Here is a 144,179-nt window from a genome sequence, read left to right as displayed (position 1 = left end):
TTTCAAGTCTTTTCTCTAACACCACGTTCTCCTTCAGGCCTTCTGAGATTATGCTATTTAACATTTTAATGTACACTTCACTCAATGCTCAAGGCTGTAGCATTCCATCCTATTTCTATGCTTTGGTTTTCTCTATTGCATTTATCACTTTCTAACATAGTATGTAATTTATTCATTTATTTTGTCTAGCATCTGTCTCCCCATACTAGAACATAAACTCTATAAAAGCAGAGATTTTTCCCTCAGTGCATCAAACTATGCAGAGCATGTGGTAGGCTGTCAGTAAATGTTTGGTAAGTGACTAAATGATTATGGTAAGTGCTAATAATGCCCTAAAAATTACAAAATACTTAATATTTTAGAAAAATTCATTTTTTCAAGATGTCACCTAGAATTAGGGATGTCATAGAGGAGGGGGAGAGAAAGAAAAAATCTTTAAAAGTATTTTAAAGGTTTTATTTTATTGGCAGAGGTTAGAGATTAGGGAGTTAAATAAGATGAAAACAAATGGAAATTCATATCTTCTTATTGAATTGAAAGACAATGTTATAAAATGTCAATTCTCACAAAGCTAATAAGTGAATTTAATGCAATTCCAAATAGAATTCTGTATTAGTCCGTTTTCACACTGTTATAAAGAACTTTCCTGAGACTGAGTAATTCACAAAGGAAAGAGGTTTAATTGACTCACAGTTCTGCATGGCTGGGGAGGTCTCAGGAAACTTACAGTCATGGCGGAAGGGGAAGCAGGCACCTTATTCACATGGCAACAGGAGAGAGATGTGCGAAGGAGAAACTTCCAAACATTTGTAAAATCATCAGATCTCATGAAAACTCACTATCATGAGAACAGCATGGGGGAGACTGCCCCAATGATCCAATTGCCTCCCTCCATGAGCAGATAAAATTTAGGTTTCTTTAGTTAATGAAGTTATAAGCTACGATTATTAAAAATAATAGCATATTAAAAATTATCCTGGAAAATGTCCTGTAGATAGGATTTTTGTCTTATTAGAATAAGCTTGCTAGAATGCCAAGTCCAGGATTGGCAAAAATTCCGCCTCTCTGCAATTTCTTTCAAGTCCCTGTTTTCTTTTTGTGTTTCACATTATGTTAGCTTTGAAACCAGGAGAATTAAGTTATTCTGAGCAGTTACCAGGTGAGTACAGATGGTTTTGTATGGTTGCTAGGTGGAAAAATCTGTGGCACAAATTTATAGTCATAAGTTGGGTATGCCAAAAGAGTGGAGGATATCCACTTCTTTACATGAGATCTATTTCACCAACCTGTTTTTCTTTTCTCCCACTCATTCATCTACAGGAAAGCAGCTGAGTGAACTCTTATGTATCGTGATCAATAATCTCTCACTTGTTCTTAGAAACAACATATTGTTTCTTCTGTTTGTTCCTGGGTACTTTTCATATTTGAAAACCCCAGATGACATATGGTTCCATTGATTAAGAGGGTCAAAGCTTAGTGACTAAGGGCACATAAGAAAATATCTCTAGGGGTCAGATCTAATATATTGCATGGGTTTATTTGTAGTACCAGTCAATTGTTTTTGGTTTCTCTTTATGGACCAAATAAACTAGCTAAATATGAGTTACAGCTACAAAATCAAGGGTCTCCTAGTTTGGTCTGTTCATCTGAAGAATGTAATTCTGTTGTTATTTTATGAAACTTCTAGTTTTCACAAAATCCAAATAAATAGCTGGCTTATAGTCAGAAATCTACCACATTTAACCGACCTGTCAACCAGACATCTGCATTTTAAAGGTGGCATTTCTTACTCTAGTTCATTGTGGCATTACACGAGCAGTTTCTGAAACTCTGGTGGAAATGCATTCTTCAGAGAAGATGTCCAGTGTCTCACCTAAGACTCCACTGAGACTACCAAAGCTCTTTTATCTTTCAATTTCCTCCAATGAAACAAGCATAAAAATGGCAGCAGGTGCACACTCTGTGTGGGCCCATGGCAGCATCCAGGTGGGGGTGCCTGTGATCCCTGAAGCCACAGAGGGCATGTTACAGTGCTGTTTCAGCTCTGCCATTCGTGGCTGGCTTAAGTGTTAACAGGTTAGTGGGCCCTTTGCCTTGTAACGTGGGGCAGTTGCCCTCCACCAGTGAGGGTAAAGGACCAGTATGACAACCTCTTTTTTTCGGGTATCCATACTCATGGCTCCTGAGCTCTTGTCTGATGTCCAGGAAAAACGAGGTTACATGAATGAATTGAAGGATGGTAAATGTGGAGGATTTTTGAATGATGAAAGTGGCTCCCAATGGGAAGGGGAGCTAGAAAGAGGATGGGGTGGGCAGGTAATCTTCCTCTCAAGTCCTCCGAAGTCAAGCTGTCAAGCCGTTCCTCTGAAGTCAAATCACTTCTTTCCAATGTTCAGCTGCTTCTCCCCTTCTCTCTGACTGAGTCTGGGGTCTTTATAGGCACAGGATAGGGGGCAGGGTGGGCCATGAGTAGTTTAGGAAAAGGCAACATTTGAGCAGGAAAACAGACATAGAAGTTCTGCCTTTGGGCTGTGGGTTTTAGGCTTTTTGGTTTGAAGGTGGGGTTTTGTCAGGGACCCTCCCGTCTCTGCCTAAAATTTCTCTGCCTCCTGTTGCTATCACTATCACATACTTGTTGCTCCAGAATTGGCTGTGATGTCAAGCTTAAATAAAATTCCAGATGCAGACTACCTTCAGTAATTAATGTTATTTGAGAAGGTTGATTTGAAGGAAAACAATATTTGGGAGGGTTGATTTGATTTGAATTCAAGTCACTTTGATGAGAAAAATATTTATTGAATTATGCTTCCACAAAGTGTTGAGCTCTTTTGATGTTAAAAGTCAATAGTACCTCCATTGTAGGAATTTATACTTCATTTTAAGACCTGCTTATGAAAAAGAACTAGAACTAGTAATAAGGGTTGTACTGCATAGCTAGATTGGGTAGCATGGATCTTGAAATTAAAGAAGAGTAATTCCACAAAAATGGCTAAGAAATAAGAGTTCTTCAGGAAGGTGGGACTTGAAGTAAAACAGGAAGTGGGAACTCTTGAAATGGAAGTCACTAAGGAATTGAGACTCTAAATCTTAGATCGAGTCCTAAGCATGGAAGAGTCTCTAATTTCTAGATTCTTCTTTGTTAAAATTCACTCCAAAGTGCAAGGTCCTGAGGTACCAAGAACAAAAGGAACAATCTAAGAATCAAACTTTCTTTTTTTGAGACAGAGTCTCGCTCTCGCCCAGGCTGGAGTGCAGTGGCGCGATCTTGGCTCACTGCAAGCTCCACCTCCTGGGTTCATGCCATTCTTCTGCCTCAGCCTCCGGAGTAGCTGGGACTACAGGTGCCCGCCACCACGCCCAGCTAATTTTTTTTTTTTTGTATTTTTAGTAGAGATGGGGTTTCATCATGTTAGCCGGGATGGTCTCGATCTCCTGCCTATGTGATCCAACCCCCTTGGCCTCCCAAAGTGCTTGGATTACAGGTGTGAGCCACCGCACCCGGCCCCAAGAATCAAACTTTCATGGGATGCCCAGAGCCAAAAGAAGAGTGACCAGGGGGTCATACTGGGGAGTAATGGGAACCAGGGCCAGGTTCTTAAATAAAGATGGATTAAGGAGGGCCTTGGCTATCCAAATAAAGACTTTTTAGAAAACATTATTTATTTTTATTGACATGTAACAATTGTATATATTTATGGGGTAAATGGTGACATTTTGATACAATTTATAATGATGAAATCAAGATAATTAGCATATCAATTTCAAACATTTATCAGTCTTTATGTTGGAAACATTCAATATCATCTCTTCTAGCTCTTAGAAAATACACAACACGTTATTGTTAAGTTATCCTACCGTGCTACAGAAAACTAAAACTTATTGGTCCTATCTAACTGTAATTTTGTATCCTTTAACAAATCTTTTCTTATCCTTCCCTACCCCCTACCCTTCCCAACTTCTAGTAGCCTCTGTTCTACTCTTTATTTCTATAAAGAAACTTGGGTTTGACTTGTGCAATCAGAGACCCAGAAATGTTCAAAAAGAATTTTTTTTTTTTTTTTTTAAGATTTGAGGACTGAACACTATTTGTTCAGTTATTTGGTTAAAGATGAATGGTGTCTGAAGGAAGAGCCTGCCAAGCTGCTCTTATGGCCAGATCAGGACAATTGGAAACCAGCTCATTACTTATATACCAGTGGTGGCAGTTGATTTTTTTTTCCTTTCTTTCTTTTCTTTTCTTTTTTTTTTTTGAGACAGAGTCTCACTCTTGTTGCCTAGGCTGGAGTGCAATGGTGCAATCCCAGCTCACTGCAATCCCCACCTCCTGTGTTCAAGTGATTCTCCTGCCTCAGCCTCCTGAGTAGCTGGGATTACAGGTGCCTGCCAGCATGCTCAGCTAATTTTTTTCTTTTTTTGTATTTTTAGTAGAGATGAGGTTTCACCATGTTGGCCAGGCTGGTCTTGAACTCCTGACCTCAGGTGATCTGCTCACCTCGGCCTCCCAAAGTGCTGGGTTTATAGACATGAGCCATCATACCTGACCAAAATTTATTTCCTTTTGGTACTCCAATTCTGCTCCACTAATGGTATACTCCTTTTGGGTATGTGGTACAGATAGATGGAAGGTTCAGATTCTCCAGTTGGGATAACACCAATATCAAATTAATGGCATCTGAATAAATGATACATTATTTTGAAGAAAGCTGTCTTAGAACTCAGAGAACTTAGAAGAACTCAGAGCTAGAGAAGAGAATTAAGCTCTGTATTTTTTTTTTTTTTTGAGACAGAGTTTCGTTCTTTTTGCCCAGGCTAGAGTGCAATGGCACGATCTTGGCTCACCGCAACCTCCACCTCCAGGGTTCAAGTGATTCTCCTGCCTCAGCCTCCCGAGTAGCTGGGATTACAGGCATGTGCCACCACCCCGGCTAATTTTGTATTTTTAGTAGAGACGGGATTTCTCCATGTTGGTCAGGCTGGTCTTGAACTCCCGACCTCAGGTGATCCACCTGCCTCGGCCTCCCAAAGTGCTGGGATTACAAGCGTGAGCCACCGCGCCCGGCCAGCTCTGTATTTTTATCCTCGCCATTCTTACACTAATCAGGGTGCTGTTATTCCATAAAAGTTGGTATTATCGACTAAAATGTGATCCTTTCAAATCATATGTCAAAGCCCTAAGCCCCAATGTGACTGTATTTAGGAGATGGGGATTTTAGGGAGGTAATTAAGGTTAAATGAGGTTATAAGCGTGAGGCTCTAATCCTATAGGATTAGTTCTCAAATTTTAGGGAAGAGTTTTTTGGCAATACTTTGGCAAGGACTATTATAAATTGTGGTCATGGATGAGAAATTTGTAAGACAATTTCCTAAAGAAATCTGCACTGTTGTGCTGGTAAGAGTAGTTGTGTTTCTTAATACAGAGTGTTGATTCATGAACTCTAATTGAAGTTTGTGAGTGACTGAACTCTTCATAATAGCAGGGACTGACACATGTATTTGTGTAGTGAGGAGATTGTCATTTGGTTGCTAAGCATTATTTAACACTATGCCAACAAGCTCTTTCTCCTGAATAATCCTGTGTTGCAATGTGTATTTATATAACAGTTGGTTTCAGGCAGAATCAATATGATTTTGACTTAGGTTTTCTAGGACTGTTTTAGGTTTTGCATTCTCTTAAATATCAATTTGTGTGATTCTAAAATTAAAGCTGGTCTGCCAGACACTATTTTTTTGCCACAGGATGTGTAATAATAACAATAATATTCCCTTCCTCTCTCCCTCCCTTTCTTCCAAAATGCTACCTGTTTCTAACCTTGTAGTTACAGAAAAAAATCTATCAATTCAAAGAGAACCCATTAAGATGTTTTGTTTTCAGGTTAAACATATCTTTTAGTAGGAGAGTTGCTGTAGTTTCAACATCTGTTCTGGTCATGGCTAGCAGAAGCAAGTCTGCATCGGCTGGTAGGGTTTGTAATCTGGAATTGGTGCTCTCTGGGTGGCTCATGCCCAAATGCTGTTTCTTTCTCTCATGGGGCATTTTATGGACTTTTAAGAAACACCAGCTTCCTTTCCCTTACCAAAGCCTTCAACATTTCCCTGAAGTTGGTGCGGCATTCCCCAGCAAATGGCTTCTGAGGTCCCTTCTAGTCTACACTATGCAGTCTCTTTCTGCGGGGCTCACCACATCTCTCCAGGCAGTCCTCCAGGGTTAGGGCCCTTAGAGGTCACTCAAGCTTTACTCTCTGCTGCCGTGCTCACCCCAGGCCTTTGGAAACATTCTTCCTCAGATGGGTGCAAGTGCGGCTTTCTCACATCCCAGGTTTATCTCCTGGCTCCTAAAGCCACTCCAGGCAGCTTCTCATTTTAAGAATTTCTAGATAAAAGGTAGGCCCCAGTGCCTACTCTCCAATTCTGGAGGATGCAGGTTAAACTATCTCTCATGGCTGTGCCAGGACAGAATAACATAAGCCTGCAGCTCAGTACTTGTTTAGTTGGGCGCTTCCTTCCTCATTGCACACCTTTTATCCTCCTAGAAAACACCACCTTTCTCTCTGAGCATTCCTTTGAAAGCCCCGTCCTTGAGCTAGTGGTAGGGGAAGGCGCTTAGCTAATCAGGGTGGAGTTTGGGGTTGGAATGCCTGACATGCTGACAATTCTGTTCCAAGAATTCACCAATAACTTTAAGTCATTTCTTAGCTTTCTCTCCTGTATCCTGGTAACATGCTAAGGGTTGTAATCTTGATTTTTTGGGTGCTTTTTAGCCAGTCCTGTATTTGGCCCCTCTCTAAAATGTTGAGATACCTGCTATCTGTTAGTTTCTGCTGAAACTAGATTAGATTAGGAAATGTCCCATTTAATATTCAATTGTAAGAAGAATAATTGGAATTGCGAAGAGGAAAGAAATCTCATAGAATTAATAAAAGTGAAATGTAAATATGCCATCAATAACTTACAATCAAGGTAGAAAAGCATAACAGGAAAATGTGTTTTATAATTGTGAGCATTGCGATGTGAGGTACTGCAGACAGTTAAGCGCAGATAGTAAACACATCGAATACTATCTTAGGCATCTATTTAATTATATGAGCTCTTTATAGGGCATGCATATGAAATGGCAAACTACAGGAAACACATTAGAGTATAACTTAGCAAAGTGTTCACATCAATAGTACAGCATTTGATTCTTGAGTTTGTTAAGCATGACATGTAAGAGTAATGAGATTGTTGAAATATATAAATAAAATACACAAACATTTAAATAATTATGAAAATTTGATAGAGTGGTAGCAGATATTCTTTTAAAATAATTTTTAAATTTTAGAATAATTTTAGATTTACAAGGAGTTGCAGAATAGTATGGATCATTCTCATATACTCCATACCCAGTTTCCTCTATTGTTAACATTTTAAAAAAAGAGGTTTTTTTTTTTTGAGACAAAGTCTTGCTCTGTCACCCAGGCTGGAGTACAGTGGCACGATCTCAGCTCACTGCAACCTCTGCCTCCCAAGTTCAAGCAATTCTCCTGCCTCAGCCTCCTGAGTAGCTGGGACTACAGGCCCGCGCCACCACATCCGGCTAATTTTTGTATTTTAGTAGAGATGGGGTTTCACCATATTGCCCACACTGGTCTCAAACTCCTGAGCTCAGGCAATCCGCTCACCTCGGCCTCCCAAAGTCCTAGGATTACAGGTGTGAGCCACCCCACCCTGTTAACATCTTATGTTAGTATGAAACATTTGGTGCAACTAATATATGCATAATGTATGTAATAATAATCACACATTATTAGTTTGTTAAAGTTAACACTTTATTCAGATTTCCTCAGCTTGTTATTTTTTTCAAACCTGTTTGTTTTTTATCCTGCTATTCTTCTTCTGTCCCAGGATCCCATCCAGGAAACCACATTACAGTTAGTTGTCATGTCTTCTTAGCTCCTCTAGACTGTGTCAGTTTCTGACACTTTCTTTTTGATGACTCTGACAGTTTTGAGGAATACTCATCAAGTATTTTGTAGACTATCACTCAATTTAGATTTCTTTGCTATTTTTCTCATGAAGAGAATGGGGATGATATGGGTGTTTGGGAGGAAGACCACAGAGGCAAAGTGCTATTCTCATCACATCATATTAAGGGCACATGCTATTGCCATGATTTATTACTGTTGATATTAACTTTGATCACCTGACTGAGGCAGTGTTTGTCAGGTTTCTCCACTGGCACAGTTAGCCTTTTTCCTCCCTTTCTGCATTGTACTTTTTGGAAGAAAGTCATTTTTCACAACCCACACTAAGGGGCAGTATCTAATTTATTTGGAGAACTTGATGGGCGATTTTTCTATTTATCCCATTTATTTACTTAATCATTTATTTATATAATTATGGACTTATAATAGTTATTTTATTCTTTAGCCTATAATCCAATGCTATGTTATTTTCTTTGTTGCTTAAACTGGTCTAGGTTTGGCCATTGGCAGCTCCAGTATCCCATTGCCATACACCTATCATTGTGTTTTTTTGGCACATTTTGTTTTCTGGAACTACAAGATGCTTCAGACTCATCTTATATATTCCCTGCCTCAGCACTAGAACCCGTCATTTCTTAAAGGCATCCCAGTTCTTTTTATTGGAGGATGGTGTTAGGAACCAAGATCTGAGCACTGAGTGTGCTCATTGTTACTGGTGACTAGTTGTATTTTTAAACTTTGGAATTTCTATACTATCAGGAAAGAAGTAAACAATAACACTTGTAGGTTGTGTATGTGCGTCTGTCTGTGTGGGCTAGAGATTAATGAAGAAATTTCCAAAAACACTAATACCTGGAAAGCACAATCTGAGAGAGGTTTTAAGTTTCAAAGGCTGAGGACTTTCAAGTCAATGAGGATAGATTTTTCTGGATGAGGGGTGGAGACTTTTGCCTTGAGGAGAAGTGGCATGTGTTCTAACCTTCAGGCATTGCATTTCCTGAGACAGAGGGTATAGAGATGATTGTTTTCATGAGCGTTAGTCTTGTGTCTTCCTTGTGGGTAGCACCCTAGTAGGGACAGGAACTTTGGTGGATAACTGGGTGGGTACTCTACTAAGCGTAGGGGACTAAGTACCTCAGGAGAATTCTCCACAGCAGAATTTGGCATCAGGGAAATACAGAGACAGCAGATGAAGATATCTTTAAATCATCCATGTACTCTGAAAAACGAGAATGGTCTGAGGATAAGGGCTCTCTCCCATGATTTTCTGGAGTGCATTTGCCCTGAGTCCATTTATGCTTTCCGTGTGCTCATTCCAAGCAACAATATTTTATTTATTGCTTTTTAAAAAGTAAAAATCAATCAACCTAAATTTTCAGAAATGTGTCTATGTACTTCTGTTTCAGTTTCATGAATTTTTTTGTTTTCTATGTGCCTTTGTTGGAAACTTATCTAACAAACATCCAAACCACAGTTGGGTATGATTGTTAGGGCTCTCCAGTGTTTAGGATACTGGGACAAAGTCAGGAGCTTAGGGTAACAAGAAAAATAAATATTTGGCGGCGGGGGAGGGGGGCGGAATACTCTGATTACTATTGCTGCATAAGAAATTACTCCAAAATGTACTGGCTCACAACCACCATTTATTTGCCCACAAAATTGTGAGCAATCAAGAAGAGTTTGGGTAGGCAATTTTTGCTTGGGATGCCTCACACATTTGCTATCAGATGTCAGTTAGGTCTGCAGTCCTCTGAAGGCTCAATTTGGCTTACAAGATGGCTTATTCCCATGGAAGCAGATGCTGGCTGTCAGCTGGGAACTCATTTGGGACTGTTAATCAGATCATTTACACCTGGGCTCTCTAGGATGGTGGTCTCAGGGTAGGTCGACTTACATGGTGGTGGCTTCTTCCAGAGCGAGCATTCAAAGAGCAGATGGAAAATTGATGGTCTTTCCTGACCTAGCCTCAGATGACAAAGTATAATTTTGTTTTATTTTATTGGTCTAGTCAATCATAAACTCATCTAGATTCAAAGAAAAGCGACATAGCTCTCACCTCAAGATGAGAGTAGTATCATATAGTTTAGAGCTATGTTTTAAAACTGCCAAAGCAATAAAACGCTTTCAATCTTAAATATATCTCTTACCCCGTCTATGTAAGTGTGCTTGTCTAGCACTTGAGTGTTGATTTTGAGAGTCATAGAACAATTTTTACTTGTCCCGTATCTTTGAAGCATGAGCTAATGTTCAAGATTGAGTCCTAAGGAGAAAAGGCACCAGATGGCTTGGCTGCCGCAACTCTGGGGATATGCACAAGGCATGGCAGTGCATGAGGCATGGTGAAGAGAACCAGCTCTGCCATTTGCTGGTGACAGGGCCATGAGCAAACTACTTAGTTTCTAGGAGTCTATATATCCTCAACTATAAAATAAGCACAATGATAGCATTCATTCGTTAATTTCTTCATACAATTATTGAACATCTATTATGCATGAAATTTACAGGATTATAGTGAGGATTATGCATGAGAAGTGCTTGTCAAAATGTCTGGGACATGGTTAGAACTCAATAAAGGTTTTAACACCGTTATTATAGTAAGTAGTGGTAATATTTTGTCAACATGGTGTAGTTGAGGTAGATGAACCTGTGATTCTGCCCAAGACATACCCAGTAGACCAGAAAAAATGGATATATTTAATGGTCAACATTAACCGTGGGGACATTTTCCAGGCTGATAAGATTCCGTGTTTGGGGAAGGAGAAACTTGGAATAGAGCCAAGCAACAATCAGAACGTCAGCTTTCAGCCAGGCATGGTGGTTCATGCCTGTAATTCTAGCACCTTGGGAGCCCAAGATGGGAGGATCATTTGATGCCAGGAATTTGGACCAGTCTGAGCAATATAGTGAGACCCTGTCTCTAGAAAAAAAAAAAAATTAGCCAGGCGAGGTGGTGTGTGTCTATAGTCCCAGCTACTCAAGGGGCTGAGGTGGGAGGATCACCTGAGTCTAGGTGTTTCAGACTACAGTAAGCTATGGTCATGTCACTGCACTCCAGCATGGGTGACAGAGTGAGACCCTATCTCTAAAACCAACCAGCCAACCAACCAACCCACCAACCAACCAACCTACCTACCTCAGCTTTCATCCCAGATAGGAGGCACTCAATCTATGGGCAGGGCAGTGGGGAAGGACTCCACACTTACCACATGGACACGAGGTCCTACACCATGAGGCCTGTTATTAGGTGTCCATTGGTATTATGAGCTACATTGTGGGCCCCCTATCTCCAAATTCATATGTTAAAGCCACAAGGCCTTACAACTCAGAAAGTGACTGAATTTGGAGAAAGGGCCTTTACAGAGGTGATCAGGTTAAATGAGGCTGGTAGAGTGGGCCCTAATCTGATCTGACTAGTGTTCCTACAGGAAGAGGAAATTTGGACACAGACACCAGAGTTGTGTGTGCACAGAGGAAAGACCATACGAAGATGCAGTGAGACAGAAGCCATCTGTAAGCCAAGGAGAGAGGCCTTAGGAGAAACCAAACCTGCTGACATCCTGATCTTGAACTTCTGGCCTCCAGAATTGTAAGAAAATACATTTCCATCGTTTAAGCCACCAGCCTGTGGTATTTTGTTATGGTGACCCTAGAAACGAATACAGCCATAGGGCTGGGATGTGAGGGACAGGTAGAAAAAGGGTGAGGGGTGCAGAAATCAAAAGAGAACTCTGGGATGAGGAGCTGGGATCCTCAGGGACAGGAAGAGGTGTGATACAGGGAGCATAAAGTCTCAGGTCTGACTGCAGCAAAGATGGCTCAGGAATCAACACAGGCGCCCTTTAGGATGTTCAACATGAGTAGATGGTGGGTCTCAAAAATGGTTGTTTGGGAATTAGGGCCTTGTGGGTCTTCATATGAGGAATGTTTTGATAGACTTGCCTATGAGAGGCTGGGAAACACAGGGGCTCCAGAGATGATGTGTTGGTGGTGGTGGGATTCGGTCATGGAGGGCTATCAGGGATTTAATTGGTTATAGCATTAGGCTAACCATAATTTGGTTTATTCTAGGGGTCGTGATTTTTCTTTGGGTCAAAAGTATGATATTTATGCCATGCAGGGTGTTCAGTGTGTGTGCATGAGTATGACTGTATATAAAATTGTATGGGAATTAGGAATGTATTTTAGTTAAGTTCACTTAGATCTTAAGGTTATCTGACTGGTTAGGGCATTTACTCATATTTTTTATATTGCTACACTTCTCAATAGACCATTCTTATAGAGTCTGATGCAATAGGAAAGTTTAAAAATAAGAACAAAATTAACTTCATCATTATGTTGTTTCATAAATTAAATATTAAGCGAAAATGGTTTACCCAGTAATTTGAAAATTTACCTAGTAGTGATTTGTTTTGGGTTTATATTATTGGCTCAATGTTTTTGATACATTTTTGTATTTTGTATATCCCTTTATTTACTTATTTTATTCCCCAAGTCAGCCTTCCTAGTGTTCAGGCATATGATAAGCAGATTAGAGGGTCATGCAGAAAGAATTCATGTTGTACATTGGATGATAATGTTATGGCCAGTAGGGGGCATCAAAGAACTGTCATAAGTACAGGCTTTGATTAAAAAATACTTGCATTTTAATTGCCAAAGCATCTGTTCTAAAATAATTCCAAGATGTAAATGTATATTTAAATCATGTTTACATTACTGAGTGATAATTTGGTCCCAATCAGTATAGATACACCTTAATTATACATTTTAAATAAGAGTGGATCTTATTTATATCAAAATGGTAATTGTTGAATTTTGATACTCAGGAAAAATATAAAGGGTGAAATTTCAAAATAAATAGTATGATTTTGGCTTCTGAAATACTGTATGTATGTATAGCCCCTTGGTGCCTCTGTTTCCTCCTCTCATAAATGTGGGAATTGAATATACGCTCTCCAAGGTCTAGTTTCAGTATAATATGACAATAATTTTTTATTCTTTTTTCTGGGAACAGCACTGAAAATAGGAGGATTTAGATGCATATTGTATCAAACACTGGAGGCTCTGAGATCAAATCAGAACTTGGATTAAAAGTGCTAGGCAGTTTCTGGATAGACATCAAGTGTCTGACTTCTTAGCATTATTTATCAAATTAGAATCCTTTTAATATCATTGCGTTATCTTAGGCAATTTTAAAGATTTTCTGACTTTACTTCCCATCCCCTTCAATCTCTTTTTCTGTCTTTCTATTTTACTCTCTGGCTTTGTAGTTAACTAAAGCACTTTTTGAGTACTATAAAATTTAACTCTCACAATAATCTGGGGAGTAAGTATTTTTACCTGTATTTTGTAGAGGAAGAAACTGGATTCTGAGAGATAACACTGCTTTCCTGATACCATTCAGCTAATAATTTTGGAATTGAAATTTAAACATAGGTTGTCTTACAGCATATTCAGTATTCTTTTCAGTCTACCAGAGTAAGTCTCAAGTTAATTTCAAATATATTACTTGAGAGAAGTAACCTATTACACTATGATTATTATTGCATATATTTTCAAGAATCATACGAGTTAGTGGTGAAATTAACTGTTCTGATTTCTCATTAGCAAAAATGCTATGGCTTCCTCTGTATCTCCAACTCTGATTTTATCTTCTGTCTCTGTGTTGGACTCATTAGCTTTGGTGCCTTCAAATAGTAGAGCATATAGCCACTTGCACCTCTGGGCTCCCATTTTAATAATTCTTAGGCAGCATCCATAATCCCAGGAAAGGACCCGGATTGACCAGACCTTGGTCACGTGCCCACTCCTTGCTGGGACTGGCATTCTGTGATGGAATGCCTCCTTGGAGCCATATGAAATGGGGATGGGGGAAAATTTCCTCAGCTGTTGCAGGAGCTGTTTCCAAAGGAACAGAGAAAGAAAATGGTTTCTGAGCCTGGGCTATTGGTCCAGGGTGGGTGCTACAGAGGTCTGTGGGCAGCTCGGAGCAACAGGAGGACTCTAGTATCTGATGGTTGTCAGAAGAGTAAAGAGCACAGAAAACAAATTTCACTTATTTAATTCCTTTACTGGCGTCGAGTACTGGCTGAATGCAGGCAAGAGCAAGTGTAGGAAAGGCCCAAAGAGTATAACAATGTTAAGGGTTGAACTTCAGAAATACCCCGTAAGGTAGTTTTTGATTATCAATATAATAAAAGTCAAGGAATGCAAAACTATGATTCCTGGTTTTTCTGGATAGTCTAGGGCCCATCCTCAAAATGAGGAGGTGTGATGTGCCTCCTCACCTGGGGTGACTCTCTGTATTGAGGCTTTTATCAGGACACACAGCCTGAGAATTCTAGCTTCCTAAAGGGCAACAAGGTGTAAAGCTCATGGAATATAGTCAGGTGGAACTCTGGCAGTTAGGCGAGCCATTTTTCAGATGCTGACTTAGGTGCACATTTAAATATCTTGTGTTAATGGTATACACACATATCCTGAAATTTAAGCACACATTTTAGATTCTTTATATTGTATTAAATGCAAAGTAAAGAACATTCCGTTGGGAAAGGGTCTTTTATTGATGTTTCCTTATTGCTTGTTTTATGTTTTTGTGTCTTGCTAGATTTGCAGTATCCTATAATTCAGGTGTGACAGAGGCTAACTGAATAAACAGGAGCAGATTCCTCTCTTTCCCATTTTCTTTCTGCTTCTCTTGGCCTTTTACTTGCTTTAAAAGACAAGGTAGATGGTCTCAGGATCCCAGTCAGCTAAATTCTCCTAGCTCAGGTACTCTCTTTAATCTTGCCTGAAAAGGATGTTTAAGATCCAGAAGTTTTATTAGGACAACAAAAGAATTAGTTGAAAACATATGAACCCAAATAATGAAATACATTTATAAAATATTTAATTTGAAGCATAAATGCACATAGCAAATTATTTAAACAGTATCATTATAACTTAATTTTGGGTCAGGTATTAAATGCTAATCCCTCTGCACTGGGCTATGGGCAAAATGAGTGATGCAGTGAGAACTCTGTCCTGGCCCTTGTTTTCTACCTTCATGGCTCTGGTTCTACATGTCTGCTTGCGGTCCCAAGTGTGGACGCTCATCTCCATTGTCTTTCTGAACCAACTTGCTCAAGGGTCAGTTGGATTTTCTGCTATAGTTGCATTAGAGTCCTGCAAGTATGCCTGTATTTACCTGCTCTTTCTTTCTCTGTTCTTAATTGCTATTGCTGAAATAATGATACACACGAAATGCAGATTTCATCCTCCTGCCAATTTCTCTTCAAATGATTTTGAGTGAGAATGACTTACACTGGGTTATGGGAATCTATGCCATTCAAAGTGTGGTCCCTAGACTAGAAACATCAACATTACCTGGGGATTTTTAGAAATGCACTCTCTCAGGTACTACTCTAGACCATAAAGGAAATACTTCCCTTTATTGCACTTTAACACACTGTATTGAAAATGCTACTTAATTTGTCTCTCACTTTCATTACAACGAAATCTCAGTCAGGGAAGGAATCTGTACTGTCTAGTTCACCACTGGATATCTAGGACCTAGCGTAATTCCTGGCACATAGTAGGTGCTCAGTAAATGCTTGTTGAATGATAAATGAATGGATATCTGCTGGTGTGAGGGATGTTTGCTTAACCATGTTGTGAAGTAACCAATGTGTTTAGAAGGGCTCAGTGAAACAGTAGGGCTAGCAGTGGAGACAAATGAGGTATGTAATTCACACCTCTGATTATATTGTTATTTCACAGAAAGATTTTCTGCCCAGTTGACTATGATTAAGCAAGGATGGACAATCTGCAAAGTAGAGAAATAATTCATCCATTTGGCAATAGTGACTTGGTCTATTCTACTATATTCTCAAATTGTGAGATTTATGTTCTGCTTCTGCAATTACTACATGGTCCTTTTTGCAATCTGAAACTTTGCTCTCTTTCAATTTAAAGAGTTTATCTTCTAGTTAAATCTACTTGTCTTTCATCCTTCAATTTTATTTGTGAAATCTCTCTAGCATCTCCCCACCTTCCCCCTCCCCTCACTTTCTTCTTCTTCTTTAATATAGACTCTCCCTTATTTCTCATTGGCTTTTTCCAACACGTGTTTACCTGGTCGTCATTCTTCCATCTTCTGTCTTTCATTCAAGAATGCTTTCAAAACTGAAGGCCTGATCTTGTTCTCCTTTGGTTAAAAAACCTTGGGTGATTTTCTGCTGTCTGTAAGGTAAGATCTATTGTTCTTAGCAAGGCATTTGAGGCCCTTTGTGGACACCCTTCCCTGCCAGCCTCTTCTCATGCCATTCCTCTTTCTACCGCATACTCCGGCCGCCACAGGCTACTTCTCATTCCCTGAACACCATTTATAACTCAGCATCTACATGCCTTTGTTCATGCTGTTTATCTGAATAAATGGTCAGCCTAGCAAACTCATATCATGTTCCACTTTAAAATGTGATTATTACAGGCTCCTTTTTCCTATGTCTCACATACATTTTTATTTAGGCTTCTGTGCTCACATAATGCATTGTACATATCTCTATTATAAAATGTGTCACACTCTATTGCAATCACTTATTTACTTGGCTTTCTCTTCCAATAGACCATATGTTCCTTAAGGGCTGGGGCTCTGCCTATTGACAACACAATGTGTTGCAAAGCTTTACACACAGAGTTAACAAATGTTTGTTGATTGAACTTTATCTTCAATTTATTCTCTAGTAGATTGAATCCTCTTCTCCCCCCACTGGATTTTAGTAATTTCTCTTGGTTATTTCTATTCAGAAAAGACTTCCCTAACTAGAAATATGTCTGTTTTATTTGCTGGAGTATATTCAGATCTGTAACATATAGATCTATAGCATATAACATCTATTTATAAGATAGGAGGAGGTGATTCTGTCCCCCTAGGATGGCTGTGACTGGGCTAAGCCTGGCTGAGCACATGGTGGTGGTTAATATCATGACTGTGCTCTCCAAATCCCTTGAAAAACCCAGAGAGGATGCTAATGGGGCTGGTGAAGCCTGGTCCGCAATCCTTGTTCAGATCCTGTTAGTACTTTCATCCCTCTGCCCAATACCCCCCACCATCCTTCCTTCACTACTCCTTCTCACTCTCAAGGCCAAAACTAAAGAAAAGTCAGTTGTTCCTTACATCACTTCATCCTAGGAACCAAAGCAAAAACAACAACAACAAAAAAAGGAAAGCAGCAACAACAAATAATAATAAATAAAATTGAAATACAGGTAGTAAAAAGTAAATGGAGGAATTTAATTTCACTGAGGGAACTGAAGTGTATCAGGGAGTAACAAAAACTCTGTACATTTCCACAATGGAAAGGTCAATAGAAATGAAAATCATGACTTGAATCTGGCCCAATTGCACTTATTGTTCTGGTTTATTGTAATGGTAACTGGTGCAATAAGAGTAAAAGGAATCTCTGCACTATTCTTACAGCTAAACCTCAAGGATCTGGGAATAGTTTGGTACCTGGAAGGCTGTTTGGTGTTGGAAGAGGCACTCTAGGGAATAAGTGAAATTGTTAGTTTCTCAGCAGCAGGAATTAACTGAGTTCATTCTTGTCCTGTGCGTTGAATGTGAGTGAGCTGGGGTTTTAATCAGCCTCTGTTTGCTTTGCTTATCTTTCTCTTTCTGATCCGTTGACAGTGGTATGTCCTTTGTATATTTTTAGTTCAAATTCTTGAGAGAGTAAGAATGTCACCATCTCAGTGAGTCACCTTGTGTTTGGGGGAAGCTTTTGTATCAGACCGTGTCATAGCACATGGCCATCCTTGGACCAGGTGCTCAACTCCCCTGACCAATCATCTGCAGGCAGAGAATAAGGGTGGGGCGGGAGGTGTCACATAGCACTACATGGTGATTTGTGCTTAAGGAACCAGCTAAGGTTGCTTTTCTAATGGAAGCTGTATGTGATCACCCATTTAGAAGAAGTTTGTGGGCAGGGCAGGCATTCTAAGGCAAGATCTTTTCAATATAGAACACATTTTGGAGACTCTGATTGTGACTTATCTTCAGCATGATGAATGAGGCTGATGTCTCATATCCTCCTATTACAGTTTTCACAGTGTCCAACAATCATACATGGAATAACATGTACACAGTACATCTGATGTTATGCTTCGATATTACATTTCTAATTGCACTCTCCTAACCATTTAGCCGATGACACTTGGCCCATATCAAACAGATCTTTGCTTTCCTTACTGAGGTTGAGAATATTGTTTTTGGTTCTCTCTCTCTCTCTCTGTGTGTGATTAGAATGGGAAGTTAGGTCTTAGTTTTTATTAGTTAAAAATGATAAATAAGAAGGATTCAAGTAAAGCTATCAGGTAAAAAAACTGCATGCTGCCTCAACATTTTTATAGTATTTGTCAAGATAATTTACATTTTAATTATTCTTATTGTTTGCTATAAAACACCTCTTCCACCCTCCAAAGTACAGGAAGAAAGGCTGGCTAAATGTTCAGCTTGCAGCCTCAGCTTTTTCATATGACTACTTCATACCTCTTGAATGCATATTTTATTAGCATCTTTCTTACTAATTTACCTAAATACTTTTGCTATATTGCCAAATTGTTCTCCTTTGTTATCTAACTTCCAAGCTCAGGCTTGATTTCTTAACTGAGCAACTGATTTATTCATTTGCCAATCTCTCATTGAGTGTTTACGAACTGGAAACACTTGAGGTTACTGGTCTGCTTATTTTTAGACTGCATACAAGTCTAAGTTTTTCTTAGTTATCTGTTTCCAACATCTTTCTTTTGGATATCTTCATATATTAGCTTTCTTGAGTCATTACTTGATGTATGATTGTTGGATACTAGACAAATTGGAAAAATACGATAGCCCATATGACCTTCTTTCTTGTATCCAAAAATACAGGAATATGTATTCCTGCTTATAGATATTCTTTATATATTTTCTTTGAACAACCATCCCTTCTCTATTCTCCAGAGTTTCCAGTATCACCTTCATTTTCCCCAAGATTCATATGTGCAAAGTGTTCTCCTATGCCTCCTTTCTCTCCCACCCCCTTATCATTCTCTCTAAAATACCATTTTATACAGAAAATAAATACAATGGACTTTCTAAAAATCTATTCTTAAGATCTGGGTCTCGTGGTTTTCCACTTGGATCATCTGCTGCCCCACCCCCACTTTTTTTTTTCTCCTTACAGAGATCCCAGTGCCTAGTATGATGTTAAAGTCATAACATAGGCTAAATGAACATTTTTAACAACAAACCACAATTGACATTATTAATATATTCTAACCTCTGCTCTTTCCATTGCTATGTTCTCTCTTGCTTCATATTATTGCTTTTATTCCTATTTTTCTTTTTCAATTAAAAAATTTCACAATCTACTTAAACTTATAGCAGGTACTCAATGTGTTTTGATTACCTAAAACTCTGCTGATGCCATCTCTCAGCCCCTCCCTTTGTTGTTTCTTTTGAATCATTATCATTGTCCTGGATACTCCCTTTCCTTTAAACAATTTTAGGTATTTAACAATACCACTTCCATATGAGAAGGTGCCCTCCTTACCCATTACATAGTTCTCCTTCTAAATTTCCTTCCTTCCTTCCTTCCTTTCCTTCCTTCCTTCCTTCCTTCCTTCCTTCCTTCCTTCCTTCTTTCCTTCCTTCTTTCCTTCCTTTTTTTTTTTTTTTTTTTTTTTTTTTTGGCAGAGTCTCACTCCTTCACCTAGACTGGAGTGCAGTGGTGCGATCTTGGCTCACTGCAACCTCTGCCTCTTGGATTCAAGTGATTCTCCTGCCTCAGTCTCCTGTATAGCTGGGATTACAGGCATTCACTACCACAACTGGCTAATTTTTGTATTTTTAGTAGAGATGAGGGTCCCTGTGTTGGCCAGGCTGGTCTTGAACTCCTGACCTCAGGTGATCTGCCCACCTTGGCCTCCCAAAGTGCTGGGATTATAGGTGTGAGCCACTGAACCTGGCCTCCTTCTCTACTTCTTGAAATCTATAATCAATGTATCCACTCCAATTAAGTTCACCCAATATATATATTATATAAATTACATGCCACCATGCTCTGTGCTAGGTGCTTCCAGGCAGGCAATAGATGACTTTACTGAAGGAATTTCCCCTCAGAGTGATCCCTATTTATTCTGAAGTAAATAATTTCAAACCATTTTTGTGGTAAGGCTGAAACCCACTGTATATTCTCTAGGGTATGGTCCTGGATGATCCCTCTAGGGGCACATTGGATATTCTTGAAACCCTAAAATTATCCAAGGACAGTCCCTATGTCCTTGGATAACATCCCCTATGTTCTTGGGTAATTTGAGGGTTTGGTGTCCTTGGATAATTTTAGGGTCCCAAGAATATCCTATGTCTCCCTCCTACCATTTGAAATGTCTCCTTCTCTTATGGACCAGTGCCTGAGATTCCACCTCATAACATCATTACTTGAGGAGACGTGAATTGGATAATATTCTTGCTTTCTCTCCAATTTAAGACAAGCTCTCCAATGTATAAACTAGTTAAAGTCTAAGATTGTCCATCAATCATTTTTAATTCTAAATCTGAGGTGGCTTAGGTGAGACTATACTTATAGTCTTTGTAAGGTTTTCCATCAGATAAGGATGTGAGTCAATCCTCTGAAGCATTAATACCATGCACATGCTGCTCTTTGCTGATAGGCATTTTATTGGGCCCCTTTCTTAGTTACTTCTGCCAATATCATGGGAAACTCTTTAATCATTGTGGTGTTTTCATTTGCTGGCTTGACCCTCACTTTAATGTTGAGTAAATTCAAATTGGCTTTGAAACTTTGAAACCTTTCATGGCTCTTAATGAAATGTTGTAAGCCACATGTTCACCATGCTTCACCTTTAAGTTCTCAAACAACCCCTAGTCAGCTTCTAAATTAACATTAGACTTCTGAGCATCCCATGTTGATGCTGATACTTGTGAATTTCTCAGCAGGTGGTGATATTGGTATTTTGGGTGGGACAATCCTTTATTGAGTGGGACTGGTTGATCTACTGCAGGATTTAGACTTACTGAATCCTACCACAAAAATGCCATTACTATTCTCTATGGAGACAACTGAAATGCCTACACATATTCCCAAACTCCTTTTAAAACTACTGTGTGGTGCTGAGACACTTTTATATCTCTATAATTCCATTCACATTAACAGACATTGAGTGCTGACTGTGTGTAAAACACTGTAGGGGTCCCTAGAGATACAGAGAGGAAACAGACACAGTCCCTTTTCCTTCTTTTCTCCTTAATTATAGTCCATACTTTAGGTGCAGTGGTCTTCACCTGTTATGTGTGGCAGTCCTTGAAGATTGAGCAAGATTTGATCCCATTCTTATATGCAATTGTTGTCATTTTCTTAGCACTTTTACTTAAAAATTGTCTTTACTTGTATTCTTGTCATAGTCATATGCTTCTTTTCACTAATTTTTCCAATGCTATCACTGCTTTTGCAAATGCTGTGCATAATAGAGTTAAAAGTTGTGTGTAGAAGACCTTACAAACTAAGCTAAGGCAGCACACACATTAGTAGACCAAGACCAGTGTGATGGTTGAAACTAAAATGCGTTGTGCTGGAAGCCAGTGCAGTTGCTGGAATTTATTTAGGAACTTACCTCAAAAGTAATTATCAGAGTTTGAAAACTGAAGTCCAAAAGTATAGGAGGCCTGTAGTGTTACCCAAAGCAGACCATGGTAGCAATGCTAATGGGGGTTCTTACTGCCACCTGTTGTATCTAAAGGACCTGTCAGGTCTACCGGGGGGTGACTTATATTCAAGAATTCTTTCTTCAAGAATAGAAAACTAAGAAGTCCTAATTTCTAATGAAGGCAATCAAAATGTCATCCCTAGGACTTACTTTTAGCATACTAAAGTTTGCATGAGAAACTCTGACCTTATTAAAAGGTACTATTACTTCATTCAAGCTTTAATTTAAAGGGGACAATAGTAGTCAATGGCAGCTGGCACTATTGGCTCAATAAGCAAAGCAAATAATAGATTATTTTTCAACAGGTTTGGTTTATACCAGGAAATATATGCAACTTCTTTGCTAAGGGCAGAGGCAGCTGTGAGATAAATCTATTTAATTAGGACTTACCTCATAATTAGGAAATGAGTTAATGAAAATAAGCAAGTAAAAATTATTATGCATCTGCTTTTTGCTTTTTATTTACTTAGACTCTTAAAACTTTAAAACTTTTATAATTGCCAAGAATTTTCAAAGATAATATCTGGAGGATGATGGGAAAGCAGTGTGAGTTGCTCATATACTTTCTAGATATTGTAGTCATAATAAATACTAGTTTTGAGCATAGGCACAATCTTGGTAAAATCACCTGTAATTTAGATGCCAACATCCTTGTACATAGATCACCACTAGCTGGGCAGCCATGTGACTTTCCCAGTAATATTTGAGTTGCTCATACGGAAACCAATAGCCCCTTGTGGCAGATATTGTTCTTTGTCCCCTTGTATCGAATCTCTCCTTTTTCCTTTCTCTCTTTTGAGAACAGCGTATCTGGAATCCTAAAGAATAAAGGATATTCACTTATATTCAGTGAGAAATTTATTTTCTTTCTATATATAAGTTTTTCCCAGAATTTTTCGAAACAAACCTGGAATGTCAGGGTAAGCTTTGGAAAAAAAAAGGGTCAGTATAGAACCATGGAATTTTGGAACTTTTGTTTTCTCACTGAGAAAAGATGTCACATTTACATTTTCTCCTCCAGGGACTTAATTCCATTCACATTAACAGACACTGAGTGCCGACTGTGTGTAAAATACTGTAGGAGTCCCTAGAGATACAGAGAGGAAACAGACACAGTCCCTGCCCTCAAGGAGCTCACAATATACTAGAGAAGACAGCACAAATACACAAACAAATGCACTAGAAGATAGGATGCATATAATATTAGAGATACAAGTGAAGTTATATGGGAGCATAGAGCTGGGAGAGAGGACTTCCATAGGGACAGGCAAGGAAGAAGTATCTCAGGAAGACTTTTTAGAAGAGATTGCATTTGAGCTACATATGAAGCATTGGTGGAAGAAAGATGTGAAGCCATGGAGGTCAGGTTTCTAAAGCAATGGGATCGAATGTTAGCGGAGTTTAGAAAGCACAGGTAATACTCACATTTTTCTGGAGCATGAAGTAGGTGAGAAGAAGTGGTGAGATATAACTCTGCAAAGATAGTTTGGGGTCACAAAGTAAGAGGCCTTGAATGCTATACTATGGACTATTAATTTATTTTATATTGCTAGGGAAAGAGTAAAGGATTTTGAACAATGCAGTTAAAAATCTACTGTATGCTCTAAAATAGTGACTCAAACTTCAGCTTGTATCAGAATCTCCTGGAAGGCTTATTAAAATAGAGATTAATGGGCTCCACTCTTAATTTTTGATTCAGTAGGTTTTGAATGGGGCCCTTGATTTTGCATTTCTAACAAGTTCTCAGGTGCCGCTAATGCGGCCAGTCTGGAGATGCCTCAGTGAGAAACTCACATTGGGAGATGTGTGGGGGCCGAGTTGCAGGTGGGAGAATCCAGAGGCAGGTGGATCAAATAACATTTGATCTAGGGGAGAGGACCAACTTATTGGAGAGTAAGGTGGCATAAACACATGTTTCTGTAGAGGTAAATGGACAAGACTTCAGGACTATCTGGATGTTGGAGACCTGAGGCAAAGAGAGAGAATAACATTCATCTAATAGGAACGATAAAAAGCATGGTAATTCTGTTATCTGAGACTGAGAAGGTAGAAAGAGGAGAAGGCTTGAGTGTGGGGAAATTATCCTGAGTTAAGTATAGGAAGGCTGTGTTTGAGGTACCAAAGAAATATTCATAGGGAGAGGCTCACCAGATGTAACTTATGGGTCTGCAGTTTAAGAGAAAGATCAGGACTAAAGTCACAAATTTGGGAGCTACAGGCATGAAACTAACAGTTGAAATGGCCAAAGTTGGGATGGAATATAGAGCTATAGGAGGTGATTGCTGAGGACAAAGCCCCAGGAGGAAGGAAAGGAGACAAAGAATAAAGAGACAAGGAGGTAGTTGGATAACCAGGAGAGCAAAATATCCTGGAAGGTATGGGCTTAAACATGAAAGGGATGGTTAGCTGTTGTAACTGATGAGAGAATGACAGGTAGAGACGCAGAGAAGGGCTACTGGCAAGTCTCCACTGACCTTTGGGAGATAAGTTTGGGAGAACTAGGGTATACTCAGATGGAAAAGGATAGAAAAGTCAGTGGAAGGTGAGAAGTGGATGCAGAATGAATGGATTAATGATTGGAGAAACCGAGGTGAGAGAGTTAAGGGAGAGATGAAGTAGGATCTTGATGGGGAAGTAGGGCCAGAGGAAGTTGATTTTTGTGTCCAAGAGATTTGAGTAAAGTAATAGATGAGATTAAAGAGGAGTGGGGAGGAAAAGTGTTGAGATGGAGAGGGAGAAAGGAAGGTGCAGAGGGAGGTTGGGTGTAAGAAGTAAGATTCTAGTAAGGTTGAGAAGGGATTGATTGAAGGACTAAAAACACAGAGGTGGAAAGGAGGCAAATCAATGTCTTCTCCCTACAAAGAAGAGTGAAGAGATGGGGAGAGGCTGTGGATGAGAGACTAGGAGCAGAGGTTGAGAACGGTCACCTACTTAGGAGTAGGTGCAAGAATGTACAAACTTTCAGTCCTCCTGCCCTCACTCTTGACTTTGTAATGGTGTACTCCTCCATGTGACTATAGCAGTCACTCCTTCTCAGGCCACACCCATGGCCTCAGGTCCCATCTGCAGCCTCCTGGTCCCAGGGTAGAGTCTGGCACGGAAGCCACGGTTATTCTGGGAGATACAATTTCATTCTCATATCCTGATGAGTGGCCTTTAGTGTAAACACAGATTTTCAACTTTTACTTTTTTTCTCCAAGAGCACAACTGGTAATTTTTTTTTTTTTTGAGACAGGGTCTCACTCTGTTGCCCAGGCTGGAGTGCAGTGGCACGATCTCTGCTCAGTGCAACCTCTGCCTCCCAGGTTCAAGTGATTCTCCTGCCTCAGCCTCCCGAGTTGCTGGGATTACAGGCACGTGCTACCATGCCTAGCTAATTTTTGCATTTTTAGCAGATATGAGGTTTCACCATGTTGGCCAGGTTGGTCTCGAACTCCTGACCTCCGGTGATGCACCTGCCTCAGCCTTCTGAAGTGCTGGGATTACAGGAATGAGCCACCATGCCCAGCCGCAACTGTTAATTTAATGAGTAATATTCTCCAAGGAAGTTCTTCGGATAATATATTCTGTCATTTGATCACTGCACCTCATTAAGCTTCTTAAAAAGTTTTCCAAATTTGACATGTACTCCCACCTTAGCCCTGCTACAGTGAAAGTGTATATGGGAGGCTTAGCTGGGATAGATTTTAGAATTGGAGGAGACCCAATGTGTCTATCAGGTAATATCGCAACACACTGACCAAAGTAGATTTAGATGATTTCTTATTTGCTTTATGTTTTATATTCATAGTAAAAGACAGAAAACTGCCAGTGCATTTATTCCAGGTACTTCCATTTTAGAAAACGAGGAAGTGTATTTAATCAAGAACTAAAAAGGACAAGCCAGCTGTACTATTTTTACCTGAAAGGAATAGGCTATGTAGTCACAGTGCTACAGTAAACGACTTTAGCTCAGGTCTGCAAGCAGTAGATGACAGCACATCACTTTCTTTGAATTCTTTATGTAGTCATGCAATTCCCACTGGAATATGTATGCAGATAGAGCCATAATCTCAGATTTAATGCCATAGAGGGCATTATCAGGTATTTAATTTATAAGTAATAAGAAATTCTGCAAATAAAGATATTTTTGGCATTCTTTAATTGCAGGGTAACTGAAATGACTAGGAAAAACCAAGCCCATAAAAAGTATTTACTATTTCACCTTATTATTACTTCTACAAAATTTATGTTTTTGTATGATAATGTTTATTTGAAATTATGTATCACAGATAAGACCAGAGGTAGAAAACAGCACGCCGAATAACAATCCTCAAACAAAACAGAACAAAACAAACAAACAAACAAGAAAACAAGACCACACATACTTACAAACTCTCCTGAACCAAGTATGTCCAAGAATTAATAAGTTGCACCCCTTACCCCCATCCACTCATGAGGCTCTGGTAAAAGTCGTGCCTTTTAGCTTTTGACAGTCTAAGCATGCTCTCGGCATCTAATGAGCTTTTTAAAAGCCAGCTTAAAATCTTCATTAAAACTCGTATAGAGCAGAGGGTTGATCAGAGAATTGACATAACCGAGCCACGTCAGAAAATCGGCCACTTCCGAGGACACGGTGTAGATGCTCAGACCCACAATCAACTCTTTGATGAAAAATGGCAGCCAGGACAAAATGAATGCGCCCAGAATCAACCCCAGGATGCGCGCTGCCTTCCGTTCCCTGGTGCTAGAAATCTGCTGGCGTTCTCCTGGGTGATCTAGATCATTGTCGAAGGGTGGGATCCTGATGGAGGCATGGAACTTTTCAAACTCTGTGGTAGGGTCTGAAGTGGAGAAGTCAGACACACAGAAAGTCTGTGTAAGTTTACAATTTGCAAAAGAATTCTGGCTATCTGTGCTTCTGTTGCTTAAGTGCCGACTCGATCCCCTTTTCTGGTAAAGGCTCTTGGCCGCGTGGTAAATCCGGTAATAGAGAATCAGTATTAAAGTCAAGGGGATATAAAACGCACCCAGCGTGGAGTAAATGGTGTAGATCACATGGTCGTGCTGGATGGTGCACTGGCTAGGGGGAGGGCTTAGGCGGCGGTGGCTCCTCCAGAACAGAGGGGGCATGGAGATGAAAATGGAGATGGTCCAGACGGTGAGGATCATCAGCGCCGCCCTCTTGGCCGTCCTCTTCCTGGCGTATTCAATAGCATTGGTGATGGCCCAGTACCTGTCCAGGGCAATGACACAGAGGTGGAGGATGGAGCAGGTGCAGCAGGTCATGTCCACACTCAGCCACACCTCACAGAGGAAGTATCCAAGCTTCCAGCGGTCCATGACAATGTATATGATGCTCAGGGGCATGACGAGCACGGCTACCAGGAGGTCCGTCACGGCCAGAGAACAGATTAGGTAGTTGGCAGGCTGGTGGAGCTTCTTGGTGGTGCAGATAGCCATGATCACCGCCAAGTTCAGCAACGTGGTGAGGGTGGTGATGATCACCAGAGTCATGCAAATGAGCATCTTTTCAGTGATGGTCTTGGGCCTCACAGCCATGCCGGCTTCTGTGGTACAGTTTGTGATGTTCATGTTTTCCCTGTTTCAGTTTACACTGTGGAGAAGCTGTTGGTTATTTTTCTTTGGCTGAAAACTACGTAGCCTCGAAGGTTTCTCACTTGTAAGGAGGCTGTAATTTGTTCAGCTATGTGGTCTCTTGTGTTCCATTTTCTGTTGGTAAAGGGAAGGGCCACAGCATTTCTTCTGAGTGAAGGTTCCTGGAAAATATTATGCTATTGGTTAATGAATGAGAAAGCCACACTTTTCCTGGAAAACATGAAAATAGTTTGATATTTATACATTCTTTATAAATTTTAATTTTCTCTTTCCTGTGGAACTTGAGCTCATCTTTACATTGCTCCTCAAAGGATACTTTTTCACTTCGGGGAAGTTTTCAAACTGTTTTTTTTTTTTTTTTTAATTATATTTTAAGTTCTGGGGTACATGTGCAGAACGTGCAGGTTTGTTACATAGGTATACACGTGCCATGGTGGTTTGCTGCATCCATCAACCAATCATCTACATTAGGTATTTCTCCTAATGCCATCCCTCCCCTAGCCCTTCACCCCTCAAAAGGCCCTGGTGTGTGATGTTCCCCTCCCTGTGTCCCTGTGTTCTCTTTGTTCAATTCCCACTTATAAGTGAGAACACACGGTGTTTGGTTTTCTGTTCCTGTGTTAGTTTGTTGAGAATGATGGTTTCCAGCTTCATCCATGTCCCTGCAAAGGACATGAACTCAACCTTTTTTATGACTGTGTAGTATTCCATGGTGTATATGTGCCACATTTTCTTTATCCAGTCTATCATTGATGGGCATTTGGGTTGGTTCCAAGTCTTTGCTATTGTAAACAGTGCTGGAGTAAACATATGTGTGCATGTGTGTTTATAGTAGAATGACTTATAATCCTTTGGGTACATACCCAGTAATGGGAATGCTGGGTCAAATGGTATTTCCAGTTCTAGATCACCTGAGGAATCACCACACTGTCTTCCACAACGGTTGAACTAATTTACATTCCCACCAACAGTGTGAAAGGATTCCTATTTCTCCACATCCTCTCCAGTGTCTGTTGTTTCCTGACTTTTTTTTTTTTTTTTTAATTATACTTTAAGTTCTAGGGTACATGTGCACAACGTGCAGGTGTATTACATATGTGTACATGTGCCGCGTTGGTTTGCTGCACCCATTAACTTGTCATTTACGTTAGGTATTTCTCTAAATGCTATCCCTCCCCCATACCCCCATCCCACGACAGGCCCCAGTGTGTGATGTTCCCTGCCCTGTGTCCAAGTGTTCTCATTGTTCAATTCCCACCTATGAGTGAGAACATGCAGTGTTTGGTTTTTCTGTCCTTGCAATAGTTTGCTCAGAATGATAACTTTTTAATGATTGCCATTCTGACTGGCCTGAGATGGTATCTCATTGTGGTTTTGATTTACATTTCTCTAATGACAGTGATGATGAACTTTTTTTCATATGTTTGTTGGCTGCATAAATGTTTTCTTTTGAGAAGTGTCTGTTCATATCCTTTGCCTACTTTTTGATGGGGTTGTTTTTTTCTTGTAAATTTGTTCAAACCGTTTTTGACAAAAACATCACAAAATTTTAAATGTACTTTGCCACCCCAATTAATTTCTTATTATATTTATTCTTTTATACATGTTTATATGTAAAAAGGCTTTTTTTTGCATTTGAAATATGTATTCATATTATGTAACATTAAAAATTCTGGGATCATTACATTAAAGAAAAAATTATATTGCTTATAAGAAGCAGCTTTCAAATTAGATTTTAAACTTTCACAGTAAATAGGCTGGGTGTGGTGGCTCACACCTGTAATCCCAGCACTTTGGGAGTTTGAGGTGGGCAGATCACCTGAGGTCAGGAGTTTGAGACTAGCTTGGCCAACATGGCGAAACCTCATCTTTACTAAAAGTACAAAAATTACCTAGGTGTGTGGTGGCACACACTTGTAGTCCCAGCTACTTGAGAGATTGAGGCATAAGAATCGCTTGAACCTGGGAGACGGAGGTTTCAGTGAGCCAACATTGTGCAACTGTACTCTAGCTGGGTGACAAAGTGAGACTTTCTCAAAAACAAAAACAAAAACAAAACTTTCACAGTAAATATTAAACTCCAAAGGTATGTAAGTGTCACAGTGGGATTACACAACTTTGTCTAATTATTTCTAACATTTTATGCATCATACTGTTCTATTTTTTTTTTTGGAGAAAAGCATATAACATTACATTGATATTTGTGGAAAATTATTCTCTGAGTAATACAATAAATCAACTGTGAAACAGCATCATCACCAAACTAAAGATGTCTATATTAAAAAAAGTATTTTGTTTCACTTGACATTTGTGGCTGTCCTTCCCTTCCCTTCCCTTCCCTTCCCTTCCCTTCCTTTCCCTTCCCTTCCTTTCCCTTCCCTTCCCTCCCTCCCTCTCTTCCTTCCTTCCTTCCTTCCTTCCTTCCTTCCTTCCTTCCTTCCTTCCTTCCTTCCCTCCTTCCTTCCTTCCCTCCCTCCCTCCCTCTTTCCTGCCCCCTGCCCTTCTTCTTCTCCCTCCTCCTCCTCCTTCTTCTTCTTCCTCTTCTTTTCTTCTTCTTCTCCTTCTCCTCTTTTTCCCTTCTTCTTTCTTCTTCATGCTCTTCTCTCTATCTCCTCTTCTTTCCCGTCCCCTCCCCTCCTTTCTCCTCTCCTCTCCTCTCCTCTCTTTCCCTCCTCCTCCTCCTCCTTCTTCCTCTTCTCTTCTCTTCTCTTCTCTTCTCTTCTCTTCTCTTCTCTTCTCTTCTCTTCTCTTCTCTTCTCTTCTCCTCTCCTCTCTTCTCTCCTCTCCTCTCCTCTGCTCTCCTCTCCTCTCCTCTGCTCTCCTCTCCTCTCTCATTCTCTCCAAGATAGCTGTGATTAAGCTGGTCAGTCAATGAGCTAGTGTCATTTTTATAGAAATATAAAATCAAATACAAATGTATATTCATGAGAGCACAGCAATCAAAATTACATGGAAATATTCACAGTTAATGACTGCTGGATAGAAGGCTTATCAAATTCTATGATTTGACTCCACGGGATTTGGTCCAGGAAGACTTCAAGGAAATGTTAGCAGTTTTAAGAAGAGATATAGATTGATGTGCATAAGATTTAACAGACAGTGATTTCAGCAAGGAATGGAGGCAGAAGCAGGTGAGGCACATGTGTAAGAGGGTGTGAATGTTGGAGGGAGTCTTTGGGTGGTTTGGAGATAGGTGGCAGGAATAAAATACTCCAGCCTGTGGATGAGATCTAGCCCTAGTTTTAATTTCTTCTGCTTATAGAGCAACAACCAAGAAGGGGGAGAGATAGGTGACATTTAGCCTTCAGATATAGAAAATAAAAGAAAACAAGAAGTTCACTGAAGACCACAAATGTGTCAATTGTTTTCAAGACAGTTTGTATCTTTCTGTAATTAAATGACAATCTTTTAGCCTGTTTCCATTATGCACTCACAGCATTTCTATGACTATACCTACTATTCAATGACTCTTGTGTTTCTCTAGTTCTTCCATGGGGCTAGTTCTATGAACAACCCCCTCTCTTTTGTAGACTGAATATTTTCTTCTCTGCTGGTACCTTTCCCTCCTTTTTACAAACAGTTTAAACTTGCATTTGTATCTGAGATAGACTGTAAAATGGAAAGATTGTGGGCTTTGGAATTAGACAGACCTGGGTTCAGATTCCAGCGGTGCCATCTACTAGCTGCTTGGACCGACCTCTCTCCGTTGTTCCCTGTGTTGCATGGTCAAAGTTTCTTCACATTGACCTCTTTCTCTCTAATTGAATGAAAAAAGTTGTGTTTTTTTTTGTGCATGTACTAATCCTTGGTTATGTTTTCCTTGGGTTCTAGAGATTTATTGGGTAGAATGGTTCTCAATAAAAAGGCTTTTCCATTCTGGTTGTAAGATTGAGAGTATAGAGAGTAGCATTGATAAGGAAAACTTTAGAAATTTCGATTTATAGTAGAGGTAATTAGGAAATGTAGTGATTTTGAAAGCATGCAGTTTAAAAACATCAGAAATAATTCAGCTTTATAGATCTTTTAAATCTGCTCAGTTTATCTGAGCTCCCATAACTCCTAACTGTCATCTCTCTGGTGACATTTTCTTCCTTATTTTGTGACTATTTTTTTATTCTCCCCAACAGACTATACATTTCTAGTGGGTGGGATGTATGCCTGATTCACATTTTGGACTACTTCTAGTTAAATTAGTAAAAATATTACAGGTTGAGAGCTACTTTCTTAGCTCTTAACATGACTTCCTGGTTTATTTTGTGCCTAAGCCTTTCACAGTAAGAGTTAAATTTTGTATCCCTATGTTGTCAGTCAGGCTGAAGGTGGGGGTTTCAAGAAAGAATGGGAGAAGATAAGATAGACAATAAATAAGAAAGGTTATTTCAAGTGCTTTGCTGAAATGGGGAGTAGAGAAATAATAGCTATGGAGAAGAATGTGGAGTGAATTTTTTTTTTTTGGAGATAGATCGTCTTTTTTAACTAGGCTATTTACAGTTTTCTTTGCTACTACACTCAGTATCCTTTATATTGGGACAGAGAGCATTTTTGGAGTGAGTGAGATGTAAAAGAGGAAGAAGAAAAGCGATAGTGGGGGAGGCTGATGAAAGTGGTCAATGGGGCCTGGAGGCATCAAAGAAGTAGAGTTCCTTGAGCAATTTTAGGGATCATGTGGGGGCAGTGAAGACGTCAAAGATAATAGTCATACTCAGGAAATGATTCAACCTCAATTGTGTTGAGTTTCTTTAACTTCTCAGGAAAATAACATGTGGTTTTCTAACCACTACCAATGCCTTAGTGTTTTTCTAACCGCTACCTTAACCACTACCAACTCCATAGTATGATTTCTAAGTAGAACAGAGCTGGTTAAATAGCACCTGGGAATCTGTTAAGCCTCTTCAGCTTTTCACATAGTGTGGGAGGAGGGACTATAATAACACTCAACTCAAAATACATTCTGCAGAACAAAGCCAAATACTAATATCAACACACCAGACTTTTATCAGTCCACCAGAATGGAAAGTTAACTGCAATAATCAGAGGTAAAAATGGATATGTCCTGTGAGGAGTTGATGGAGGACCTTTTTGGGGAATTTATAACTTTAAATTTCCACTTTATTGTGACATAAAAAATATCATGAAGTCCAAGGCCATATTTAAATGGCTTTTCATAAAAATTACAAATAAGAGAGAATTACTCTAAACCAAACTGGTTAGTGTACGCTGCTCCTCATTTCCTGGGATACTCTGGAGCCTCTGCTATACCATCCCAGTGAAGGTCAGAGCACTAGGGAGAAGAGGTTACAGGGATGATAGATGTTAAGGCCGACTTTGTCATACTATTCTTCAGGGGTTTGTCCTTTGCAGCAGTTGAAGAGGGACAAGAATCTCTTCTTCATCCGGGAAGAGTTTCCAAAGCACCTAAGCATTATCAAGAAGGAGGAGTCAGCTGGCACCTGCTCATCTTAAAAATTCTCTTAAAGAGGGTTTTATATTTTGGATCTGGTTCCTCCAATAGAAAACTGACATGCACTTCATAAGTCCTGATTTACTTTAAACTAAAAAGTGTGCCTGAGTCAGCGGTTTTGGAGAGGAAGTTTGGAGTGGTGACTACCCACATGGACTCTGAATGCTGACTCTGCCACCTGTCAGCTGCGGTGTAATCCTAAGCATGTTCTTTAACCTTAGCCTGCTTCAATTTCCTCCTCTTTAAATCAGGAGTAATGACATCTTTCTCTAAGATTAAGGTAATGTGAAGATCAAATGTGTTAATACACGTAGAAACTGAGAACAACGCTTAATACATAGTAAGTGCTATGTAAGTGTTAGAGGTCATTTGTTATATGAATTTCCTCAGTGTTTTCTGCATTGGGTAATGGAGACAAATTTCATCCCACAAACTCTGATGTGTAATAAAAGCCTATTAAACATAAGTCAACTTAATTTCATTCATTCTTTCTTTTTTTCTTTCCAACTTTTACTTTAGGTTTTGAGGGTACAAGTGCGGATTTGTTCCATGGGTAAACTGCGTGTCACAGGGTTTGGTGTACAGATTATTTCACCACCTAGGTAATAAGCACAGTACACAAAAGGTCGTTTTTCAATCCTCACCCTCTACTCACCCTCTACCCTCATGTAGGCCTTGGTGTCTATTGCTCCCTTCTTTGTGTTCATGTGTTATTCAATATTTAGCTCCCAGTTATAAGCGAGAACATGTGTCAACTTAATTGCTGCCTCTAAGCTTCTCACTTCTCATGCTTGAGACTTTCTCTAATCCCAACCACATCCCCAAGTCTCTGGAGGATTATGCAGGGCCAAGGCATTGAGGTTTGATTGGGGAGAGAGGTTTCAGGTGTCACATGCACAGAGAAAGTCCCTGGTAATATATTTACTGTCCCCTACTCCTACAGTTCTTTCAGATCCAGACTGCTTCCCTAACATTCGTAGGAAATGTCCCAATGTCAGGAACCCCATGCCTAGGCCCTAAGTCCCTAGCCACACCATGCATTTATCCCTTTTAAAAATATTATAGACTCTCCAAGGGACTTTCAGAACTTCTGGCCCGAGTCTTAGACTCCCAGGATCTTTTCTGTTCCTCCATTTTTCAGGGGATAGGTATGTAGACCATGGGAGAAATTCCTTTCTTCCTTCCACTTTTTTTTTCCCTAACCCTTTCAGCCACCTTCTAAAAGCTCTCTTTTCCTTTTTTGCTTATTTACAAACCTTTTATTAATAGATCTCCTATGGGCTTGGCTTTGAGAACATAAATAGGGATTACTGTCTGATACTTTTGCTTTCTGAAATATCTGTGAGGTAAGGAAGCGTAAACCAGGCCACATGCTTGACTGAGGGAGAGAAAAAATAGAAAATAGCATCCAGCCATACATGTAACATTGCTTGTTGACATACTCCTCTTTCCTGGCATTTTTTGAGTTATCTGAAATATGAGACAAATAGCCTTACCACAAAGTTTTGCTAAGACTTTGAATTATCGGAAAATATTATATAACATCTCAACCATTAAAAGTTTAACATGCTTGTGGACCCGGAGCATTCCTGATCAACTCATTTACTTTGCATGCAATCATCATCATTTAGAGAATATTTTCCAGAACTGTTTTGAAGGACCCCAGGGTATACTTGCCTTTCTCTATTTAGTTCCCAGTATTTTCCCAACCTGTGTAAGTCCTGACTTCTGTCCCTTCCTGGACACTTCCAGATAACACTTCCCTTTGATAAGCCATTCCCTCCTGCTACAAGGTTTCTGTTTTGCACATGGCCTCTAAACCCAGCCGGGAAAACTGCCCTCAATTCTGTCAGTGTAGCCACCCTCTCTCCTAGCAGCATTTCCTGGCTCCACGTGATGTTCTGAGTTGCAATTGCTCTGCCTCTTGCCTACCAAAAATTCAGAGGTCATACAATAGCTATTGCAAATGGCATTGAAGCTGTCTAAAGTCAATGTATTAAAAGTTTAAGCATCTTAGACCAATAACTACTTTAAAGAAACCACAGAGAATCAAGAAACTAACACTACCTTATGATTAGGCAATCATTGGAATCCAAACTGTAAAAAAATTCATGGGTTAAATCACCCAATTTCTTCAAAAATAAATTGCAGACAAGGAAGGCGATGAGAAGTGTGGCATATAGACTAAAAGGGACTTAAAAGACACATAAAAATAAAAGCAAGCAAACCAAAACTATCAGTATCAGGGATATGTATTTGAGTGATGTAACTTTCAAGGAAGCTTAAACATAAGGAGGATGGTTATTTTTACAGGGGAGAAACATGATTGTGATTGAGACATGGCTTCTGTGTTCAGCTAAGTTACATTTCTTGATCTGGGTAGTGGTTTGCAGGGGTGATTATCTTATAATAATTTAATAAACTGTACATTTATTTTAATTTAAGAGGTTTAAAAAGATGCTCTTAAATGTAAATAATAATTCAGCCTGGAATTCTGTTTCATGCGTTAATCAGCAAGCTGCATTTCATACTCTAAAATCAGTGCCTGTGAACTTAATTAGGAAGGACCTCTTGTCTCCAGGAAGAGTCAACACTCACCTTTCCCCACAGAGAATGGCTGCTTTTGGACATTGATGTATGTGGCATGCTCAGTTCATTTTTAATTTCACCAATTTAGCTAATCTATTGGTTTTCAATAACTGTTAATTCACCATAAATATTCTTTCATCTCTTCTTTGGTTGTTCTCATTTTGCCCAAATTACTTCCAATCATTTAAAGAAGTCTTCAATATGTACCAATTTCTTCTTTTTTATTATTTCAGGAATGGCACCTTGCCCTCACATTAGTAATTTTATCTTTCTGTTTGTTAAATTTACTTTCTCAGCCTTTGGAAATACTTTTCTTTGCCTCTCCAGGGAAAAGGAAGGGTGGATGATCTGTTTCCCAATTAGATCTTCAGTAGAAGCAGTGGGAAGAGGTAGAGGAGATACTGCAGTGTGGGATTCTTTATTCTCTTTTTCTTTTTTTTATTTATTTAAATTGTGATTGAATATGACATGTGATTATTACAAGGTTATTATATTCATAAACAAGAACACATTACCATTTTATAAACTCAAAACAGTGCATAGAGTTTTAGGAGATGTTTATATACTCTGGATACAAGTCTTTTGTTGTCACAATGTTTTGCGAACATTTCTTCCATTCTGTGGTTTGCCTTTTGTTGCTTTTTGACAAGCAGAATAGTTTAAATTTTTTTTTGAGACAGAGTCTCACTCTTTCACACAGACTGGAGTGTAGTGGCATGATCTTGGCTCACTGCAACCTCTGCCTTCTGGTGTCAAGCTATCCTCCTGCCTCAGCCTCCCAAGCAGTTGGGACCACAGACATGTGCCACTACTTTGGTTAATTTTTGTATTTATTGTAGAGACAGGATTTCACTGTGTTGCCCAGGATGGTTTTGAACTCTTGAGCTCAAGCGATCCACCACCTTGGCCTCCTACAGTGAGGGGATAGCAGGTGTGAGCCACCACACCCGGCCAGAAGAGTTTAATTTTTAAAAATGTTTAAATTTTTTGTGGGTATATAGTAGGTGTATATATTTAGGGGGTACATGAGATATTTTGATGCAGGCATACAAAAAGTAATCATCACATCAAGGTAACTGGGGTATCTAATATCTCAGCATTTATTCTTTCTTTGTGTTACAAAAAGTCCAATTATACTCTTCTAGTAATTTTAAAATGTAGAATAAATTATTGTTGACTATAGTCACCCTGTTGTGATATCAGCTGCAAGATCTTATTTTTTTCTATCTGACTATATTTTTGTACCCATTAACCATCCCCATTCTCTCCATCCCCTGCCTCTGGTACCCTTCCCAGCCTCTGGTAACCATCGTTCTACTCTCTATCCCCATGAATTCATTGTTTTAAATTTTAGCTCCTACAAGTAAGTGAAACCCTGTGAAGTTTGTCTTTCTGTGCCTGGTTTATTTCACTTAACATAATGATCTCCAGTTCCATTCATGTTGTTGAAAATGACAGGACCTCATTCTTTTTTATGGTTGAACAGTACTTGATTGTACATATGTATCACATTTTCTTTTCTTTTTAATTTTTGTTTTTATTTTAAGTTCCAGGGTACATGTGCAGGATGTGCAGGTTTGTTACAAAGGTAAACGTGTACCCTGGTGATTTGCTGCACCTATCAACCCATCACCTAGTTATTAAGCCCCACTTGCATTAGCTATTTTTTCTAATGCTCTCCCTGCCTCCTTCCACCCCCACCCGCAGGCCTGAGTGTGTGTTGTTACCCTCCCTGTGTCCACGTGTTCTATTGTTCAGCTACCACTTATAAGTGAGAGCATGTGGTATTTGGTTTTCTGTTCCTGGGTTCATTTGCTGAGGATAATGGCTTCCAGCTCCATCCATGTCCCTGCAAAGGACATGATCTCATTCCCTTTTTATGGCTGCAGAGTATTCCATGGTTACATGTACCACATTTTCTTTACCCAGTGTATCATTGATGGGGATTTGGGTTGATTTCATGTTTTTGCTGTTGTGAATAGTGCTGCGGTGAACATACACATGCATGTATCTTTATAATAGGATAATTTATATTCCTTTGGGTATATACCCAGTAATGGGATTGCTGGGTCAAATGGTATTTCTGGTTCTAGATCTCTGAGGAATTGCCACACTGTATTCCACATGTTAAAGTAATTTACATTCCCACTAACAGTGTAAAAGCATCCCTATTTCTCCACATCCTTGCCAGCATCTGTTGTTTCTTGACTTTTTAATAATCACTGTTCTGACTGGTGTGAGATGGTATCTCTTTGGTACCACATTTTCCTTATCCATTCATTTGTTGATGAACACTTAGATTGCTTCCAAATCTTAGCTATAATTGTGCTGCAATAAACATGGGAGTGCAGATGTCTCTTCAATATATTGATTTTCTTTCCTTCGAGTATACACTTAGCAGAGGGATTGCTGAATCATACTGAGGAAACTCCGAACTGTTCTCCATAGTGTTGTAGTAACTTACATTCCCACCAACAGTGTACAAGGATTCTGTTTTCTCCAATTCTTCACCAGCAGTTGTTATTGCCTATCTTTTGGATAAATGCCATTTTAACTTGGGTAAGATGATATCTCATTGTAGTTTTGATTTGCACTTATCTGATGATCAGTGATGTTGAAGACATTTTCATACACTATTTGTATATCTTCTTTTGAGAAATGTATATTCAAATCTTTTGCCTATTTTAAAATCAGATTATTAGATTTTTTCCCCATAGAGTTGTTGGAACGCCTTATATATTCTGGTTATCATTACCTTGTCAGATGGGTAGTTTGCAAATATTTTCACCCATTCTGTGGGTTATCTCTTCACTTTATTGTTTCCTTTGCTGTGAAGAAGCTTTTTAATGTGACATGGTCCCATTTGTTCACTTTTGGTTGCCTGTGCTTTTGGAGTATTTCTCAAGAAATCTTTGTCCAGACCAATGTCTTGGAGAGTTTCCCCAATGTTTTCTTGTCGTAGTTTCATAGTTTGAGGTCTTAGATTTAAGTCTTTAATCCATTTTGATTTGACTTTTGTATATGGTGATACATAGGGGTCTATTTCATTCTTCTGCATATGGATATCCAGTTTTCCCGGCAGCATTTATTGAAGAGATTGTTCTTTCTTCAATGTAAGTTCTTGGCACCCTTGTCAAAAATGAGTTCATGGTAGATGTACGGATTTATTTCTGGGTTCTCTATTTTGTTTCATTGGTCTATGTGTCTGTTTTTATGCCAGTACTATGCTGTTTTGGTTACTATAGTTCTGTAGTATAAGTTGAAGTCAAGTAATGTTACTCATCCAGTTTTGTTCTTATTGCTCAGAATGCTTTGACTACTCTAGGTCTTTTGTGGTTCCATATAAATTTTAAGATTATTTTTTTCCATTTCTGTGCAGAATGTCATTGGTATTTTGATAGGGATTGCCTTATAGCTGTAGATTGCTTTGGGTAGCATGGACATTTTAACAATATTGATTCTTCCAATCCATAAACATGGAATATCTTTTCACTTTTTTGTATCCTCTTCAATGTCTTGCATCATGTTTTATAGTTTTCACTGTAGAGATCTTTTATTTCTTTGGTTAAGTTTATTCCTAGGTATTTTATTTTATTTGTAGCAGTTGTTAATATAATTACTTTCTTAATTTCTTTTTCTGATTGTTCACTGATGGCATATAGAAATGCTACTGATCTTTATATGTTGATTTTGTATCCTTGACTTGACTGTATTTGTTTATCAGTTCTAATAGTTTTTTTTGGTGGAGTCTTCAGGTTATTCCAAACGTAAGATCATATTATCCATAAACAAGGATAATTTGACTTCTTTTCTAATTTGAGTGCCCTTTCTTTCTTTCATCTGCTTGCTCTAGCTAGGACTTCCAGTACTATACTGAATAACAGTGGTGAAAGTGGGCATCCTTGTTGGGTTCCAGATCTTAGAGGAAAGGCTTTCAGTTTTTCCCTATTCATTATGATACTAGCTGTGGGTCTGTCATGTGGCTTTTATTGTGTATATGTACCTCTATACCCATTTTTTTGAGGTTTATCAATCATGAAGGGATGTTGAATTTTATCAAATGCTTTTCAGCATCAACTGAAGTGACCATATGGTTTTTGTCCTTTATTCTGTTGACACAATGTACCACATTCATTGATTTGCATATGTTGAGCCATTCTAGCATCCCAGGGATAAATCCCACTTAGTCATAATGAGTGATCTTTATTGTGTTCTTGAATGTGGCTTGCTGGTAGTTTGTTGAGGATTTTTCCATCAGCGTTCATTAGGGATATTGGTCTGTAGTCTTCTTTTTTTGATATCTTTGTCTGGTTTTCATATTAAGGTAATACTGGCTTCATAGAATACATTTGGAAGTATTTCCTCCTCCTCTATATTTTGGTATAGTTTGACTAGAATTGGTATTAGTTCTTCTTTCAGTGTTTGGTAAAATTGAGCAGCGAAGCCATCACGTCCTGGATTTTCCTTTGCTGGGAGAACTTTTTATTAAGCTTTGATCTCATTACTTGTTGTTAGTCTGATCAAATTTTGGATTTATGCTTGGTTCAATCTTGGTAGGTTGTATGTGGCCGGGGATTTATCTATTTCTTCTAGGTTTTCCAGTTTATTGACATATAGTTGCACACAGTAGCCTCTAATGATCTTTTGAATTTCTCTGATATCAGTTGCAATGTCTCCTCGTTTCATCTCTGATATTATTTGAATCTTCTCTCCCTTTTCTTAGTTTGACTAATAGTTTGTCTATTTTGTTTATGTTTTTAAAAAACAACTTTTTATTTCTTTGATTTTTTTGTATTTTTTGTTTCAATTTAACTTATTTCTGCTCTGATCTTTATTATTTCCTTTTTTTATAATAATTTTGAAATTGGTTTGCTTTTGCTTTTCTAGTTGTATAAGATACATTGTTAGGTTGTTTATTTCAGGTTTTTCTACTTTTTTCTTGTAAGCACTTATTGCTGTAAGTTTTTGCTGTATCCCATAGGTCTTGATATGTTGTGTTTCTATTTTCATTCGCTTCAAGAAAGTTTTCGATTTCCTTCTTTTTTTCTTTTTCTTTTCTTTTCTTTTTTTTTTGTTTTTTATTGAGATGGAGTCTCACTCTATTCCCCAGGCTGGAGTGCAATGGTGCAATCTTGGTGCACTGCAAATCCTGCATCCCAGGTTCAAGCAATTCTCCTGCCTCAGCCTCCCAAGTAGCTGGGGCTACAGGTGTGTGCCACCATGCCTGGCTAATTTTTTTATTTTTAAGTAGAGATGGAGTTTTGCCATGTTGGCCAGTCTGGTCTCGAACTCCTGACCTCGGGTGATCCGCCAGCCCTGGCCTCCTAAAGTGCTGGAATTACAGGCTTGAGCCACTGTGCCTGGCCCTCAGTTTCCTTCTTAGTCTCCGACCCAATAGTCTCTGACCCAATAGTCTCATAGATAGTTCTTTTTTGATAAACGTAAAAATTGATCCTTCTGGTCTTAAAGCTTGAAACTTGTATTTGTTTTTTATCTGAGTTCCTTCCTCAGGAAATGACCTTCAGGCCTCTCACAAAAAGTATTAAAGAACTGAAACTCACCAGATCACTACATCCAGACAATGAGAGGCCAGATGCTTCATTTGTCACGATTGCTTCCTTGCCGCTGTCTAGTTCCTGCTTTCTTACACATTGTTACATTTCTTCCCTGCTATATAAACCCCTAGTTTTAGTCAGTCAGAGATATGGATTTGAGACTGAGCTCCCATCTCTTTGGCTGCAGCACCTAGTTAAAATCTTCTTCCTTGGCAATACTCATAGTCTAAGTGACTGGCTTTTTGTGTGGCAAGCTGCAGGACCTAGACAGAAGTCCTGGTGTTTCAGTAACAAAGTGTGTTTCTTGTAGGCACCAGATTGTTGGGTCTTGTTTTTTAAATCCATTCACCTACTCTAGGTCTTTTGAGTAGAGAGTTTAGTCCATTTACATTTAGTGTTATTATCCATAAGTAAGGACTTACTCTTGCCATTTTTTGATTTGTTTCTGGTTGTTTTCTGGTCTTCTTTTCCTTCCTTCTTTTCTTTCTATCTTCCTTTTGGCAAATGTGATTTCCTCTGGTGGTATGTTTTAATTTTATGTGTTTTCTTGTTTGTGTTTTTGTTATATATTTTTTTGATTTATGGTTACCATGAGGCTGCAAATAATCCCTTATAGCCCATTACTTTAAACTGATGACAACTTAATACTAATTTCCTAAATAATAAGCTAACAAGCAAAGAGAAAACTAATAAAAATGCTACATGTAAACTTTATCCCCCACTTTTAAACTTTTTGTTGTTTCTATTTACAGCTTATTATACTGTCTTGGAAAGTTATTATTTTTGATAGATTTATCTCTTAATCTTTCTACTCAAGATATGAATAGTTTACACACCACAATTATAGTGTTATAATATTGTGTTTGTTTGTGTACTTACTATTTCCAGTGAGTTTTGTACATTCAGATGATTTATTATTGCTCATTAATATCCCCCTTTCAGATTGAAGAACTTCCTTTATATTTCTTGTAGGACAGGTCTGGTGTTGATGAAATCTCTCAGCTATTGTTTGTCTGAGAAAGTCTTTATTTCTATTTCATGTTTGAAGGATATTTTTGCATGATATACTCTTTTAGGATAAAAGTTGTTTTCCTTCAAGCATTTTACATATGTCATGCCACTCTCTCCTGGCCTGTAAAGTTTCCACTGAAAAGTCTGCTGCTGGAGATAATTGGAGCTCTATTGTCTGTTGTTTCTTTTCTCTTTCTACTTTTAGAATCCTTTTTAAAATCTTTATCCTTTGGGAGTTTGATTATTAAATGCTTTGAGGTGGTCTTATTTGGGTTAAATCTGCTTGGTGTTTAATCGTCTTCTTGTACTTGAATATTGATATCTCTCTCTAGGTTTTGGAAGTTCTTTGTAAAAATAATTTTATATTACAATTGTTTTATCTTTTTGCTTAATTGACCCCCTTTTCAGCAGTCATTGATATGGGAATAAATAGAGGTCAAGATCCCATAACTGGCAAACCCAAGTTGGTTGGAGATGTGGAATTTTAAGGAGTCAGGAAAAAAGCCAGTTACATCACTCCAGTTCCTGGGGTTGTTGGTCCCATGACAATGGGAATGCTAATGGAAAATACCATTATTGCTGCAAAAAAGTGCTGAGGCTTGATGAGCGGGAAGTGCTGAAGTTTAAAGAGCTTGAAATAGCCACAAATTAGCTGTTGTGTCTTCTGTGTCATGAACAGCACCCCAACCCAGCTCAAGAAGCAAGGTAGGCCAGTAGAAATGATATATTTTTAAAATTTATTCTACTGAAATGGTTTAAAATGATGCTTTGTATTTATGGAAAGCTTAATGGCAGGTGTTTGCATAAATAGCAGCACCTCACCAGAGAGCATTCCAGTATTATGCAGGGTCATGTAATCTAGCTAAGTGCGGCTGTTAACCTAGTGATTAACATGGGAGATGCTGTCACATTGAGGATGGATGCTGAACTTTCTCAAGCTACCTCGGGTAAAAATTTGCCTTTTCTAGGATTGCATTTCCCAAGTGCTATTCCAATAAGAGTTGATACTCCTTTTAGGTCCCAAACCTTTTGGGTTCAACTGATCAAACCAAAGAAAAACCATTGGTAGAGAAAATCAGGAAAAAGGTGAAAAGGAAAAGATGGTGGTAATTGAGTAGGAAAAAATTACTCTAATAGTTTTTTCTAAGGTGCTTTTTGTGGCTTAGTCACATGGGAAAATGTTTAGGATTGTTCCTTGCTATTAGTCCTCATTTTATGTATGTTAGCCCTCAATGAGGTCTCCCCATTTTATTTAGGATTGAAAGGCTTATTTTATAAATTATTCAGGTGTATTGTCATATTTGACTTTTTCTATATACTTTAACCTCATTTTTAAATTTTTTGTATTGTTAGAGGGTAACTGTATAGTTTATTTGGTATATCTTAAAACCTATTTTTGAAAAACAAAACAAAAAACCCCAAAACTGGCCTGGCACAGTGGCTCATGCCTATAATACCAGCACTTTGGGAGGATGAGGTGGGCAGATCACTTGAAGCCAGGAATTGGAGGCTAGTCTGGCCAACATGGCGAATCCCGGTTTCTACTTAAAAATAAAAAAATTAGCCTGACGTCGTTGCCTGTGCCTGTAGTCCCAGCTACTCGGGAGGCTGAGGCACGAGAATCATTTGAACCCAGGAGGCAGAGGTTGTAGTGAGCTGAGATCACGCCACTGCATTCCAGCCTGGGCGACAGGGTGAGACTCTGTCTCAAAACAAACAAACAAACAAAAACAAAAACAACCCCCCCCAAAAAAAACCCAAAACAATATTCCTTTCATATTCTTTTAGCTTATAATATCTATAGTAATATTTCTTCTTTCATTCTTAATCTTGGTAATTTCAGTTGTTTTTTCTTTTTTCTTGATCAGTCTAAGTAATAATTTTTCAATTTTATTGATCTTTTTAAAGAACCAGCTTTTGAATGACTTAATTTCCTCTATTATTATCTATTATTTTATTCCTTTCAGTCTTTATATTTATTATTTCCTTCCTTTTACTTACTTTACTTTAATTCATCATCCTTTTCCTGGTCTCTTAATGAAGAAGCTAAGATAATTAGTTTACAACATTTTGTCAGTAACAATATAAGCACCTAGAATTATCCATTTGCTCTAAGCATTATTTTAGCTGTATCCTACAAATTTCAGTATGTTGTATTTTCATTGTTAGTCAGAACTATTTTCTAATTTCATGATTTCTTATTTGACTTACACAATATTTAGGAAGGCATTTATTAACTTAAAATTTTTAGGGATTTTATAGATTCTTTCAAAACGTATTTTTAGTTCTATTGTACTCAGGCTCATAGAATATATTCTGTATGATTTTAATGTATTGAAGTTTATTGAGACATTTTATGGCTCAGCTTGTAGTCTATCTTGGTGATATTATACTTATGTTTCAAAATAATGTGTATTCTGTGATTGTTCCACATAATGTTCTATAAGCTAATTTACTTGATACTTTTGTTCAGATCTTATATACCTCTATCAGTGTTTTGTTAGCTTGTTCTGTCAATTCTTGAGGAAATTGTGTTAAAATCTCTAACTATAATTGTGGGTATGTCAATTTCTCCCTTTAGTTCTGTCAATTTTTGAGTCATGTATTTTGAAGTTCTGTCATTAGATATATACACATTTAGGATTCTTACTTTTTATGAATAATTCTTATAACATTATGTAAATCTCCATTTATCCCTGATAATATTCTCTGTTCTGATGTTTACTTTGTATAATATTAATATAGCTATTCCAGCTTTCTTTTGATTAATGTTTGCATGACATATCTTTTTTTAATCCTTTTATTTTTAACCTATCTATGTCTTTGTATTAAGCAGGTTTCTTACAGCTAGCCTGTAATTGAATCTCGCATTTTTATCGAGTCTGACATTCTTTGCTTGTTAGTTGGGATGTTTACATTATTTACACTTAGTGTAATTATTGGTATGCTTCGGTTTAAGTCTACTATCTTTTAACTTATTTTCTCTTTGTCCAAGCCTTTTTTGATTTATTTCATTAGCATTTTGTAATTTTCAGCATACAAGTCCTGCATATGTTATGTTAGATTTATACCTAACCATTTTATTTTATTTTGGAATAATTGTAAATGGCATTGTGTTTGAAATTTCAGTTTTCACATGTATATTTTTAGGATATAAAAATATTTTTTATTTTGTGTATAGATTTTATATTATGCTACCTTGCTGAACTAACTTATTAGTTATGAGTTTTTTTGTAGATTATTTGAAATTTTCTTCATCAATGATTATGTCATTTGACATAAGAACATTTTTATTTCTTCTTTCTCATATGTATGTCTTTTCTTTTTTATTCTCGTCTTATTTTAGGGGTTAGATCTACCAGTACTATGTTGAATATCAGTAGTAAGGGCAGACATTTTTATCTTATTCCCTATCTTAGAGAGAAAGCATTTAGTTATTCTCTATTAAGAATCATGTTAGCTTTAGGTTTCATGTAAATGTTCTTTATCAAGTTAAGGAAGTATTCCTCTACTACTACTTTTATGAGAATCTTTTTTATAATGAATGAATGTTAAAAATTGTCAAATAATTTTTCTGTGTTGATTGATATGATCATGTGATTTTTCTTCTATAGCTTGTTAATCTGGTGGATTATACAGCCTTGCATTTCTAGAATAAATCTCACTTGTTTGTGCTGTATAATTCTTTTTATATATTGCTGAATTCTTTTGATAGTATTTTGTTAAGGACTTGTATGTCTATACTCATGGAGGATTTTTTTTTTTTAACTATCGTTGCTTGGTATACTGGCTTCATAAAATGAGTTGGAGAGTGTTCCTTTTCTATTTTCTGCAAGAGATTGTGTAATTGGTGTTAATTCTTTAATCTTTTGATAGAATTCTCTAGTGAAACAATCTGGGCCTGGATATTACTTTTTCAGGAGTTTTAAGATTATTAATATGATTTTCTTAGTAGTCGTAGGCCTATTTAAACTTTTTCCTATGGGTGAATTGTAGTAGTTCGTGCTTTTTGAGGTATTGATCAATTTCATCTAAGTTGTTATATTTACATGTATAGAATTGTACTTAGTATTCTCTTATCTCTTTCATATCTGCAGGCCTGTAATGATATTCCCTGATTCATTACTGATATCAGTAATTTGTGTCTTTTATTTTTCTATGTCAGTTATAAGGTTTGTCAATTTTATTGATCTTTTCTAAAAAACAACTTTTTCTTTCATTGATTTTCTCTATAAAAATTTGAAGTATTTAAAGATTTCTCCTGAGTTGCTTCTTTGGCATATGAATTATTTATAAGTGTGTTGTTTAGTTTCTGTTTAGAGATTTTCCTGTTATACTTCTGTTACTGATTTCTAATTGGGTTCCATTGTGATCAGAGGACATACTTTGTGTTAATTTAGTTCTTTTGAGTTTTCTGAGGTCTATTTTATGGCCCAAGATAAGGTTTATCATGGGGCCTTGAAAAGAATGATTATTCTGCTGCTGTTGTTTGAAGCATTTCATAAATATTTATTAGCTCTTGTTGGTTGATGGTATTTTTGGTTTCCTTTATACTCCTGTTGATTTTCTGTCATTTTGTTCTGTCAGTTTTTGAGTGGGGTATGGAAGTCTCCAGTTCTAGTTGTGGATTTGCCAGTTTCTCTTTCCAGGTCTATTACATTTTGTTTCATGTATTTTGCAGGTGCTATTTTGTTTATGCACATTTAGAATTGCTATGTCTTCTTGGTGGAGTGAGCTTTTTATCATGATGTAATGTCATTCTCTTTCTGTGGTAATTTTCTTTACTCTGAAGTCCATTTTATCTGATATTAATATAGATACTCCTACTGCTTTGATTAATCTTTTCATGGCATATCTTTTTCTACCCTTTTACTTTCAACCTACCTAGTTACATTTGGAGTTTTTTTGCAGATAGCATGTAGTTGGGTCACGTTTTCTTTTCTTTCTTTCTTTCTTTCTTTCTTTTTTTTTTTTTTTTTTTTTTTGAGCTGGAGTCTTACTCTGTCACCCAGGCTGGAGTACAGTGGCATGATCTTGGCTTACTGCAACCTCCGCCTCCCAGGTTCAAGTGATTCTTCTGCCTCAGCCTCCTGAGTAGCTGGGATTACAGGTGCCTGTCACCATGCCTGGCTAATTTTTGTATTTTTAGTAAAGATGGAGTTTCACCATATTGGCCAGGCTGGTCTTGAACTCCTGACCTCAGGTGATTCCCCCACCTCGACCTCCCAAAGTGCTGGGATTACAGACTTGAGCCACCATGTCTGGCCATGTCATGTTTTCTTAATCTACTCTTCCAATCTTTGTCTTTCATTTGTAGGTAGATATTTATTTATTTATTTATTTATTTATTTATTTATTTATTATAGAGATGAGGTCTCCCTATGTTGCCCAGACTGGTCTCAAAGTCTTGAGCTCAGGTGATCCTCCCAACTCGGCCTCCCAAAGTGCTGGGATTATAGGTGTGAGCCACAGCTCCGGGTCAGTATGTAGACCTTTCAAAATTCAATGTAATTATTGATATGTTAATCCTTAAGTATGCCATTTTATTTTTTGGTTTTCATTTGTTTTCACTGTTTATGTTTTTCTGTTTATTTCTCTCAGCTCCTGCGGGTTACTTGGGGACATTTTTAAGGGAATTCATCATAATTTACTTACAGTGTTTTCGGATTTACCTCTTTGTAGAGCTCTTTTAGTAGTTGCTCTAGATATTATATGATATATACACAACTTATGCCATCTATTGGTGTTACCATTTTCCAGTTCAAGTGCAGTGTAGAAACCTTACTTCGTTTTATATCATTTAACCCTCTTTCCATTTATAATAAAATTATCTTAAATATTTCCTCTACATCTACTGAGAACCACATCAGACTGTTATAATTTTACTTTAACTATCAAACATAATTTAGAAAAGAAGAGGAAAATGAAAGCGTATTTCATTGATTCATATTTTTGCTCTGTTTTTTTTTTTCCTTTTTTCCTGATGGTCTAAGATTTCTCCTATCATTTCTGTTTAGAGAACTTTCTTTGGCTATTCTTTTAGTATAGATCTTCAGGCAAATTCCCTTAGTTTCCCTTCACCTGAGACTGCATTGAATCCTTCATTAGTGAAGGATATTTTCTTTGCATGTGGAATTGTGGGTTGACAGTTCTTTTCTGTGAGCACTTGAAAAATGTGCCAGATTTTTCTGGTCTCCATGGTTTCTGCTGAAAAACCTAGTCATTCAATTTTTTTTTTTCTCCTGATAGGTATGGTGTCATTTCTCTTTCAGAGCTGCAAGATTTTTTGTCTTTAATTTTCAAAAATTTAACTATGATGTGTCTGGTGTGATTTGTTTTATTTATTATATTTGTGGTTTGCTCAGCTCTTTGAATATTTTTCTACATCTTTTGCCAAAATGGGACATTTTTAGCCATTATTTTAAAAAAATACTTTTTCAGCGCTGTCTTCTTTCTCCCTTATGAGACTCCACTGACATGAATGTTAGATCTTCTGTTACATCTCACAAGTCCCCAGTACTCTGTTCATTTTCTTCTGTTTATTTTATTTCTGTCATTAGATTGGGTGATTTCCATTTTTCTATCTTTAGGTTCACTGATCTTTTCCTCTGTCTTCCATGCTGCTCTTGAGTCCATACACTGAGCTCTTTAATTTCAGTTATTGTATTTTTCCATTCTAAAATGTTAACTTGGTTCTTCTTAATATCTTCTGTTTCTTTGACAAGACTTTCTATTATTTTATTTGTTTCAAGTGTGCTCACAATTCTTCACTGAGATATTTTTGCTATGGGCTTCAAAAAATTCTTTTCATCTGCGAATTGTTTTTTTTTTCTTCTCATTTAAGTTAAATTTTCCTGGTCTTTGATATGATAACTGACTTTTTATTATAACCTGGACATTTTGGGGATTATATTATGAGACTCTGGATCTTCCTGGAATCTTCTGTTGTAGCAGTCTTCCTCTGACATTGCTCCAGGGAGAGAAGAGGAGTACTGGATGATTGCTGCCAGGCAGTGGTAGAAGGAAAGCAAATTTGGCCTTTTCTGGCAGGAGAGGAGAGAGAGTCACCTTTTTAAAAAATTATTTTGGTAGTGCTTGGTAGAAATATAGTGGCTATAGTTAGTAAAATTTAGAACATATTCTGCTTCTCAGACTCCTACACAAATAATACTTCACTTGTTCTGTGAAGAGCAAACATCGTGTTTCCTTTCCTTCTGCAGCCTGTTGTCACCACTCCACACCTGGCTGCTGAAGGCATTTACTTTTCCCAAGGTTTCTTTAACTGTCCTCTTTGGATTTAGCAATGCATTGGTTATAAAACTCCGCCATTCCCCAGGCAGGAGCTTGCAATGAGATACATTTATACTATCTATTTTTTAAATAAACTTTTTATTTTGGTAAAATTTTATATTGATGGAAAAGTGTAAAGATAGTACAGAGAGTTCTTATATACTGTCACCCAGTTTTACCCATTGTCTAAAAGTTTTCTTCTTGCTTGGTTGTTCCTTTTCTGGTCCTTTTTCTGGAGAATGAACTTTGAACAGAAGTGGTATGCACTACTTCCAGGTCTTGCACACAAAACCCTTTAATGTGCTCTTAATCTCCATCTAGCTATTGGATAGTGAGGTCTCTGGGGACCTAGAGGAGGGCAGAGCTGTGGGATGAAAGTATTTTGGGTCCCTGAATGGACAGGTGGGATAGAATATTCTTAGCCACACCCACCACTGACTTGCATTGAATGGTGATATGAGTGAGAAACATTTTAATATTTTATGGTGTTAAGCCAGTGATATTTTGGAACTAATATTACTCATCTTAAGTAACACATCGATTCTCCTTGGGTAAGTTACTTAATCTTTGGAAACTTGGTTTTACAATTTGAAAAATGAGGATAACTATATTTACCTTTACACATTTATAGAGAGAATTAAATGAGACAGCATTTGCCAAAGTGCTTGCACATTTCCTGTCACCTAAGAGATACTCAATAAACATTTGTTCAGTCTATTGTTGGCTGAACATGTTCATATGCTGATGGATTTGTTATCTACATATTGAACTCTGAAATATTTACTCGTGTTTGTGTTTTTGAATGTTTAGTCCATCCCTTTTAAATTTATTCTTCAGCCATCAAAGTGATAAAACAAAATGTGAACCTAATATATATTGACCAAAGTATAATGCATTTGTCAGTCCAGTTCACATTGTTTTTTGGTAAACATTCATAGTAGTCTTGAGAACTTGAATTGAAAAACTGTTTTTAATAACCTCCATACCACATGTTTTACAAGCTACGCCCAGGCCTTCCTTGGAATTTTTGGAAACACAACTGTATATTTCTATGGAAAGATGAGGAGAAAAAGGGCAAGTTATACAGGTAATTTTCCCTATCTACATAAAGCTTTTGTAGAAAGCAGATACATTTCTTTTTATCCATTAAATCAGTTGCATTCATTCACAAAATCATTTTGAAGGGATTATTGTTCAGAAGGCAAATCCAGAAAAAGGTGTTAAAGGAAAGAGGGTGGTTGAGATTTTTCTGATGAGGCTAAGGGATGTAAGTGGGATGGGTAGAGGGGGACAGTTTGGGTAGGAACTGAAATCTTCAGAATTGAAAGCAGAGGATGGCCTGAGTGGGAAAAAGAAGTAATTTAGAGGGCAGGGTGGCAGAAAGGTGATGCAAGTGATTGGCAAAATGGTTTCACCACTTTTAGATGATAGTGTGAAAGTCAGATGTAATATTCTGCACAACTTATAAGGAAAATTTAGAAAAATTCCTCCAATTTGAAGAGTTTGTATAAAACATATGTTTGCAAATGGAGTCTATTCTACTATTAAACATTTAATCATTACTAGGCAGCCACTACACATTTTGTGTTTCTGTGAAATCTGGTTTACTTGTTGGTTTGAGCTTTTACCTTCCTTAATTTTTTGTTTATAACATATTCTGCTTCTGAGATCACTACACAAATAAGACTTAGTTTGTTCTTCACTGAAAAAACATCACTTTTCCTTTTATTCTACAGCGTGTTGTCACCACTCCACCCCTGGCTGCTGAACGTTTTAGTTTTCTCAAGTCTTCTGTCTTCCTTGGATTTGGCAATGCATTCGCTATAAAACTCTACCATACTCCAGGGAACAACATGCACTAAGATACATTTGCACCATCTATTTTATGAAATAAACTTTTTGTTTTGGTAGAATTTTATATTTATAGAAGAGCTGTAAAGATAGTGCAGAGAGTTCCTATATACCCCTCATTCAGTTTTACCCATTGTTAACATCTTACATTACCATCGTACATTTATCAAAATTAAGAAAAAGACACTGGCTCGTTACGATTAACTAAATTTCAGACTTTATTTGGATTTAACAGTTTTTGCATTAATGTCTTCTTTCTGTTCCAATTCAGGACGCCATATTGTACTTAATTTTTCATATCTCCCCAGCCTCTTCTGGTCTGTGACTTTCTAATCTTTGCTTGTTTCTCATGACTTTGACTGTCTTAAGGAATACTGGCCAGCTATCCTGTAGAAAAAAATGTCCCCCTGATCTCAGTTTATCTGATGTTTTCCCTCATGTTGAGACTGGGGTTATAAGTTTTGGTGAAGAGTATCTCACAAGCCAAGACCTTCTCATTAGATCATATTAGAGAACATGATATTCACATGACATTACTGGTGGTGTTAACGGTCATCATTTGGTTAAGGTAGCATTTGCCATGATTCTCTGCTATAAAGTTACTATTTTTCCCTTTCCCTGCTCTATTTTTTAAGAAGTGAATCACTAAGTCTAGTCTACTTCCAAAACTGAGGAATTAAGCTCTGCCTTTTGGAGAGGGAGAATATGAACATACATTATATGGAATTCTGCAAGGAAGATTTATCTCTTCTCTCTTATTTTATTTGTTCAGTCATTTATTTATATTGATATTTACTATGCATATATTTATGATTCAGTCCCAAGGGGCAGTAGCCTTTAGTGCTGGGGAAATTACTTTTATAAATTCACTATTGAGGCCTGTTTATGTTTATTTATGTAAGTATGAACTCATGGCTATTTATTTTATTCTTTGGGTCATAATCCAATACTACGTTATTTATTTTATTGCTCAAGTTGTTCCATCTTTGGTCACTGGGAACTCTTTCCGTTAGCTCCTGCTGAACCATTTCTTTTATGAGACTGTTTTCCTTTGTCCTGTATAGACTGGCAATGACATCTCTTTGAAAGGTGATGGGGAAAAATGATTTGTCTTCTGAAATACAGATAAGGTTTTAGTCAATACAGAGTCTATTGAAGGCAAATAAATCCTTTTTATAGGAAGGACACCTGTAGCAGTGTTATTTACTTTTCAGCTGAGAATAATAAAAATGAACTTTATGAGATGCCTGTCATTTAAGCTAGCTGGTGCTTGAGGTGGTAGTAGCATATTTTAAAACAATGAAATGACTTTTTTTTTTGACCCAGCTTAATAACACCACTGAAGTAGGAAACTCCTCAGAGAAGAACTGGGCTCCCTCCTGTGCTGTGCACACATTTGCCTTTTGAATCTTTTGTAGTGCAGCATGCCTTTGTGGCAGACCCAAGGGAATACACATGGAAGCTGCCTGCAGGGCTGAGGTTTCCTGCTAGGCTTCTACTTAGTGCCATCTATCTAAGCTTCCACCTAATGCATTGCTATCTCAGACCACTTGATACTGTTCCAGTCACCTGCAAGGACATGTTCAAGAAGAAGGTTTGTATGTATCTTTTTTTTTTGGCTCAACCTACACTAGGTTGAAAAGCAAGAGATAGTATGTTGTATATAAATGGAGGAGTGAAGAACAGAATCTGCCTGCAAATGTGTCTTAGATTATTAATGATTAGTTGTGTGACCCTGAAAAAGACACTCCTTGCTTCAGGTCTGTTTCCCTATCTGTAAAATTAGGACCTCATTATTTCTGACCATCTTTTGGGGCTAACATCCTATGATTTTTATTCTACAGTCAGTGTTATGGTAATTGTTCATACAGTTTATAACTTCCAGAAATTAATGGCAAATAGGTTGGGAAGGAACTGATTAGAAACTACTGCTTTTTCAACAAGGACCAATAACTTATCCTCAGGTGACAATGTTGTCTATTATTTTCCCCTAGATATTTAATTGAATTTTACAAAGTCACAGGAATCCTCCAATACCAGTTATCTGATTCCTAAGGCACTCTTCTCTTCCAACAACCACCTATGTCTGCAAAGTATAAGTAGCTCATCATTTTTTCTCATGATTTGGTGATAGCTTCTTAAGCTGGTGCAGAAAACATCTTCTAAGACCACTTCTCATCAGGGCATAAGGCACTGCACACTTTCATTCAATATGTTCAAGGCAGAATTTGGTGATTTGGGGACTGGTACTCAGGAAGACAGGCAAAAAGGACAGCTGCTTGGGGAGAGAAGATCTGGGGCTGGCTTCAGGGAGAAGGACATCTGGGAGGCAGTGTGGTGTCGGGGTAGGGGCAGTAACCTGGAGGATCCCTCAGAACAGATGGCTGCCTTGGGTAAGGGGTACGTGCATGTATTTATCATTCAGTTCCAAGAAAGAAGTAGCCTCTAGTTTGGGGGAAATTATATTTAAAAACATGCTGTTAATGCCCAATAAAAATGTCAGTGATTCATCACACTTATATGGCACTATTATTTCCCAAATTTACTTTCACTTTAATTTCCTGGCTTAACATTAATTTCTGGGTTTAACTTTGAACACATAGTCTTTCTATCAAACGTACACACTTACACCTCGACTTGGCTCTTATGTTGATATTTAATCATCTTTCTCTTTTCTGGGCTTATTTTCTACTCTTTGGTGAAAAAACAGGAGAAAACAGTTTTTCACCAAACAGGAGAAGAAGTGGTGTGTGGTTTCTCACATTTATGCATGTTTTGGGACTTCCTTCATTTCAAGTTATCATTTCAAGAATGTTTATATAGACAGCATCCTTGGAGGATAGATATAGAGAAAGGGAGTCATACTTACTGTCTATTATGATAAAGATAATACTGATAATACTCCGCTTTAGAATAAGGAGTAGGCATGTTTTCTGCCCACTATAAAGGATTTAGGTTTTCTAAGGTAAGTTTGCAAACTGTAATGCAACCCATTGCATGCACAAGAGTTATCCGGCCCTCTTTGCATCCATCATTCTGTGGGAATTTGGGCTTGGGAAATTGCTGTAAGAAAATGTTCATACTCTGTCTACTGCTATTACTGTGAGAAATAAAGTCCTTTCACTCTGATCCAGGAGTCTCCTGTGTTCTGCTGGCTTTCATGAAATTGACATGCTAATTTGTTAGCTTACAAATAGGGTAAAAGCTCAGATTTTCAAAGTTAGTTCTTTGCAGTGTACTTCCCATGCTATACTCATAATGGGCTGCGTATAACCATTAGTTTCAGGGCATGGTCTTTTTTTGATCCATACCTACCTTAAGTTTGATGTGGTACCAAAGAAGGGTCTGATAACTTAGTTTCTGAAAGAATGAGATTCAAGTATACATTTGGTCACTCTCTAGCTTTGTAATGTTGGCAAGTCAATATCTCTGTGTCTTTTTACCTTCTCTTTTCAATGGAGATGACCTACTTGACAAAGTTATTGTGAAGATCAAATGAGATAATATGGATACTTGTGCTATTCAATATAGCAGCCATATATAGTGCTATGGTTTGACTATGTCCTCTCCGAAAGTCAGGTGTTGCCAATGTGTTAGTACTAAAAGGTGGAGCCTTTAAGAGGTGATAGGGCCATGAAGGCTCCTCCTTCATGAATGAGATTAAGGCTCTTGTAAAAGAGGTTTCACACATTTGGTGAGCTTGCCCTTCTGCCTTCTGCCATGTGAGGACACTGTATTCTTCCCCTCTGGAGGATGTAGCTCTCACCAGAGAACCAAACCTACCAGTGTCTTGATTTTGGAATTCTCAGGCTCCAGAACTATGAGAAAATAAACTTCTGTTCTTTAGAAATTACCCTTCTTGCTATTTTGTTGTAGCAGCACAAAATGACTAAGACTCATGGCCAGTTAAACTTAATTACAGTAAAAATCAGTTTCTCAGTTATACTAGTGCTAATTTTCAAATGCTCAATAGACACATGTGATTAGTGGCTGCCATATTGGATTGAAATATATATATATATATATATATACACATATATATATATATATTTCTATTATTGCTCACAATTCTGTTGGGTAGTGCTGATAAAGCTCTTTATACATTGCAGAGCATTAGAGAAACACAAGATAGTTTTCTTTTTCCTTTGCTATTGAAGGGAGGTTGGATGAGATCAGCTTGTCTGCCTCACTGCTAACTTGTGGCAAGTTTTAAGACTCATGTATGCCTTGGAGAGCCCTAGCTTTTTATATACAGTATAGTAAAAAACCTAAGAAAGCTTTAGCAACAGATGCAAGACTGGGAATGACGACTAAGCCTTATCTCATCTCATGTTTCAGTGATTATACTGACACTGCGTTGGGCTAAGATTGCATATGGTCTCAGCATGAGAATTACTGTGAATTGGTGATTGATATTTGCTTGCCATGGCTGTGGGAAGGGGTTGGGGAGCATGCATCCTATATATTTGCCATCTTTGTTCTATATGTGTTTATTTACTTTGTATTTGGTTGTCTTGCCTCAATGGTAAATGTGTTTTTGCTTTCCCTTTGTATAAACATATTTTCTGACTTCCAAGTTTCCAATATTTACTTTGTCAATTTTTGCCTCCTTTTCTTTTTCCTTCATCAATAGTATGGTTATGAAAGAGGCCAAGGGGACTTTGCTATGTTTCTTCTTACCCCTGGTGAACCTTCTTAGCTGCTAAGCTATCATTAGCTACAATTCCTTCTAGAATATGGTTAATTAAATTTCACTATTTCTTAAGAAAGTGTTGAAAGAGTCTATGGGGATTAGTCGCACTAAGCAGAATTTGATAGGGTACTAATATCTCTATAAACATTATAGGATTATATTTATTTTTCTTAACTGCTACAAGTGAGGTACTTCAGATTTAATGGGAAATGTGAATAGTCTCACCTCATGTAAACTTCGACTCATGGGTGCTTACTGATGGAGTGCTGGGCTGAGTATTTGGAGGTAGTGTTCAGATTCAGCAGAAGAAAGTTATGACTGATTAGTGATCAGTCACTAGCAACTAGCCTACATTGATATCTGAAGAACTAAGATATTTTATTTTCCTAGAATTTAAAAAGACTGCCTTCTAAATGGCAGCAAAGGTCTTGAAGACTGTCATCTTTGTGCAATCTAATTTCAATTCTAGCTCTGCCTAGAGAAAAACAAATTCTTCCAAACACCATGAGTATAAATTCAAGCTCTTACAAAAACACTGGTAGAATTGTGATCCTATACAATACTTTAAAAATGTTTCTAAGAAGTACTGCAAGGTAGTGATATAAACTTTTCTCCTGTGAAAAAAAGCATATATAGTAAATAACACTCCTCCAGATATTGGAAATAGTAAATGTTACCAGAATTTGTTCTGTAAAATGTGAAGAATGTCATCATAAATTTTGAACTAATAGTTTTGCCAGTTCTCCAGATGTTTAGGACTGACAGAATAGGTAATGACAGTTTTCTGAGGTGAAGAGTCTGTGGAGAAAAATATCTCATATTTATTACACAAAGTAAGAGGGGATGACAGAGGAGGAATGTATAGAGAATAAATGAATTCCAGTAAATTTAATCTGTGATTAAAGTCAGAAGCATTCAAATATGAGACAGATAAGAGCACTGCATGCCTCCCATCTTGACCTGACAAGATACGGTTTCCAGAGTCAAGACATGCTTTAAAAATTTCACCTTGTTGCAATGTATGCTGCAGCATTTAAAAGAAGCAAGTTGATGCACACATTGAATTTTATTCAGTTCTCCAAACCTGGGTAGATACTGGTAATTGGGGCTAAAGGATGACCATGGTCTTTGCCTTTGAGGTGCTCACATTCAACAGGGAAGGCAGATCTGAGTGAAGCTGGGCTGATAAGAGGACGCATCACCCAGTTAATTTATCTTTTGCAGCGCTAATGGTTGTCCTGATGCTGTCCTCTAATGGTTGTCCTGATGCTGTCCTCTAGTGGTTGTCCTGAAGCTGTCTCTGCTGACTAGCACTATTCTAGTTCCTTTGATTTGGAATATCTTCCCCCATGTCTTCTGCTTATCTGAGCCCTGCTTTTTTTCTAAGGCACTCAAATCCCATCCCATTTGTGAGGTCTTTTTGGGCATTCCTTACACTTATTTAAATATCCGGACCAAGTTGATACCTTAAAGGGCTCGGATATTATAAAAATATTTTGATGTTCTCTATACACGTGATTAAAAATTGTTAATCATAAGTATAAAGAAATCCTACAAAGTTCTTACCTTTATTTTGATGAACATTTTAGTTCTATTTAAGGACACATCAGGGATCAAATTGTTTCAAAAACTTTCTCTTTTTTTTCTGTCTCTAGTTTTGGTGCTCCTACATTGGAATCCTAAAAAGGTACTTGATTTGCTTTGAGGTAACCCAGCACCGCTTAGGCCTGTCTCCTACATGGGACTGAGAGCACCATCTTCATTTCCTTAGTTTACAGCCCAGCAAGTGCCAGCCGGTAGATGTTTAGAAAGCATTTGCTGAGTGACAGAGTGAATACATTATAGTTCTTTATTGTCACTTGGCCTATGCCGTCTTTGATTATTACTACAATATCCAGGATAAAGTCGGTATTGATAAATTCTTGCTTAATGGTGTTTGTGGTTGTGATGAATAGTTGTACACCAAAACTTGTGCTCCCTGTCCCATAGTTCAGGTTTAAGTATATTTTCTACACTCTCCCCCTCCCACCACCTTGCATCTTAGTTTGATTTTATGATTATTTCACATCAATGAAATGTGAGCCAAAGTGATGTGTGTTACCTCTGGGCCATAGTTTTTAAGAAACAGAATGTTGCTCCATGCTTTCTCCTTTCATCGGCAAAATGCAGAAGATTGTGAGACCCTGAATGGCGGGACCGCAAGAGGCAAGGAGTGTGTCCCAAATCACCATGTAGAGAAAAGCTACCTCGAGATCAGGAGTTCCAGAGTGGGGCCATTGTTTGAATAAGAAAAAACCTTCTGTTTTGTTAAGCCTCTGACATTTCAGGGTTTATTTGTTACAGTACTTAGGGTTATTCTAACTGATAAATTCTTGTAATTAAGTTCTTAAAATCAGCATCCCTGTTTTTTCTTGTTGGTGGCTCTCTCTTGCTGTTGGTTAGAGTATAGTATTGAAACCCAAGTCATGGGTAAATTCCTTACACAGGCCAGAGAGAGCTGCCCTAAGCACTGAAGCTCAATTGGCTGTGCTTTGATTTTTAAGAGAGGTCAATTGAAAGAATGTGGATTGATCTGTTTAAATCTATGTATTCATTTTGTGGAAAACATCCATGTGAGAGCAGAATTATATGACCTTTCACCGAGGAAGACAGTATTATATTTGACACACAGGTATTCTGAAACCACTGCTGCTTTTGTTTCTTAAGTCTGAAGAGGGTGGCCTTTTGAATTCTAAATAAATATGCCTAGTTGTAGAATGTATTTGGGAAATGAGGCTTGAACTCAAAAGTGAAAGCCATCAAACCAAAGGCCACAGCAACTAGGATGCAATTTGGAAAACTTTTCCAGAGTACCTCCAAAAATAAATGTAAATATAGGTTAACATAAATTTGAATTTAATTAGGGGGATTGATCACAAAGAGTATTAGTTATGTGAAAGTCAAATAATTCTAGGAATATATATATTTTAAAGTAAGTATATTCTTTTTGTGATTCAGGATATGATCTTTGACTTTCTTGAGTTTTAAATATTGATTATTTTTGAAAACTAATTGTTTAGTACAATGAATAAGTTTATTCAATCAGTTATAAATAAAAAAAGGATTTGAAACATTTTAAGACTATTGTCATGCATTTCTTCAATGGTTATTAAGATTTTACTATGCTCTGGTTACATTTTCATGGGCAATAAAATTATTCCAAAACAAATCCACTAATAGATACAACCATAAAACAAACTAAATTCATTGGAAAACAAAATTGAGGTGGGCAAGCTGGAAGGATGCTCTGTCTGTAGGAGGCTTACTGGGGATCATTGATCTTTAAAAAGAAAAAAAAAATCACATATTTAATTTGGTCCTAGAACAAATGATCAAACAAAAAAACCCAGGAAACATTTCAAGGGGTACCCATGAAAGATTTTCCATAGAAAGTAGAAGACAGATGAGATAAATATTATCTCAGGTAATTACAGGTTTATTCAAAATTAAAATTTTTTTTTTCATTATTTTACAAGGTCTTGAAATTATCTAACATTTAAAATTTTTTCCTTAAGAAGTCTTACAGCAGAAACAAAAGTACTCTGTTCCCATAGGCAATAATAGTGTCCTGGATTGGCAGGCCCCCAGGGTCGTCTTAATTTCCATTCCACCCCACACCTCAAATTCTCCTATAATAAGTTGCAGAACTCTTACTATAATTACAATTGGAGAGTTTATTTGTGGAATAATAGTTCAAGAGATCAGAGGCAACATGAGAGGCTAGCTACTGAACTCTATATTCCCATACTAGAATTCTTAAAAAGAAATTTAAAATGCAGTGAATCATTCCAGGTCATCATTCAACCTCCCCTTTCCCAAATAAATTAGAAGAAAGACCTCCTTTAACTGCACTGTACTGAGAAGACTCTTTTTTGGTGGGAATGTGGTATCAAATTTATTCTTCCTTGCTATTTGAGCCTGTTAATAGATACTAAGATAAGTACTACATGAACCAGCACATACTGATCATGTATATGCATCTAGTGGAAAGTAAACTAATGAGCAGTTTCCTATTGGTATCTCTGTTTTGTAAACTATAAGGCACATTATGTAATAGTGATGATAATATAGTATTTAGGGTCTTTATGGGAAGACCATTGACTCCATAGGGTGCTATTCCTTGTCAAACTATCTTGCCTTTCCTGGATTTTCCAGGACCAGTTTAATCTGTTGGTCAAATAATGCAGTTAAGCACTACAGTTGAATTAACATTCTGTTGATATCCCAGCATGAATAATTTGTGGCAAAGAAATTTCTTCAACATGCCATTGCTTAGCTCTCTGTTGAAACAAAGCTGTCCTGGGTCTGGACTTATGCCTGTTGTGTTATTCTAAAGATTGTAGAACATTTATGTAAGAATCCAAGACTCTAAATAGAACCTGGACATATGTCAATAGAGTGTTTTAGTTTCAACCCAAACTAGATTGAACTCCTTTGTTTTACATACTTGCTAGTTCTCTTTCTAAGACAAAGAACATTCACTGAATGGCCAGAGCAATTTATTATTTGTACTATTGTCTTATAAGTATAAAGGTACGAAATTATCTAAAGCACATTCCTCACTAATTTTGTCCTAATTTATTAATCAACAGATATTTCTTGTGCACTTTGTATCAGTTATTGTTCCAGTTGCTGGAGATGTGGTGTAAATAAAACAGATAAACCATGCCTTCCACAAGATTATATCCTGTTCACAGCATAATTTATTTGAAATAAAATATTAATTGTGGCTCCTTTAGAGACAGACTTAAAAGTCTATTTTGAGCTGGGTGCAGTGGTACATGCCTGCAATCTCAGCTGTTGGAAGGCTGAGGCAGGAAGCTAGGAGTTTGAGACTAGTCTGGGCAACATAGCAAGGCACCCATCTGAAAAAAAAGCATTTTGTATAATTTGTAGGACACTGTACATTGTGGGAAATGTTTAAATAAATACCTCTTTATTTTTTATACCGAAACACTCCCAAAACTTTAGTGTTTATTAATTTATTAATTTGATTAGATTAACCTAATGACATTATTTGTATATTTCTTATGTGATCTATTGGGACCAAAGTAAATAATTGTTTTCAGAGTAGATAATACCGCTGCTGTGTTTGACTCACTTCTTTTTTATTTTTAATTTTTGTCAGTGCATAATAGTTGTACATATTTATGGGGTACATGTAATGTTTTGATACATGCATATGATGTATAATGATCAAATCTGGGTGATTGGGATATCCATCACGTCCAACATTTATAATTTCTTTGTGTTGGAAACATTCTAAATCTTCTCTTCTAGCTATTCTGAACTACACAATAAAAATTATTAACTATAGTCACCCTATTATGGTATCAAGCACTAGAAGTTATTTCTTCTAACTGTATTTTTGTACCCATTAACCAACCCCTTGTCATCTCCCCCTTCCCATTACTTGTCCCAGCTTCTGGCAACCACCATTTTATTCAGTATATTCATGTGACTCAATAATTTTAATTAAGAGCTTCACATTTTCCTTAACATCTTCCAGTCACTAAAACCTCCTTTTCCTAGAACTTGGGGTATATATGTTCTTCAAATGAATATCTTTAAATTTTGATCAGAAGATAGTGATGCCATGATCAGAAGATAGTGATAGTGACGTGTGTTTCTAACTTAGCAACTCTTAAATAATCACTTTAAAGAAATGATTTCTTAGGGAAGAATTTTCTTTCTCGGATTTGCTAATTTCATTTGAAACAATGAAGAGTTACATATTAAGTTAGCTCTGAAAAATGGTTCTCTGTGTTATAAATTGCAAATGGCTCAAGTTAAGAGAGACAGAGAGAAGAATATTTGTATTAATAGTTTAAGATAATCAAACCTGGCTTATTTATAGAAAATAAGAGGCAAATTTACATCATTTCTTTTACATGTGAAATATGTTTCTGAATTTGCAGTGCATTCTGCCATCCTTAAGGAAGCTCCTCTTTTGCATGGCTTGAGGAGCTCTCTTTCTCTCTCACTCTCTTCTCTCCCTTTCCTCTTTCTTTAATCAGATAACATAGACTTCACGCTGGATGGTTTAGGATGTGAAATTGCGTAGTAAGTGGAATGTAATTAAATTATATGGGCTGATAATGAATCAGTAAGATGCTATATTCCACATAGACTTGACTGGCTTTCATTCAAATTACCCAGTCTCATCTTAATTATTTTTAGAACTTTCCTACTTTATAATCGTTCTTTGTTCCACTTAGTTCCCCTGGAGAGGGAGCTCAGGATCTTTTCATTTTTGCATAGTCAGATTCCAGACTGGTGTTTAGGACCTTAAAGATCTTTTACCTGGAAGAGGAATAGGTAATTAAGCTGAAGACACAAGTCAGGCCTGAGCAGGTACAGTGCACACCATGGTGCCTGCCCCAGATCCCTTTTCAGGGCTGACCCATTCCTGGATTCTCACTCCTCCTCAGGCATTCTTCTGTCACTTCCTTGCAGGTGTATCTCCTGAGAGCACATCACAACCAAACTTCTGCACACAATTCTCTCTCTTAGAATCTATTTCCAAGAAACCCAACCTAAGACAAAAGGAGAGTGGGTTAGGGCAGTGCCTCCCCTTAAAAATATTCTCAAAGCCCAGTAAAGGTATAAAATTATCTAAAGCACATTTAGAAGGTGAATGTTCTCTAGAGACAGTTGAAGCAGGGAGTAGGCTATTTGGACAATTGGGTAATTATGGTGGAAGGGAAGAGGAGGTAGATACCTACAGGAAAATGTGGTCTATAATTAAGAAGAAAGACAAGAGATAGAACTTCTAGTGCCTAAAGACAGGTCACATTGATGTGTTGCTTGCCCCTGTTATGGAGCTGGAGAACACTGGCAATTGAGGCCAGGCCCAGCCCACCTGATTCTTATTCTCCAGGAAATGGTAGATATTGCTAGAGGCACATGTGGAGGGCTAAGGGTTCAGATACATCTCTCAAGGGAGAAATCAAAGTTAAGTGAACAGCTTCATTTTCTGTGAAAAACCAATGGAAGTGTTTGAGAGATAGTGAATATGTCTGGCCAGAGTTGCTGGAGACACTAGGGTAACAAGGATAGAGGCATCAGGTTTAGAATCTTAGGTTGAAATCCTGACTCTTTCCCTTCCTAGGTAGTGTCTTTGGTTAATTTACTTGATTTCTTTGAGACCAGTAAATTGGAGATAATATCAAACGACAGTTGTAAGAATTAAACAATATATGTAATACACTTAACACAGTGTGCAGTAGGTATTAAATACGTAGGTAATTATTTATTTGTATGATGAGAGAATGTTGTACCAGTACCCATGTGACTGCTGGCATGAAATACCTTAGCCTCAGCAGTGGCTCCATAGCTCCTTCCTCCATTCCAGGACATTGAAGATGATATTAAATAGAGTTTCTCTAGCGGAGCTGAATTACAAAGTACAGATCTATTCTAGGGCATGAATTATCTTCTTCCTTTCTCACGGCTTTGTGGAGTCATTACTTGGATATGTAAATATTTGCCTGCGAAATGGTAAGCATAATTTATGCAATTCACTGAAATCCTAAGGTTCGTGTGAGGCTGTAACTCTTAGGCCCACAGAAAGTCACTGAGGATTTGTTGTATTTTAATGTCATCTGTTGCTTTCCTTATCTAATATTTAATTTAAAGTAGAGTAGTTAGCACTCTCTATGTAAGTTTAAAACAAAGCTCTTTTCAAACCAGAGCAGTCAGTAAGCAGCAAAGTGGATGTTCCCATTAGGTATGCTGATCAGGCACAGGCATGGGAACCACAGAACTTAAAGTCGGTGGATATCTGAACCTCTATTGCCTCAACCCATTACTCCTTTGAAGAGTAGCTGGAAGGGTGAGGGACTTGCCAAGAGACCTACAGCTTCGTAGTGAAAAGACAGATCATGACCAGTGTCTTCAGAACTCTCTCCACTGCACTAGACAACCTATGAAATCCATCCCTGAAAAGACACAGACATGATGAGCTAGTGGTGGCCTTCCAGGTGCATGTACACACGGACTGTCAATTGATCAGTTCAGTATGTTATACACACCCACCCACACATACTCCTGGACACAGCTTAGGTGCATAACAACTCAAAAGAGAACTTTGAATCTCATAGGCATTAGTATAATTTAGAGATGGAATCAAAACAATTGTTTCCAGTTTACATAAACACTTTACTCTTTAACGGGAATAAAGTACTGCCAAAGCTATGAAACTAGAAGGATATTTTTGCCTGAGGGGGAAAATTAGCTTTACTATCAGAAAGTTAATGGTTATAAAATAAGTATTTGTTTATATCCATAAAGTTGTCAACATAGAGTATGATGACTAAAAACTAGCATTAACTAAATGGAAGGGATTCTGAAATATACGTCTTTCAAAAAATGTGTATCAGAGCTACTGTGGAACAAAATATCTCTATTTCTTATTGAGAGGCCCTCCTGTACTGTTATATGGGCAGTTTCTGAATTGGGTGGCGCCTGTTTGCCTTGTCACATCCCTCTTCATCCATGACCCTATTTTGGTTCTAAAGGACTGATCTTGTCAGATAAGATAATCCAGCTTCCACCCCCGCAGCTTTTGTTTGGATTTGGTCAGTGAGAGGCTTTGGCAGGAGGTCAGATGATGGGGAGAGAGTGAGGATGGGGTATTTATTTCCAGGGCTCCTTTCCTGTGGTGCTGCAGGTGGACTGTTTCTGTAACCTTCCACCTGTGATCATAGCTCCTGTCAGGCATCCTTCTACCATCATGACTCTCAATAGGCTAGCTTTGGCATAGGAGTGGTAATGGCTTCTCCTGTTGTCAATCCTAGGCTCTTTCACCATCCCTGTGGCTTCTCTTAATCCCATCTTTTACTCTTTTGTAAATGGTACTTTAATTAAAATCTCTTCAATTACCTTTTTTGGATTGTGTCTTAAGTTTCCTACAAGTACTTTGATTGATCCAGATATGCACCTAATTTGTACCCACACAGCAATATATTGTCAGTACATATCTTAAAGTCTTCAGGGACTTCTTATTTGCTTGTTGTGTTTCCCAACTATACTGTAATAGACTCAAATCTATATATACAGCCACGTTGCCATATCCAAGAGGCAGTCACCTTATATCTGTCCTCTCAACCAGGCCAAAACTTAAAAAATACATCTTATTTCGTTTCTTCTCTTTTCCTCTTTCACGGTAATTTCTCTGACCATCTATAGTTACTACTTGGCCTTCAGAAATAGTTTTTGAGTCATGAACTCCTTTGTGAATCAGAGGAAAATATAATTCCCCTTTTCAGAAAAGTATATACACATACACAACAAATTTGCATATAATTATGGTTTCTCCTATTGAACTGGAAGTTGATTTTGTTCAGAGAATATTTTCCTCATGGAAAAAGCCATGTAAATTTAGTGGTGATTTTCAGGAAATAATCAAGATGAATCTAAACTGTGTAAAATAAATAAATAAATAAAATCCTAAGAGTAAACATTAACTCTGTACAAATTAAGCCATCTGATGTTAAACTTGAAAAAGAGACTGACATAGCAATGTGAAAGTTATCTTGGACACTCAATTGATTTTGACATTTTTATTTTGATGGCAGCTGGTACTAAAACCTGTGACTCAAAGGTACATTGCGGTCAAAGAACATCAGAATTCTCCAAGACTCTCTTGGGTTTAATTTGTGTAGCATCATTTCCTTTTTCTTCAAATCAGTGAGGTTACCTTGCAAAGCTGGCGTTACCAATTCTCTCTATGCCAGGAAAAAAATGATTATGGGATTGTGTTTAAGCTTTAAAGTTGTCTCAGTGGAAGAAATCTGCATGGGAACTCTTCAGTGTTTTCAGTTATTTTCAGATTTCCTTCTGCAGGGAAGCTGTGAAGGCCTAACCTGCAGAAACACTTTCACAAGCACCTGAAAGTTGGCGTGCATGTCTGCTTGCGATTTCAGTTTTCAGACAGGAGGTTGGACTTGATTTGATCAATTAGGATGTTTCTGGCTGCAAGTACAAAAGCCCGAGTCAACGATGAATTATACAGTAAAGAAGTTTATTATCTCACATAACAGAGAGTTCAGAAGTAGAGTCAGCTTTGGTCAGGGTGGTGACTCAGTGATCCATAATGTTATCAAGACATAAATTCTTTCCATATTTCTGCTCCGTTAGACAGCCTGGAATTCAGATTGCTTCTCCTATGGTTACAAGTCACCTACCAGGAGAATCTGATGTAACATATGTTCTTAACATTGTAAAAGAGAGTTCTTCCGCTAACTATGATTGGACCAATGCAGGTCATGTAATTTCTCCTCTACCTACCACAGTAGCCAGAACAATGTCATGTGCTGACTGGCTTCAACTAAGGAGGGACAATTTGGCAATGAGATTTGTTTTCCTCAGTCATTTGGTGAGTGGGGGAAAGAAAGAATGTCCAAACTAAAATCAGGATTTCATTAGGAAAGAATAAAGTGAAATGAATGTTGGGAAAGTAACTAATGTGCCCTACTGATCTTTGCAGTAGCATCTACAATAACATCTGTAGGAAGCATATAGAATGATTTACTTCAGCAAAAATATCTGCTAATTAAACTAATCATGGAATAAATCTTCATCAAATTGTTCTGTGAATAAAAGACACTATCAAGAGAGTAAACAGACAACCTACAGAATGGGAAAAAATATTCGAAAATTATGCATCTGACAAAGGAATTTAAGCAAATCAACAAGCAAAAACCAAATAACCCCATTTAAAAATGGGCAAAGGATATTAATAGACACGTCTTAAGGGGAGAGATATAAGCAGCCAACAAACATATGAAAAAATACTCCACATCACTAATCATCAGAGAAATGTAAATTGAAATCATAATCACAATTCTGAGATACCATTTCAGCCATTCATTCAGAATGACTATTATATTAAAAAGTCAAAAAACAACATATGCTAGTGAGGCTCTGGAGAAAAGGGAACGCTTACACACTGTTGGTGGGAATGTAAATTAGTTCAGCCATTGTGGAAAGCAGTTTGGAGATTTCTCAAACAACTTAGAGCTACCATTTGACCCAGCAATCCCATTACTAGGTAAAAAACCAAAGGAAAATAGATCATTATACCAAAAAGACACATGCACTCATATGTTCATTTCCTCGCTATTCAAGATAAAAAAGACATGGAATCATCCTTAGGTGTCCATCAGTTGTGGATTGGATAAAGAGAATGTGTTACATATACATGGAATACTATGCAACCATAAAAAGAATGAAATAATGTCCTTTGCAGCACCATGGATGGAGCTGGGGGCCATAATCCTAAGCAAATTAATGTAGGAACATAAAACCAAATCCATATGTTATCACTTATAAGCGGGAGCTAAACATTGAGTACCCACCGACACAAACGTGGGAACAACAGACACTGTGAACTACCAGAGGAGGGAGAGGGGAAAGGGGGCATGGACTGAAAAACCACCTATTGGGTACTAAGCTTACTCCCTGAGTGTAACATACCCGTGTAACAAACCTGCAGATGTGTACCCCACACCTATAATAAAAGTTAAGAGGGAAAAAAAGAAATTGGCAATATTAAGGTTTTCATACAGTATTAGAAAGTGTCACAATAAAGGTAGTTAATAGAGGATCTTAAAAAAATTGTTCTAAGAATGGATATTCTTTTTCTCTAAAAGGAGCAAAAATTTTCCCTTAAGTTTTATTATGTTTCAAAAACTACTTTTTGGAAATCCAGCAAACTTAGGTCTATAATGAAGAATACAAAGAGAATATTCAGGTATGCTTTTGAATTCAAAGTGATGAAAAGGCAATGATTTCATAACCTGGATTTGACAAGATCCTAGCATTAGACAAGACATTTTTCTGGATTGTTGGTAGGGGATTGAGTCAGACACATTGACGTGATGAGATGTGTAGTTTCTTTCTTTATAAAAGCAGCAAAATCAGATGTGATGCTAATGCTGCAGGCATTCTATTTATACGTATATCAATATTTTTCTTCAACAAAGTTTTGATCAACCAAGAACTCTTTCACCACCTTGGAGATGTTGATGTGTGGTGTCCAAAACTGATGCTCCAAACAGCAATTATTTAAAGATGTCAGGAAGCAAATATGTAGACAAAAATTCAGAAGTTGGCTTCTCAAAAAGCATATGAACAAACAGTTTCTCCATTACTGGCTTAGACATGGAAGTGATTTTGGAGTAGGTAACTTTTTTTATTTTGACAGTAGCACTGCTTTGGGGCTGATAATAAAGTTGGCACCCTTTGCCATGGGATTTGGTGGCTAAGTTAGACGCTCCTGAATGCCGCTCCCACTACTTTCTTTTCACATTTCTCCCATTTAGCATCCCACCTGTGGTTTTTCTCTCCCAGATCACCCTTTCCATTTCCCTTCTTGCTACTGTCCTCATTCCGACCTTTTCTTTTTCTTATTTACTCATCCCTCTCCCTCCTGTTTTCCATAACATCTTCCTTGTATTTCCTTTGTTTCTGTCATCAGTCTTGTGGAAGAATCTTTCCAGCAACAGAATACAATAGTCAGTGTTTTCCTTGAAAAATATTAGTACTTTTATTATCCTTTGCCAATTTTGATCCACAGAGGATTGAGCAAGAGTGAAAGAAACTTTCATGGTGAAGGAATGGGAGAGTGTGTGTGTGTATGTGTGTGTGGTGTGTGTATGTGTGTCTCAGAGAGAGAGAGAGAGAGAGAGAAAGAGTGAAATTTAATAAAAAAGTGATACACTTTTTCTTGTAAGCAATGATTATATTGATGACTGGTCTGGTCTGACAGGCAGAAAAGAAGGAAAGGAATCACTTTTCCATGAGTGTGTTTCAAGTATGCTAATGAATTCAGGTTTGGCCAAGGACCTTAGGTATTAGGATGTTCCTAGACTAAAAATCCTACCAGTATCTCTTTTTTCTTTAACTAAAAATTTTTATTATTTGTAATCAGAGTGAGAGGATGTGTATGTATGGGCATCCTAGTAGAGTGAGGAGGGTACACATATAGGATAGTCCAAAGTGGGGTATCAGAGCCCAAGCAGGGTGACAAGGATATCACAGGGGGTGGGTGGCCTGGCATGGAATTTTCAGAGAATGCACAGGCTTAGGAGAATATACAGATGGAGGGATAGGCGAGAGTAACTTGACATAAGTTTCAGAGACTGAACAGAGAGGGGAGGATATCCATGTGCAATCATGACCTGAGTGGAATAAGGAGGATATTTATGTGGGAAGGTGGTAGTTCCAAAGATGGGAGACATATATGGAAGTGTTTAAGTAAGTAACTATATTAAGGATAATGGGAGCCAGGTTTCTCACTATTGGAAATAGGAATTGCAAATATGGAAAGGGAGAAAGCTGGAATAAACTCAATGGAGTTGGAACTTTTAAGTGTGAACTCATGATTTTCAGTACCTATAGGTAGATAATAACTATCTGTGTAAACATGTGTGGATTTATACATGTGTGCACTTATACACATTCCCATGATTTTACGCTCTGTCGACTGAGCAGTCTTTGGAGCAATACTACCCCAAATGCAATAAAAACTCCTAGGACTCAGACCTTGGTTTCTAAATACCATTCTTAAGGGAACCAGGAGTCCTTGTAGAACTATGGATGAGTCCAGGTTGGGGGAAGAGAAAATACGAATGATCTTGGAACATCTTATGACATAAAGCAAAGAAATGCTCAAAGAATGGTGAGGATGTATCAAAGTAGACAGGAACCACTTTGAAGGGGTTTCCACTGGCCAAATCTGGTCAATTTCAGGTTCAAAAGAAATAATGATAGTAATGGATTAGAGCTCATAGAATAAAATAAACAGTGAGTCCATACTGACAAAAAATAAGTGAACGAATAAAAGTTTCAAAATATATCTCCATAAAATATCATTAATTACACAGGGGAAAAGAGTAACTTCAAAGTTGAGAAGACTGGCAGAAATCATCTTAAGCAATCAAAGTGAGCATAACTAATAATAGAACAAATTGCAATCATGCACCATTTAATAAGAACAAATCATCACTTCTGTGATATTTCTACTGAAGGTGTGTAAACTGGATCTAGTCATGAGGAGACACTAGACAAACCCAAATTGATGAGTACTCTATTAGTCTGTATTTTCTAAATTGTCAAGGTCATGAAATTTAAGACTGAGACCCCATTCCATATTGAATGAGATTAAAGAGATGATAATTAAATGCAACACTTGATTCTGAACAGGATCCTTTTTCTATAAATAACATTACTGGACTGAGGAATAGATGGCTTTAATGTTTCAATATTAATTTTCTGATTTTGAAGGTTGTACTGTAGTTACATAAAGAATGTCTCATTTCTTTGCAGGAAATACACACAGAAGTATTCAGCTGCGATGGAGCATTAGGCTGGCAATTTACTCTCAAGTGGTTTAAAAAAGTTCTCTGTATTGCAATTTTGATTGTTTCAAAATAAAAAAAATATATATGTGTGTATATATATATATATATATACATGAAAAAGTTAAAAACATAAAAATCAAAGGAGGGAAAATTACTTCCAGCTGTGGGTATAAGAAGAGTTTTATGGAGAAGGAGATGTTTGAATGGGAAGTTGAAGGATAGAAGGATCTGGTCAAGCAGAGGTGAAGGAGATTTATTCTAGGCAGAGAATACACATGGGCCGTGTGGACTTGTGACTGGCCAGTGGGTTCTCTACCCTCAGAAAATAGAAATTGTTGGAGAGTCTAAGATGGGCTTCAGCAAGGCAGTTTATTGCGGCTTTCACCTGAAGCAGAAAGGGAAACTACAGCAGCAAGAGATCTGCTGTTGGCTTCCTGAAAGTGGGTTAGCTTGAACTTTTATTCTTTCTAAGCTCTCTTGCAGGTGACATTATTGCATGTTTGCATGGTCTGTTGGCTGCAGCTGTGCAGTCTCTTGTCATGCTTCTTTATATGTCCCATGTCTCATTAACATCTTAAATGTCCTCCCTGGGCTTTGTGATTTTTACTATTAAATTGAAGCAAAGGTTAAGTTAGGGTGAGCTAAGACCCTACAGAACATATGTATTTGGGGAGGGTCTTTTGGAAAGTCTCTATGCTGATGGCCAGGACATTTGTGGTTACAGTGCTCTATCTCTTTTAGGTCTGACTGATTGATTTTATGAGACTCGGTGGCTGCAAGGTTATGGAGCTGGGTATAGCTGTAATCAGCACAGTACGAAAAGAAGTGGGGAGAGATCCCCTCTCCTGCTTTCCCTGTCAGCCTCAGACTTACTGAATTTCCCACTCAGCTACACACACAGACACACAGACACACACAGCCACTGCCTTTGTTCTGGCTCATTATTTCTTGCTCAGACTATTGCAACAGCCTCCTGATAGGTCTTCCAGCCTTCAGACAAGGAGCATAGAACCTACTGTGGAGTTAAAAGCCAAGGATTTAAAAGGAGAAGGTGGAAGGTAGAATGAAGATGCATTTTTTTCCCTCCAGGAAAGTAAATCCTACTAAATAGTAAGGAGGTATCCAACCTTGCTAGAGAATTTCTATATTATAGACCAAGCTGTGAAATACAACTGTAATAAAGAACTAGCTAAATAGAAACAGCAGCGGTACAATGTGCTCCTGTGTTCAAGCCTCTTTTTAGAAACCATCTTGTAAAGAGTGCTGTTTACCTAATCTGCCTGCTCTGGGAACTAGGATCTAGTTATGAAAACAGAATTTATTCCGATAAAAGTTATACAGATTTATTACAGAAACTCAAGATGATTTAGCAGTAAGTAAAATGAGAAGTAAAAATCATCTATATGCCATAACCCCAATAATCACTGGCAGATTTTCTTCCAGAGTTCCCCCAACTCACATACACACTCATATAGCTATCTGGGATAATTCAGATATGATTTTTAAAGTCACAGATATGCCATTATTAGAAATTTAGATTTTTTCCCCTGCAATAAATAGTGCTGCAATGACATATATCTTTTTTGTGTCTTTATTTTTTAATATAACCTCTCAAATGGTAATAGAGTAAAATGCTAACTATTTCAAGGCTTTTTATGCAACTTGGAAAACTGCCCTATACAACAATATTTCATCGTGTACAACCACCAGTTGTAATGAGAAGATGAGAAGAGCCTTGCAAAAGTTGGTTACTTCACTCAGTTTAGGTAACCTTTTTTTTTCCCCTGAAAATACCGAACAACACCTTTAAGTGTTCGGCATGAACTGTAACCCCTGCATAGCTAAGAATGTAAGGGATGAAAAAATGCATAAATAATTTTTAATGCATTTTACTAACAGAATTTAAGCAGCATTAACTTATGAATAGAATGAATAATGTTTCAGCCATTATTTGTGCTATTTTAAGATAGCAATTGAAACATGAGAATATTCAAGTAATATAAAATTTTATACTTAATGAAAATTCCACCAACTAAAGTAGGTAAGATTGCTTTTAATTATTGCAAAATAAAAAAATATAATGCTCTGTTTAAAATCATAATAATGCAATAGAACAAAAATTTTCTTATATTCCATTGACATTCACCCCTCAATTATCTGCTTGTGGGTTATCTGCTTTGTAGATTATATGAAGTAAATTTTAAGGACATCTAAAAATGGTTTCTAGAAAACCAGATAGTGTATGTTCTTACTTATAAGTGGGAGCTAAACATTGGGTATACATGGATACAAAGATGGAAATAATAGACACTGGGGATTCCAAAAGAGGGGAGAGAAGGAGGGGGACAAGGTTTGAAAAACTACCTATGTTCACTACTTGGGCAATGGGATCTCTAGAGCCCAAACCTCAGTATCTTGCAATACTCCCATGTAAAAACCTGCACATCCCCTCTAAATCTAAAATAAAATAAAATTTTAAAATACAATGATTTCTGTTCATGACCAGCACAATAATTATCTTTTTTGTCATCCAGTTAACATATGCTCAGACAATCCAAACTCATTTTTTTTTTGCCGCTGGAGGCAAAATGAAATTAGGAAGGAAAATTTACTGCTGAACTGATCATACAACAAGGTCTCCAAACACATACCAATGACTTTTGATTATCCACAATTTTACATTCTCTCATTAGCAGAGGCAATTGGAAGCTAAATGAAACAATTTTATTTGCAGAAATCAGAGTAATTGCTCATATCCATGATGCCTTTCTTTTAGAGTTTAGAGAGTTCGTAGTTTTTATAATCCATAAAGTTTCTGAAGAACAGTGAGGCTACAGGAGAAAAGATGTGAAATAATCAGCTCTAACAGAGAATAAGTATTTGATATGTGCTGTTATATTATTATCATTTTATTTTTTTTTCCAATTTGAAAACAGTTACTGTTTATTAATGGACTAGATTACAAAAATAATCATGGTAGACACCTTAGTTCATTCCTCTAATAAGCCTGTTGATCTGGTCTTCTCTGTTGCCAGCATCTCCACCTTCTATAAAATGAGTGGTCTTTTCTTCGTTCGTCCTCACGGAGGGGATAATTTGGAGAGCCACAAGAAGTTATTTGCTTCCTTGAAGTGTTTTCCAACAGTATAGATCTCATGAATCAGATCTTGCCAGCAGATGATGCCACAATTGCCAAGAGATTGAGCAAAGTGTTATCTGTCAAGACGATTATTGATTTTGCCTTAACACTGTTGTAGATGTGTTCATTTACTGACTTCAGGTTTGGGTACCCTCATGCAATAAGTGGCTCTACAAGCCTCAGTATGTTACCTGAAGCCTTGCTGAGCTTAACAAAGGTTCCATTGAAGATCCGACAAAGGTGAAGAAGCTGCAATAATACCTTTCAGACCTTTGGGGACACATCATTGGTACTTCTGATCCTGATGATAAATGCCAGTTTGGATTCTGCAGGTATATAGAGGTTGCCAGGTTTTCTTGCCACTTTGGCCATTCGAATCTCATTCTGTCCATCCGCCTGTATTCCTTGTGATAGTGCTTCAGTTTTTCACAGATAAGCTTTCTCCTTGCCTTTACAAGTATCTTTTGGGCAAACTTCTTTCTCAGGCGCTTGATCGTTAGCTCTGCAAAATTTCTTTGCTTTTTCTTGAGTTTTTTTTGGCAAAGCAGGAACCTTCTTCTCTTTGGCACACTCCTTGGTTCTGGCAATAAAAGAGGGTATCATCACCATTTTAATATCAAACCTCAAAGCATTGCCATTTTACAGGTGAGCAAACCAAGGATTTGGGCCCAAGTCAGCCTAGATTTGAATCCAGATTCTGCCATCAGTCAGCTCAGTGATCTTTTGCAAGTAGAATATCCATACATGGAAGCAGTTGTTACTTTAGGATTTAAAAGAAGTTTGCCGTATTATTTATTCCCTTTTCCTCGCTGTATATTTATGGAATGCTGTTGTGCTCCAGGAATGGAGCCCTGGGAATACAGTAGCATTAAGACACAGTTTCTTTGCTTAAGAAACAACCTTCAGGAACTGTTAAGAAGTTGCAGTCATTTTCTAGAAGTGACAGAAAATCTAACTTAAAATGATGTGAGGAAGACCAAGGAATTTATTACTTTACATAATGAAATAATCCAGAGATGAGATTGGTTTCCAGTTTGATCCAGGGCTTCACATGGTTTTCTCTGTCCTTCCATTTCTTGGTCCTACTTCATTTTTGGTCCACTCTGCAGACATCTGTTGTTGTAAGATGACTTCTGGTTTGAGTCTTCATTCAGGCTCCCCAGGCCAAGTTTCACTGTGTCACATTAGCTCTCCTTGGGCACATGCCAATCCCTGAACCAATCCCTGGGGTGTGGAGAGTGACTCATATCAAGCCGCTTTGCCTAGGTCATGTGTGGGACATCAGTGGTGGGGTCGAGTCAGTGCCATCAGAAGTACCTGGGCTTAGTGTAAGAGAAGGAGAAGTCATCCAGAGAGAAACTTAGTCACTGAGAGAGATGACTAGAAGCTGAGAGTGAAGAAAAATGTCCACAACAGAGGTGAAAGCTTTGAGACTAGACAATACAATGCACAGAATGCCGCAGGGACCAAAAAATGAACACTTGATTCATTCTTTGCCAAGTCATGGAAGTAGATGGCGGAAAATAATGTTCAAGCTGAAACCTGAAAGGTAATTAGTGAGAAATCTACACTGGGCTAGAGAGGTAGGTAGAGACCAGACCAGAAAAGTCCTGGAGTACATGTGATGCAGCTTGGACTTTATCACATGGGCAGTTGGAACAGGTGTCCTCTCATTACCTTTTATATCATTAAAGTATTTGTTTTGGAGTTGTCCCTACTTTTTCTCTGACATTTTAATCTCTTTTTTCCTCTGTTCCTATTTGCTTCCTTAATTCCAAGTAGGCACCCCTCCTGCTTCCTGCATATTGCTTTTTCTGTGTTTCTTGCCCCACACATCTGCTTGAATTCAGTAGGTTATTATCAACCATCAATGCTAGTGAATCAACCCCGGGGAATGTCTACATTTCTAAACTGAAAAATGATGACTTTTACAAAGCACTTTCCCTACAAGGGAATTTAGTATATGACAGAAGTATTTTAAACTCATGGAAGAAAGGTGAATTATTCATGAGTAGAGTTGGGACCACTTAATAGTCATCTATTAAAAAAATAAAGTTATATCCCTACCTCATAACAAAATAAATACCTAAGGTATTAACAATTTACATAAAAAATCCTAAGTGAAAACTAGGAAGTTTCTTTTTAAAAAATAATCTTGTGCTAATAGAGATGTTTATGAATATGAAACAAAACTTAGAGGCCACAAAAGATTGATTAATACACTAAGTTATTAAAGCTAGATAATTCTGTAAGGTAAAAATACCATTGATGAAAAGGAATGCCACACTAGGAAAAATATTTGCAATTCAGATTATGTAGTAAGGACTAATTTCATCAATATTAAAGGAGTTGCCAAAAACCAATTCAAAAAAGAACACCCACCCCATAAAAGAACTGAAAATATAAATAGAGTTCACAGAAAAGAAGCCACTAATGTTTTTGTTAAACTATGAACTAATGCTTAAGCAATCTTATACTTAGAAGGAATGCAAATGAAACTACCATGAGATTCTGCTATTCACTCATCAGATTATGAAATATCTCAAATTTGGTAACACATCGTGTTGGTGACAGTGTGAGGAAACAGGCACTCATACATTGCTCCTAGGAATTGCAGCCAGTATACATTTTCCAGAGGGAATTTAGCAGCAACTACCAAATTACCAAGGCACATACAGTTTAGCTCAGCAATTCCACTTTTAGGAAATTGTCTTACATATATACTTGCAGCGGTGTTTCTACAAAGATACTTATTGAATTACTGTTTGTACTAGCAGAATTTTTCAGAAACAAACAAAAATTATGACAAAAGTTCTATACATATGCTTTAATAACAGACCAGTTAAATAAATTGTGGTACAATTATATATGGAATAGGATGCAACCATTAAAAATAATAATGCAACATGAAATAACCTCCAAAATATAAGAGAAAATAGGGTGCAGAACAGTGCACATAGTGTGATACCAGGTGAGTAAACTGTATGTTAGTATACTCATTTAATATCTCTGGACTGATATGCAAAAATGTGATTACAGTGACTGCCTTCAGGGAGGGAAACTGATAGCTGAAAGCCAGGTGAGAGGAACAATTGTTTTTTCATATATTACCTATCCAAAAAAATCTCTCCCCTCTCCTTCAGTATGACTGCCCTTTCATGCTCCAACAAATCAGTTGATGCTTCTCTTGAAATAAAATTACCTCTCTTATTCTCACATCTTCCAGAGACTATATGCCAAGTTCTCTAATGAGATAGGTTTATAAAACACTTTGTAATGTATAAAACACTGAACACAAATGAGAAATAACTAGTATTAATACTAGTATAATATCTTGAATTTCGTTAATTTGACAAGTGAAGCATGGAATTGTTGGAGTAGAAAAATAAATTTCCCTGATCCTAAGCTTTTCCGTCTCCTGCGTATTTAATCTGTCCTTGTCAGAGTAAGAAACACATCCTCTCAAAGTTTGGTACAGTGCTTAGCTCACTGTGGGTGTTTAACGAATGTTAAATAATAATAATAGCTATTTATGGATCACTGCACTACTTGATAATACTTTGTCTCCATTGAATTACATCTTTTAGCAAGCCATTTTTAAAATGTATTCCTAACTAAATAATGGTGCAATAATTCACAGTGAGAATTGATATTTATATAAAAAAGAGAACTGGCACAAAACCAATGATATAAACTGCAACTTTCCAATCCCGTCTTGGTGGCGTTAATAATGGTGCCCTTCTGAAGTGTCTTTTCTTCTTTCAAATACCACATTGTAATGGTGATAGGTTGGCTAGAGGGTATAGTCTTCCCAGTTGCTGTTTTTCCCCCTTGCCTTTGCTTCTATATTTGGTGATATGCCATGGGGGAAGGGCATCAAAAGGAATAATAATCTAATTTTAACCTTTAATTGCACTTGCTCTTTAGCTACGTGTCTGGTTTCACAGTCTTTCTGCTCATTATACTATTTCACTCAGCCACGGCTCATGGGTACATGGGGGCTGAGATAAAAGATCCCTGAGGTCCCCTCCAATTCAGAAGCTCTGTGTTTCTCTAGAAAAGATGGACATTTTATGTGCCTTGTATTGTCTCTGGTTATGAAGAATTATATCTGTTCAATAAACTTGAATAAAATATTAACCCTTTAAAAGAATAAAAATTATTTAAATCTTTTAAGAATATGTCCATGCAGCTGAGTTTCAGAAGTCTGGTGTGATGAAAATGCACATTTGTATCTCCAAACCTTCACGTATGTTGGTTATCCTTACTTGAAATACCCTTTCTCTGCCTGGCAAACTCCATCTCAGCATTCCATACTCAGACTGAGCATCACCTCTTTTCTGAATCAGTCCCCAACAAAGGCATGTCAGCAAGTTCCTTCTCAGCTCCCACACCATCTTACACATCCCTGTACTTACCTCCTAGACTCAAGGGATGGGAAGCACAGATCCTACCTCACAACAGGAGGAGATTCAGTCTCATAATGCAAGAAGAGAATGTGTGAGAAAAGATCTTGCTGTGGGAATCTTGGAAAGTCTCCCTCAACTGCCCAAGATTGCAGAACTGGAAAGAGGTAGAGATGAGATTCCATCTGTCTTCTTTAGCTCAGGACCTGTATACTTTGCATTATCCACAGGGCCTCAGTCATTGGATGATGCTAATAACTGGATGGAGAGTTTCCTTTTTTTCATTTAAATAACATTAACTTTCCTGAAAAATCTCAATTATTTCCTTCTCACTTTTCTCTTTCTTCTTGTGTTATAACTTTTTACCTTGGACTCAATCAGTTAAACTGACTTTTATTTTCAGCTGTTTTTCCTTCTTCCCTCTTCTTGGTAATACTATTTCCTACCCAGATCCTGTATTCATTTTTTTTTTCAGACTCTGAAAAATTTGAAACCAGCCATCCTTTCATTTTGTACCACCCTCCAAGAAAGACTGGGTCAGTTAGAACAACTTAGATATAGGGGAACACCATCTATTTTTTTGTGTGGGTGTTAGGGAATTCCTATTTATTTTTTTATTTCCATAGGTTTTTGGGGGAACAGGTGGTGTTTGGTTATATGAATAAGTTCTTTAGTAGTGATTTCTGAGATTTTGGTGCATCCGTCACCCAAGATGTATACACTACATCCAATTTGCAGTCTTTTATCCCTCAGCCCCCTCCCACACTTTCCCCCGAGCCCCCAAAGTCCATTGTATCATTCTTATGCCTTTGCATCCTCATAGCTTAGCTCCCACTTATGAGTGAGGACATACAGTGTTTGGTTTTACATTCCTGAGTCACTTCACTTAGAAAAACAGAGACCATCTATTTGCTATCATTCCTTGAGCTATTTACTTATAGCAAGTTTGTTGTGTGTGTGTATGTGTGTGTGTGTGTGTGTGTGTGTGTGTGTGTGTAGACCCCTGGATGGAATGGTTTGACTCTTGACATTGACGGGGAAGGTGAGGCCTGCAAGAAACCCGCAAGGATAGTGGTCTTCAGCCCTGACTGCACTTTAGAACCACCTGGGAAATTTCTGCAAACTGTTGATGACTCAAACCTATTCCAGAATGATTAAATCAGAATCTATGTGGGTGATGGCTAGGCACAGATATTAAAAGAAACATATAGAACTTCCCAGATGAATAAAATGTGAAACCAAATTTGAGAACCACTGTACTAAGAAGTTCTAGTGTTCTCAGTTGAGAATCATTGAGAACCTCTGAACTGGAACCCATAGAAAGTGGGGGGAGTGGGATAGATTCCATGCCAGGAGTGAGAGCCTCATTATCAGGTAGGAACACTCCTGCAGAGGATGGTGAGACTCTGAGAACTGCTTCGAGTCAATGGCTTGCTCTGTCAGAGGAGCAGTGAGCACACCCAGGACTGATGGAGGAGCCCCTCAGGTGGCTTCAGTGAAGGAGGTGGAAAGCCCTGGGATGCTGAGTCCCTCAAGTCAGATTTGGTCTGGAAGCCCACATATGGCATGGAGTGGGTGCAGTGATAGGGAATTTGACCTATAAAGACAAGGGAAATGAGGCAGAAGGTGATGTTAATTGAGCAGATTTGGTTCTGAAGCAACAGCTCAAACAACAAAATCTGTGGGAGAATGAAGCTCAATAAATTTGAAGAATATGTCTCTGAATATGTTCCTTTTTCTTTCTTTTACTAGTACTATGTTGTTTCCTTTATTAATTTAAAATCATTGACTATAATTTTATGTACAAGTTATAATTCCTATGATTGAAATAATTCATTATTTCAAGGCATTAATATATAAGGAACCTTAAGAATTAATAAACATTAACAATTTGTAACTACTCTTTCATTGAGTTCTTCAGTACTGTGGATCATTGTTTTAAGATGATTTAAAAAATTTTCAAAAACTTTGTTCAAACTGTAACTTATTTCTGTTGTAAGGAGAAGTTGACAACTTAGACAAAGTTTACAACTTCACTGTTTTAAAGAAAGGTTTAATTTAGACAAATGTAACTACCCATGCTTGAAAGAAAATATAAAGGCAGAGAAAGAGAGAAAGAATTTAAGTACTGCCGACAGTTCTGCTATATCACTAAATGAATATATCACCTGCTGTCACATTTTCCTTGTGTCTCACATTGAGAGCATCTTGCCACAGAGTGTGATTCTTGCGTTTATTGCATGGATGGCATATTTAGGCATATATATTACTTACTAAATATAGCCACAACATAAAACTATGCACATATTCATGCACTTAGTACTTTATGAGCAATATGTAGGACTTTTAAGGATAATTGTAAATATTCCTGATTTGTCTTATGTGTTAGTAGTGCAACCTGCCCCATGCCCCCAGATATGATTCCAATGCATATTTTTTCAGTCCTGCAAATGGCCATGTGAGCTTTCTTCGTAGTCACATGATGATTTTGTTTTTCAAACTAGAGGATTGGAGGTTGTTGGGAAGCCTTCCCTAGCAAACCATTGCTCCAGGGAAGGTGCCTCTCTTCTTCTCCATAGCACCCAGTGCAACTTCTTTTCTAGGGTTTTCTAGAATGATGTCCTGAACTGTAGAGTAATTTTTGCTTGTCTGTTTGTCCTACCCCTAAGACTATGAGGGCTTTGAAAATAGTCTGTTTATTGTGTCTCCAGTGCCTAACAGAGAGTTGGGCATATAATAGGTGCTTAATAAGTATAGTCCTACATTGCTTAACATCAGGGACATATTCTAAGAAATGTGTTGTTAGGCAATTTTGTCCTTGTGTGACCATGACAGTGTACTTACCAATCTAGATGGTATAGCCTACTACACACCTAGACCGTATGCTATAGCCTATTTCTCCTAGGCTACAAACGTGTACAGCATGTTACTATACCAAATAATGTAGGCAATTGTAACACAATGGTAAGTATTTGTGTATTTAAACATATTTAAACATAAAAAAGTACAGTAAAAATACAGTATACAAGATGAAAAAATGGTACATCTGTATAGGGCATTTACCATGAATGGAGCTCATGGGACTGAAAGTTACTCTGGGTGAGTCAGCGAGTGAGTGAGGGGTGAGTATGAAGGCCTAGAACATTACTTTACGCTACTGTAGACTTTATAAACACTGTACACTGAGGCTACATTAAATTGATAAATGTTTTATTTTCTTAAATTATAAATTAACCTTAGCTTATTGTAACATTTTTACTTTATAAGTATTTAATTTTTTTAACTTCTTGATTAAAAAAACAGAGCTTAAAACACAAACACAGCTGTACAAAAATATTTTCTTTCCTTACATCCTTATTTTATAAGCTTTCTCCTATTTAAATTTTTTTTGTTTATTTTTAAATTTTTTCTGTTAAAAATTAAGACAAAAATATACACATTAGCCTTGGACTACACAAGGTCAGAATGATCAATATCACTGTCTTCTACCTCCACATCTTATCCCACAGGGAGGTCTTCGGGGCAGTAACATGCATGGCGCTGTCATCTCCTATAATAGTAATGCCTTCTTCTGGAATACCTGCTGAAGGACCTGCCTAAGGCTGTTTTGCAGTTAACATTTTTTTAATGAGTAGAAGGAGCACACTAAAATAACAATGAAAGTATAGTATAGTAAATACAAAAACCGGTAACAGAGATCACGTTTTATGTACTATACATGATTGTATGTAGTATGCTTTTATTTTTATTTTATTTTTTATCTTGTTTTTTGAGACAGGGTCTCGCTCTGTCACCCAGGCTGGAGTGCAGTGGCACGATCTCGGCTCACTGCAATCTCTGCCTTCCAGGTTCAAGTGATTCTCCCACCTCAGCCTCCTGAGAAGCTGGGACTATAGGCATACACCACTACACCCGGCTAACTTTTGTATTTTTGGTAGGGACAGGATTTTACCATGTTGGCCAGGTTGGTCTCAAACTCCTGGCCTCAAGTGATCTGCCCACCTCAGCCTCCCAAACTGTTGGGACTACAGGTGTGAGCCATAGCGCCCAGCCTGTGGTATGCTTTCTTATGACTGGCAGCCCAGTAGGTTTACACCAAATCACCACAAACACATGAGTAATGCATTGTGCCATGATGTTAGGATGTCACTAGGTAATAGGAATTTTCCAGCTCCGTCTTACGGGACCACCATCGTATATGTGGTCTGTTGTTGACCAAAACATTATTATGTGGTGTATGACTGTATTCATAGAACGAATAATTATGTTAATCTCTTCATGTCTATATCTGGCCAGTCTCGAATAGCTGGATAAGATGATTTGCACTGAATCTCTGACATTTCTGACCCAAGTAACTTCAGGAAAATGGGTTTTTATTTTCTTCTTTATGTGCTCCAGGATTGGAGATCACACTACCACATTTTATAAACTGCTCCACTGTACCTAACCAAAAAATTCTCCTTAATGTTCAAACAAAAATCTTACTTGCTTTATTTCCCTTCTTTTTTTACCATGTTCCTCAATGCCAGTCATGAGCCTGTACACCCAGTTCTTGATCTTGTGCCACAAGTTCATGCATTTGTTACTTATCTTCCCTGCTGTGGATGTCAGCCTGTGAGTTCGCTATGACAGCAGAAGCATGCACGTAAGTAACAAAGTGCTAAGAAAATCTGGAGTAACTGGAGGGCTCAGATTTAAAAGGGATTACTCAGATGAAGTTCTGCAAAGGAGCTGAATTTAGACTAGGTTAAAAATGTGAAATCTGTTCTGATCTTCACTTGCCACTCATTTCTGACATGAGAATTCATACAGCTAGGCATGCATTTTTGTGTGCACACGTACATTTGCATGTGCATATGTATGCATTACAAAAACCAAGAGCAACATAAAGGTTACAGTCGGTGCTCAAAGGCATGACCTCATCCCTCTTCTCCTGCTCAGCACACTGCTTCTGTTTCTTCACCGAGTCAGAGCTTCTTAATAGCCATGGAGACACCTCTGGCTAACAATACATGCTGACGCACTTGGCAAAAGAGGGGCATGGAAGTGAATCATTAAATCCGCTGATAAGGAGGAGAAAATTAATTAGAATAACCGGATACTCAGGAAAGGAGTAATAAAATTTTATACCAAGCTTGGGAAAATTAAACTCATATAATTGATTTTATACATTTTAGTGTCATTCAAATGGGATGTGTAAGAATGGGAAAGACATAAAGTCTGGTAAAATAATTAAATTAAAAAAAAATTCTTTTTCTTACCAACCTGACATTATGAACATATATTTTCTTTTGTTTAATATGTGATCCACATTCAGTAGGTTAGCATTATAATAAGGTATGACTTTTAATTGTAAAGGCATGAGGAGATGATTTTAAAACAGATGAAAAAACCCATTTGACTTCCATAGCAACAAGAGATTTTCTGAATCAGTTGAGCAGAAAAAAATATCAAAAGAGAAAAACTGACTCCCCAAATATTGGAAGCTGATTTGAAACCAAAATACTAAAAAACATAATGGTCTTTGGAAATAGGACCAGGCTCTCTTGATAGTTCTTAGCTTCATTTTTATCACTGGCACAATATTATTTTCTATTTATAATTAGATAAACATACGGTACATGTGTAAAGCAATTCAGAATCTGTATTCAGACACCCTATTGTGGGGAAAATAGATTTTTTAAAAAATACAGGTTTTCCATTCTTTAAATGGTAGAAATAAAACCAGCAGTAGTAGTAGATATTTGAAAGCACAAGGGTGCTAACACATATCAGGCATTAGGAGAGGGTTCTGAGGCAACCCAACAGAGTGTCTGAGATTAGACATCCCATGAAATTATAGGGCTAAAGGAGAATCAGAGAGGAAACTGAGGCTTAGGGTTAAGTGACTTGTCCCAAATGATCAAGAGAGGTGTTAAAATCTAGAATTCAGGTTCTCCATGCCTAGCTCAGCCTTTCTTTCATTTATCCTCACTTTCCTGAAGTGGTTGCTCCTGATTCACTTCTCCCACCCACTACAGCTCAACGGATCTTGATTGAACAACCGGGATAACAGAACATTCACCTGAGTTGTGTCATAAAGGGAGCCTAACTGGTGAAGTTCACCAGCTGGAATAATGTAAACCCCAAGTATAAGCTTTTCAAACTTGCCTGGTTTGAATGTGTCTCCAAATTCATATGTTGGAAATTTAATCCCCAATGCAACAGTGTTGGGTGGTAGGACCTTTGGAGAGGTGTTTAGGTCAGGAGGGGTCTGCCTTTATGAATGGATTAATGTCAGTATAAAAAGGGTTATGGGGGGTGGGTTTGCTCTCTTCTGCACTTCCACCATGTGAGGACACAGCATTCATTCCCCTTTTGCCCTTACACTTTTTGCCTTGGGATGGTGCAGCAAGAAGGCCCTCACTAGTCACTATATGATGGCACCTTGATCTTGGTTACCCAGCTTCTAGAACTGTGGGACATACATTTCTATTCTTTATAAATCATCCAATCTTCACTATTCTGTTAAAGCAGCACAAAACAGACCAAGACACCTGCTCAATTTTATCCTGAATTATCTGGATAACTTTCCCAGTGTGCCCCTTCAGTTTGCTTATTTAGACAGTCTGCATTTCAATGTACTTACTTGTACATTGAGTACAATTGGCTGGCTTCCTTACGAGTATGAGGAATATAGTGGCATTAAGGAAGAGGGTCTCTGTAGACACAGCTGGGGATTCAGAGACGCCTTATCTTTGCCTACAGCTTTATCTATATGCACTTGGCTGATATGGGGCTGCGAGGAAAGGGCTCCTATGGCTGAACATGAAGTGATCTTCTGACACTTGCATAAAAGAGGATTAACAGAGATTCAAAATTTGTCAGGAGGTTACACAAAACTTGCCCCTTCTTTCTCACACAATGTCTGTTTCTAATTTTTTCACCACAGGATATTCTCTGTGTTACCTACACAGCTGAGGCTCCAGCTGAGGTTCTGTCATCTGCCCAGGATAATGAATTTTGTGTTTCAACCTGGCTAGGCAATGGTACCCAGATTAGTCAAAACACTAGTCGCTGGAGTGCAGTGGCAGGATCTCCACTCACTGTAGCCTTGACCATCTGGGTTCAAGCATTTCTCGTGCCTCTGCCTCCCGAATAGCTGGGGACTACATACAGGCGCCAGGGTGCCTGGCTAATTATTGTATTTTTTTTTTTTTTTTTTTTGTAGAAACAGGGTTTCATCATGTTGCCCAGGCTGGTCTCGAACTCTGAGCTCAGGTGATACACCCGCCTCAGCCTCCCAGAGTGCTGTGATTACAGGTGTGAGCCACAGTGCTCGGCTGAGTGTTTTTTCTTTTCTTTTTTTTTTTTAAGATGAGATTAACATTTAAACTTAAAGTAGACTTTGGGTAAAGCAGATTATCCTCCGTAATGTGGTAGGCCTCCTGCAGTCAGTTGAAGACCTCAAGAGAAAAAAGACTGAGTTTCCCCAAGGAAGAGGGAAATCTGCCTCTAGACTGTCTTCAGACTTGAGTTGCAACGTCAGCTCTTCCCTGGGTCTCCAGCCTACCGGCCTACCCTGCAAATTTTGAACTTGCCAGACTCCACAACTGTGTGAGCCAATTTCTTAACATCAATCTCTCTCTCACACACACACACACACACACACACACACACACACAATTGGTTCTGTTTCTCTGGAGAGCCCTGATTAATACCTTGTCTTATGCTGTGTGGGAGCTGGGCCAACATCTGGTTGGTAGACACTTCCTGTTCAGAGTCTGCGGCTGCTAGGATCTTCCACCAGGCAAATTTTCTCTTGCATCTCTGGAAACAAATGTCTCCTCTAACAAATAAGAAAGGGAACTTTGGAAGCAGGTGTAAAACTTGGGCACATTGCTATTTTTGCTTGCAGTCCCTGCTCCTTCAGAGTTTTACAGCAGACAATAATGGGACAAGGACATTTGTCTCATTCATTATTACATTTATTCAAATATTTTTTGAGCATCTACTCAATGCTTGATTCTCCTGTAGGCACTGGAGATGAAAACTGAACAAGATTGATGAGACTCCTGCCCTCATAATGCCTATATTCTAGTTGGGAGAGAAGAGAGGCCAACAGATACTTATTAATTTTGGATTATGGCGAGTATCGTGAGGGAAAAAACGGAAACAGAAACAGACTGGAAGAAGAGAGGGCACTTTAGACAGAATGTTTGGGATCATTGTGAGGAGCTGGCATTTAAGTATAGGCACATGGGCTTCTCCCATGAGCTCGTAAATTAAAAATGCCTCTATTGGTCAGGGAATGCATGCCTCCTGCCCACTCCCAGTTAAGAACAATTTAAAAAATTAAATAGCATGGGGATATAGCCTGAGTTTAAAACATTTTACTATTATGGAAGTATATATTACTAAAGGTGACAGGCCCCCTCTCTGCTCACACTCCACTCACCTTCCATGGGTTACCAGCATCCACCATTGTGCTCCTGTAGGCTTTTGCCCATGCATTTCCAGGCACATGAGATCTCGATATGCAAGCTATGTTTTACTTCGTTATGTCCTTTTTTTCCATTTAACAATATCTTTGAAACCTTTTCATGCAAATGCATAAAAATCTTTTCCTTACTGTGAAGATAATTTATTTTGTAAGAAATTGTAAAACAAATGGAAAATATTAAACATTCAGATACATTGATTCAGAAGATAGGTGGGTGGCACTGTGATTTTTCTTCAGTGCCAAGTGACTGAGATGTTGGGGCTCAGGTATTCATGGACAGTCCCTTAAAAGTTAAAAGGTAAGGTGAAATATGACAGTGTAAGGGAAAGCTCATCAGAAATTCTGGGATTTAATTCTAACAATGTTTCATAAAAACACAGATGGCCTTGGCCAGAATATATGGTAAGAAACTTTCAAATGTCCTAATAAATAGAGGTTATTGTACATAGCTATTTGGAGAAAAAAATAGATGTCTTATTTTATTGTCTTCTTTAAAGGTTAAAATAAAAAATTCTTCTTAGATCAGAATTATTTGAAAGATGTTGCTCAAGTAGTCACCTCAGAAGGTGGGAAAAAATTTAGCCTTGAACAATGTTGACTGCTTATTGTTTTTGAAAAGTCTCACAAATGCCAGCTCTATTTGATCAAAAATGCCCCTGGGCTGGAGCCTAGATGCCCCAAACCATCTGCTTCCAAGACTTCTTAAATTTTGTTGGGTAGGTTTTACTAAGCTGTTTGAGTGCCACAGGCTTGTTGGATTTCTGAAGATTAGCTGTTTCAATAATCATGCTAAATCTCACTTTGTTTTCTATACTAAATGACAAGGTTAACATGTAATAGAATTCAGCCATTGAACCCAGTGAACACCAAGAAAGCAGCAAACAAACAAATAAAACCTAACCTTATAGTCTTCTAGCATGGCCAAACAGTATGCTAAGCATATTCACATACATTTTATCATTTTATTCTCGTAAGACTCTGAAGTTGGTGGAGTTGTTCTTACTTAAAAAAAAGAAAATGAAACATAAAAAACTCCATAAATAATGTGTGCAAGGTCATATGGCAAACAAGTAGTATCCCAGCTCTGACCAAGAAAAACATGTTTTTATTTAAAAAAATTGTTTTTTCTCAGTCAATTTAGAAGTTTATTTTGTCAGGAATAAGGGAATGACAATGACACAGTTTCAGGAGGGTCTGAGAACATGTCCTCCAGATGGTTGGGTTACAGCTTGGTCTTATACATTTTAGGGGGACAGAAGTTGCAAGCAGACATCAATCCATACATAAAAGGTGTACATTGGTTTGGTCCAGAGAGGCAGAACAACTCAAAACAGTGACGGTGGCAGGGCAGCTTCTAGTTATAGGTGGATTTAAAGATTTTCTGATTGACAGTTGGTTGAAAGGGTTAAGTTATTATCTAAAGCACTAGAATCAATATAGAAAGGAATGTCTGAATGAAGATAAGGGGTTGTGGAGACCAGGGTTCTTATTATGCAGACGAATCCTCCAAGTAGCAGGCCTCAGAGAGATTAGATGGTAAATATTTCTTATCAGATTTACAAAGGTGCCAGACTTTTAGTTAGTCTTTCTGGGATCAGAAAAAGACCTGGAAAGGGAAGAAGATTCTCTATAGAATGTATATTTCCCCTACAAGAGACAGCTTTGCAGGGCTGTTTTAAGATACATAAAAGAAATGTATTTTAGGGTAAAATACTTTCAATTTCTTTCAGGGTCTGCTATCTATGATTTTGTGATGTACCTTATTGCCACAAAGAATCTGTTTGGTCAGTCTTAGGTTCTCTGTTGTGATGTTAATGCTGGTCCGTTGTGCCCCAATTCCAAAGAGAGAAGGGTATAATGAGGCATGTCTAATCCCTCATTCCCATCATGGCCTGAACTAGTTTTTCAGGTTTACTTTGGAATGCCCTTGACTGAGAGGGGGTTTCAGTCAATTGATTGGGGGGTCTTAGAATTTTATTTTTGGTTTACAATGTTGAGATGTTGCAGCAACGAGTGTAAATTTATCATCATTTTCTCAGCCTTTTGAAAACCATATGTTAAAATGTATTTCATTTGAAAATATGTTTCCTTTGGAACACACATACACACACACACTCTCTCTCTCTCTTTCACTCAAGCCTACACATAGCATTCTGTTATTTAAAATGTTATTTTACATTTGAGATTGAACACTGTATTAGTTGTCTGTTGCTGTGTAACAAATTATCATAAATTTAGCAGCTTTAAACAACATACATTTATTATCTCACAGCTTCTGTGGATCACGAGCCTGAGCATGACTTAGCTGAGTCCTCTGCACAGGGTCTCACGAGCAGGCAGAGGTAAAATTCTACATGTGGTCACCTACATTTCCAAGGTGGGATTTTACATCTGTATGATGACACTGGACATGAAATGACCCATGCCACTTTATCTCACCACCAAGTATCTGTGAGAGAAGTTCCATTTCTCTACACATACAGAGCATTCTAATGTTTTTGGGGTGCTACCGCATGCAGACATCTCCTTTGATCTGGTAACAAACATATAGGATAGCAGTGAGAGAAAATACTTGAAATCTAAATTGTGCAGGAGGTGGACCTGCCTGAGTTCACATGATTGCTAAGTGCAAACGGGAAGATAATCTGCACGGGAACCATGTCTGCTTTCAGTGGTTCTGTAGAAAATAAGCCATGGTGCCAGTGAAGAGATTGCCTTGACAAGACCAGCAGGGAGATGGAAGCCTTGCTGAACCTCTGGGAAGTGTAGAAAAGTGTGGTAAAATCATAAGATGTGGGATCAGGGAAGCTGTTGACAACCAAGCACACTGTCGGGGAGCAGAGGGTTGATTTGCTCTGGTGTATGCTGGGTTCCTTTCCCAGACACATTTTGAGATGGTGCTCTGGAATATTTCTCTCATTAGAGGTTGTTCTCAAGATAAGAGGGAGAAAATCAAATGAAAAAGAAATCTGCTGCAGACCAAATTTGACTTCCATTAAATATTGCTTTCAAGCTTTCTAAAAGAACTAAGAGTATCTATGGGCCCTTCAGACTCAGAAAAAAATGAAAGAAAATGACAAGCTTGTTTTCAATTTTTCTTGCATTTTCCTGGCACTGACTTGGTAACAAAATACTGACTTCATTTAGAGAGTTGAATTTTTCAGGGCACACAGGCTTTGCCATTACATACTGTGATAGAAAGCATCTCCTGAGTCTCTCGTCCTCTGAGAAGGGTCCCACACCACTCTCTTCTGTAGAGGGGCCTCACAGTAACCACGTATCTATTCTGTGGCTCCCTATCCAGAAACAGTGGGTGAACTGGGATGAATCACTGCCCCAAATGGGGGCAACCAAATCCTCTGTTTTGGGAATTGGAATTGGTGCTAAGAGATACTATTCAGCTGTCTGAGCAGATCACTTGAACTGAAGACATGCACACTGGGGATTTGTGGGGCAGGTCTCTAGGGTGTTATATACATACATTGAATCAAGTAAGTTGAATAAAGTAATTGAATAAAGTAAGTTGTCTTAGTGAGAGAAGCAGAGTAAGAGGCCATATGATGAGAGGCAGACAGACAGCCTGAATAAAAATGGAAATATCTCAGGGTCTGCCAGCTTTACAGTTCTCAGTTCTAGCCCCTTGTGGTGTCTGGCTATACAAATTATCTTTGACTTCTTTGAAATATCCCTTGTTGTGGACTGCAAAAATGTCCCTACTACAGCTCCTGCCATCAAGAGATGAATCTATGATATGGTTTGTATTTGTGTCCCCACCCAGATCTCATGTTGAATTGTAATCCCCAATGCTGGAGGAGGGGCTTGGTTGGAGGTAATTGAATCATGGGGGTGGATTTCCCTCTGTTGTTCTCATGGTAGTGAGTGAGTTCTCATGAGATCTTGTTGTTTAAGTGTGCAGCACCTCCCCCTTCACTTTCTGCCTTTTTCTCCAGCCGTGTAAGACGTGCCTATTTCCCCTTTGCCTCTGCCATAATTGTAAGTTTCCTGAGGACTCCCCAGCCAAGCTTTCTGTACAGACTATGGAACTGTGAGTCAATCAAGCAATCTTTTCTTTATAAATTACCCAGTCTGAAATAGTTCTTTATAGCAATGTGAGAACGGACTAATACAATCTGTTTTCTGTTCGTTGAGTCTGGGCTGACCTTATGAATTATTTTCACTAATAGAATGTGACAGAAATGGAATCATGTGAGTTTTCAGTCGGAGTCTCAAGGACTTTGCTGCTTTCTTCATTGTACTTTTAGGAACCCTGTGAAGATGCCTAGTATAGCATCCTGAATGTCGAGAACCACATGGCCTAGTCCCTTCCCACCACTGCTTCCTTTGCATTAGCTGACAGCCTGCCGACCCTTAGAAATGTGAGAACACACCAGATCATCTGGCTTGTAACTGACCTGTCAGCTCAGGCAGAGGCATGAACAGTCTCAGCAGAGACCACCTGAGCTGGACCACAGGAGAAAAACTACCCAGCTAATCTCCAAAATTGACTTAAGTAAAGAGTGCAGTTTTATGCCATTAAGTTTCAGGGTCATTTGTTATGAATTAATGGAACCCTTTCAGTAAACTCCTGCCAACATATTTTTTCCTTAAGCTAACTTAAAGTCTGTGGTTTTGTATCTGTGTATATTTTTACTCACAACCAAAAGGATCTTGACTAAGAGAGAAATTGTATCAGTAGAGAGAGCTACAGTTAACATAGCTACATAAAGAATATGAAACTGGTTGGCTGAGTCAGTCAAGGCAGCATGCAGAGAAGTTAACTTTATTTTCTTTACATTGTAGTGAAGCACTTGATTTAGGAAGGAACCCACCCCAACAATAATGGAAGCCCATAAAACCTATTTATCCTACTCTTTACCTTTCTCGCAATCCTTGTCCTGCAGGATGCAACATATTCTCTGGTCTGGTAACCCAATGTATGATGTTGCTGTGAAGATTTTTGCTTCTTGTAATCATTTTTTGAGTGGGAATGTTTGTGGTTCTATTGATAACTTTCTAATTTTACCATTTAATCATTATGTTGCAGAATAAAAAGAGAAAACTATTTTTCTGAACAAAATGAAGCCTAATCTACAGAAAAAAATGGACTATTCTGGGGATTGTTCATTTTGTGAAGAGGGGCCTATTGATGACATTTTAGGATTCAGTTGCTAGATATGATGGATTGGATTATCCCCTTTAGGAAGAGGCTGAATGAGAGTGTAGTTCAGTGTAAGATGGTTAAGTCATATATGGCAGGGAGACCTTTTAATAAATGGGAAGAATGGTAGGGGTGTGTGTGTGTGTGTGTGTGTGTGTGTGTGTGTATATGTGTAAGCCAAAAGGAAGAAAGGACAACTTTTTTGGGGTGTCTGTACAACCCAGATCCCCCTTTTTCTGCATACTGTTCCACTTGTGCTAAGACTAGATTCCCAGCACCTATGTTTGCACCACTGTTGATGGGCTAGGGATAGAAAGCTAACTATAGCGGGGCCAAACTCCCTTTATTTCTAGGAATTTGAGCTGTGAATGAGAGATGCTCGTTGGTTTTCTCTGTGAGTTGTCTGAATCCTGAAATTGAAACTAAGGAGCTATGGGACACCCACATTTAGTCACATGTGTGTAGAAATATTGAAAGCCAGTCTTGGAAAGAGAAAAGGGAAGAGAAAAATAAGGTTCTAGATCCCTGATAATTTCCTAGTAGCTAACTCTAGCTCTTGAGTTTCACCAAATATCCTGACATCTTCTAATAAATTCCCTTCATGATTAAGGATAATTTAAAGTAGGCATCTTCTACTTGTAATCAAGAGAGTGTCAACTAAGGAAAGTTCACATTAATGAGAAAGCAGTTATTATGAGTTTCTTAATAACAGTATAAAAAGATATTTGCCAAGGCCTGGCTGCATCTAATTTCTAGTTTATTTTCTGGTACTGTTGCCAATTGCCAATCTGGGGTCCAAATATACTGTGTGTTACTTAAAATTCAGGTGACATTCTTATTTGCATTATTCTATTTATATTACCTGAACAAAAATATTTTTCTACTTCTTAGGGGATATTTCAATAGAGATATCTATTTTTTTCTTTCAGTGAATTAAGTTTTGAATATATCTTTCATAAATCTGTAATTCAGTTTTCAAAAATGAGTATAAATATCAGTTAATACAAGCATGTTTTGTAAGGGAAACATTATCATCAGTTCAAAATATTATATCTGCTTAACAAACGCTCCTTTATCCTGTCTTTTTCCCCAGCGGTAATTGTTCTTGGAGTTTATAAATCAACAGAGTCACAGTTATTTACATAGGAAATAGAAAAGTTGCACCTTTTAAAGAAAAATATCAATTCAGATTTAATGGTGATGCATAAAGTTTTTCAGAAGTCTAGTTTGAAAGTTACGCCATTTAAACTGATTTCTTACTTTGGAATCCAGGCAAAAAATTTAAAAGCTCTTCATGAAAAGAAAACAAATATTTCAAAGTCGTGTTGGTAAAGGACATAGTTAAGGGCTGGTAAGAAGAGTTTCATGCTAGCTTGATCAGTGTAAACAAGATAATACACTCAACCAAATAATGCATCCCGCCAAAACAATTAGGAAGAAATTATCTGTATTAGTGATCCTCATTAACCAAGTTAATTCTTGAACTGGTTACTTTTGTCTATGTTATCAGCATCATGAGCCCTTTGATCATGACAAAGACTCACTCTGGAATCTGAAAGAATGTCAATAATGTTATCAAAATCATCATGACAAAGAAGGTTTTCTGCAATGAGCCATTGAACAGTCCTCCCCAAATGGTGCTGAAAAATCTGAGCACTGGATCGATAAAAAGTTATAAATAGACAAACCTTGCTTTATTATTAAAGATGATCACTTTTGGAGAATGGATGCAGCTCAATTTCAATGTAGAAAACCAGATTTGAAAAAAATCATCCCAAGTTTGCCCCTGTTATAGATTTTTGGTTTACCCCAATGTGTATGGGCATTGTAATAGCATTTTAACCCCCCAAAGGCACTTTTTATATAATTTGGTCCAATTTACTCACCTAATGACAAAACTGAGGCCCAGGAAGATTTGATAGCCTTTTTAGGGTTATGAAACCAACTTGACAAAACTTTAGAGCCAGTGATGAAGCAGGTCTTATTATTTTTGAGTGCCTATTACATGGCAGGTACTATGCTAAGAATATTGCATACATTTTCTCATTTCGATTCTGACAATCCTATGATGTTTGTATTATCATTACACGATATTATTCTTATCACAGATAAGGGAACTGAGGCAGAGGGTAGTTAAGTACTTTGTTCAATGCCTTTGCAGCCTAGAAGTGGAAGGGCTTTGTCTGAATTCCAACGTAACTGCTCCAAAGCTTAGGCTCCCACCCATTCCCCTAAGGCCATGGACCTTCCCACCACACTGTCATTCCTTCCGTGCACTTCATCTCTATCAGAACCTTGTAAGGCCTTACAGAAAGGTTCTCTACTCAAAGAATAGTTTGCATTTTAATAACAGGCAATGCAGATATCTGAAAATATTTTTAAATAATAGAAGTTGAAAGGCAGCCTGGATTTGAATAGTATGACGTTAAATATAAGATAACATGTACTTTTTCAAGCAGAATAGTGAAATTTTATATAAGTCAAGGGAATAACCTGACTCTTAATATTTAACAATGATTATGAATTTGAGCATAATATTCTTATTTAGAAAATGTTTTATTCACTCTGTATTTGGGTATTAGACTAATTTGTGATGGAAAATTTCACTAAGCAGCTGTGTCTTCATTTGCCATATGCCACGTTCTCTCCAAGCCAGACATGATGAAATCTGATTTACATTTGGGAGAGACCAGCTGCCTCCCCAGTAAGTACATTCACTCAGTGCTTGGTTAGGTAACGGGAGCCTACTAACCAAGAGCCAAATGATTCAAGCATTCTGCAAAGAGCAACTGGTTTAATAGGAAGGTATATTAAAAAAACAACAACACTGTGAAAGGTACTAAATAAAACACTGTGAAAGGTACAGTTACTTGTTAAAGTAGAAATTATAGTAATAAAATGTATTTTAATGTTAATTAAAATTAGATACATTTAATTAAACTTATTATAATAAAACTCATAATTTTTAGTTACAAGTTATGATAACCTATAATCCTACAGTAGCATCTGGTTATTGCCAGTAACTTAAACTTATTTTCTGGTCTCCTGGTCTACCTCAAAAACTTTTGAGAGAAATGTTCAAATATGTGGACAGAAACTTCTGAAAGCTTAATGCTCAAATATATCATAAAGATGATGATACACTTAGCTCTTGAGAAAGAACAACAAGAAGAGAAAAGAGAAGACCTAAGTTTGAATTTTAGCTTGGCTGCTAAATCTCTGCATGAGTGAAATAGGTCATTTACTCTCCTGTGTTTTCTTTCCGCCTTCAAAATAACAACAGCAGCAGCAGGGTCACACTTATGTAGTAATTAAAATGTAGTAATTAAAATATGCCAGGTACTGTTCTAAGCACTTTTTCACATATGAACTTACTTAACCCTGCAAACCCCCTCTGAGGTGATAAGTGTTAGCATTATTTTCATTTTATAGGTAGGGAAGCTGACTGGGGCAAGGTCATGTAACCTTCCCTCGTTACACTGTCAAGTGATGGAACTAGGATTCAGCTCCAGAATCTGTCTGAACTACAACTCATTTTCATCAATTGAGAGGGTAAAAATCTCTGGATTATTAATGACCTTTTAAAAGACAAATGACAGACATCTTCTTAAATTGGCGTAAGTAAGAAGGAGACTTTACTTGCTCATGAAACTTCAGTGTCAAGGGTAGATCAGGCACAGGTGGATCCAGAAACTTAAATAATAAGTCAAGAATCTTTCTCCATCTCTTGGCTCTTCCTCCGTGTAAAGTTTTATCCTCAGGAGGCACTCCCCTTATGTTGGGTCCCTGCAATTCCTGGCATGTATCCTTAAATCTCCAAATCCAATGGAGATGATGGCACCTGAACACCTCTCAACTGAGCCTCATTGATTCCAATTGGTCTGCTTGGACCATGGCCCATCCCTGAACCAATCACAGTGCCCTGGAGAACAAGATGTTTGGATGGGCCTGGGTCCCCTGTCACTCTTGGAGCCAAGGGTGCATTCAGTGTGACCTGAACCATATGGGCCAAAAACAACAGATGGCCACCCCAATTAGATTGTTACTTCAGCAATTTCCAGCACTAAAAGTCTGCAAATTTCTGCCAGTGGGAGGTGAGAGGAAGTGATAGGGAAGAGGGAAGAGAAGACTGTGGTGTGTATATTTATACTTGGATTACCAAACCTCATTTCCCCTTAGTGACTTCAAGGACTCCTTTGCTACTTGTACTAAGATAACTAGAATAATGAATGACAAAGACTTATGTAAAAATTTTCTTTACATGCTATAATTTTCTAGTATTAAAAACTGGGAACCACCTAAAAGTCCAATAGTAATGACTGGTTAAAAAAGATATAGTATATCCATACAACAGAATATTATATACTTATTAGAAATGATGTTTTCAAATAATACTTAATTATATGTGAAACTTATTAAATAGATAATGTTTGCAGCTGTAAAAAAGAATGAGTTCATGTCCTTTGCAGGGACATGGATGAAGCTGGAAGCCATCATTCTCAGCAAACTAACACAGGAACAGAAAACCAAACACCACCCGTTCTCACTCATAAGTGGGAGTTGAACAATGAGAACACATGGACACAGGGAGGGGAACATCAAACACTGGGGCCTGTTGCGGGGTAAAGGGTAAGGGGAGGGAGAGCATTAGGACAAATACCTAACGCATGCTTAAAACCTAGATGACAGGTTGATAGGTGCAGCAAACCACCATGGCACATGTACACCTGTGTAACAAACCTGCATGTTCTGCACATGTATCACCAAACTTAAAGTAAAATTTAAAAAAAAAAGGAAAAAAAAAAAAAAAAAAAACGACTTCACAATTGTTGGAATCGATTTAAAAAATCTGAATTCAATTATTAACTATATTTCTTACAGTTCATCCAAATTCCACTTTGGATATAGTCAATATTTACTAATTTATGTTGTTGAATCAATAAATGGAAATACCATTTAAAAATAATGTTAATTAAAAAAAGCAGAATACAAGAAAAGTATATAATATACTCCTGATTTAATTGAAAAAGAAACCACTCTTTTCTTCCTATAGAGAGGGAAAGCAGTAAGGCAGAAATTCATCAAAGTATCAATAGTGGCTACCTCTTAGTGGTGGCAATAAGAATAACTTTAACTACATTTTTTATACCTTTCTGCATTTCCAAATTTTCTACAATGAACATGTAATATACTTATAAGCAGAAAAAAAAATCCCTTGAAGTGGTGAATGGAGGAGTTTGAACTTCACTTGTTTTGCATCTGCCAAATTTATGCCAATTTACAGTGAAAGAAGAAATGTAGATAACACAAGAATCAAACAAAAAGAACTCTTTGAGATAACCAAGAGCTGGCTTTATTTGCCTACTTCAAAAGGTTGTTTAGTGAGTTCTTAAGTAACTATAAATATTTATACAGGTGTGCCCAATTCAAGGGCACTTGCTATAATGCCAGAAAATTAAAATAATAAGATAAGGATAATTATTTATATTACAAAAATATTAATGATATCACAAGATGAGACAAGCATTTTAAAATTCCACTAGATACATAGAAACCTTCTCTGTGCATTTTTTTTTTTTTGAGATGGAGTTTCGCTTTTGTTGCCCAGGCTGGAGTGCAATGGCGCCATCTCGGCTCATCACAACCTCCGCCTCCTGGGTTCAAGCGATTCTCCTGCCTCAGCCTCCTGAGTAGCTGGGATTACAGGCATGTGCCACCATGCCCGGCTAATTTTGTATTTTTAGTAGGGACAGGGTTTCTCCATGTTGGTCAGGCTGGTCTCAAACTCCTGACCTCAGGTGATCCGCCTGCCTTGGCTTCCCAAAGTGCTGGGATTACAAGGGTGAGCCACTGTGCCTGGCCTCTCATTTTAATTACGGTTCAGTTTCTAAAAATTCTGTTTGCAAACCACCTTTCAGGGGAGCATATCTAATGTGTCCAGCAAGATAAGATTAAACCATATAAAGTCATTGTAAAACTTGGAGTAGCTGGATTTGATACATATACTTAAAACATAACTGATGAAAATCATGTCTAGTTACTTCAGTTGTCCTCAAAGGACCATGGAGTAGAAGTTGAAACATATAATCATCTTCATCATTGTCATTATTACCATCATCTCATTTTTTTAGATTTCAGCATAATTTTATATATAACCATGCATCATACATTCTGAGAAATGCATTGTTAGGCCATTTCATCATTGTGTGAATATCAGAATGTGTACTTTCACAAACCTAGATGGTGTAGCCTACTGCACACCTAGGCTATGTGGCATAGTCTATTGCTTCTAGGCTACGAAGCCAGACAGCATGTTACTGTATTGAATACTGTAGGCAAGTGTAACACAATGATATTTGTGTATCTAAACATATCTAAACATAGAAAGGTAGAGTAAAAATATGGTATAAAGATAAAAAATGGGACACTTGTATAGGGAACTTATCATGAATGGAGTCTGCAGGATTGGAAGCTGCTCTGGATGAGTCAGTGAGTCAGTGTTGAGCGAATATGCAGGCCTAGTACATTAGTGTACACTACTGTAGACTTTAAAAACACTGTACACTTAAGCTACACCAAATTTGTAAAAAATATTTTGTCTTTCTCCAATAATAGGTTAACCTTAGCTTACTATAACTTTTTAACTTTATAAACTTTTTAATTAGGCCGGGTGTGGTAGCTCATGCCTATAATCCCAGCACTTTGGGGGGCCAAGGCAGGTAAACCACCTGAGGTCAGGAGTTTGAGACCAACCTGGCCAACATGGTGAATCCCCATCTCTACTGAAAATACAAAATTTAGCTGGGCGTGGTGGCACATGCCTGTAATCCCAGTTACTTGGGAGGCTGAGGCAGGAGAATTGCTTGAAACTGGGGAGGCAGAGGTTGCAGTGAACTGGGATCACCACACCACTGCACTCCAGTCTGGGAGGCAAGAACGAAATGCCATCTCAAAAAAAAAAAAAAAAAACCCACAAAAATTTTAAATTAAAAAAGCCTTTTTGACTCTTTTTGTAATAATACTTAGCTTAAAACACATTGTATAGCTATACAAAAATATTCTCATTATTTATAAGCTTATTTTAAAAACTTTTTTCCATTTTTAAAACTTTAAATTTTTTCTTTCCTTTTCAAACTTTTTTGTTAAAAACTAAGATGCTCACGCCTGTAATCCCAACACTTTGGGCGGCTGAGGCAGGTGAATCATTTGAGGTCAGGGGTTCGAGACCAGCATGGCCAACATTGTGAAATCCTGTCTCTACTAAAAATTCAAAAAATTAGCTGGGCATGGTGGCGAGTGCCTGTAATTCCAGCTGCTAGGAAGCTGAGGCAAGAGAATCGCTTGAACCTGGGAGGCGGAGGTTGCAATGAGCCGAGATTGCGTAACTGCACTCCAGCCTGGGCGACTGAGACTCCATCTCAAACAAACAAACAAACAAACAAAACTAAGATACAGACACATTAGCCTCAGCCTACACAGGCGCAGGATTATCAGTATCACTGTATCTATTTATACATCCTGTCCCATTGGAAGGTCCTTCAGGGGCAATAACATGCATGGAGCAGTCATCTCCTGTAATAACAATGCTGTTTACTGGGATACCTTCTGAACCACCTGCCTGAGACTGTTTTACAGTTAAACTTCTTTTTACTTTTTTTTTATTAAGTAGGAACACACCCCAAAATAATGATAAAAAGTATAGTACAGTAAATATATAAACCAGTAACATAGTTGTTTATTATCATTAGCAAGTATTGTGTACTATACATAATTGTATGTGCTATGCTTTTATACAACTGGCAGCACAGGTTTGTTTACACCAGCCTCATCACAAACACATGAGGGATACATTGTGCTACAACAACATTGCAATAGCGATGATGTCACTAGGCTGTAGGAATTTTTCAGCTCCATTATAATCTGGGACCACCGTCATATATGTGGTTTGTGGGTGACCAAAATATTGTCAATGTGCTGCTGCATGGCTGTCTATTATCTTATTTTATCCTGGTAAGTCTGTTATTATCATCACTTTTATGAGAGAACTAAGGTATGAAACAAATAAATGGCTTTTCCAAGGTCACACACAGAGCAATGTGTAGAATTCGCATCTCTTAATCATTGATTTGCTGTTCTTATATCACCACCTATAAAGTGGAACTGGATTCTCAGCATTAATAAAACTAATAAAATGTTGATATTGTGTAGAGCTTTATATTTTACAAATTCTTTGACATAGATTATCTGATTTCAGTCTGAGAACATGACTATGAGATAAAACTATGAGGTGACACTGAATTGAGTCTTTATCAAACAGCTTCTCATGTGTTATCATATTGTGGCAGGCAGTATCTCAGGCAGCTCTCAATGATTTGGTTCTTCTAGGTATTCCTCCCACTGTGTAATCCCTTCCCCTTGAATTAGGCTGGAACTAGTGTCTTGTCTCTAATGAGGAACACAGCAGAAGTCATGGGATATCACTTCTGATATCAGGTTACAGAAAGACCGTGGCTTCCATTTTGCCGTCTTTCAATCTTAGCCCTTGCTCCAAGGAGAGTAAGCTGCAACATCTGCAAGAAGCACTCTGTTTTGCTAGTAGCCCTATAGAGAGGTCCATGTGGTAGCAAAAGAATGTCTACAGCCAGCAGCCAGCTGGGACCTTAGGCTTGTCAACAGCCACATGAGTGAGCTTGGAAGCATATCTTTCCCCAGTTGAGCCTTGAGATGTCTGCAGTCTCGGTTGAAACTTGGCAGCTTGTGAGTGAAAGACCTGAGCCAGAGGACCTAGCTAAGCCATACCCAGATTCCCAACCCATAGAACTATGATAATAGAGATAATAAAAATCTGTTGCTTTACGCCATTAGGTTTGGGGGTAATTTATTATTTAGCAATAGATAATGATAACACATAGATAACACATATTTAATCCTCATAATAGCCCTATGACATGGTACTGTTATGTGAGCCCTAACAGATGAGGAAACTGAGGTGTAGAGATGTGAAAGCAGTTAATGGATGGCAGAGCTGGGATATGAACCTGGCTTTCTGGACTCCGGAGCTTGGGCTTGAGCCCCATGCTGTGTTACCCCCTAGGAGTATAACACAGGGTGCAGTTTGACATCACAGGTGACAATGAATCACAATACATACTTTGTTTTGAGAAACTTCCGTGAAAGGAGGCTGAGGTAGACAGGGCATGTATGATTGTCCCCATTGTAATGATGACAGACCATGCAGCTCATACAGCCAAGAGAATGGGGTATTAACCCCGGCCTTCTGACCCCAGGTCCGTAGAGTTGAGCCTGTGTTTCACTGCCACGCCGGCACCGTGGCACTCACTGTACAGTCAGCAAGACCTGAGGAAGCTGGTGAGAGGTTAGCTGATATCCACAGGGCAGGTCAATTTGTTCTCTGGAGAGCATTCCATGAGATGCAAATATCTTCACACAGGCCTGGGTTAATACCCCATCCTCTCGGCTGTGTGTAGACCCTCTCACCCTTAGATTCAGACTTATTTTACTAAACAGGCAAAACATAGCTACAAATTTCATGTATTTTAATATAACAGGAATATGTGGTAATGATAATAATATGTAATCATTGTTAATTAAATGCATGCTAATGGTACGTAAGTCTGAGAAAGAGCACTCAGTACACTTAACACAATGTGAGAGATTATCTCAAAGCCAGTGGGACCTGGCTGGACATCTTTTGTGCTGGAGAAATTACTCCATCTGCATCACAAGAGCATTGCCTCTGTCACCACGCTGAAACTAATCAAGTCTTGTGAGCTTTGAGAGTTTTGCCTCCTCTAAAGTCATTTTTCATCCCTTCTTGGTAAGATGCTTCATTTATATGTAAGTCACCAAACCCTGGGGTCAGTACAGTCTGGTTCTCCAATGGCTAGGACATAAAGTAAAACCTCGGGTAGTCTTAGAAACAGGCTTACCGTATTGCAGAGAGGGTGAGGAGATTACCTTGTTTTACCAGTTTACAATCTGTGAAATAAAATATGCTTGCCAATATGAATGTATCTTGTAAATGATTTATTTGCTAATTATAAATTAAGTTACATATTTAATGCTTGATTTTTAGAGCATCTGCATAAGGAACTGAATTAGGCTCAGAAGGAAAGAATAAGAAAGTTAAAACAGCTCAAATGAAAGCATAATAAAAGAGGAAATCATGCTTCTTTCCTTGAATGTTAAATTGTGATGAACTATATGGTAGGATAGTGTTTATGGATTACTCTATATCAAATTCTTGTGTTAGGTGACAAATACTTCCTTGACTAGGGCAGAGTTCAACATTAAAATTAGCACTATGTATTAAAGTTTAAAATGTAAGGTACTTGAGTAAGTATACAATTCTTGTCTACTTACAGGAAATAATTAATTACAATGACAAACGACACTGTCAGAAATCATGTAGGATAAATATTATTGAATCCAGAGGGATGAGTTTGGAATGTGGAGTCCTTTTCTGTAGGTTCTTCTTCCTCCATCTTCCTCAGATGAGGTGGGCTTTCCTTTCCCATTTTTCTTGGATGCTAACAGCATCTTTTATACCTCTCGGGTATGTTTTCTGCCCAACAGTGTACAAGCATAATATAAATCCCTATGATTATGTTGTTGCTAACCAGGCAAGCGGTTGTAGCTAGCCACCTTATTGAGTTCTCTCATTCTTTCTAATGGCATTTTTATTTATCCCCTTGAGTTTTCCTAGTAGCTAATTATGTAATCTGTAATTAAAGCTTTTCCCTGACCAATATTTATAAATACTTCTTCCTTCCTTCCTTCCTTCCTTCCTTCCTTCCTTCCTTTCCTTCCTTCCTTCCTTCCTTCCTCCCTCCCTCCCTCCCTCCCTCCCTCCTTCCTCCCTACATATTGGTTATACATTTAGATAAGTGTCAAATAATGATGGGAATAGCAGGCATCCCTCTTGTATCTCTACGGTGTTTTACTAATAGCATGTTGACAATTGTTTGAGAAGGACATCCTCATTGTGAAAAATTGTTCCTTTCTATTCCTAGTTTTCTAAGAATTTTAAAGAAACTATGGATATATGTTGAACTTTATAAACTTTTGGTAAATTTTCAGCTGACCCTTGGTTCATCGATGTGATATTCTTACTCATTTTTAAAGACAATTTGAGTTCCCCATAAAGAAAATTCTGGTAATAAAATATTTGCAACATATTTTCCTGCTTAAAGATGACATGTCTATAATCAGGGCTAGCTCTTTGAGAGTAAGTTCTGTTATGTGGCTTTTGTTTATGTGGTTATAATAGACACATTTTTTTGTACATCATGCAGAACCCTGTAGATCGACGCTACCCAAAGTGTGGTCTACAGATTAGCAGCATCAGCATCACCTGGAAGGTTGTTAAAAATGCACATTCTGGGCTTTACCCCACACTACTGACTAGAAGCTTTACAGGTGGGGGCCAGGAGTCTGAGGTTTAACATGCTTTCCATGTGATTCTTCTGCACACTAAGGTTTGAGAAGCATCATTATAGAACATACAGAATTCATGTGACTCTCTGGGTGCAGAGCAACTGCAAATGGAACTCCAAAGTGACAGACAGGGACTGGTCTCTTTTCCTGCATGCATAAAGAAATAATGTGTCAGTGGATTCAGAGTTTGGGGATTTATGGTTGGAGAAGATAGCACTCAAGGGCATGCGCTAGGTCTTGAGGCTGTACCTGATCTGAGGCAAAGTTTGGGAATTAAAAGAGAACAAATCTTGTCGACAGGGTTCACTGCAGTGAAACTCAGCCTGTACTTATCTGTCTTTATTTTCTATAAGGCCAGCACCACACACTTCACCTAGATTAAGGCCAGGATTATTTATACAACTCATCTCATGGGAATAATAATAAAGATATTAATTGTAATAACACCTATTATTTCTTCCCAGCCTATGCAGCATCACTCTTTCTTTACTCCTTCCAACTGGTATTGAAGGCAGGGGTTGCTATTTTCATTTTAGAGATGCGACAACTGAGGTGCAGACTGGGCAAATAATTTATTTTGGGTCATGATAAGAACAAAGTGAGGGAGAGCATTAAATTACAAATAAGAGAAGTGAACTGGAGAACTGGAATAAGGATGTAACAGAAAATTAACACAACAAAGGTCAAATAGCCAATGGCATGCTTTAACAACCCCATGTTTCTTTAATAACGATGTTTTTGCAGATACCAAAACTATTTCCTAAAGGAGGTCAAAGTAAAGGAGAAAGTCAATCATATCCAGGAATAGAGCTGGGATGGAGGCAGAAAACAGACTGTAATTCTGCCCCTTCTAGGTCATAAAAATTTTGTGGAGTGGCTCTTGGTAGGAATTCACTGAATATAGGTGTGTGAAAGCCAGGGGCAGCAGTCCCAGCATCGAAAGCAAAGACAGAATGAATCATGAAGTCAGAGGCATAAGGGCTGCTGTGTCTGATGTGAGAGAAGGAATCTTCCCTGGCAGAGTCTGCTCTGCCTGGGAAAGGTTCTTCAGTTAGCCCCTTTTTGAAAAGTGCACAGCATAAAATTTGTTTGCAGGATACAATCACTGAGTTGAACAGGCACAGATAGTAAAGGGAGGTTTTTCATGAGCAGTTTTTTATTGTATTTCAGTTGTCATGCAGGTCCAACCATGAAAAAGCTATAGTGAAGTTTATTTCAAGCATTAAATACGATACCATCATGCACACACATGCACACACACAACCCCCACAAAACGCAGTTTCTTTAGGATCATCTATAAAGTTCCCACTGAAGAAAGTTATCAATATACCTTTTCTACCCTCTTAAGAGAAGTTGTTCATCAAGGGGTCATATATGTTCATCAAGATTTCTGCCTCTCATTGTAGCCCCAGCTGTTGGTCTTGCTGTCAGAACAGTCTTCGACTGTCAGCCCCTTCAGGAATGTCCTCAGCTGGAGAAAGCTGCCTCCCCCAAGAGCATGCCTTTCCGGGAGAAGACCACACTCAGTGACTATGGGAGAAAGGAAGACCTATTTTGGCTCACCTTGGGACAACTCTCATGGATCTTTTTAGCTCAGAGTTGCTCACCATGGAGTCAGCTATGAATGTTGTTGGGCCCGTTTTGTAGCACAATCCAATCCTGCGTCCTTCTTTTATTCCTTCAGCGTGGTTCCCAAAGGCATTTCCTAATAAACATCCTGCATACTAAACCCCATCTCAGAGCCTTTTTCTTGGAGAACCCAACCTGACATATGCCCCCAAAGACATTGCCTAATCACTCTTTTTTTTTTTTTTTTGAGACGAAGTCTCACTCTGCTGCCTAGGCTGTGCCTAATTACTTCTAATGATGTAAAGAACACACCGTATGGACAATCTACTTGTATTTTCAGATATGGTTAGAAAGTTCTGCCATGAAGGGTTGGAACCGACTCTCTGAACATTTTGTTAACTGGATGTGTCCTCTTGAACCAGCCAGCCAAAGACTACCCTCCACAAATTCCGCTTCCTTTGTATCCATTCATTTCTCCTGAATTCTATCTTGTAGTCTAAAAGGTAAAACAAAGTTTTAACTGATCAACATCTCCTTCGTTTTTGTAATTGTGCTGCTAAAGGGAGACAAAATTGAGGGGAAAAGCAAATGATTCATAGCTCACCCGTTCGGGAAATATGAAGTAGTCATATTCCTTTTTAGGTGGCTACCCATTACCATTTGCAGGTGGGGATGGGGGCTGTTGTAGGAGGAAGGGGCATAGTGAGAACTATGTGAGAAAAGACATAGTGAGAAAATAATCTGTGCAGAAGCACAGGTTTGGAGTCACCTTGGGCAATCCTTTTAGCCTTTCTGAGATTCAGTACATACGTTCTTTTTCACTCTCCTGTGTTCTCAGTCATGGCGAAAGGAAACATTATCTACAGGTTTAGAAATTTAGGAGTTGTTCTGCATTCTATCCTCCCCTTCACTCCTCACATCCATTGAATCTCAACACATTATCATTTCCTTCTTCTCCCATAGCCGAAATTCATCTGGTTTCCGTTTCTCTCTCTCCATGTCTACGGTTACTGCCTCGGTTCGGGCTCTCATTGTAGCCTTTGCCTCTACCAGGCCCACTCCCTTCAACTCCATGTTACAGCCAGAGTGAACTCTCCCTAACACAAAACTAATCGTCTTAGCTAATAGCTTGAGATACTATAATGTGTTATTCATTATAGCGAAAACCTAGAAACAACCCAAATGTACATCAGTGGTGGAATGTGTAATTAAATTGTGACATATTTATATAACATTATATAACAACAAAAAATAAACAAGCCTCTGGTATTACCATCCACATGAATGAATCTCATGAATACAACATTGAATCAAATGACAAGAGAGCATTCCATATGATCTACATGTATATGAGAGTTACAATGATTTGTGATCTTGGAAGTCAGGTAGGTTCCGTTTAAGGAGGAGGATGAAGTCGTGACTGGGTGGGAATAGGAAAGGAATTTGTATAGTGGTGATGTTCTATTTCTTATCTTGGCAGTGGGTAGTTACGTAGGTATGCCTACTTTGAGAAAAGTCACTGAGTTTAACACTTACGATGTGTACGCTTTTCTGTATGTGTATTATTCTTCGCAAATACCTTTAAAAATTCTACAATGGGCCATGTGCAGTGGCTCATGCTCATAATCCCAATACTTTGGGAGTCCGAGGCAGGAGGATTGTTTGAGCCCAGGAGTTTGAGACCAGCCTCAGCAACATAAGGAGACCCATCTCTACCAAAAAAAAAAAAAAAAAAAAAAAAAAAAAAAAAAAAAAAAATTAGCCAGGCATGGTGGCCTGTGCCTGTAGTCCTAGCTACTTGGAAGACAGGTGAGAGGATCCTTTGAGCCTGCCGGCTTGAGGATGCAGTGAGCCATGATTGTGCCACCGCACTCCAGCCTGGGCAACACAGAGAGACTCTGTCTCAAATAAAACAAAACACCAACATTGTTAAATGATTCCTCTGAAGGTAAAGAGGAATTTGATAGGCTCCTCTCCATGACTCACACACACTTCTCAAACTTTCTCTCTTGTTTTTCCCCCATGTGTGTTCACTGCCACTCTGAGTTTTTTGCACTTCTGTAAAAGCACAGAAGGCTAGGTAGATGGAGGATATATATAATTTTTTAATAAATGATTGAATGGTGAGGCCAATAATACTTACATTGAAGTGCTTTGGTAAGCATTAAACAAAAGAACATACGTGCAGCTCCTAGCATAGTTCCTGAAACATAGCCGACACTCAGCATATGTTACCTCCTGCTTCCTTTTCGTTTCCCTACAAGTGCAGGTGAATGAACTCATGACTCTGAACATTATTAGGATATTGTAGCTAAAGTCACTTTTTGGGAGTTATTCTCTGTCAATCTCACTATCTATTTGGTGTTTACTTCAAAAAGACACTCTGGCTTGTCTTCAATTCCCAAGAATGTGAATCTTGACACAAATTTAACTTTCTTGGGTAGGCTATCCTAAAAAAACCTATACTTTAATGTTTGTGTCAGATCCTTCCCAAATCTCTTGGAAATATCACCACATGCTCGTTATCTGATAAAGCAATAAAGAACAGCTGCATCTGAGGAAAGATGTTTCATGGGGTCTGGTTTTACTTTATTTGGGCACTTTAGGTAGATGGGGTCATTAGGAGGATCTGAGAGTTTTAGAATAGCTAGCTGCTGCTGCTGGTCGCTAATTCTCAAGATATTTTCTTCTTGCTATAAAATGCTTTCCTTCTCACACCAGATTTCATAAAGGCCTTCCATCTGGTCTGCACTGATAACTAGAAATCCAGAGATGTTCATTCCTCTTACAACTTGTAGTTAAAAATGATCCAGATGCAGGATTAGGTTTTACAGCCTCTTCTAAAGGATTTTGTCTTCCTAATCCTATAGCTGCATGTGGTGAGAATTGATCAACATGAGGGAGTGCTAACAATAAACCTATTAAAGTGTCCAGTTGGCTATGTGTACTTTTCATTTGACGTGTTTTAGGGCAATACAACAACGGGACAAAAACACTGACATCTATTTGGGTAAGGACTGCAGTAAACCAGATAATCCACAGTGGATAAGAGAAATAAGAGAAAATAAGAGAACTAAAAAAGAAAGACAAAATTACAGTCAATCTGTATTAGAAAGAGGGTTCTCAAGAATTTTATCAATTTGTTGTGATCCAGGAATATGACAATTGATTGAATGATCTCTATAAATTCTGGTTCTCAGTTTCTTAATCCACAAAATGTGAGAATGAATAAAAAGTAGCTGGGATTTTGATGAAAGTCCTTTCCTCGCCAGGAAGATGAACTTTGATAAGTTGACTGACCTAAGCCCCAAATTTAGGGGCCACAATACCGGTTTTAGAAAATGATTCGGGGAGGAAAAAACAAGAGAGAAATAAGTCATTCTAAAGTGCTGCTGCCCCATTTCTCTTCCCTGTTCATCTATCCCCTCGTCACTTATGATGGCACACTCATCTTCAATGTTTTCCTGGGGTTTATGTTCATATAATTTCACACATAATAAAAATCTGATAGGTGGAGAAGAAAGGAGCATAAAGCATGAGATGCTAAACTCACCTCTGCCTTGAGATGGCCTTGATAATTTATGACATAAAAAATAAGTTCCTATTTGGTAGAAAGTCAGCCTTTGATCAGTCTCAAGCTTATTTTTTTGTGTAAATAAGCTTGTAAAAATAGAGGGAATGCTTTCCCACATTGGAGTATTAGATTTGATCTTTCACTTTTAAAGAGTAGTGTAGAAATAGAATTCCAAGGTGGGCAATAAAACAAACATGAAAAAAAAAAATGACCTGTGTGTAAAAGTGAGATGTAGGGAATTAGACACTTGAGTAATGAGAAGATGACAGAAAAGTTCAGGGCCTGAGGCTTTCTGCAAAGAGATCCACTTTCTTTTTCTTTCTTTTCTTTTCTTTTTTTTTTTTTTTGAGACATAGTCTTGCTCTGTCACCTAGGCTGGAGTGCAGTGGCATGAACTTGGCTCACTGCAACTTTGGTTTTCTGGGCTCAAGCAATCCTCTCACTTCAGCCTCCCAGGTAGCTGGGACTACAGGTGCACACCACTATACTTGGCTCATTTTAAAATGTGTTGTAGAGACGAGAGCTCATTATATTGCCCAGGCTGGTCTTGAACTCATGGGCTCATGTGATCCTCCCGCCTTGGCCTCTCAAAGTGTTGGAATTACAGGTGTGAGCCATCATGCCTGGCTGAGATCTACTTTTCATTTGAAGCCTTGGTATCTTGGTGGTGGTGGGGGTAGCATATTGAGCCCACCTGGGGAATGGGCGGTGCTTGATCCAGGTGGGAACAATGTGCTGCCAATGATATATCTTGCTTCCCTCTTCAATAATAACCCAGCAGGAAATGGAAATGCACTGCAGTGTTACCTGAACTAGAGACGTATCCTAGATTTTGTCTCTTCTTTGGTACCACTTCTGAGAAATTCTGACTTTGTTATCTTCCTCAAAAGAATGGAAACTTATTTATATGATTGCTTCTGACCAGGCATCAATAACAAGAAATGGAGAGCAAATACTTTGTATAGACACCAGAATGGCTAACAAAGGTGACATCATGCTGAGTTGCAAGGAAGGCACCATTCCCTTGGGCAAATGTTGAGAGACATGAGCCATCCTCTCCATGCACTTGATCTGGGACTATGCCTTGAATGAAGTCATTATGGCAGAAGAGGAAAGAATGAAAACTTGAGCTTACTATGTTTGTGATGTTGATTTCTGTGGAATTTAAAATTTGTTAGCTGGTGGATACACATTGTTAATTTGAATACTCTTCATTATAAAAATAATCTGCTAAGTTTTCATCCTTGGAAATTGTTATGAAAGCAAAAACAGTCACCTAAGGGAATATTTGAACATCCATATACCTAATGACTAGAGTCATGGCTACACTTTAAAAGGCTCCTTTCTAGTTGTCATTAGAAATCTCAGTTGAGATCTATAGCAATCCTTGGAGCTTCTGCAGCCCATATCAGGTGATGATGACACAATAATTAAGTTCTATCAACAATGGTGAATCAGGATTTGATTGAGTTTCTCTGTATAGCTCTCATAGTGATGAAATACCTGGGCAGAAGTACTTCTCCCACCTCTATGCAGCAAAATAGTTAGTGGTGAGGTGCTATGCAATTTTAGAAATGAGCAACATACTCTGTTTTAAATATGATACAGAAACTGATCTGAGTCCCACCTGGGAGGTGAGCTTCATCATCACAACTCCGTGGGCTGGAGGCTAAAGCTCTGAAGGGAGAAAAAACCGAGGTAGGCATATTTTGTGCTTTTGTTAAATGGGCCACAAACGCCTCCAGTCATTTATTTGTTGAAGACAGGGTCATCTTATCGAATTCAGCAGGAAAACAACTGTACCAGAAAGAGAAAAGCTGTCTCAATCTTCTCTGTATTTCAAAGGTATTTCACATAGGCTCCTCATGAAGGAGACCGCACAGGGAATCAGACCCCGGTGCCTGCTTTGCCTCTCTTGCACAGGGTTAAGTAAGGGAAGCCCCTGACTCACAAGTGCATCCTGGCTGTTTAAGGTTATGCATATTGTGTCTGAATGTATAACCATGGTAATACATATTCTGGAGCAATGTTAAATTCAGCTTAGGACGATGTACTGCTTAGAGTTTTGAGGGAAAACATAAGAATGATGAAATGAGCCTAAATTATTTTTGAAAGAACACTGCTCTCCTAACCCATTTGACGATCTATTACTTCCTTCTGGGCTGCTCCCTTCCCAAGAGATTTGGTACAGGAGGCAAGGAAGGACAATAAGAGAGGTTAGGAAGAAGCACCTTGGGATGCTGACACCCTCTGCCTTATCCTTCTAACTCAAGGACAAGCAGCATTGGGTTGAATACAAGGTCCTTTCTTCCAAAACTGGGCACAGGCAGAAACATACATATAGATGCAAAACCACTATGATCCTGTGATAGGAGCTGGAATCACTTCCCTTTAAACTCAATTTCCTTTCATTTTCATTAGGTAGGGGGCCAGCCTCTCACCTTGCAGTGTTGGGTGGAGATGGCTTAAGATCAAACTTCTCATCTTAACTCTTACTTCCAAGATTTATTTTGTATTAAAAAAAAAAAAAATGAGCCTGTCCCGTTACCTCCTCACCTGGGTATTTTATCAGGACTGAGCACATAGTTATTTTCTGAGGGCTGGAGCAACCTGCAGTCCTTTCTAATCAAAGATTTTTTAATCAGCTGGCTTTGAAATCACACCGTCCTCCCGGGGTCCCTGGAGCACACCACCTCCCTGTGATTTCTACTCAAGTTTTCCCCGGCACCCCCCAGCACCCGTTCCATACCTATTTAATCTTTAAACTGCCTCTAATCCTTTTGCAAGGAAGCGGGATGAAATGCTCAAACCACAGTTACACACGATGTTGATTCTCAGGTTCACACATTTGAGGAATTGTTTGAACAAGAAATGCGCTCAGTACTATAATCCAGGGGGCAGGCACGGTGCCTGGGCGACCCTCATAGTCTCCCTCCGACACCCCGCATCCCAACTCCCGCCGCCTTTGCGCCTCAAAGCTGGCAAACATTCCCAAGCCAGATCTAGAGTACCTGGAGTGGGTGCGGGTAAGAAGAGGAAGCCAAGGTCGTCCCGGAAGGTGTGCGCCCCTCACCTTGTGGATGGTGCGTGCAGCCGTGCCGCACTGGGCAAACTGGGGCGTCCCGCTGGCTCCAGAAGTCTCACTCGGAACCCGCTCCTTTTTCTCCGGAGCTGGATCAAAGCACTGCTTTTCTCAACATTCGATTCAGGAATGCGTTGAACCCAGGGCGTTCTCCCCGCCAGCGTCCTTGCCCGCGCCAGTGCCCGCCGGGGTGCGGCGAGACAGAACCTGGGAGCGCGGCGCGCCGGGCAGCCCGAGGCACCGCGGGTGGCAGGCACTGCGCTTCGCCGAGTCTGGGCGCCTGGGCTGGAAGAGGAGGCGACAGAGAGAGAGAGAGAGAGGGGAAGAAAGAGGAGGAGGAGGAGGAGCAGAAGCAGGGGCAGGGGCAGTCTGCTAAATCATCTACGCAGGTCGCAGCCTCCCGGGACACCGTGAACAGAGAGGGGGGTCGGGTGGGGGTGGGATGAAAAGATGAGCCCGGGTGTGAGGCAGGTGGTGTTGTGAACTGGAGGTCGCAGCTCCGAGGTGCTCCAGGTCTTGCTTAGGTTGTAAAAGAGATATTATGGAGCTGATGGCGCCTTAGGGCTCCCGGTTGCAAACACTAGAGGGCAGGGCTGTCCGTGTTATAAACGGGGCCTGCGGGGTTGCCGGTGTGTGCAAGGGACTCACCTCCTGAGCCCCTTGCGGGCCACAGCCCTGGCGGAGAAGGGGAAAATAGATGCAACAAGGGGGCAGACCCTACTCCCCTCTTCTGCAGAGAACCTGGGTTGAGGAGGGAGAGGAACAGCGGTTGACAGATTTGCATGCCTTCTCTGCGGGGCTCCAACAGGCAAACCCTCTGGAGGTGCATTTCTTAGCTTTCCTCCAGGGGAGATTACAGTCAACATCCACAGAACGCCTCAAGGAGAGAGATTACAAGGAAGGGGTGAGGGAGAAGTGGACGAAAATTGGGGTGGGTCAAAGTGGAAGTGGGGAAGAGGGATGGGGAAAGCAGAGAAGAAAAGGAGACGGAGGATGGAGTGGTTGGGGCTGAAAGACCTGGTGAAGCAGCCTTGCCTTTTTTTTTTTTTTTTTTTTTTTTTTTAGGGAAGTCTACCTGGGTGCCATCTCAGGTTGGCAGAGGGCTTTGTGCTCTTCTTAGGGTGCCAGGGCTGTTCTTTTTGATGTGCTGCTGCGGCAAGGTCAGAAAAGTTAAGCTGGAAGGGACTTTACAGAATCCTGGCAATGCTAAAAGAAGCTTCCTTAGGGTTGGTTGGTTATTCTCTGTGGAGAACTTGGGCGACTCAACTTTGAAGCTTAACATGGATCGAGTCCCTGCCATTGTAAAAAAAGAAAATCAGATTGTTCAGACTAGCCATAAAATGAACTAGACAATCTTATGGAGAGAGTATGGTCTGTAGACAACCTGATACACGCATCTTAGAGTTGGAAGGACCTTGGAAATTATGTAGGCAACTTGGGTAGCTTCCCCAAACACCTGCCTCACACTTTTCTTTCTGGTTTGCAGCCTTATGGCTGATCTGAAAAGCACTTTAAGTTATTTATTTATTTTTTGAAGTTTGGCAATTCTAAACCAAATGAAACCCTTCTTAAGTTCAAAAAGCAAGCCTACGTGCCCTTCCTCCTGCCTTCTGGAGTGCCTCTCAAGGCCAGCAGCGGCTGACTGATGGATGTCAGGGGAATTTCACTGAACAAGAGAAAGGAAGATTGGTAAACTATAGTCTTGAATTGTGATTTGCTTCTGTTAATCCCATTAAACTGAGAATAGGCTTAAGTAGACTGAAGTCTAACAGGAGGATGAGGTGGAAATATGTTTTTCTACTAAAGATGACACAGCTTGAAGTTTGTTTGATGATAAAGGTATTATGTAAAAATAAACAGAACAAGAATCATTCCTCATTTAAAAAAAGAATCTTATAGGACTGAAGTTTTTTTAGATATTCCAAGAGAGTAAGTAAGGACATTGTCCTATTCTGGCAAATTTGGAGTTCCTCCAAAATATAAAGGAAATATGAGTTTGTTAAATTCCTTTTTAAAAAATTGATTTACCTATTTTTTGGTTATTACAATGTAAAGAACTATGGAAACAAATATTATACACTTGGAAACGATCCTGAGCATACCTCAGAATACCCGCTTTTTGGCAGATGTTCAGCTTTATGAAGTGTCTGATTATTTTCAAGCTATTAATTAACTTCTGGCATATATTTCACCAGTTTTAATAAAATCAATGCTCTCTTAGTCAAGAGCTGATAATTCAATTTGTATTACCCATTTGAATTTCCAGTGGGCTCTATGAGTGCTTTAAGATTGTAGGTATACATCCCCATTTCATAATAGAGAATTCCTTGTCACTTAAAAAACTATAAGGATTGCATGGAGCCCTGGACATCTGGCATAAAAAATTCATCAACTTGCAGCAGGAACTAAAAAGTCATTATGAAGAAATTATCAAATCCACTCATTCGTTAATTCAAAAAATGTTGATAAATATCTACCGTGTTTGAGGCACAAGGCAACTTCTAGGACTAAAATAACGAAGAAACAGTTTATTCTCTCAGTGGGAAGACTGAGTCCCAAACTAGTAAATCCATTCCAGAGTAACAGTTTGGAGAAGGGGGAAGTACAGGATATTATGGGAGCACAAAGGAGGGCAATCTAATCCAGGTTTTAGGACCAGGGAGTAATTGCTGGAAGTGGTGCTGGCAGTGGTGGTGTGTATAGGTGGTGGGGTGGTTGATAGTGGTTGGGAGAGGGAAAAATAATGAACAATGGATTCCCTCCATCTCCTAGACAATCCTAATTACATTTGTTAAGTTTTCACTTGGATGCTAGAACTTCACATTAATGGATGAGGAAGCAAGCATGCACATGGTACATTTTTCTGCTAGAAGTAAGACTACAAGTTTTGTGAGGCAGGAACTGTGTATAACTTGTTCATCACATGATTACAGAGAAGAATCAAGATTCTGGTTGACATTGTCTGTCATTTCCTACCTCTACCGTGGAAATGGGAATGAAACATGAAGGGAAGGTGCTATGGTGGTGAGGGAGCTCACACCATCCTAGGTGCTCTCCATACACTATTCCGCTAAACAATTTCAACAACCCTGTGACATAGTTCTCTCATTTTACTGTTGATTTCAGAGACTGAGCTTCAAACTGCATTTTATGTCTGTGGTGTGACAAAGGCCAGAGGGAGAGAATGAAATGTTTATAGGTAGGTTTTAACATTTGTCAGCTTTCAGGAAGTTATGCTAATGTAACCAAGCATAACCCTCAAATCTCAGTGGCTTGCTATGGTAGAAGTTAGTGGCTTGCTAATAAAGGTATTAGCCGTGGATTGTCTGCAACTGCATTTTGGGATCCAGACTGAAGAAGCCAGGCCATTTTCATGGTAGAGGGAAGAGTAATGGGGGAACATCACAGTGGTTCTTAAGGCTTCAGCTGAATTATGAGATAAATCACTTATGCTCACATTCCATTGGCTAACCCAAATCATATGGCTAAGCCTGATGTCAAGTGAATAAAAAGCAGGCTTCCTCCACTGGGAAGGATTCCAGGGAGGGCTTCTGTAGAGATGGGCCTGAGAGTCACAATATTTTGTGAATAAATTATTAAATTGACAACAATCTCCAGCAATGCTTTTGAATGAAGGCATTTTCACTACAAAATGTTTTATTTGCAGATACTATTGGCTAACTGTGTTCACCAACCTTATGATACAGGGAGCAAAATAATGAATTTAGGTTGATTAGCTTAATCAACTAGAATATAGCTTAATTGATTAGAATACAGCTTAATTGATTAGAATACATCATCTAGATCTAAACTGTTCAGGGAACAGTTGGCAAGGTGGCCTTGTGCTGAGAAAAAGCTCTACTCTCTGACCAAAAACTGGCTCTTACTCCCTGTTGGCATGTGCTAATATTTGTTCCCAGGAGGAAATATTAAGGCAGACTTGGTGGAACAAACCTCAAGCGCTAGTGATCTTGACAGTGGTTCATGATCAACACATTTTTTCATCAAAAGTAATCATGAGAAGCAGCTCACTTACTCATGAGTAGAAATAGTTGATACATTTTCAATAACGATTTCTTGAACACCTCCCACCTGGAAGTTTGAAAGAGATGTAGGGCTTGGTCCCTTCTCTAAAAGAACTAAAAACCCAAGGTAGGTGAAGGCATTTACATGAATGACTACATGAAGGAGCTGAAGGAGCAGAGAAACCTCTGTGGAGGAATTGGGGCTTTGGAAAGATATGTAGAGTCTGAGTAGGCCCTGTTTGTGTAGGGCTAATTTTTCCGTCTTCCTGCCTTCCAGAGCATGCTTCTCTGTGCTCCAGGGAGCTATCACTATGTGGCATGCGTGTGCATCTGGGGACTCACCAGCCTAACCCTTTTCTCAAATGGACAGGCCAGAAGCCCTGTGTTATGACCATGTGGGCTAAACAATTATGTCCCTTTGCCTTTATGTTCTTTTTTATTTTCATTTTTATGAATTTTTCATTTTTGTGGGTGTATAGGAGGTATATATATTTATGGAGTACATGAGATGTTTTACTACAAGCATGCAATGTGAAATAAGCAAATCATGGAGAATGGGGTATCTATCCATCCCTTCAAGCATTTATTGTTTGAGTTACAAACAATTAAATTATACTCTTTATTTTAAAATGTACAATTAAGTATTATTGACTACAATAACCCTGTTGTTCTATCAAATAGTTGGTCTTATTCACTCTTTCTATTTTTTTGTACCCAAGTCCCTGTATTATTAAATAAATAACTTACAAGTGGAAACCATGAAGGCACAAAAAACAAGCAGTGTGCAGATCAAGGTTTGGAAACTGGTGTGAAGGACAGGGTGGTTGCTTGTGAAACTGACACCTATTCATGCATAGGCATCCTTGTAATGGAGAACTTCTTTGTTTCTGCCACTCCTGAGTCCTAGTCAAAGCTGGAAGTCCTTGTTATGTGTTCATAGGTAGCCTTTGGTGATTTGGGAGGTGATTCATCAATGTTAGGGCAGCTCCCTGCTTTCACCCTTCTGCTTGACAATATGTAGGCTGGTCATCAAGCATTCTGAATCTGAACTTCAGGGTTCAGATTCCAGCTTCACTACTTACAGCAGAGTGACCTTAGGTACTTATTGTACATTTTGTACAAAAATGTACTTATTGTACATTTGTCTCAGTTTCCAACATCTCTAGAATGGGGATAAGTCTTTTACGAGGGTTTCTTACATGAGACAGTGCATTAAAGTTCATGGAACAGTGGCTGGCACACAGTAAGTAACGGGTGTTAGCTATTGCTCTGATCTTTTCCTTTTTATTTACTGAGTAAGAAGGAGATTCATTTCTAAGATTATTTTTAATGTCTGTGCCTCTGGTTTCTGACTCTTTTCTTCCAGCCTGCATATAGATATTCTCTAGCCTAAATATTCCCTGTACACTTCTCTACTCCCCACTTTTTCTTGAATCTCTCTCTCATCTATATTATCTTTGCCTCTATTTGCCATTACCATTTAACGTCATGAAAAGAAAAAGAATTCATGGTCAGCATTTCTTCTTCCTTACCTCTCACTCATTCCTCAACAAACTGAATATAGCTTCTGCTTTAGTCATGCTATCAAATTTTTCTAGGGAAAATCATCAGTGACTTTGTATAATAACTCCCAAATTCAGAGGTTGATTTTCTGTCCTTGTCCCCTTCATCAGTGTTAGCATTGCTTACCACAAGTCTTTCTTAAACTTTCTCTACCTTTGCCTTCTAGAATGCACCTCTGCTGGTATTTCTATCTCTTGTACCATTATGTTTAAATTGCCTTTCCTAACTTGTTTTTCTTTGAGTGCACTTTAGGTGTTGCTGCTTATACTTAGAACCTCTAATCTCAAAAATTCAGCAGACCTAGCCAATGCTAATAATAAAAGTAAAAAGCAAACTTGAGTAAATGGAGGTATGTGCCTTGATAAGAAAACTGAAGCTTTTTTTTTTTTTAATGGAGAGAATTGGACAGAAGGTTCTAATGTTTATATGACATTATAAATGTAGAAATGTAAAGAAAACTTTGAAAAAGGAATTAATTGGAGGACAATTATCTTAGGTAAGTAGTTATAATCTATTATAAGAATAAAGTAATTTTTAAAAGGGAATACTGGCTGGGCTTGGTGGCTCACGCCCGTAATCCCAGCAGTTTGGTAGGCTGAGGTAGGCAGATCACTTGAGGTCGAGAGTTTGAGAGCAGCCTGGCCAGTGTGGTGAAACCCCGTCTCTACTAAAAGAAAAAAAAAAAAGACAAAAACGAGCCAGGCATGGTGGTGTGCACCTGTAGGCTCAGCCACTTGGGAGGCTGAGGCATGAGAATTGCTTGAACCAGGAAGGCAGAGGTTGTGGTGAGCCGAGATCGCACCACTGCACCCCAGCCTGGGCGACAGAGCGGGACTCTGTCTCAAAAAAAAAAAAAATAAAATTACTATAAAAATAAATCTAAAAAGAATAGAAAAGATAGCACAAAGAGAGGTCTTGAATATAGACAAACTTAACCCGTGATAGTAAGATAACACAAAGCAGTGAAAAGAATAATAAATATGTGGCACTGTTCACAATAGCAAAGACTTGGAACCAACCAAAATGCCCATCAATGATAGACTGGATAAAGAAAATGTGGCACATATACACCATGGAATACTATGCAGCCATAAAAAGGGATGAGTTCATATCCTTTGCAGGGACGTGGATGAAGCTGGACACCATCATTCTCAGCAAACTAACACAGGAACAGAAGACCAAACACCGCATGTTCTCACTCATAAGTGGGAGTTGAACAGTGAGAACACATGGACACAGGAAGGGGAAACATCACACACTAGGGTTTGTTGGGGGATGAGGGGCTAGGGGAGGGATAGCATTAGGAAAAATACCTGAGGTAGATGACAGGTTGATGGGTGTAGCAAACCACTATGGCACGTGTATACCTATGTAACAAACCTGCACATTGTCCACATGTACCGTAGAACTTAAAGTATAATAATAAAAAAAGAAATTAACAACAACAACAAAAAAATTCAAAATCCTCACATCATATGTAAATTACAACAAAATTCCAAAGAGATGAAATAGTTAAATGTAAATAATTCAGGACAACAAAAGAGAAACATTTAGGTATATATTCTCCAATATTTTGATAAGGAAGAACTTTTAAGCACTAGACTTGGTATTTAAGGACATTTGGATCAGTAATTCTTTCTCCTTTAGCATCCAGAATTATAGCATTTTAATCATGTTCATCACAATCTCAAGGCAAAGCACACAAGAATATTTAGTTACTTTATACAAGTCTCAAGTTCTTCCTCCAAAGCTCCAGTGTAGTTTGTATTCGTTTCCCTTGTCTCTCTAGGGTGGCAAAGTAGAAAATGCTGCTTCTCTCTTTTGTTTTTTAGTTTTTGAGACGGAGTCTCGTTCTGTCGCCCAGGCTGGAGTGCAGTGGCGAGATCTCGGCTCACTGCAAGCTCCGCCTCCCGGGTTCACGCCATTCACCTGCCACAGCCTCCCAAGTAGCTGAGACTACAGGCGCCTGCCACTGTGCCCGGCTAATTTTTTGTATTTTTAGGAGAGACAGGGTTTCACCGGGGTCTCAATCTCCTGACCTCATCCGCCTGCCTCGGCCCCCCAAAGTGCTGGGATTACAGGCGTGAGCCGCCGGGACCGGCCGGAAAATGCGGTTTCTCTTATGCTATCCACATCCCTTCCCTTTTCTGGATTCTCATCCTGGAGATCTCTCTGATTACTTTCAGCCCTAAAATACCTATTCATTGTCACCTCTAACTCTTCCCTCCATTCATATGCTACACTATGCTGCACTGTACTACTATACACTTCACTGCTCCTCAGTGTGCTTGGTGTACAGGAGATGCTCAATAAATACTTATTGAATGAGAATTTTCCGACCATATTTTTAAATCATTTTTTAAAAAATTGGCCCTTGAGTAGAGTTAACAATAATATATTATATCATTTTAAATAGCTAGAAAGAGGATACTGAATATTTCCAACACAAAGAAATGATAAATGTTTGAGATGATGGATATGCTGACTACCCTGATATGACCACTATGCATTGTTTATATCAAAACATCATTATGTACCCCATGAATATGTACAAGTATCATTTGTTGATTAAAAAGTAAAATTAACCACCTCCCAAAAACTTGGCTTTTAGGTATTATTCTTTAGCTATTCTTTCGTTCATTCTTTTATTCATGAAGTAATGGCGAGCTGCATTAAAGTAATGGTAGCAGAGATCATGAAAAAGGTTAAGTATAATTTCTGATTGAGACAACTAGATAGGAGAAGTACTAGAGTTAAATTTTGAACCTGTTAAATTTGAGGATGCTGCAGGCCACCCAGCATAGTATCTAGTCAGCAGCTGGAGCTGGAGATAACTTTTTTTGTGGGGGTGGGGGGGGGGATGTCCATAGGAATTGGCCTTTATGTGCATTTTGTGGGCTAGCTCCTCAAGCTGTATATCAGCATGCTTATCCCCAGGATATTCTTTTATTCATCTCTTTGAGCTTTGTTGTTCTCTAACATATTTTTAATTTTTCTTTTTGGACCTTGTTGCCCTTAAATCTTTTCAATTTATTACTCACCCAAAGCTATTCACAACTCAGGGAAAGAAAAATGTTCCTTTGATCTTTAATCCCTTGTGGCTTTTTCTAACTGACCTGTATGAGGGAGAAAGATGCTCCACTCTTTTTCTTGGGCTTGGAAGCTTTTCCTCTTGTATGAAAAAAGGAGACTTCGGTATTGCCAAGACACCGCTCCCACTGGCCTGGCTCTTTAGGCCTTGTCATTTAGCAGCTGTCATGACCATGTGCAGTGCACTTTCTTACCAAAGCCCCAGAAAAACACCTGCTATCTGTTAGACTTGGCTTCTGCTGGAGAATTATTCAAACCTTTGTTTCTTTTAAACTTCCCCAACATCTTTGGTACACAATAAATACTGAAGAATTAACAAAATATGGTAGAGTGTTTTTTTTTTTTTTTTTTTTTTTCCCTACAGGAGAAAAACCAGGTTGAGCAAATACTAGGTAATTTACATATGTTATATTTAATCGTCACAATCAAAACAAGTTTAGGAGATGGACATTATCATTTCCATTTGACAGACAGAGCAAAGGAGGAGTGCAGGTGTAAATAACTTACCTAATGTCACACAGGTAGAATGTGGCTTAGCTGAGGCTTGAACCTGTGTCTGTACTAAGGCCTGTTCTTTTCCATCCCATTGCAGTGTGTTCCAGGATGGGCTAATAGAGCTCCAGGGAAAGCTGGGTTATGGGAGTGAGTGGACTGCGTGTGGGGGGAAGGAAGAACTCAAGGTCATTAAGGAGCAGCTTCCTGACCTGGGAGTATTTGGCAGGGTGAGTACATGTGGGGTAGACAAATCACAGAGTTCTTTAAAATGGGTTTATTATTTGTTTTTATTAATAATATTGTTAGTTTGTATAGAAACTTAGAATTTTCAAAGCACTTTCCCTATCTTCATAAAATCTGGCAATTCCAAATCATTTTCTAAAAAAGATACTGTTTATGAAATGACATAGTAGGTGATGATAACACTGTTACTTTATAGTTATTTATTATTTATTTTAATAATTTATTGAGGGATAATTTATATAACATAAAATTCACTCATTGTGCGTGTGCAATTCCATGATTTTAGTACATTTCTAGAATTGTGCAGCCATCACCACAGTCTAGTTGTAGAATGTCTCTATCATTCTAAAAAGGTTCCTCATGCCCATTTTTGGTGAATCTCTACTCCCAAAACCATCCTAGGCAACCACTGGTATGTTTTATTTATTTATGTATTTAGAGTCGGAGGTTCACTCTTGTTGCCCAGGCTGAAGTGTAGTGGCGTGATCTTGGCTCACCGCAACTTCCGCCTGCCGGGTTTAAACTATTCTCCTGTCTCAGCCTCCCGAGTAGCTGGGATTACAGGCATGCGCCACCACGCCCGGCTAATTTTGTATTTTTAGTAGAGATGGGGTTTCTCCATGTTGGTCAGGCTGGTCTCAAACTCCCGACCTCAGGTGATCCGCCCGTCTTGGCTTCCCATAATGCTGAGATTACAGGCGTGAGCCACTGCGCCCCACCTGTTTTCTGTCTTTATAAATTTGCCTTTTCTAGGGATTTCATATAAATATTCAGTCTTTGCATCTAGCTTCTTCTACTCAGTGAAATGTCTTTGGATTTATCCATATGAACCATGTACCAGTAGTTCCTTTTTTTCAATTGCCAAAATGTTTTCCATTTATGGATATGCCATACTCTTTAAAATCATTCATCTGCTTGTGAACATTTGTATAATTCTTTACCTTTAAATAGTACTTTGTAATTTACATATCACTTTGACAATCATTATATTAGTTGATCCTCAGGAACCATGGGAAGAAGTGAAGACAGGTTGTTATTCTCACATTATGACAATAGGATGATAAAAGAGGCTGGCATTTATTGAACTCTTTCTATTTGCAGCACTGCTATAAACATGTTTTATGTATTGGCTCATTTAATCCCTGCATCATCCTTGTGGGGAAAAAGCTATTATTGTCATCATCTTTTATATTGGTAGGCTGTTATGAAGAGGTTAAGTAACTTTCTCAAATCTGCAGCCAGTATGTGGCAAACTGGGGTTTGAGACCAGGCAATCTGGAACCAGCATCGAGGCCTAGAGAAGTTAGAAGATGACACGTTCAATGTCTAAGTGGTTTTATTTTCTCTTTCTCTTCATGTATACATAAATGAAATTGATAAATTATCAGATCCCAGAAAAGTTTAGAGAAATTAGACACCATAGACATTAGTGTACAGTGTACTTCTTTATGTATAGATGAAGGATGAGAGCTTCTTTATGTACAGTTGAGTGTTAATGTACAGTATACTTCTTTATGAACAGATATGGGCTGAGAAAAGCATGGTGTATATGACCTTCTCCAGAGTCACATGCCTGGGCAGTGATAGGACCTGGGTTAGAATCCAGTTTTGCTGACTCCAAAGTTAGTACTTTTGTCTTTAGCTTGCTTCTTAAAGATTTATGCAAAACCTTGTACAAAGATTTATACCAAATATAATGGGGATATTTAGGATCCTGGGAGAGAGAAAAGAGACGAGCCTGTATTGAGGGGAGGGCATTGAAATGGGAAGTAGAAGCATGAAAGGCATATACTTGCTTTTTATGAGCTTGGCGTGCAAAAAATGCATGTGTGACAGGGCCCAGACTTTCTTCTGTTGCAACAAATCCTTGGATTCACAGGTGACTGGGCCAGTATGAGAATTCCACATGGATCCTGTGTCTGTACAGAGGGAATTGGCCACAATCTTTTCAAAAAGGCTTGGCATTAAAAAAGAAAAAAAAAGAGGTTTTCAAATTTAGCTGTTTCAGCTTTTGGAAACTATTATTAACAAGTACTTCCTCAAGTGAGTCTCTGGATGGAAAATGGATCAAGTGAGTTTCCCATGAGAGCTTCTCTCAAAATTTTAGCTCTAAGAACTTCAGTGATCATAATTGCAGTGCTGTTTGTGGAATCCTGCAGTATTTTGCCTTTCTCTTGGAATTTACGACTCCTTCCTCTCTCCTCACCTTGTGAGGAAGGGTCCCTGGTGTTATAACTGAAGTGGTCCCAGCCTTGGGATATGGTCTAAGCCTCAAGGCTGTGTTGCGTGTGGAGGGAGGTGTGTATACCACCCAGCATTGGGAAAGGTTGCTGGTAGGGGACAAAGGCTGCAGAACTGCCTCTCTCCAAGCTCTAGGCTCCACATACACTCCAGCTTCAGCCCATTGCTTGACATCCCAGGCTCCAGAGACATAAATTCAAGGCTTGATTTTGACCTTCCCATATTCCATTTTTAAATTTTTTAAAAAATTATACTTTAAGTTCCGGGATACATGTGCAGAATGCACAGGTTTGTTATGTAGGTATACACGTGCCATGGTGGTTTGCTGCACCTATCAACACATCATCTAAGTTTTAAGCCCTGCATGGATTAGGTATTCGTCCTAATTCTCTACCCACCTTGCCCCCCTCACCCCCAACAGGCCGCAGAGGATGATGTGTCCATGTGTTCTCATTGTTCAGCTCTCAATTATGAGTGAGAACATGTGGTGTTTAGTTTTCTATTCCTGTGTTAGTTTGCTGAGGATGATGACTTCCAGCTTCATCCATGTCCCCGCAAAGGACATGATCTTATTCTTTTTTATGGCGACACAGTATTCCATGGCCACATTTTGTTTACCCAGTCTATCATTGGTGGGCATTTGGGTTGGTTCCAAGTCTTTTCTATTGTAAATAGTGCTGCAATAAACATGCATGTACATGTGTCTTTATAGTAGAATGATTTATAATCCTTTGGGTATAAACCCAGTAATGGGATTGCTGTGACCTTCCCATATTCTTTTCTTATGAAGGAAAGGTCTATTCAGAGACTTGGGTTACTCATGAAAACTATGGGTTTCAAATGGGAAGGTGAAAAGAAAAGTAAATAGATTAATCCAGAAAGACAGTTTGAATACAAATACCTGAAGATCTATAATAGACCTGTTGAGAACGGATGCAGCGACTTCCCAAGGGTTTTGTCTTGCTCTTGTGCATGTCACCTGATTATTTGACTAGAGGGTGGGAGGGGGGAGTTTTTGTTCTTCAACAGAAAATTTCCACACACTGATTTCAATTCAACAACCTGACTACTTTAAATTTGTTTTACTTGTAAGAAAAGGGGTGGATAGGGAACAGGCAGCTTTGGGAGGAGGAGTAGAAAACACTTGGGGAGGGGATTTCATTCACAACTCTCTATTATTTCTGGATACCCTGGAGCAGTGGTTTCTAAACCTGGCTAGGCGTCAGAATCATCTGGGGAATATGAAACAATGAAATGAGAGAAAACAGAATCAGAGCCCACCCTAAACTTACTGAATCAAAATTCCTGAGACTGTGGCCCAGGAATTTGTATTTTTTGAAGCTCCCCCAAATAATTCCTTAATCTGTTAAAAAGAAAATCAAAGGATTGCTGAAGACTCACATGCAATGTATTTTCAAAATGGTGATTTTGTCTTAGGACAGGTTTTCTCAAACTGTTCATATTATGCAGCCCTTCCTTTACTCTGTCAAATATTCAGTGGTTGTGTTAATGTGCTTAGGCTGCCATAGCAAAATATCATCAACTGAGTGGCTTCAACAAAAGAAATTTATTTTCTCACAATTCTGGAGGCTGGGAAGTCCAAGATTAAGGTTCCGGCAGGGTTTAGTTTCTGGTGAGGGCTTCTCTTCCTGGCTTTTAGATAGCTGCCATTTCACTGTGTCCTCACATGGCAGAGAGTGAGCTCACTGGTATCTCTTCCTCTGTTATACGGATACCAGTTTTATTGGAACAGGGATCCACTTCTATGGCCTCATTTAACCTTAGTCACTTCCTTAAAGGCCTTATCTCCAATATAGTCACATGGGGCTTAGGGCTTCACCATATGCATTTTTTTTTTTTTGGAGGGGGAGACACAGTCCAGTCCATAAAGAATCTTGCTGTCAACAAATGAGTTTGTTGACAACAATAACAATAAGACACACACATACACATACACGTAGAGTGTTTTCTAGCTTTTTTTCATTACTGTTTTCTTCATTACTTTGTTCTCTTCTTAGTATTGTTTTAAAGTTTTCAAAGGGGAATTTTAAAAATCAGTGACATAAGAATCAGTGGTCTTTAAATAGTGTCAAAGTGATACAATCAATTGTTGAGCAGGACATATCAGAGAAGTCCTAGTAGTCTAGAATAATGGAGTAGTTCAACTGCCTTTTGACTCTTAGACAGTTTCACAGAGTTATATACTTTTATAATTTGCTTAGTAATTACAGTTGTCATTTTGTAATTCAAGTAAAATGTTTTAAAATTAGCATATGATTAAAGATTATTTTATAAATTTCTTTTTAGTAATAACCATAATATACATGTCATAGGCTTGGGTTCCTCTTCTCCTATCTCACCCGATTTCAGGAGCTTAAAATATACCAAAATATGGGTAACTAAGGAGGGTCTTTTAAAGCAATTTAAAAGGTGCTAAAAAAGAGACAGAGGCTTCCTTTTGTTTTGAAGCATAATTATAAATGGGATATGTCAAGAGAAGATCTGCTTGAACAGTTTGAAGTTTCATCTTATCTCATAGATAACCCAGTCTGTGCCAGACCCTAATTGGAGCTTTTCCCATCCTGTCCCACCCCACCTCTCTCATGTCTGGAGATGCAGAAGAGAAAAGAGATGGGCAAAACTGCTTTGAAAACCAAGAAGAGTATAAATAGGCTTGACCCGGTACAGTTGGTAAGCAAAAGGGGGTAAATAAACTTTGAGATTTAAAGGAAAGGAAAAGAATGAGAAGTTCAAAAATAGATGGGTTGTCTTACTGAGGAGAAGAAGTTGGCTATTTGAAGTGGCTTAGAGGCTCTAAACTGAAAAACCCCTCTTCCTACCAGGCCTACGGAGAAGCTTCCAATGGAGAAGTTGAGTAATTTGGAGGCATGCCTCCCAGATACTCCCTGGGGCCTCAAGTGTGAATGTAAAAGTAAAGGACTGTTCTTCTGGACTTCTTTTGCTTTATTTGTTTATTGTTTATTATGCATGTATGTATTTATTGAGGTTATTGAATGAGAACTCCACTCTCTTTTTTTTTTTTAAATTTATTTATTATTATTATACTTTAAGTTGTAGGGTACATGTGCGTAACGTGCAGGTTTGTTACATATGTATACTTGTGCCATATTTGTGTGCTGCACCCATCAACTCGTCATTTACATCAGGTATAACTCCCAATGCAATCCCTCCCCCCTCCCCCCTCCCCATGATAGGCCCCGGTGTGTGATGTTCCCCTTCCTGAGTCCAAGTGATCTCATTGTTCAGTTCCCACCTATGAGTGAGAACATGCGGTGTTTGGTATTCTGTTCTTGTGATAGTTTGCTAAGAATAACGTGTAACATAGGTTTACATTATAAGGCCAAGTTGTGACTTGTTTTCTTTTAGCTAGTGAGTGATCACTTAATTCTTTAAGTTAATTTTGTAAAAAAAAAGCATGATTTGTTGAAATGGATTTCATAATGACATATTATGTTATGCTTGGTTTAAAATATTGACTAAAATTTAATTAAATGTTGTGACCTAAAAATGGATCCCAAAGGCTTTCATGATTGATGTTGGAATTCTTGTATTTGTATTAAAAAATTAACTCTTTTATATTTTTGTGCATGCATGTGTGTGTGTGTGGAGGGGGGAGTGCATTATGCATCTTAATAATGAGATAGAAAGAAAGGTTTAGGCTGTTATGTGCAACCCTTTTCTCTGCAAATAACTCAATGGTGGTGTGAGTGGTTATTCTCAATAAGTGAGGGATCAAAATGAATTTAATATCACAATATTTTCTTGTTCAAACATTAGCTTTTGCTGCATTATAGACGTTTTGATGACTAGATGAGTGCAAATTATGCATCTGGAGAAACTTAAAGACAATTTAAAACTGTCTTGGGATATGGTGGCTAGTTGTTCTTAGTTCAGTAAGAAAGCAACAGAATGACTGTGATGGTCATAGCTGACATTCATCAATCACCATTTGTATGCATCTGACAGGACCTGGAGGCCTTCAGACAGTTCTGTTCTTAACTACAAAAATTTAAATAGTTATTTTGCTTATTGATTTAGGGAAAGTAATAATCGAAACAGGAATCATAGCTGTCTTTAAGGACGTGAAACCCAAGAATGACTTCATGAAGAGAAAATGATGAGCCAGTGAAATTTGTCAGTGTGATAGTTGTAAGAAGATAGAGGCCTGGCACTCTGGGAGGCTGGTAATGCTTCATCAGTCATGAGAAATAAATTTTCAGTTACTTTATGCTTACAGCAGGCAAAAGAAGTACTAACCAAAGCAACTTATACAGAACTTGTATTCTAAGTGTGTGCACCATTTCACAAGGATTTTTTTTTTCGTTTAATTTTTCCAAGGACCCCCAGAGGAAATTCTTGTTATCTTTTATTAACTTCATTTTATGATAAAGGAAACCAAGGCCAAAAAGGGTAATGCATTGCTCAAGGTCATATTGCTAGTAAGTGCAGAGGACAGCTTTCAAAGCCAGGCATCATGACTCTAGAATATGAACTCTATGCATACTCCAAAAGTCACTTAATATGTAAATGGAAAGTCAGAGTTTATTGAGTGCATTATATGTGCTGCAAAGGGCATGTGGCAAGTTCCAGTGTGTCACTTGGTGCAGGTGGCACTAATGAGCGGCAAGTCAGCAGTTTTGACACTCCTCTTACTTTTCTAGTATTCTGTGCTTAGCCTGTGCTTCTGCAGGGGATCTCCACTTCCCATTGCTCTACCTTTTAATGGGGACAGAGTATGAGATGCCTGGTAAAATAGGAGAAAAATGGCTGTTTAAGGCATGTTGGGAATTGTCAGCTGCCCAGCACCTAGAGACTGTTGGTGGTATCTGTGCCATGAGAAGTCAAGTTCTGGTGCAGTTCCTCCGACTGGGTAAAGGGAAAGTTACTGGTTTCAACTAGCTCATCGCCCACTGTCTTAGTTTCCTAGGGTGCTATAACAAAGCAACACAAACTGGGTGGCTTAAGACAACAGAAATTTATTCTCTCACAGTTTTGGAGGCCAGAAGTTCCAAATCAAGGCATTTTCAGATGATGCTTCCTCCGAGACTTTGGGCAGAACCTTCCTAGCTTGTAGGGTGGCCAACAATCCTTGACATTCTGTGATTTGCAGCTGTATCATTCCAAACTCTGCCGCTGTTGTCACATGACATTCTCCCTATGTATCTCTGTCTTCACATGACATTTTTCTCTTCTTATAAGATCACTAGTCATATTGGATTAGGGACCACTCTAATGACCTCATCTTAATTTGATTACATCAGCAAAGAACTTATTTCTGAATGAGATCACACTCACAGGCACTAGACACGGTGACTTTAACATATCTTTGTAGGGGGCACAATTCAATCAGTAACACTTGGCAACCCAGGAAGAGCTCCTAGGGTTCTGCACCAGACAATCGTCTTTGTCTCCGTGTTAACACAGCATGGTAACCTGCTAAGAAAACGGTCCCATAATTTAGGCCACATTATTATTCAAATAAATCTTTAAACTAAAAAAGAAAATGTCCAGTTAATTTCTGCTTGAGGGCTATGCTTTTTTTTTTTAGGAGTAGGAAAAAGGAGGAAAAAAGATAATCAGAATTATCATTTTCTTTATAAGCTTAGACCAGGTTGGTTAAGTGCCTGAGTTCAGAAGGGTTTTTCTATATCTTTGAGAATACAAATGCAGGCATTGTGGAGTTAAAATTCTTGTTCTTAGTATAACCTTGGACATTGATCTTGATGGTACCACTGAAAGGTTTCCTCCTTATTTTTGAGCTTTTACCAAGTCTCTACAGTGTGCAGGAGTTCCAACAGGACAAATAAGATACTGTCCATCTTCAAATGACACTCACCCTTGTTTTCTCTTCAGAGGTAGAAAAATACCACCAAAAACTATCTTTGCCTTTGGGCAAACATAATTTAAAAGGATGTAGTATATCAAATAAAAGAAAGGTAAGAGATAAACAGAGAGAATGAGAGAGAAAGAGAGAGAGAGAGAGAATATATTTTTTTGTTTCTTTTTTTAGTACTTTTATTAACACTTGAGTTCATTTTTGCTTCTAATCCCCTTTCAAAGCAAGGCATAATGTTCTTGTTTTTCACTCAACTTCATAACCTGGCAGATCAAATTTACAATCCAGAGCTGATGGTTTAAAGGCTGAGATGACTGCAGTGATGTGGAAGGTTGTTTGCCAAGCCACCTGAGATAGTACCACATTTCACGATCACCTTGTCTAAAATTCAGAAGAAATTCTAGTACATTACCAGGTGAGGTAACACAATTGGATGGACATAAACGAGACTGAGTAAAGACAATGTTTTGTGTCCTGTCTCTATTAAAGCTTGCAGAGAGTGTATTATACAAATAGATGAAAAAAATTCAAAGTTGCTTAGTAAGCTTAGAAGAGCCTCTGTGTTTATTTTAGCATTTTTAACACATTCATAGTCACTTAACTATGTATTTGGACAGCTTTTAATCTCGATGGATGAGTCACAGATCTGACTCTTGTTGCTCCTTGATGCATTCCAATGCTGATCTACCATGAAACAATCAGGGAAAGGAAAAAGGCAAGGTTTAAAAAGTTCTCAAGTGGCAAGGATAATCCATCATATGCGATCTAAGTCTTCAAATTGGTATTAGTCTAATTCTGTAGAAATACAAATGGAAGAGTTTTTCCAAACAAGCAGAGTCGACTCCGTTTTAACCCTGCCATCCCTGACTGCTGGTGAGTACTAAAGGGGCTTGCTAGTTTAGTCATCAGCTTACCCCGTTTTGCTCATTCACTCTCCTTAGTTGAACTTGGGCTGTTTTTTGAGTCCTGGCTGACTCCATGGTTTAGTTTCGGGCATTGCTATATAACTCTTACTAAAACAGTGTTTTCAAACATCACCGATTGTTCTCTAAGAACCCTTGTTACTTACAGGGCAAAATTCAAATGTCCTCACTTTGTGCTCAAGGCCCTACCCAACGTGTCCCTTCATTTGTGCCTGAAGCTTCAGTGAAACCAGTCCAGCTTTCTGTGCACAGGCCACACGACTTCTCGCAGCCTTTTGTGTATGCTGTTTATTCTGCTTGAAATCATCTGTAGTTAATTTAAGTTCTACCCATCCCTCAAGCTTCACCTCCTTCATGAGGCATGTAAGAGCTATCTCTGAAATTTAGCTTTGTGATTATCTAACCTAAGTCATTTATTTGAAAAGATATAGATGCATTTTTACATATTTTTTCTTCCCTTGACAAGTATCAAAGAGCAGCATTAAAATATTTTGACTCAGAAAATGTCAAGGATTATAAGGTAACATTATGTTGGTCAGAAGGGTAACCCAGAAGAATGTTTCTGATTGGATTAACTAGTCATTAGTCTTGCCAACAGCAGCTAGACCTCCTTAGGAGAAAGGAAACCAACAACAGATTTCCTCCCTTGCAGCAATTCTGATACAACTGCTTTAGGGTAGACTATTGATTGCTAGTGAGCAGCTGGTTTTTTCTCTCTAAGATAGAAGTCAAGGGGGCAGGGACATTTTTCAAAGTTATAGTCTTGGGCTGTTGCAGTAGCTTTATATGCATTTCAAAAAGGATGATAGTACTCTGGCTTTTCTATAGATACATAATTCTAAAGTCTGAAAAGTCTCCTTTTTAAAAAAGTTTTGGCTTTGGTGTTCTCTACAATGCTTTAATTCAGCTTCAAGGCTGATCTCTTGAGGGCATTTGAAATAATGGTTCCAGTGGGAAGCCATAATCTCGATCTGGTCATTTTACAGACACCTCTTATTACTGCTTTTGTCCAAAGTATGAAAACAATGGTTGCTGTTGTAATTTGGAGGCTTCAAAATGGTTCTCTCATTCAACTTTGATTGCAGCCTACAGGCAGAGAACAGATTTAAAGCTGTGTTCTTTTTAATTTCAGTTTGCAGACTTGATAGTTGTTAAGTTTATTTCTCCCTCATAGATTTTGCTAAAAGTGACAAGAAAGCCAAGAAATTGACCATTATGAATATGCTATTTTCCCTGACACTGGAGCCTCTATTAGCACTACATGGACATTCTTCCAAAAAGCAGAGGCAGTGTGACCCACTATTCTGCTATTCCATTATAAAGGTCACCAGCTTTTGAGCTTGTTTGCCTGTGCTAAGCTGTGACACTTTTTCTTTTCAACTTTTATTTTAGATTCAGGGAGTACATGTGTAGTATTGTTATTTGGGTATATTGCATGATATTGAGGTTTGGGGTATGAATTATCCCATTGCCCAGGTACTGAGCATAGTACACAATAGTTTTTCAATCCTTGCCCCTCTCACCACCTCCCTATTCTGATAGTCCCAGTTTCTATTGTTGCCATATTTATGTCCATGACTTCTATGTTGATCTTTATGTTTAGCTCCCACTTATAAGTGAGAACCTGCGATTTCAGTTTTCTGTTCTTGTGTTAATTTGCTTAACATAACGGCCCTAAGCTACATTCATGTTCCTGCAAAGGACACAATTTCATTCTTTTTTATTATGGCTTCATAGTATTTCATGGTGTATATGTACATTTTCTTTATTCACTCCACCACCAATGGGTACCTGGGTTGATTCCATTTATTTGCTATTGTGAATAGTGCTGTGATGAACATGTGAATGCATATGTCCTTTAGGTAGAATGATTTACATTTTTTTTTGGATATATACTTAGTAATGGGATTTCTGGGTCAAATGGCAGTTCTAAGTTCTTTGAGAAATCTCCAAACTGCTTTCCTCTATGGCGGAACTAATTTACGTTCCCACTGACAGTGTATAAATATTCCCTTTTCTCCACAGCCTTGCTAGCAACTGCTGTTTTTGAACTTTTATTTTAGGTTCAGGGGTACATGTGCAGGTTTGTTATACAGGTAAATTATGTGTTATGGTGGTTTTGTGTACAGATTATTTCATTACCCAGGTAATAAGCATAGTACCTGATGGGTAGGTGTTTGATCCTCACTCTCCTCCCTCCCTTCACCCTAAGGTAGACCCTGGTGTCTGCTGTCCCCTTCTTCCCACACGTAAACAATATTTAGCTCCTACTTATAAGTGAGGACACGTGGTATTTAGTTTTGTGTTCCTATGTTAGTTTACTTAGGATAATGGCCTCCAGCTCCAATGTTGCTGCAAAAGACATGATTTCATTCTTTTTTTTTTTTTTTTATAACTGTGCAGTATTCCATGCTGCATGTAATGTACCAAATTTTCTTCATCCAGTCTACCACTGATGGGCATTTAAGTTGATTCTATGTCTTTGCTATTGTGGATAGTGCTATAATGAACATACATGTGCACGTGTCTTTACAGTAGAATGACTTATTTTCCTATGGCTATAGACCCACTCATGAGATTGCTAGGTTGAGTGGTAATTCAGCTTTGAGTTCTATGAGAAATTTCCTAACTGATTTCCACAATGGTTGAACTAATTTACAGTCCCAACAGCAGTGTACAAGCATCCCCTTTTCATTGCAACCTCACCAATATCTGTTATATGTTGACTTTTTAATAATAGCCATTCTGTCTAGTGTGAGATAGTATCTCACTGTGGTTTTGATTTGCATTTCTCTGATGATTAGTGATGTGGAACATCTTTTTTTATGTTTGTCGCCCACTTGCATGTCTTCTTTTGAGAAATGCCTGTTTGTGTCTTTTGCCCATTTTTAAATTTTTTTTTTCTGTTTTTGCTTGTTCAGTTTAAGTTCCTTATAGATTCTGGATATTAGACCTTTGTTGGATGCATAGTTTGCTAATATTTTCTCCCATTCTGTAGGTCGTCTGCTTATTCTGTTGATAGTTTCTTTCGCTGTGCAGAAACCCTTTAGTTGAATTAGGTCCCACTTGTCAATTTTTGTTTTTGTTGTAATTGCTTTTGAGGACTTACTCATAAATTGTTTTCCAAGGATGATGTCCACATGGTGTTTTCAAAGTTTTTTTCCTAGAATTCTCATAGTTTGAGGTCTTACATTTAAAGCTTTAATTCATCTTGAGTTAATTTTTGTATATGGTGAAAAGATGGGGTCTAGTTTTTTTTCTTCCGCATATGGCTAACCAGCTGTCCCAGAACCATTTGTTGAATAGGGAGTCCTTTCCCCATTACTTATTTTTGTTGACTTTCTTGAAGGTCAGATGGCTGTTGGTATGTGGTTTTATTTCTAGATTCTCTATTCTGTTTCATTGATCTATATGCCTGCTTTTGTACCAGTACCATGCTGTTTTGGTTACTGTAGACTTATAGTATAGTTTGAAGTCAGTTAATGTGATGTCTCCAGTTTTATTCTTTTTGCTTTGAATTGCTTTGGCTATTCGTGCTTTATTTTTATTTTATATTAAATTTTTCTAGTTCTGTGAAAATTTATGTTGGCAGTTTGATAGAAATAGCATTGAATCTGTAGATTGCTTTGGGCTGTATGACCATTTTAATGCTATTGATTCTTCTAGTCCATGAGTGTGGAATATTTTTCCATTCATTTGTGTCTAATTGATAGGATTGCATACATTGAACCAACCTTTTATCCCAGCTAAGAAATCTACTTGATTGTGGTGAATTAGTTTTTTGATGTGCTGTTAAATTCTGTTTGCCATATTTTGTTAAGGATTTTTGTGTCAATGTTTACTGGGGACATTGGCCTGTAGTTTTTGAGAAAATACTTTTATTTTTAGGAGATACATGGTGAAGTAAAGTAATAATGCTTATAATTTATTTTGAAGCAGCTGAGTAAAAAGTTAAATATTGTATCATAGTCTATGTATTGATCTATTGATCTATCTATCTATCTATCTATCTATCTATCTATCATCAATCTATAAAATAGCTTGTATTTCTATCTTTGTGCTATCTATCTCTCTGAGCATAAGAGGAAGCCAATGTAGCAAATTGTTAAGAATTGATTAATTTAGGTGAAGTGTATGTGGGTGATTATTGGCTTATTCTTTCAACTTTTCTTTGACAATAGCTGTAATCTTTTTTTTTAAAATTTATTTATTATTATTATACTTTAAGTTGTAGGGTACATGTGCATAACGTGCAGGTTTGTTACATATGTATACTTGTGCCATGTTGGTGTGCTGCACCCATCAACTCGTCATTTACATCAGGTATAACTCCCAATGCAATCCCTCCCCCTCCCCCCTCCCCATGATAGACCCCTGTGTGTGATGTTCCCCTTCCTGAGTCCAAGTGATCTCATTGTTCAGTTCCCACCTATGAGTGAGAACATGCGGTGTTTGGTATTCTGTTCTTGTGATAGTTTGCTAAGAATGATGGTTTCCAGCTGCATCCATGTCCCTACAAAGGACACAAACTCATCCTTTTTGATGGCTGCATAGTATTCCATGGTGTATATGTGCCACATTTTCTTAATCCAATCTGTCACTGATGGACATTTGGGTTGATTCCAAGTCTTTGCTATTGTGAATAGTGCTGCAATAAACATACTTGTGCATGTGTCTTTATAGCAGCATAATTTATAATCCTTTGAGTATATACCCAGTAATGGGATGGCTGGGTCGTATGGTACATCTAGTTCTAGATCCTTGAGGAATCGCCATACTGTTTTCCATAATGGTTGAACTAGTTTACAATCCCACCAACAGTGTAAAAGTGTTCCTATTTCTCCACATCCTCTCCAGCACCTGTTGTTTCCTGACTTTTTAATGATCGCCATTCTAACTGGTGTGAGATGGTATCTCATTGTGGTTTTGATTTGCATTTCTCTGATGGCCAGTGATGATGAACATTTTTTCATGTGTCTGTTGGCTGTATGAATGTCTTCTTTTGAGAAATGTCTGTTCATATCCTTTGCCCACTTTTTGATGGGGTTGTTTGTTTTTTTCTTGTAAATTTGTTTGAGTTCTTTGTAGGTTCTGGATATTAGCCCTCTGTCAGATGAGTAGATTGCAAAAATTTTCTCCCATTCTGTAGGTTGCCTGTTCACTCTGATGGTAGTTTCTTTTGCTGTGCAGAAGCTCTTTAGTTTAATGAGATCCCATTTGTCAATTTTGGCTTTTGCTGCCGTTGCTTTTGGTGTTTTAGACATGAAGTCTTTGCCCATGCCTATGTCCTGAATGGTACTACCTAGATTTTCCTCTAGGATTTTTATGGTATTAGGTCTAACATTTAAGTCTGTAATCCATCTTGAATTAATTTTCGTATAAGGAGTAAGGAAAGGATCCAGTTTCAGCTTTCTACTTATGGCTAGCCAATTTTCCCAGCACCATTTATTAAATAGGGAATCCTTTCCCCATTTCTTGTTTCTCTCAGGTTTGTCAAAGATCAGATGGCTGTAGATGTGTGGTATTATTTCTGAGGACTCTGTTCTGTTCCATTGGTCTATATCTCTGTTTTGGTAGCAGTACCATGCTGTTTTGGTTACTGTAGCCTTGTAGTATAGTTTGAAGTCAGGTAGCATGATGCCTCCAGCTTTGTTCTTTTGACTTATGATTGTCTTGGAGATGCGGGCTCTTTTTTGGTTCCATATGAACTTTAAAGCAGTTTTTTCCAATTCTGTGAAGAAACTCATTGGTAGCTTGATGGGGATGGCATTGAATCTATAAATTACCTTGGGCAGTATGGCCATTTTCACGATATTGATTCTTCCTATCCATGAGCATGGTATGTTCTTCCATTTGTTTGTGTCCTCTTTTATTTCACTGAGCAGTGGTTTGTAGTTCTCCTTGAAGAGGTCCTTTACATCCCTTGTAAGTTGGATTCCTAGGTATTTTATTCTCTTTGAAGCAATTGTGAATGGAAGTTCTTTCCTGATTTGGCTCTCTGTTTGTCTGTTACTGGTGTATAAGAATGCTTGTGATTTTTGCACATTAATTTTGTATCCTGAGACTTTGCTGAAGTTGCTTATCAGCTTAAGGAGATTTTGGGCTGAGACAATGGGGTTTTCTAAATATACAATCATGTCATCTGCAAACAGGGACAGTTTGACTTCTTCTTTTCCTAATTGAATACCCTTGATTTCTTTCTCTTGCCTGATTTCCCTAGCCAGAACTTCCAGCACTATGTTGAATAGGAGTGGTGAGAGAGGGCATCCCAGTCTTGTGCCAGTTTTCAAAGGGAATTTTTCCAGTTTTTGCCCATTCAGTATGATATTGGCTGTGGGTTTGTCATAAATAGCTCTTATTATTTTGAGGTACGTTCCATCAATACCGAATTTATTGAGCGTTTTTAGCATGAAGGGCTGTTGAATTTTGTCAAAAGCCTTTTCTGCATCTATTGAGATAATCATGTGGTTCTTGTCTTTGGTTCTGTTTATATGCTGGATTATGTTTATTGATTGGCGAATGTTGAACCAGCCTTGCATCCCAGGGATGAAGCCCACTTGATCATGGTGGATAAGCTTTTTGATGTGTTGCTGAATCTGGTTTGCCAGTATTTTATTGAGGATTTTTGCATCGATGTTCATCAGGGATATTGGTCTAAAATTCTCTTTTTTTGTGGTGTCTCTGCCAGGCTTTGGTATCAGGATGATGTTGGCCTCATAAAATGAGTTAGGGAGGATTCCCTCTTTTTCTATTGATTGGAATAGTTTCCGAAGGAATGGTACCAGCTCTTCCTTGTACCTCTGGTAGAATTCAGCTGTGAATCCATCTGGTCCTGGACTTTTTTTGGTTGGTAGGCTATTAATTATTGCCCCAATTTCAGAGCCTACTATTGGTCTATTCAGAGATTCAACTTCTTCCTGGTTTAGTCTTGGAAGAGTGTAAGTGTCCAGGAAATTATCCATTTCTTCTAGATTTTCCAGTTTATTTGCGTAGAGGTGTTTATAGTATTCTCTGATGGTAGTTTGTATTTCTGTGGGGTCGGTGGTGATATCCCCTTTATCATTTTTAATTGCGTCGATTTGATTCTTCTCTCTTTTCTTCTTTATTAGTCTTGCTAGTGGTCTATCAATTTTGTTGATCTTTTCAAAAAACCAACTCCTGGATTCATTGATTTTTTGGAGAGTTTTTTGTGTCTCTATCTCCTTCAGTTCTGCTCTGATCTTAGTGATTTCTTGCCTTCTGCTAGCTTTCGAATGTGTTTGCTCTTGCTTCTCTAGTTCTTTTAATTGCGATGTTAGAGTGTCAATTTTAGATCTTTCCTGCTTTCTGTTGTGGGCATTTAGTGCTATAAATTTCCCTCTACACACTGCTTTAAATGTGTCCCAGAGATTCTGGTATGTTGTATCTTTGTTCTCATTGGTTTCAAAGAACATCTTTATTTCTGCCTTCATTTCATTATGTACCCAGTAGTCATTCAGGAGCAGGTTGTTCAGTTTCCATGTAGTTGAGCGGTTTTGATTGAGTTTCTTAGTCCTGAGTTCTAGTTTGTTTTGCACTGTGGTCTGAGAGACAGTTTGTTATAATTTCTGTTCTTTCACATTTGCTGAGGAGTGCTTTACTTCCAATTACGTGGTCGATTTTGGAGTAAGTACGATGTGGTGCTGAGAAGAATGTATATTCTGTTGATTTGGGGTGGAGAGTTCTATAGATGTCTATTAGGTCTGCTTGCTGCAGAGATGAGTTCAATTCCTGGATATCCTTGTTAACTTTCTGTCTCGTTGATCTGTCTAATGTTGACAGTGGAGTGTTGAAGTCTCCCATTATTATTGTATGGGAGTCTAAGTCTCTTTGTAAGTCTCTAAGGACTTGCTTGATGAATCTGGGTGCTCCTGTATTGGGTGCATATATATTTAGGATAGTTAGCTCTTCCTGTTGAATTGATCCCTTTACCATTATGTAATGACCTTCTTTGTCTCTTTTGATCTTTGATGGTTTAAAGTCTGTTTTATCAGAGACTAGTATTGCAATCCCTGCTTTTTTTTGTTCTCCATTTGCTTGGTAAATCTTCCTCCATCCCTTTATTTTGAGCCTATGTATGTCTCTGCGTGTGAGATGGGTCTCCTGAATACAGCAGACTGATGGGTCTTGACTCTTGATCCAGTTTGCCAGTCTGTGTCTTTTAATTGGAGCATTTAGTCCATTTACATTTAAGGTTAAGATTGTTATGTGTGAACTTGATCCCGCCATTATGATATTAACTGGTTATTTTACTCGTTAGTTGATGCAGTTTCTTCCTAGCCTCGATGGTCTTTACATTTTGGCATGTTTTTGCAATGGCTGGTACCAGTTGTTCCTTTCCATGTTTAGTGCTTCCTTCAGGGTCTCTTGTAAGGCAGGCCTAGTGGTGACAAAATCTCTAAGCATTTGCTTATCTGTAAAGGATTTTATTTCTCCTTCACTTATGAAACTTAGTTTGGCTGGATATGAAATTCTGGGTTTAAAATTCTTTTCTTTAAGAATGTTGAATATTGGCCCCCACTCTCTTCTGGCTTGGAGAGTTTCTGCCGAGAGATCTGCTGTTAGTCTGATGGGCTTCCCTTTGTGGGTAACCCGACCTTTCTCTCTGGCTGCCCTTAAGATTTTTTCCTTCATTTCAACTTTGGTGAATCTGGCAATTATGTGTCTTGGAGTTGCTGTTATCGAGGAGTATCTTTGTGGCGTTCTCTGTATTTCCTGGATTTGAATGTTGGCCTGCCCTACTAGGTTGTGGAAGTTCTCCTGGATGATATCCTGAAGAGTGTTTTCCAACTTGGTTCCATTTTCCCCCTCACTTTCCGGCATCCCAATCAGACGTAGATTTGGTCTTTTTACATAATCCCATACTTCTTGCAGGCTTTGTTCATTTCTTTTTCTTCTTTTTTCTTTTGGTTTCTCTTCTCGCTTCATTTCATTCATTTGATCCTCAATCGCAGATACTCTTTCTTCCAGTTGATCGAGTCGGTTACTGAAGCTTGTGCATTTGTCACGTATTTCTCGTGTCATGGTTTTCATCTCTTTCATTTCGTTTATGACCTTCTCTGCATTAATTACTCTAGCCATCAATTCTTCCACTTTTTTTTCAAGATTTTTAGTTTCTTTGCGCTGGGTACGTAATTCCTCCTTTAGCTCTGAGAAATTTGATGGACTGAAGCCTTCTTCTCTCATCTCGTCAAAGTCATTCTCCGTCCAGCTTTGATCCGTTGCTGGCGATGAGCTGCGCTCCTTTGCCGGGGGAGATGCGCTCTTATTTTTTGAATTTCCAGCTTTTCTGCCCTGCTTTTTCCCCATCTTTGTGGTTTTATCTGCCTCTGGTCTTGATGATGGTGATGTACTGATGGGGTTTTGGTGTAGGTGTCCTTCCTGTTTGATAGTTTTCCTTCTAACAGTCAGGACCCTCAGCTGTAGGTCTGTTGGAGATTGCTTGAGGTCCACTCCAGACCCTGTTTGCCTGGGTATCAGCAGCAGAGGCTGCAGAAGATAGAATATTTCTGAACAGCGAGTGTACCTGTCTGATTCTTGCTTTGGAAGCTTCCTCTCAGGGGTGTACTGCACCCTGAGAGGTGTGGGGTGTCAGACTGCCCCTAGTGGGGGATGTCTCCCAGTTAGGCTACTCAGGGGTCAGGGACCCACTTGAGCAGGGAGTCTGTCCCTTCTCAGATCTCAACCTCCGTGTTGGGAGATCCACTGCTCTCTTCAAAGCTGTCAGACAGGGTCGTTTGCGTCTGCAGAGGTTTCGGCTGTGTTTGTTATTGCCCTGTCCCCAGAGGTGGAGTCTACAGAGACAGGCAGGTTTCCTTGAGCTGCTGTGAGCTCCACCCAGTTCGAGCTTCCCAGCAGCTTTGTTTACCTACTTAAGCCTCAGCAATGGCGGGCGCCCCTCCCCCGGCCTTGCTGCTGCCTTGCCGGTAGATCACAGACTGCTGTGCTAGCAATGAGGGAGGCTCCGTGGGTGTGGGACCCTCCCGGCCAGGTGTGGGATATGATCTCCTGGTGTGCCTGTTTGCTTAAAGCGCAGTATTGGGGTGGGAGTTACCGGATTTTCCAGGTGTTGTATGTCTCAGTTCCCCTGGCTAGGAAAAGGGATTCCCTTCCCCCTTGCGCTTCCCAGGTGAGGCAATGCCTCGCCCTGCTTCAGCTCTCGCTGGTCGGGCTGCAGCAGCTGACCAGCACCGATCGTCCGGCACTCCCCAGTGAGATGAACCCAGTACCTCAGTTGAAAATGCAGAAATCACCGGTCTTCTGTGTCGCTCGCGCTGGGAGTTGGAGACTGGAGCTGTTCCTATTCCGACAATAGCTGTAATCTAAGGTTTAGGAAATATTAGCAGGTTGACAGAAAGTGGGAAACTATTTAAAATGCTTAATTCACTCAGAATTTTCTATGAAATGACTATGTTTAACTGCTGCGTTTTTTTACCCTAAGAACTGGTCATGCCTTAATATCTGCTATATTTTATTGTTAAATTATCTGTTCCCCCAGCTAGTAATGAGCTCTTTGGAGCAATAATTTTGATTTTCAGCTGTTGATATCCCCCAGTTGCTTGAATGGTACCTGGCACCGTTAGATGCTCAAGAAAAATATCTATTGAGTAAAATAAAAAGAAAGAAAAGAAAATACAGGCAATAAAATAAACTGGAATTAACACAAGCCCCTTTCTATCTCTGAATCTTTTCTTTAATCTTTAATAATTCAAAATGATATAATCGAGTCATGCGCTGAACACTTCTACCCCTTATTCTGAGTACTTCTTTGGTATTATTTCTCTGATTTTTAAAATATAAGGTCTTTAATATTTTACTTTTAAATATACAAATTTAACATAAAAATATACATATTAAAAACATTACTTAGTGATAGAACATGTAAAGCCAGCAATCCATTTTCCATTGCCATCTCCATGAAGAAACAATAATTTTTAAATCTTTCACTTGCTTTATTTGCAGTGGTTATGTTCTTATTTACAGTGATATGCTTATGCTATTATTTTCTTATTTTCCAAACTGAGAGAGATCACTTATTGACTTCCTGTTTTGACTGGCAAAGATTTATCTGTTTAGGGACACTCCCTCCCCTCCCCTAGCCTTCCATATATATGTGTATATATAAGTATATATATCACTTAAAGTAGGGGTGTGTGTGTGTGTGTATATATATATCTACTTTAAGATATATCTTCTTTAAGTTATCAAAAATCAATATTTTCTTAAATACATTCATTTATTATATAGTTTAAAATTTTTCCTAGTGTTTCTAAGTGCTCCTTATTTTGTCCAGTTTCCATCCATATACCTTTAAATTTTTCTAAATTTTCTACAGTTTGTATGCTATTTGACCTCCTCTCCTTTTTTCCCTGAAGGCCTGTTTTCTTTTGCTCTTGATTGTTGGCCTGATTGTTCTGCAGATCTGTTGTTAGCTGCATTTGGGGGCCTCCCTTAGCCATTTTGTTAGGTTGAACCATTTCAAGTTTCCTTACCTTTCTCTTTATGGTTAGCTCTATTATTTTCTGAAGTATATTGTTCAGTAAAATCCTTAGAAATTCTTAAATTAACCTAAGCAGAATTTATTTAAATTTGTGCATTTACAAATATATATATTTATTTTATCTTACATTTGACTGATAATTTTGCAGAGTAGAATATTAATTGCTGAAAATAATTTTCTCTCATATTTTTGCTCTAGCAACATCCAGGGTTATTGATGGGAAACCCCAGGTCATTCTCATTCTTGGTTAACTAAACCTGTATTTTCTCATTTGTTGTATTCAAGTCTGGCATTATAAAACATTATAAAATTTCTAATAATGTGCCTCAGGTCTTTCTTTTTAACTCAGTTTTTTTTTTTTTTTTTAAGATCAGTATTTTGGAGACACAGTGGGAATTTTCAATCCTGTGACTTTGTTATCTCTGAGAATTTCTCTAGTATTATTTCTCTGACAATTTGAATCTTCCAATTTTTTTTTGCTTCTGATACTCCTTTTATTTGAAAGAATCAACATTCCATCCTTGTTTCATAGATGCCATATATTGACTACGTCTGAAGGTTTAATCTATGGTCTCAGAGAGCATCTTTTCTCTTGAGCCTCTCAATTTCCCTTGAGAAGGTGCCCTCTTAAGAATGGACACCTGGCTCCCAGGATTTTATACCTGGCATGTAGAAGGTAAGGGGGAACACCAATGTTTCACATATGAACTTTTAACCAAAGCCCCTGCTTCAGCCTTGTGCCTCAACTCTACCTTATTTTGAATCTGGCTGAGCATTCACAAGATTTGATGAGGAAAATTGTCCCTCTGTGAGCAATTTTGTTCATATTTTTCTCCATTTTGATTAATCAGTTTCCAGAACCTTCCAACTCCTTTCCTTCTTCCAAATATATTTTGAAATATATTATTTTGCCAATATCCACTTTCTTGTCTCTTATTGCCTTTTTTAATTCCTTGTTTTTATTGCCCTTATTGTTTTCTTTATTACAAATTTGGTGGGATCTTATATTTTGAGTTTTAATTCTATGTTATGTTATTTATTTTGTTGTTTAACTTGTTTCAGCTGTAGCCATTGGAAGCTCTTTCATGTTGGCTCCTATGTCCAAGATCAGGCATTGGGTGTGCTAATTGCTACTAGATTGTCTTTACTTCTAGGCCTTCTCTGAGGACAAAGCTAGGTAACACACATAGGCACTAATCCTTGTATCTATATACATCCATATACACATATTTATAATTGTTATTATATCTATCCATCTGCTTTTATGTTAAGCTAAAAATGAGTTCATACTGATATCACTAATTCTAATCCAGCACTGCGAGGTTCATTCTAGTTAGGGCAGTTTTTAAATAGTGCTGAGCTCACTAAACCATTCTACTCAAAGCCTTTCTAAGTTTTAAGAGAACACCAAAATTATTGTTAATTGTCAGTTTGAAATTAATCATAAATCTATTTTATTACGTGTTAGATCTATTTAACATGTTTCTTTTTGAGTACTTAATAAACACAAAAATGTATGTCTATTTTATGGGACTCAGGGCACTTTGACTTATTTAAAATTATTATGAAAGTTTGTAGTTTACAGTAGTTTGCATTGTTAATTTAAGTGAGGTGCAGATCCTTAACCTCTTAGTTTAAGCAAGGAATATTGCAGTCGTAGGTTTTACTACCTTCCTGCTTAAGGGAAAAGAGCTAAGTACCAATAATTCTCTTCTGACTTTACAAATAAAATTCACATGCATTTGTACCTTCTAGAACACAACGGAGTCAGGGTGACCAACCCTTTGAGCTTATCTAGGAGTAAAGGTTTTCCTGGGTTGTGGGACTTTCAGTGCTAAAACTGGAAAGGTCGTGGGCAAATAGGGAAGAGTTTATACAAATATTAACTAGGAAAACAACTTTTTAAGGCAATCAATTACAATAAATTGTTTAGTTGCTAGAAGTTACTTTTACAGGGCATAGCAATTATCTTTGAAGCCTAAGTGTTTTACAAGATTTATTTGTTAGTAATTACATTTCTATGTTAAATTTTATGTCACAAAACTAAATTTGCTTTTCTGCAACTGTAGTGGAGAGGGAATGATGTTTTCTTATTATCGTTTGAATTGTTTTTATTAGGAATTCAAATGACCTATAGTTTCAAGGCAAAGTGCTGGAATTCTATTAGTAGACATTAATAAGGAAAAGACTGGTCTGAGAAGCTCAGTCATGCAATGCAGAAAGAAAATGGGGCAGGCAATATCTTGCGTCAGCCCTGTCCCTTCATTATAGGCAGTTAGTCATATGTGATTGATTTAATGCTAATTCCTTGACAGACACTGAATGCCTATTATTATCTTGTTTCTGAGATTACAACTTACTTTTTGAGCTTGTTTAATAAATGTCTTTTTCAGGATCATATCACTGCTAAAATGGCAAATATCAATATATTATATATTCAAATAATTTCAAGTTATATTTTAATTGTAAACACCATTGATTTGCATCCATCTTAGACACAATAGTAAGGAAACTCTTTCATGGTGAAATGATTGTATCTCCTAGAAGCATGGAGGAAAAAAATGGGTGTAGGAAAAAGCTGAAGGAATTAAATGTGGGAACAGTGACCCTTTTCCTCTCCAGAAGTGTAGAGGATGGCACAGTGCCTGAGAGTACTGGTGAGCTGTTATTCATGTAGTTCTGTGTGATATTCTGTGTTTATTTCTTTGTTATTCTGGATTCTTTAGGAAAGCCTTGGTGAATGTCCCAGGTTTTTTTTTTTTCCTTCTGTGCTTTGGTTATTAATTGTGGTCTGTGCTTGATACCAGCAAGGAAGTAACCAGTATGTTCAAAGAGGAATCCTGAGATAACAGCTGGGGCTCCAGTGACCAGGACCCCTCCCACAAGGAGACTGACCTGTAACGTAAAGTTTGTAGTAGCTGGCTGCTATGTTTTAAAGAAAAGTAAGAAACCATCAATCCAGACAGATGTGGGTGAACAGTCTCAGCTTACTCATTTGTAGGGAACTCAGAAGAGACATTCATCTCTACTTCTAATACAATTAAAAAACTTGGAACTTGGAACTATTGAAAATAACATTTTAGTCTTCTGTTGCTGTAGAACTATGGTGTTCTATTAAAAAAGTTATTTCACACCAGCAATAGTGATTGACATGTTTTGTGAAATTAGATTAATAACAGGTAGCTAAAGGTACTTTGTGATTAGAG

General features: G+C 38.2%; 1 protein-coding gene across 2 annotated transcripts; it reads right to left on the bottom strand.

Moving 5' to 3' along the window:
• Window positions 1-25,882: 25,882 nt before the first annotated feature.
• HTR1E (5-hydroxytryptamine receptor 1E) lies at window positions 25,883-111,296 on the bottom strand. 2 transcript variants are annotated; one of them, XM_050789375.1, is made up of 2 exons: window positions 110,948-111,296; window positions 25,883-27,457 (listed from the first exon to the last, which is right to left on the bottom strand). In XM_050789375.1, exon 2 carries the CDS (start codon window positions 27,270-27,272, stop codon window positions 26,175-26,177), a length of 1,098 nt encoding a protein of 365 aa, XP_050645332.1. In that variant the 5' UTR covers window positions 27,273-27,457; window positions 110,948-111,296; the 3' UTR covers window positions 25,883-26,174. The 2 variants fall into 2 exon arrangements, with proteins under 2 accessions (XP_050645332.1, XP_050645331.1); XM_050789374.1 differs by having other exon boundaries at window positions 111,010-111,292.
• Window positions 111,297-144,179: the final 32,883 nt, after the last annotated feature.

This window comes from Macaca thibetana, chromosome 4, assembly GCF_024542745.1.
Source record: "Macaca thibetana thibetana isolate TM-01 chromosome 4, ASM2454274v1, whole genome shotgun sequence".
Taxonomy (NCBI): Eukaryota; Metazoa; Chordata; class Mammalia; order Primates; family Cercopithecidae; genus Macaca; species Macaca thibetana.
The sequence above is the reverse complement of the archived record's forward strand: the minus strand, read 5'-3'. Positions and strand labels throughout refer to the sequence as shown.

Bases quoted from the DNA above. Each gene is read 5' to 3' on its own strand.
- HTR1E (XM_050789375.1), bottom strand. From the start codon at position 27,272: ATGAACATCACAAACTGTACCACAGAAGCCGGCATGGCTGTGAGGCCC.